Source organism: Vulpes vulpes, chromosome 6 (genome assembly GCF_048418805.1).
Source record: "Vulpes vulpes isolate BD-2025 chromosome 6, VulVul3, whole genome shotgun sequence".
Lineage (NCBI taxonomy): Eukaryota > Metazoa > Chordata > Mammalia > Carnivora > Canidae > Vulpes > Vulpes vulpes.
In genome coordinates, this window is record NC_132785.1 from 12,484,524 (window position 1) to 12,628,702 (window position 144,179).

The 144,179-nt window shown below is 33.3% G+C and overlaps 1 protein-coding gene and 1 pseudogene across 1 annotated transcript; both read right to left on the minus strand.

Moving 5' to 3' along the window:
* Positions 1–15,663: 15,663 nt before the first annotated feature.
* Positions 15,664–38,660, minus strand: LOC112928089 (ATP-dependent RNA helicase DDX3X-like; annotated as a pseudogene).
* A 5,952-nt stretch (positions 38,661–44,612) lies between these two features.
* On the minus strand, positions 44,613–105,396 carry LOC112928090 (calcitonin receptor-stimulating peptide 2-like). The gene is made up of 2 exons (XM_072760461.1): positions 105,354–105,396; positions 44,613–44,914 (listed from the first exon to the last, which is right to left on the minus strand). The coding sequence occupies exons 1-2, from the start codon at positions 105,394–105,396 to the stop codon at positions 44,613–44,615; spliced, it is 345 nt and encodes a 114-aa protein (XP_072616562.1).
* Between the last annotated feature and the right edge of the window lie 38,783 nt (positions 105,397–144,179).

Below are 144,179 nucleotides of genomic sequence, written 5' to 3' on the forward strand. Positions count from 1 at the left end.
TCAAGATCAATGCAGATTCTTATATTTCATAATTGGATATTTTAACAATGGATTGGGGTGTTTGGCTTGGCCTTAATAGGATGCTATGACTCTGACAAAATTATAGGTATTTAATTACTTATTAATATACAGGAATGGAATTCACTTTGCACTTCTTAAACACCTTTCTTTTTTAAAAAAAATGTTTCAAGTTTTTATTTAAATTCTAGTTTAAATGCCACTTTTAGACCAACGTATGACAAACATGTATTTCTCTCTAAAGATTTTTCTAAGCTTTAAATGCTCATATACTCATCACCTATTTTTCCCATGTACTTTGAGTATCTAACTCAATCTTAGCACTTGCCAACTGATTTCTCCACCTTGTCCATCAAGTTTCTTAAACCAGAACTAACATTCATTTTTGTTTATAGCCTATTCTTAATCTCTAAGTAAATAATATTCATTCTACTAATAATATGAAATCTTTTCTTTCTTCAAACTATATTGCCATTACCTTAAACCAAGACACCATCATAATCTTTTCAAGCCTATCATTTCATAATTATACCCTAATATCAATACATAATAATGTTAAACATCACATTTTAAAGTATTTTGCCTATAATAGAATGTGCTTTTGGTAGTACCTTATTTATTTACAGCAACAATAGATATTACTAAAAGATAAAAATTAGCATGGAAATGAGATCATGAGAGAAGGCAAAATACAAATGGGCCCCCAATTCACCTAAAGCATCCCTATCTCTTTAAGGAAGTAAAGGGGACCAATTAGTATGATGGACATACAAAAAAGAGTACTGAGAAAAGACTATAGCATAATAAAAACACGACAAAAATGTATTTATGAAATAGACCAGCAGTCACTGGAAGGATGTTGAATAATACCTTACTTACAATGAAAAGGAGATTATATTGATTTTTCTTCTTCCCATCATGATTCTCTGACTTTAAAAAACTGAGTATGTGGCCTTTAGTGAATGAAGTTAAAGGAATCACATGAGAGAAAGCTGTGCCAGTTCTTTGTTATTTTTTTTCTTTGCTCTTTCTATCTTGTTTTGGCCTGGAGCTTTATTTTCTCTGCTTAAGAAGAACTATTGATTCAAGAAGACTAAAGGGGTAGCCATGGGACCCAGGGAGAATCAGCAAGGACCAAACTGCTTAGAGCTGTAGGCTAGAATTTCAAGTGAAAAGAGGTCTAGCTGGGATCACCAAGTAGGAGTAGAGTTAGGATTCCAGAAGATAATTTCTATTAAAATATAAGATGTGGCCCTTTGCCTAAAAATTTCTGGTTGAAATTTGCAAAATTTTGGGTATAGTAATCATAATGCAGGACAGCAAGGTACCACCAACTTTACCAGGGCATGAATAGTTGCTCAGGTATGAATCTTCTGAACTTATTTTGTCGTCAGGAACCAAAATAAATAACATGTGCAGCAGTGATAATTGTTCATTCAGTTAAAACAGGACCTCAGCTCTTCTCAAAGTGGTTGCTAGTTATTTCTGAGAATCCTACACATAGTATGTTTGTTTACAAATAAGTTTGCAGTCATCTTTTGGTATTTCCATCCTTTTCTCTCTCTTACTTTGGCAATATACTTCAAGAAAAATCAGTGTTTCCAATCTTACACATAAGTTTGCCAGTGTCCATGATTATAGTCACCATACTTGATATTCCCATACAAACTTGACTTCCTAAAGTGTGCAAAATGGTCTCCTCCCTTGGGATCTGAAGCATTTTTGCCTCTATGCAGACTCTCAGGATATCTCCTCAACATTTACCTTTATCATAATAACTGGAGTGATTTTCACTATGAGATATTTTCACAATTAGATACCTCCTCTCTTTTGATAGGATTTCTTTGATAGAAGTTTTTCTTTATTCAACATGCAGAAGAGGAGTTTTGATTGTATGCATGTGATAACAATCAGATCATTTTAGGGTGTGCTCTAGGGGTGTGTGTATGTGTGTGCACATGCACATGCTTGTAAGGTAATGGAAACGTGGAAATTGGATTTATTACGCCAAGAAGAACAGCATAAAGACAACTAAAATAAATTTTCCATTAGTATTTGATTTATTTTGTTTCCTTTATGTTCCTTGTTAAACTCTTATGTATTCTTATCAAATTATATATCTTAGTGTCATCTGTATTTGCACTTTCAGGTGTCTTACACTGTCACTGTCATTCTTTCATATTTAAAAAGGGTTCTCATTCGCCTGTGGCTGTCAGCCGGCCCACGTGTGAATTATAGCCTCTAATTTCTTATAATACTGGAAACCAGCTAACCAAGCAAATTAAATTGTGTGAAAATTATGTATAAGTGAATAGTCTGTAAGAGGCTTTATTTAAGAACTGTTACAATTATTTTATGTTTCTTTCTGGCTACTGGCAATTCTCTTGATAGCTAAAGTTACCAAATATGGTACTGTCTGTGGAGTGAGATAGTGTGACATAGTTAAAGATGCTAGTTAGGTGATATAAATTTTAAATACTGAGATTCAGGTAAGGACTGAAATAACTGAGCACTACTTGTCAAAATAAACTAATAATTGGTGTTGACCTAAGGAGATATTATTCACTATCAGTTAAAATTTATATTTAATATTTACACATTAACGTGCTTAACATTCCACATATGTTTACCTTCCTAGAATTAAATGACTTAGTATTTCCCGCACTGATTTAGGATCAATAAACTTGGGATGCCTCTCTCTTCATATGGAAAGAGCCCAATAAAAATCCTGTCAAAGTACCTGAATAAAACACATATTGAGCTACTACACAGATCCACATTCTACCATCATATCCCACAAAACAGCTGAAGTTTGTCATCACCTTTAGACTCTTGCATGGAAATAGGATTCAAGTATTTTCTCATTATCTCTAGAACTTTTCTTTATCTCCTCTTAACCACATGTCTCTCAGCTCCTCACAATCATCTTTACAACTATTGTAGACTATTGAAGCAGAATAGGCTTTTAGAAACAAAAGCCAGGCTACCACTGGTATACCTCCTATCTACCTTCCCTCAAGGAAGAAGCACTAAGCTAACAAATTGATTGACTTGATGCCATGAAATAAAGGATTAATATTTTTTTAAAAAACTAGGATTTCCAAGTATGATATTGTCCCGTTCAGAACCTGGATGTTTTTATCATCAAAGCTAACTTTCCGTTTTTATCATTTCCTTAACATTATTTCTAACAAATAGTTTTTAAAAATCGCTGCACAACGGAGAGCCCCGGAGTTACTGCTGGAGCTGACTCCAGGTTCCCAGAGCTGCCGCCCCCAACTGTGGCTTCCTCCCGGGGCCTCACGGGGTGAACAACCCCCACTGAGCCCTGCACCAGGCAGGGGCACAGCAGCTCCCCCAAGTGCTAACACCTGAGAATCAGCACAGCAGGCCCCTCCCCCAGAAGACCAGCGACACAGACCAGTTCCAGGGGAAGTCAAGGGACTTAAAGTACACAGAATCGGAAGATACTCCCCCATGTTTTTTTTTTGTTGTTGTTGTTGTTTTTGTTTTGTTTTGTGCTTTTTTTTTCTTTCTTTCTTCTTGATTTCTGATTGTTTCCACCACCCCACCCCCCTTTTTTTCTCCTTTCTTTCTTTTTCTTTCTCTTTTTCTTCTCTTTTTCCCCTTTTTTTCTTCTTTCTCTTTTTTCTTTCTCTCTTTTTTCTCCTTTTCCCAATACAACTTGTTTTTGGCCACTCTGCACTGAGCAAAATGACTAGAAGGAAAACCTCACCTCAAAAAAAAAGAATCAGAAACAGCCCTCTCTCCCACAGAGTTACAAAATCTGGATTACAATTCAATGTCAGAAAGCCAATTCAGAAGCACTATTATACAGCTACTGGTGGCTCTAGAAAAAACCATAAAGGACTCAAGAGACTTCATGACTGCAGAATTTAGATCCAATCAGGCAGAAATTAAAAATCAATTAAATGAGATGCAATCCAAGCTAGAAGTCCTAACGACGAGGCTTAACGAGGTGGAAGAATGAGTGAGTGACATAGAAGACAAGTTGATGGCAAAGAAGGAAACTGAGGAAAAAAGAGACAGGCAATTAAAAGACCATGAGGATAGATTAAGGGAAATAAATGACAGCCTGAGGAAGAAAAACCTACGTTTAATTGGGGTTCCCAAGGGCGCTGAAAGGGCCAGAAGGCCAGAATATGTATTTGAACAAATCCTAGCTGAAAACTTTCCGAATCTGGGAAGGGAAACAGACATTCATATCCAGGAAATAGAGAGATCCCCCCTAAAATCAACAAAAACCGTTCAAAACCTCGACATTTAATAGTGAAGCTTGCAAATTCCAAAGATAAGGAGAAGATCCTTAAAGCAGCAAGAGAAAAAAAGTCCCTGACTTTTATGGGGAGGAATATTAGGGTAACAGCAGACCTCTCCACAGAGACCTGGCAGGCCAGAAAGGGCTGGCAGGATATATTCAGGGTCCTAAATGAGAAGAACATGCAACCAAGAATACTTTATCCAGCAAGGCTCTCATTCAAAATGGAAGGAGAGATAAAGAGCTTCCAAGACAGGCAGGACCTGAAAGAATATGTGACTTCCAAACCAGCTCTGCAAGAAATTTTAAGGGGGACTCTTAAAATTCCCCTTTAAGAAGAAGTTCAAGGGAACAATCCACAAAAACAAGGACTGAATAGATATGATGACACTAAACTCATATCTGTCAATAGTAACTCTGAACGTGAACGGGCTTAATGACCCCATCAAAAGGCGCAGGGTTTCAGATTGGATAAAAAAGCAGGACCCATCTATTTGCTGTCTACAAGAGACTCATTTTAGACAGAAGGACACCTACAGCCTGAAAATAAAAGGTTGGAGAACCATTTACCATTCAAATGGTCCTCAAAAGAAAGCAGGGGTAGCCATACTTATATCAGATAAATTAAAATTTACCCCGAAGACTATAGTGAGAGATGAAGAGGGACACTATCTCATACTCAAAGGATCTATCCAACAAGAGGACTTAACAATCCTCAATATATATGCCCCGAATGTGGGAGCTGCCAAATATTTAAACCAATTAATAACCAAACTGAAGAAATACTTTGATAATAATACACTTATTCTTGGTGACTTCAATCTAGCTCTTTCTATACTAGATAGGTCTTCTAAGCACAACATATCCAAAGAAACGAGAGCTTTAAATGATACACTGGACCAGATGGATTTCACAAATATCTACAGAACTTTACATCCAAACTCAACTGAATACACATTCTTCTCAAGTGCACATGGTACTTTCTCCAGAATAGACCACATACTGGGTCACAAATCGGGTCTGAACCGATACCAAAAGAGCGGGATAGTCCCCTGTATATTCTCAGACCATAATGCCTTGAAATTAGAACTTAATCACAACAAGAAGTTTGGAAGGACCACAAACACGTGGAGGTTAAGGACCATCCTGCTAATAGATGAAAAGGTCAACCAGGAAATTAAGGAAGAATTGAGAAGATTCATGGAAACTAATGAGAATGAAGATACAACTGTTCAAAATCTTTGGGATGCAGCAAAAGCAGTCCTGAGGGGGAAATACTTTGCCATACAAGCATCCATTCAAAAACTGGAAAGAACTCAAATTCAAAAGCTCACCTTACACATAAAGGAACTAGAGAAAAAGCAACAAATGGACCCCACCCCCAGCAGAAGAAGAGAGTTAATTAAAATTCGAGCAGAACTAAATGAAATCGAGACCAAAAGAACTGTAGAACAGATCAACAGAACCAGGAGTTGGTTCTTTGAAAGAATTAATAAGATAGATAAACCATTAGCCAACCTTATTAAAAAGAAGAGAGAGAAGACTCAAATTAATAAAATCATGAATGAGAAAGGAGAGATCACTACCAACACCAAGGAAATACAAACGATTTTAAAAACATATTATGAACAGCTGTACGCCAATAAATTAGGAAATCTAGAAGAAATGGACGCATTCCTGGAAAGCCACAAACTACCAAAACTGGAGCAGGAAGAAATAGAAAACCTGAACAGGCCAATAACCAGGGAGGAAATTGAAGCAGTCATCAAAAACCTCCCGAGACACAAGAGTCCAGGGCCAGATGGCTTCCCAGGGGAATTCTATCAAATGTTTAAAGAAGAAATCATACCTATTCTACTAAAGCTGTTTGGAAAGATAGAGATGGAGTACTTCCAAATTCGTTCTATGAGGCCAGCATCACCTTAATTCCGAAACCAGACAAAGACCCCACCCAAAAGGAGAATTACAGACCAATATCCCTGATGAACATGGATGCAAAAATTCTCAACAACATACTAGCCAATAGGATCCAACAACACATGAAAAAATTATTCACCATGACCAAGCAGGATTTATCCCCGGGACACAGGCTGGTTCAACACTCGTAAAACCATCAATGTGATTCATCATATCAGCAAGAGAAAAACCAAGAACCATATGATACTCTCATTAGATGCAGAAAAAGCATTTGACAAAATACAGCATCCATTCCTGATCAAAACCCTTCAGAGTGTTGGGATAGAGGGAACTTTCCTTGACATCTTAAAAGCCATTTACGAAAAGCCCACAGCAAATATCATTCTCAATGGGGAAGCACTGGGAGCCTTTCCCCTAAGATCAGGAACAAGACAGGGATGTCCACTCTCACCACTGCTGTTCAACATAGTTCTGGAAGTCCTCGCCTCAGCAATCAGACAACAAAAAGACATTAAAGGCATTCAAATTGGCAAAGAAGAAGTCAAACTCTCCCTCTTTGCCGATGACATGATACTCTACATAGAAAACCCAAAAGCCTCCACCCCAAGATTGCTAGAACTCATAAAGCAATTTGGTAGCTTGGCAGGATACAAAATCAATGCCCAGAAATCAATGGCATTTCTATACACTAACAATGAGACTGAAGAAAGAGAAATTAAGGAGTCAATCCCATTTACAATTGCACCCAAAAGCATAAGATACCTAAGAATAAACCTAACCAAAGAGGTAAAAGATCTATACCCTAAAAACTAGAGAACACTTCTGAAAGAAATTGAGGAAGACACAAAGAGATGGAAAAATATTCCATGCTCATGGATTGGCAGAATTAATATTGTAAAAATGTCAATGTTACCCAGGGCAATTTACACGTTTAATGCAATCCCTATCAAAATACCATGGACTTTCTTCAGAGAGTTAGAACAAATTATTTTAAGATTTGTGTGGAATCAGAAAAGACCCCGAATAGCCAGGGGAATTTTAAAAAAGAAAACCATAGCTGGGGGCATCACAATGCCAGATTTCAGGTTGTACTACAAAGCTGTGGTCATCAAGACAGTGGGGTACTGGCACAAAAACAGACACATAGATCAATGGAACAGAATAGAGAACCCAGAAGTGGACCCTGAAATGTATGGTCATCTAATATTCGATAAAGGAGGAAAGACTATCCACTGGAAGAAAGACAGTCTCTTCAATAAATGGTGCTGGGAAAATTGGACATCCACATGCAGAAGAATGAAACTGGACCACTCTCTTGCAACATACACAAAGATAAACTCAAAATGGATGAGAGATCTAAATGTGAGACAAGATTCCATCAAAATCCTAGAGGAGAACACAGGCAACACCCTTTTTGAACTTGGCCACAGTAACTTCTTGCAAGATACATCCACGAAGGCAAAAGAAACAAAAGCAAAAATGATTTGTGGGACTTCGTCAAGATAAAAAGCTTCTGCATAGCAAAAGAAATAGTCAACAAAACTAAAAGACAACCTACAGAATGGGAGAAGATATTTGCAAATGACGTATCAGATAAAGGGCTGGTACCCAAGATCTATAAAGAACTTATTAAACTCAACAGCAAAGGAACCAACAATCCAATCATGAAATGGGCAAAAGACATGAACAGACATTTCTTCAAACAAGACCTACTTATGGCCAACAAGCACATGAGAAAATGCTCTGCATCACTTGCCATCAGGGAAATACAAATCAAAACCACAATGAGATACCACCTCACACCAGTGAGAATGGGGAAAATTAACAAGGCAGGAAACAACAAATGTTGGAGAGCATGTGGAGAAAAGGGAACCCTCTTACACTGTTGGTGGGAATGTGAACTGGTGCAGCCACTCTGGAAAACTGTGTGGAGGTTCCTCAAAGAGTTAAAAATAGACCTGCCCTACGACCCAGCAATTGCACTGTTGGGGATTTACCCCAAAGATTCAGATGCAATGAAACGTCGGGACACCTGCACCCCGATGTTTCTATCAGCAATGGCCACGATAGCCAAACTGTGGAAGGAGCCTCGGTGTCCATCGAAAGATGATGGATAAAGAAGATGTGGTCTATGTATACAATGGAATATTCCTCAGCCATTAGAAACGACAAATACCCACCATTTGCTTCAACGTGGATGGAACTGGAGGGTTTTATGTTGAGTGAAATAAGTCAATCGGAGAAGGACAAGCAGTGTATGTTCTCATTCATTTGGGGAATATAAATAATAGTGAAAGGGAATATAAAGGAAGGGAAAAGAAATGTTGGGAAATATCAGGAAGGGAGACAGAACATAAAGACTCCTAACTCGGGGAAACGAACTAGGGGTGGTGGAAGGGGAGGAGGGCGGGTGTTGGAGGGGAATGGGTGACGGGCACTGAGGGGGACACTTGACGGGATGAGCACTGGGTGTTTTTCTGTATGTTGGTAAATTGAACACCAATAAAAATTAATTAAAAAATAAATAAAAAAAATAAAAATCGCTGCACAAAATTGGACATTATTCATGAAGCATTACATTATAATGAAATTTATTTTGGGACTAGTGTCCAAAAACTCTGATGCTTAATATTTAACTGAGCAAAATATTCCTGATTTCAAATGCAATGCATGTCACTAAACCTATGACCTACCTACCTACTTACGTACCTACCTAACTAAAGTATCAAGTTAACCGTGGCTTTTGCTGAGTACTACACTTTGCATAGAGAATAACATCTTACCCTTGAGTAATTAGCTTTGCATTTGATGAGTTTTCAGAAATAGAATTAACTTCTCAAAGTAAATGATATTTCCTAGTAGCATGCTATTGCTTAGGGTCTAGGGAAGACTCATCTAAAAAAAAAATAAGCTCTATGTGTTTGAGATACGAACTTTTGTATTTGCATTGAGAGTGATTGTTTGAAGAGAAAAATATCATTGATAATATAAATATTATCTTAACTCAGAAGAGTTACTTGTTAAAACTTGTGAAATTTATTTTCCTTTGTCAATAAATATTCTTGATTACATAAGGAGGAAGATATTTTTGGAGACTTTTTTGGTATTTCCCTTCCTGTGTTTTCTATTCAACGTAATGACAGAATTAAATTTCATTTACTGCCTTCTCCTATCCATTTCTAATGCAATGTAGAGAAATGATTTTAGACATGACATTGTTACCTCTGCAATATCTATGGAAGAAGCACAACCATTAACTGAGTCTTATTCTATATGTGCTTCTATTATACTACTTCCTTTAATGAAGAGAGACTTTCTTTTTGTATGTATACATTTTTTTTTAAAGTCCGGTAGATACTTAAAGTCTTTGCAGTACATCAAAAATAACAGAGCTTTATGAGAAGAAACTCAGCTATTTCAGAATGTTATAAAAATGGTACCTAGTATATTGAGAAGTCTCAAATCAGAGGGGTATGAATGAAATATTTTTCCATTCATTAAATTTAATTGGTCAAATCTCCATGTTTATCTCTTAACTCTTAATAGATTCTACAATTCTCTAGTAAATTTGTTTACTTTTTCCCCTTCTTCAAGTCCATATCCCAATTCATGTTTTATCTGTGACTCTAAATGGTACAAATGAAAAAAGGAAGTTTTGGTTAGCTTTGAGTCACTGTTTCTATTTTCTCTCTTCAAGGCTAGGTTCTTCCATATTATTGAGGAGAAGAGAGAAAGTTGGAAAGGAAGTACCTTTTTACCCAACTAACATTTACTTCTTTTTTTTTCAAACACTTAATGTATATTTATTATAATTCATAATATCATGGGTCTTTTGGGAAAAAAAAGACACAGAGCAGAAAAAAATTAAAACAGTTATTTGGAGGGATGCCTGGGTGGCTCAGCGGTTGAGCATCTGCCTTTGGCTCAGGGCATGATCCCAGAATCCCTGGATAGAGTCCCACGTCGGGCTCCCTCCAAGGAGCCTGCTTCTCCCTCTGCTTGTGTCCCTGCCTCTCTCTCTTTCTGTGTCTCTCATGCATAAATAGAATGTTGTGTTGTGTTTTGTTTTTTTTTTAAAGATTATTTGGCTGCAGGCCTTCTCAAATCCTTTAATGCTAAAGTGCTTTATTCTACTTTGCTGTATTTCATTCTATGGCTGACACTGGTCATTATTGTCCTCCATGTGGCACAAATCCAAAGGATTCCTGTCTCAAAAGGTTCATGTGTAAGTGTTTGGGAGGACCCTGGGGTTCTCCACTATGGAGTTCTATTTAGTCCTCCTATATAAATCCCTTTACCTCCTGTACCTCATGCATCCACCAACTCATGCTGTTGGTGTTCACCATCTGGCAAACAATCCTCTTGGGAGAAATAACAGCAACTCAAGCTCTATTAGTTTCTGGGTATCCATTTGCCCCATTAAAAACTCACTCCTTATGTCTCAGAAGCACAGTGCTCTGACTTATGTCTCCATATTGGTGAACCTGATATGCTTATGCTTATGCTTATGCTTAACCCGAAGTCCAGTTGACAAATAAACTTTCTCTTTGTTTTAGAGAACATACAGCATCACACACATACATATGCTTGGCTAGTGGGAGCAAAAAAACAACTCTTCTCCAAGGCTTGGATATCACATGCCCCACAATGTGACTATACTAATGATACATATGTGTCTCCTACTTTTCCACATGGTCCTGTATTCTTTTCTCCTTTCTGATAGGTTTATAGAGCCTGAGAATTGAGGATGTGTATCATGTCACCTCTTAGTCCCAATAAAATCTCCTGATTCTGACTTGCCCTGTCTTTATAAATGTGGGTTACTTTTGGCATTTCTTTGGCCCCAATTCTGTTCCAATGGGAAAAGCACTAGTAAACACCCTATTTTCTCATGGAGATCAATATGTATTCTGGCTTTTACTTTGGACTCTTCGTATTTGAATTTATTTTCAAACTTTCTAAGTTTCTATATCCCAATTAATTACAGTAGGTTGAGTATATATGCTTTTCTTTTGAAGGTTTATATTTCATGTAACTATAAATAAATAATAAATAATCTAGGAATGTATTATTGTCATTATAAATGAATTTTAGATTATCAGAATAAGTTTATAATGCATAATTTAATATGCTGGCACTTTTTCTTCCTTTTTGTTATGACAATTATTATAGTATATAAAAACTTTCTCTGCTTTTAAACTATATTTAAGATCAAATAGTTTCTTTTTTTTTTACAAACTTTGATATATTTCTCAGTATTATGTAAGGAGTTATCTATTATTTTTTAAATTATATGATGTTTAATTTCTAGAAATGTTTTATATATATATATATATATATTTATACATGTACTATATGTACTATTTAAAACTGCTTTCTGAGTAGATATAATTTTCTCTTATTGCAATTAATTTTAACTTTTAGGTTATTTTTCAGTTAACAACATTGAGAATCATATTTTTAGTTTGTTGGTTATCTATCTCTCCTTAGAAGGATTTTGTTTTCATTGAGAGAAAATTAATTGTATTTAATAATGCAGAAGAAAAAACATATATATTAATTTGAATAGGTTGATTTATTTCTGATAAGTAATAATAAAATTTTATGGCCTTAATGCTTATATGAAGATGGCCAATTGATAAATTGTCCAAATACCCTAGTTATGCATATTTCTGTTTAGTTGACATTCTAGAATTATAACTTTACCATCTTATCATTTCAAATTAATAATGCCTAGATTTAATTTCATTTGAAACTTCCTTACCTTGAGATACGAAGTGAAACCATGTCTCATTTTAATTATCATACTGCATTAAAGAATTTTTTAGTAGTCAAAATGCATGTGAGTCTTGTGAATTTAGCAATTTAACTCTATGTTCTGTATTTCTTCATTCTACCAGTATCCTCACTGGAATGAAGCAATGATTCACCTCTATGATTAAAAATGCTAATACTGATAATGTTTAAAAATCTCTTCTGATCGTTGTTTTGCCAAGATTGAAATTTTGCCACAAAATAGAACATTTCAATTGGATTAAATTATTGAATGATTTTGTATTATTTATGACAGGGTGTTACATTTTCCCAGTATAAGGGCCTGATACAGGCTGTCCATGTATTTTAATGAACTATTCCCAATGTAACTGTAGACTCAAATATCTGAGTAGATGATGTACTCCTAGAGTGAGCTCCTAGACACGTTCATATGGTTATGTGTTGTTCTGTTTTTAGGATGTAATTCCTAAATTTTGTTGTTAATTTTTTTGATATCTTAAAAGCCTTCAAAATCAATCATCTATTTATTTACCTATCTACAAGCTAACTTCCTTTGTAATAAAAAGTACTGATTTTATAATGTAGTATAATTCTGAGTAATATTTTTAGTACTGCTACTTCTTAACTTGGTAAATATAGCTTATCAATTTCATCATTGCATTATAAAGTTCATAGAAAAAAAAGAAAAATATAAAGTTCATAGAAGCAAGTTAGATATATAAGACTATATTTTTTCAATTTTTTTTCTTTTGGGCCAATAATTTTCAATTAATTCACTTTATTCAGTTATTTTGCATTGTAAAAGTCACATTTTCTTAGGGAAATTTCTTACTTTCATTTAAGATCTCTTTGAGAAGAATACTGTTATTCATATTGCATTGTAGAATTTTTTTAATATATGATATACTTAAATAATAGTAGGTCTATAATTTTTTTAAAAAATCCTTATGTAAAAAAGGAAACGAACTAAAATTATACATAAATAAGATAGGAACTAAAACCAGTAACTTAGAAACAAAGAATATAATCAGTCAGTTAGTAACTAATACTTAGGGAATATGTCATATCTTCTTACCACACATTTATAATATACCTGGCTCTGTTCTCAGCTCTTCACACATACTAATTTGTTTAATATCCACAATAATCTAGTGAAGTAGATATTATTATCATCCTTTTACGAATGGAAAAACTGAAGCACAGGAATAATATGCAACTTGTCCAAGTTCATACAGGAGAAAGGAGCTAAGTTTCACACCCAAATGGTCTGTATCCTTAACTATACCTTTATACTGTCCCTTCATGAGATACCCAAGTAGTTTTTATTCTTTATATGTTTCTATTAATTTTTAAATTATTTCTTGGTTATTGGAAAATGTATCCTGAAGCTCAAAGTTATATAAGTAGTCCAGCTATGATTCAACAAATAAAGTCTGTTGATCTTTCAAACTAATAGAAAAACTTATGACCTTGACAGAAGGTATCCTAAAGTACAAAGGAACAATTGGGAAGAATTGTTTTTATGTCTATTACTACTTTTTGGGTTTACCTAACATTATACTATAATTATTAAGGAAACTGTTAAGTCCTAACTTAATCTAAAAAAGTTTATCAAATTGATTACCAAAGTGCAGCCTGTAATGAACTTAGTCATTGCAGCTTGAACCTGTGCTGAGTGCCAGTGTTGGCCCGCCCTCCCCTCTTGGCCAGGTTGTGGAATTTTTGTATTGCCTTTCTCCTAAGCCTTTGGCACAAAATCCATTTTTTTTTCTTTTAGTACTCAAATATCTTTAGATACTTTTCCACTCTAACTAAAAAGAAAATAAGTATAAAAAGAGTTTTCAAGTTTAGATTTCCCATTCCCCTGCCTTATATACTGGAAAATTATGTGTTTGTTTTCTAATATGAACCAAAAAAAGGACAAATTTCAGCAGAAGAAGATATACTGTATATCCCAGGCATGTCTGGCAAATAAATAAAAATAAAAGTGAAGTAAAAAATTAAATTTCTAGTCTTATTCATGATCCAGAAGCAAGAAAAGCTAGTAAATCATACTGATCACTGTGCATGAGGCTTTCTTTCTTTCTTTCTTTCTTTCTTTCTTTCTTTCTTTCTTTCTTTCTTTCTTTTTTTCTTTTTCTTTCTTTCTTTCTTTCTTTCTTTCTTTCTTTCTTTCTTTCTTTCTTCTTTCTTTCTTTCTTACTTTCTTTCTTTCTCTTTCTTTCTGCTTTCTTTCTCCTTCCCTTTCTTCTTTCCCCACTTTCTTAATTTCCAGTTTGTGGAGTATTTTGTTAAATATTTAGAGTGCAAAGTAAAGCTAAAATATTTTTGAAGTACCTTCCTTAAGGAAGGATTTTTGAAAATCATTAATGGCTTTCAATGTAGTTAACATGGCATATGTGATCAGAATAAGCAGACATTGGTAAACTTTTAGCTCATGATTAAGAGTTTTAACTTCTGTCCTTGAGTCTCACAATAACATCTCATTTTTTTCATCCTCCTAGATTATGCTCCTTGAGCTCTTTTCTGTAAACACCAATCACTTGAAATTGAATATCCAGAAGATTAGCCATTTCAAGAGTCATACGTCCTACCTTACTAAAATATGCTAATATAGAAAATTCTAAAGGATGCAGTTTTTTTTTAATCTTTTGCTTTTTTCCATTCAATGTAAATGTCACCACTAAATACTGAAGTATTATTGCAGGCATATTTTTTACATATAGCAAACATTAAAATCTGTGATTTAGTTGAATTTTTCTTAGACTCCAAGATTGCTTCTAAAAATTATATAAGACTAACTCATATTCATGACAGATTTATTAAGGACAAGTGATATATTAAAACCTTGGAAGTTATGTTTTACATTAAAGGTAAATTAAAACCATAAATTAAATGTGTGCACAGATGAGCCCAGTCTTAGCAAACAGTAATCAGGTACTGTTTAATTTTCCTGTACTGGGTAGATTCATCAGAATACACTGAGTCTCTCTAGTAATTTTCCACATCCCCCTTATGTCTGACATTTGCTTCGTTAGAATCAGGTCTCTTTACAATCATAAGGCAAAGCACATTCTTATATTAAGGAGAAAGGATGGCATTGCCATCGCAATATTTTAATCCAGAAAACATATATCTGCTGTTCTCTGTAATGACATATTTGGGAAGTCAAGTAACCTTTAGAAAGAAGTTTACTATAATGAAGTCAGTCTACCCCTTAAGTACTTAAATAGGGAATCAAGTTTTGTGTGTAAATGTGTAGTTAAGTTTAAAATGTACAGAATTTTTTAAAAAATAGCCCACATTCATTCAATTTGTTTGTCAAAACAAATAATATCTTGAGCAGTACTGAGCCAATGGGACTTCAAAATTAAAAGTTGTCTCAAGTTAAAGACACATTATATTAACAGATGAGCCTGTTACAAAATTAGAAATGCAGTTCAGGATAGAGGTTGTCAAGAGGGCAGTTAATCTGAACTGTAGCAATGGAAGTCTTCAAACTGTCTATGAAGAGGGCTTCTGATCAATCCTTTCCTTTCTGATCACTATCTCTTTTTGTAAACTTTGGCTTCTTAAGAAAAAAAAAATCAGTGGAATATCACAGTGGGTAATTTATTGTGAGTTTCTAAGGCTATGCAAGATTTTGTCTGGCTAATTTACATGTGGTTTCCATATTAGCTTGTTAGGCAGAGTGATCTTCTGTAAAGCAGGTTCAGTCTCCCTGAAGGTTCACTCAACCCTTGGGAGTTATAATTTCCTTCAAATCCATCACTGTTCTGAAAACTTCCATATCCATCTCCACCAACTTCTCACACACATAGCTGCTACAGAAGGTGGACTTGTTGGCATCACTACTATGTTGATAGTCTCCGGCACCAAATTCTCCACTGAATCTATTACTCCTAGGATGTACACAATTGCTACCCTTGTAGTGGTGCCATTTTTCTTACCAAGATGGCATTACTTAGTCTCCATAAGAAGTCTCTATAGTCTCTATAAGAAGTCTCCAACTCTGTAAGAAGTCTCTATAAGAAGATACAACAAATCCTTGGTAATATTTATGTTCCTCTTGTTAGAGAACAAGTTAGTAGGGACAAGTTTTCCTACACATTCTGTACAGCCAATGTGATGTACAGTCTTCATTATCACTGCAAGTCAAAATCTACAAGTTGTTTTATATTTGAAATGTCCAGTCCTCTAGATGCTATTGCTATAACCACTAGAATAGGGTTTTCCTGAGAGGAACAGATGAAGGCTCTTCTCTGTCTAAGATTGCTTGCCATGGATACTGGTACAAGAATATCTTTCCTGGTATCGTCCAGAGAATCTTCATTCTTTTTGTTCTCTGCATACACTAAGGTCAATGAATCCTTGCCTGTTGAAAGTCATGCAGAAATTATCATTTGTCTGACTTCTGTGTGATATTCTCAGAGGCAGAACCAATCTTCCCACAACCAAGAAGATATATTCATCCAAGAAATTAGGAGCAATCATCTTTATTTCTCTAGGGAAAACAGCACTAAATATCATGGTGTGGTGAACTCCCTTTGGAGACTTGCTCTTTTATTCAAGTATTCTACACATCTGAACTTCAAACTCCATATCCAACATTCTATCAGCTTTATTCAACACCAAGTATTTGCAAAAGTCTAATCCAATATTTCCTCTTTCCATCATATCTACTAGGCCTCAAAAGTGGCTACTAACACGTGGCATCCATGTTTTAAGTCTGCTGACCAATATCAGCACCACCATAAATAATCCAAAGAAAACCCTAGACTGGTATGAAAATTTTCTGGCTTTCTCATAGATCAGCACTGCCAGTTGTCTTGTTGGTGCTAATACCAAGGAAACTGGATATTTGCAGCTTCCAAATATTCCATTTTCTTTTATAGCTCTCCAAGTTTCTCCTCTACCATCAGAATAAATCTGCCTCAAGATGGGCAAGAGAAATGCTTTAGTTTTTACAGACTCTGTTTGGGTACAAGCCACCAAGTGTCTTTTCCTTCTGCATTGGAGTCAGGTGAGTATAACAAATAAGCCCAATGTTTCCCAAGATGATTTCTCCCATCTCATAATAATTGAAACTTTCAATATGTGGGAGAGAGTTGTTGCCAGTTGCCTCAATTGGAATATTTCTAAAAATTAAATCTATTGTTATCTCCAAAAGAGTTTCTGTTCCAAGCACTTACTTGGTGGGAGTGGTTTTGACAAATCATCTTCATCTGATCTGTCACACCAGCAACTGGTTCCACCATGTTCATTTGTCAGAGCCACTTCTGTAATCATGGCTGCCAATACTATCAATCTTTTGTCCATGATCATCAAACCTCCACTTTTATCCACTTCCACCATCAGTGAGAAACTAGACTGTCCTCTTGAGTCGCTATGAACCTCAAAACTGTTGTATGCATCCTTTATTGGAACTCATCATGAACTGTCTTTATCAAAGACTCTTTTAGTAACTTCTCTGTTTCTTAAGGGAGGAGGAATATAGCACCCTTTATAGGCTGTACTTCCTCCATGCTGATTACCAGAAGAATTCAGATGTGCATTACCAAATTGCTGGTTCAGTTTGAGCTCATTTTCCACCACCACAGGATCTGTCTCTGAAGAATACAGAGAACTCAGAATCTTCCTCCACAGCTCTCTAAAATGTGTAGAATGTTTTTCCGACAAATAAGGTCTCCAGATACATAACCATGTTTGAAAGAAGTATCTTTGAACACCTTATGATTCAAAAAAAGTTTTATTACATTATTGTCCAATGATTATAAAACATGGCTGAGTAAATAATTTGAAATAGGTATGTTTTAATGTTTCATAGTTTTTAAATGAATTTTAAACTATTTAATTTAAAAATCATCTCTTCAGATTTGTTTGATAAATCTCTAATTGTGCTATTATTTTAGATTAAACAATATTGCATGTATTTCAGTCAAAAATACTGGGATTTTACAATTTTTTGTTTGTTTATTCTGTACTCAGTTACAGTGTGATTTATTGTCTATACTTTTCTCTGTAATAAGGAATTAACCTAATTAAGTTTGTGGGTACTAAGCAAAAAACTCTGTCACTTAATGACTTGCAAGTAGCACAATGTAATAGTGTAAAAATAAGACTATAATTTTAGAGATTTCTCTGAATTCCAATTTTGATCATAAATGGGTTTCTATCATTTATTATATGCAGTTAGAGCCACTATAACTATATGGATTTGTGAATATATTGTTCAAATATACATAATGGCTCACATTTCTTGACATACTCAAGGTTAAATGTTGACAAGTGCTGTGCAAATTCTTCACCCTCCTCCTTTTAAATATTGCATGTAAAATGCAACATGTGTAAATGCCACAGGTTAATAGGTTTCCATAATCCTGTTCTATATATAGAATTCTTCAGGTCCCAAGATACAATGCAACTAATCCAATGCCCAATATGAAAGAAATTATTTTATTAATGATGTTTCCTGGATTATGTAAAGAAGAATTAAATCAGTTTTTTGCACTTTTTGTTTCTTTAATTGATAAGGGATAATAAAAATCTAAGCCTTCAGAATGATAAGATTTTCAAACTGTAAAAGACCTACAAAAATATACATCTAGTCCATTATTTTACAGATGAGGAAATCAATGCCTATGTTAAGCTCGCTATCTGTGACAGATTTGAGAGAATGTCAAGATACTTGATTCCTAGGTCAATGCATTTTTCTGTACAAGATACAACCTCTCCTTTAAACTAACACAAATGCATCGTAAAGAAATGTTTCACATAGATGCTATTATTCCTTTAATTCAGCCTTCTTTCCTTCACAATTCTAGATTAACTGGGAAAGTAACTATCATATTTCTTTTTGTTCTGAGTATCAGTTGTTCCAAACTCCACTTTATATGAAATTTTCTACTTCTACCAAAACCCACTGAATAACAGAAAATGAGTCTCTTTTCTTTCTCAGATATTCAGAAATTTCCCAGAAATAATCACAAACAAAAGATTTAAGGAGAATACAAGCGATATGCTTAGAAATTTGCATTTGGTGAGTATTTAAGCATTCTTTGTAAAGAATCTTTAAGTATGGAAAGGATGTGTGCTTTTCCAGCATATAGATGTCTTCTGAGGAAGGAGAATGGGGGAAGATCAATCTTTAACTAATGACGTTGCTTTATTCCCTTCCTCCTTGTCTCCTTCTCATCTGCTTTTTTTCTCTTTCTTTTATTTTTTCCTTGCTTCAAAGTAATAAGCCAGAGGCACCTGGGTGGCTCAGTTAGTTAAGTGTCCTCTTAATTTTGGCTCAAGTCATGATATCAGGGTTGTGAGATGGAGCCCCATTTGGGGTTTGCTTGAAATTCTCTCTCTCCCTCTGCCTCTGTCACTCCTCCAATGCTCTCTCTCTCTCACACACACAAAATAAATAAATAAATAAAATCTTAAAAAAAAAAAAAAGAATCCAAAGTGAACATGGTGGTATATACTAGAAGGTCCATTTTTTTCTATTTTTATATATGCTTCAATATAGCATGATTAAAAATAAATAATCAGAATATTTACATTAGAACAATGTTCCCTACATTTCAGAATGGAACTACTGAGATTGACAGATTAACAAACTATATTTATATAACTTTAGAAGTTCAAATGATATAACCTTCAATATACACTTTAGCTTAAGTTTACATTCTGAACCCTCAATTCTCAAGTGAAATATCAAAACATTTTTCCTTAGAGTTATTTAAATGGATAGCAAACATTCCCAAAACTGTGTAGCGTGGGATTTAATTAGAGAGATTAGTGGCCCCTTGGTTCCCTGAACTGAGTAGTTTGTTTCTTGAAACTTAGAAAGATGAAAAACTAGGTCCTCAGGCTCTTATTCCTCAAATTATAAATATTCCCCAAACAAGCACACTAGCTGAAAAAGAAAAAAGAAAAAACATGACAAAAGCCTATATATTCTTCAAATACTTGCATTTCTAATTCAGTGGATAATTAGGCAACCTGTCCCTTATTATCACTGAGTGGGAGGTGGTCAGTGAGGAAGGTTTCTAGGGATATGCATATTGTCAAACTTCTAATACTATTTCCTTCAGTCTCAGAAATGAAACATATATATATAGAGATATATATGTTTCATATATAAATACATACATATATTTATTAATTTACTTCTTAATCCTTTTAATCATTTCCATCCCACTAAAAAAAAAATAAAAGGAAACTATCTGATTTCCTAGATAATGGCTATGCAGTTATTTATATTTTTATTATTAATATACAATAGATTCATCTCTGCTGAAGGAAAACTCCACAACAAAGTAATTCCGAGGAGTTTCATACCGAGTGTTTTATTATTAATACACAATAGTTAATCTCTGCTGAAGAAAAACTCTTATCCATCAATCAGCTCCATTTCTGAGCTATTGTATTCAGTTAGTCTCATTAAATTTGGTTGTGCAAGACAATAAAATAATACAAGGTTTTACCTTTCCTATTCATTTCTATATACTATTAAAGCAATTTACTGAAGTTTCTACAAGTCATCCATTATTTTAGTCCCTTTGGGCTGCAATCCAGAAGTCTGATATTAGAGTGCCAGCATGGTCAAATGAGACTTCTCGCTGTGCCCTCACATGGCAGAAGGGGCAAGGGATCTCTTTGAAACCTCCTTTATCAGGCACTAGTCTCTTTCATCAGGTTCTAGCTCCATAACTTGAACACTTATGAAAGGTCCCACTTACCAATATCATCACCTCTAGGGGTTAGGATTCCAACACATGAATTTTAGGGGGATAAAAACATTCAGATGATAGCATCATCTGCCTCTACCCATTTGCCTCTACCCAAAAGAACTGGAGGCTCTGGGATTTGAAATCTCACTAGCAATTTAAAAAAAAATTAAAAAAAAAAAAAAAAAAAAAAAAAGGGATCCCTGGGTGGCGCAGCGGTTTGGCGCCTGCCTTTGGCCCAGGGCGCGATCCTGGAGACCGGGGATCGAATCCCACGTCGGGCTCCCGGTGCATGGAGCCTGCTTCTCCCTCTGCCTATGTCTCTGCCTCTCTCTCTCTCTGTATGACTATCGTAAATAAATAATAAAAAAAAAAAATTAAAAAAAAAATTAAAAAAAAAATGAAATCTCACTAGCCCTTTAGACTGTTTATAGGAAAGTTACTTCTTTGATTTATTTCTCAACATCTTTTGTATTTCACAATAATTGTTGTTGTTGTTTTCTGGCAAGGTTGTTATGAGATCAATTAGATTATTTAAATGCCAAAATTTCAGCCATATATCAGGTATTCATCAATGACAAAATTAAATTTTGCCTCTTTTCAATGACTTGTGCTTCCCCTTTCAGTGTCGAAATTAAAGCTGTTAATATTAAATGCCTTTTTAAATACCCATTGGTAAATTCTACATTTTAAGACAGACATTTCGTCTGCCTAATTGTGTTGAACACCCTTATAGTAGATTCCTGGCACACAGTAAAATTTCAATAAACATTTATTAAATAAAAAATTCTGGGGTTCCTAGAGTGTCGTGTACGGAGCTTAGAAGCTACCACTCCACCCTAGTAATAAGGAGTGAAAAATGGAACACAGAAAAATCACTCACTTTTCTAGAATCCCTAAGAAAGGTGAAGACACAAGGAAAACCACTGTCCCTAAGAGAACCCAACCAACAGAGAAATAGAGAATAACAACTTAGCAAAGCAGGGACTCATGAGAAACTGCTATAGAAACCAGTGCCAGGGTAGAAACCCTGAGCTGTAATCGCCAAACTGCTGGAGGCTCAGTGTGGAGAACTCTGAGTTGTTGTAGAGGGACTCTCACAATATGAGATTTACTTGCAGGAGCTTAATCAGGTTCCCACAGTAAATATCAGAAGAAAAAAATTCAAAATATGAAAATTAAGCATTTATAATAGTAAATAACCAAAATCCAGAACTCTGACAACACCAAATACTGCCAAGGATGTAGAGCAATAGGAATTCTCATTCATTCATTGCTGGGGAATGCAAAATGATACAGCCATTTTGGAAGATAGTTTAGCAGTTTTTTACAAGTAAATATGTTCTTACCGTATAATTCAGCAATTGTACTCCTTGGTATTTACCCAAAAGTTGTGAGAACTAGTGCCACATAAAATAGGGATGTTTACAGCAGCTTTATTCATAATTGCCAAGACTTAGAAATAGCCAAGATGTCCTTGGGTAGGTGAGTAGATAAATAAATTGTGGTACACAGACAATGGAATATTATTCTATTATTCAGTGCTAAAAAGAAATGAGCTATCAAGCCATGAGAAGTCATGGAGGAAACTTAAATGCATATTACCAAGGGAAAGAAGTTAATCTAAAAGCTTACATATGATATGACATTCTATAAATGCAAAACTATGGAGACAATAAAAAGTCAGTGCTTGTCAGGAACTGGGGTTGAGAGGAAGGAGGGATGAACAGGCCAAGCACAGAGGAATTTTAGAGTACTAAAAATATTCTGCATGATATTTTAATGATGGATACATATTTTTATACATTGATCCAAACCCATCAGATGCACAGCATCAAGAATGACCCCTAATATAAACTATGGACTTTGTGTGATTACAATGTGTTACCATCAGTTTATCCCTTGTAATAAATGTGCCACTCTTGATGAGGGAAGTTGATAATGGAGGGGAAGGCTCTCCATATCTGAGAGAAGGAGATTTATGGGAAACCTCTGCATGTTCCTCTCAATTTTTCTATAAACCTAAAACTGTTTTTAAAAAGTCCTTATCATCATCATCATCATCATCATCATCATCATCATCATCATCATCATGAAGCATATGCATTGGATCCCCAGTAGCTCGCCGTGATCGTATAGTGGTTAGTACTCTGCGTTGTGAGGCATATGCATTTTTTTCTGTATCTTACTACTGATTAATATAGATAATAATATCATGTTAACAAATGTAGGAGTGAATCTAATGCTATAAAAGTTAAAAGACAAAGGTAAATTTATTATGCCATACTAGTGAAGCAATTGAAAATCAGTTGTAAATACATTTACTTTAGTAAAATACCAAGATATGCATTCAAATTTCACTTTTCCAAAATTATAGCTATGTTTATACATTTATAATTCTCTTCACTTAAAAACATCTGTAGAGACTGCCATAAATACTGAAGTGAAAAATATAAATAAAGTGGCAGATCAAGATTTCAGCAGTGGCTATATGTCCAAAATCCTTCTTCCTACTCTCCATACTAAACTCTGTCCCTACCACCATATTGCCCTGAATCCAGTGAAGTTACTTAAATTCATATGTTCACCCCAAAATATAACCAGTTGTCTTAGCTCCCACCTCAAAGATAAACAATGGCATCTCTACTGAAGTAGACTTTTTTATCTCTAAGTTTAGATTTTAACTAGATATGATTTTGAGGATTGAGATATAGGAAAAGCTTTAACTAAGCATTTTATTTTTGAACAGTGTTTTGCCAAAGGTATCATTCATTGTTGTTCCTATATATCTGTAGCGTAGACACTGTGACCGCTAAGTCAATATACCCCGATATTCATAGGACATAATTTAATAAAGAATGAGAGTTTTGTTTTTTTTTTTGCTTCTGATACAAATATCAAAAATAAATTATGATGAGATCTTGCCTACAAGATGACCTTTAGAATGGAGGCTTGGAGAATTCGTTATTGTTTTTTAATAGCGGTACTATTGTAGTAAAAATAATAAAATGTTAAGTAGTAGGAGGAACAGAAATGGCATGATTTAAATTACAATATTTTGTGAGGCTCTAGATTAATATACTCTGATTACATCTGGCATTTAATTAATTTATTTAATTTCTTTCATTTCAATACCTGCATTACAAAAATGTCATTAATACAGTACTTTCATCCAGATCACCAAATATTGAGTGATGTCAAAGAATTGTGATCATGCGCTAGCACTGGAGATTTTAAAATGAATGCTATATTTGCCCTCTCTCTCTTTCTTTCTTTTTTCTCTTAGTAGTAGTACAGTCTACTGGGGAATAAAATTATCATGTATTGCAATATATAAAATAACTGTACTATATAATGCAGATTATCAGTGGCAGATAAATACAAAGTGATCAAAGTAGCAGGTACGAGAATAGAGACACGAACAGTGCATATCAGTAGAACTAGTATCTAGTCCAGGCTTTTCCACTGCTCCGATGTGAAATTTTGAACAAAAAGTTTCACAGTTGATCAAGTTTCTTTAATCATTAAATAACTGACCAAGAATTAAAATAGCTAATATTTCTTGGGAAGTTTCACTTTATATAAAAACCTACTCTGGCTATTCCCATGAATATGATGATCTTATTGAGTGAAAAATGAAGCCTTAGAGGTAGTACATAAAGAGTAAGCACAGCATCAAGGATTCATATCATTGTGTTCTACCTCCTGCTAGTTAATGCATTCAGCACGCAAATCACAATACAATTTTCTAAGGTCCCAGAGGGGGAAAAAGTGTAATTATCTGAAACATGATTAAAAAATGGAAGACAGCACATGAATTCAGCTACCTACATGAAGAAGATAACATTATCCTTTTTTTTTTTTTTTTCATTGCATTTCTACTAGTTTTCTGTTAAGGTAGCAGCTCTCAATAAAAATAAAATATAAAAGACATTTAGAGTTATAAATAAGTCCTAAGGATCTAAAGCACATCACGGGGAATATAGTCAATGATATTGTAATAACTATGTATGGTGGCAAATAGTAACTAGACTTTATCATGGTGAGTGTTTTGTAATGTATATAAATGTCAAATAACTAAGTTGTACACCTGAAACTAAAATAATATCGTGTTTCAACTAGAAATAATAAATGAATACATTTCCAAGTGTGATTTCACAACACCAATCAGATCGTCCTGAAAATGTCAAAACTTCTGTTTCTGCTTTTGATCTAGATGAAGATGTTATAATATGGGGCAAGGGTTGATAGGAATGGAGGTGCTAAAGTACTTCCATCAAAGCAAGTGAAATTGGAGATCAAGACTGTGAAGCTTTCCCCATCATAAAGTATTTCCCTTTCATTCAAAGGGTATAGGCCTGCTTCTACTGGCAGATCTCTTCACTTTCTTAATTGCAAAATTTGCTTCAGATAATATTATCTATATCCCCCTAAAACATCCCTTCCTTCTAAATTAAATTTTAAAAATCACCAGCAAAAGGATTTTCGTCATATATTTATCCTCAAACGTGAAGAAGAGGAAATGGATGGGGTGTCAGATATGCTCATAAAAACATTCAGTTCACGTGAAAGGAAACTTTTATCTCTCCTAAAGGTATTAATCAAAGACTAGTACCCAAAGTAGCTAACCCTGTGGCAAGATAAATGAACTGTGGAGTACACACAGAGCCTAGGATGTACCTAATATATAAATGCCATACATTCTACAAACTTTTGCATAAGTATATTCTCCTCCAAAAAGCGTTTTTTTGTGTGTGTGTGTGTGTGTGTGTGTGTGTGTGTGTGTGAGTTTTTGTTCCCTACTGGTATTATAGAATTAAGACATATAGCTATTAAATAGGAGCCACGTGATGTTAAGACACAGAGTTCATGAAACACTTTTATAACTTAACAATCAGTGAAGATATTTAACTGCCTGCTGCTTAAGAAAGTTGGTCCTGGGGATGTATAAACCATTAGACCTTGAAAAAGTGTCTAAAGAAATGTGCTGTTACCCCCATAGGTGGCTATATGCTCCATCTGGGTGAATTGAGCTGTGCAAATTAGCATGTGATCACAAACCAAGACCAAAATAAATCCAAGTCATGAGGGAAAGATATCAAACAGGGAGGATGAGAGAAAAGTAAAGAAGAACCCCTGTCTCTTTTTCCAATTGCTTTCTTATTAGGTTTTCAAAGGAATTTGTGTTGGATGAGAAAGATTTTTATTTTCAGAACTACAGACAGATTTTCTCATATATATGGGAAACAGTGGGGTGTCAAAAATACATGGACTTAAGATGGGATGAGCAAGTCAATAGTATCTGAAAAGGTTCAATAAATTGGAAAGAATTGTCTATATTCTTAAATTATCTATAAGCTTGGCTAAATTAAATGCATCTGTAGAGAAATCACAATTCTTTCCATTTAGAAAAGGCTTAATAACATCAAAAAATACTCACTTGTATTTTAAGACAAACTAAATGTCAAATTCCTTACGATAACCTTTTTTAGTACCTATAATGAATGGGTCATTACGTTACATTCTACACTTACCCCAAATGTGTGTAAATCACATAAACACATATACCGGTGGTTTGAATGTAGAACCTGATGACGTCACATGTGCCCCAAAGATATGAAACAGGGTTGACTCCCAAGCAGGTGTAAAAATAACTTGAAAAAGTAGGAAAAGGATATTGGCTGGGGTTAAAGTGTGAGATTGTGGTGAAGGTTTCCTACGTGAGGGCTGGGTGCCTGTGCCCTGAACTTCCGAGAGCCAAAGGTGGGAGCACTCAGGCTTTCTTATCATTTTGACCGTTCTGTTTTATGGACCACCTCGGTAACTCATGTGTGGTTGAGAAGAATGTGTTTTCTGTTATGGTTGGATGGACTTTTCTACAAATGTTAAGACAGGCAAGTTAGGTGATAGTCCTGTTCAGGTCAACTGTGCCATGATTTTCTACCTGCTTACTCTATCAATTTACAACAAAGAAATTTCAAATTTTCCAACTTTCATTTGATTGCATTTTGTGTTTTTTCTTAGTGTATTATTGTCTTTTAAAACTATTTTAGTAGCTCTAGAATTTACAACACGTATGCTTAAATAATGTAGGTACACAATGAAGTTTCGCTTGTAACGCTTCATGTGTTGTGCAGTTACTGCCAGGAGCTCAGCTGAGCTGGGAAAGAGAGACTGAGCTGCCAAATGTCAGTTAGCCAAATTAAGGCAACAAGCCAAAAATGGAAGAGTTAAGTCTTTAATCATTTACTGCAATGGGAAATAAGCAAAAGGCTAAAAGCAAGGAGCCCATGCCCCACCCCTGGTTCATTTTCCCCCATGGAACAGCACATCAGTCAAGGGGTGGTGCAGATGTGGGGGTTGGCTCACTGTTGGCTCAAAGTCTCTGGCACTTTCATGGACTCTCAGGGAAAGGATAGAAATGGGAAGGTACCAAGTACTGAGTCAGTTGGGGAAAGGTGTCTTTATGGTTTCCAGTTCCTCCCTCTCCCCCATATGAGACCTCAGCAAAGAAGCCTGAAGAAGACCTCTCTGCCCAAGGCCTCAAATACAGACACCTAGAAAGGAAGGTGATGGTGATGGAAATGCATATGTGTGAAGAGCATGACTGTCCAGAGGGCCTCACACCTTGACTCCTCCCTTCAGAAACTGCAGTGCATGGGCTGCAACACCAAGTCTGTGTGGGGAGGGCATTTTTCCTCTGTAAGATAGGACAAGTAAAGCCTCTGTAATTGCCTATACTCAGGCCCCCCAAAAAATCACACATAGGTTTTTAACTAGGAGCCAAACTCCTCAGTTACCTTTAAGAATTTATCCTGAATTTCTCCTTCACATACTTTACGACATTGCTATCATTTATATCAATTATTCATAGGTTAGACACACCTGATATATTGCTACTCTAGTGCTTTCAACAAGCAGTTGCCTTTTACATCAACAAAGAATATAAAACATAAAATATTTTATTTCGCTTTCATTGGTGCCTTTTTGCAACCCTCTTCTTTATATAGTTCCAAGTTTCTGACCTATATCTTCTTTTTTTTTTCACTGCCTGAAGAATTTCGTTTTTACGTTTCTTTTCAAGCAAATCTGCTAGAAATGATTTCCCTTATTTTTTTTCCCTCAGAATCTTTATTTCTCTTTTATTTTGGAAGGATAATTTCCCAGAACATAGATGGGTACAGATCTCTAGGTGTTTTTCCCTCCTTTTAACAGTTGAAATACTTCAATCCATGCTCTTTTTTTGCATTTTTTAATGAGAAGGCTGTTGAAATTCTTATCTTTCTCCATATATAAGGGTTTCTTTTCTTTTTTTTCTTTATCTTCCTTTAATATTCTATTTTTTTCCTTATGGTTTAAATATGATACTCCTACTCTTATTTTGTTTTGTTTTGTTTTTTTGTTGTTGTTGTTCTGTTTTGTTTTTTAAATCTTGCTTGGGATTCTCTGACATTCTTCAGTTTATTATTTAGTATCCATTATTAATTTAGTAAGGTTCTTGGCAATATTACTCTAAGTATTTCTTCTACTTTTTCTTTCTTATTTCTGTTATTCTAATTATGTATAAGTTACACCTGTTATTATTAGTAGTTGTTCTGAACAGTTCTTTGATGTACTGTACTTTTTAAAAAAATTCATATTTCTATTTGTGTTTTAGTTTGGGATGTTTCTATTGACCTATTTTCAAGTTCATTGATTCTTTCCTCAGTTGTGCAAAATCTACTAAAAATCGTGTTCAAAGCAATTTTCATTTTTGCTACTGTACTTTTAACTTCTACCGTTTCCTTTGAATCTTTCTTAGCATTTTCATCTTTCTGTTACATTGTCTACATAGTTTGGCTCACTGTTTATTTTTTTTCTTTTGGTCTCTTATCATAGTAATTATATCTCCTGTCTGATAATTCATACATGGGTCATATCTGAGTCTGGTTCTGATGATTGCTCTAATTTCTCAGAATTTTTTCTTGCTTTTTAGCATGCCTTTCAATGTTTTTTTTTTCCAATTGATATAAACATGCTATATAGAGTAATAGGAACTGAAATAAATAAGCCTTCAGTCTGAGGATTTATGTTAATCTGGCCAGGAGTTGGGCTATGTTATACATATTTTAGGTATTTTGGTGGCAGGAGATGGAGGAGGGAGGATTCTGTAATTCAATGATTTTGTCTGTCTTTTCATGGACTACTTCTGAGGGGTATAGCTTTCACAAGTGTTCCTGTTCCTCCTCTAAGGAAATAGGCTTTTTCCCCCCAGACATCTGTTTCCTCTCCTAAGAGCAGCATTCATATCTATTTTCTGAGACCATATATTATGTTGATTTTTCCCCTTTGGTAAAATAAGAAAACTATAAATGAGACATAATTCTCTTCTTCCAATTGAAGTAATATTTTAGAATTTCCATCGAGGTAATTTCTTCCCCCTCAAGATTAAAACTTTTAATGGGAGAAGAGTTTCAGTGGTTTTCCAGATCACTACCCTCCCCTCACCCTGAGTGGAGCCAGGAAAGAATCTTTCTCAGATCCTTTCCATGAGGAACTGTGGGGAATCCTTTTATAAAACCCTGCACACTTATGAGGGTCCACTTATGTCAGTGAATCCCAGGAGTTTCTCACTCTCACTATATGCTTCACTCAGCCTACAGCAATCCTATAAAATAGCCATTTCAATGTTCCTACAATCCTGTTATTTCTAGAAGCTTCTGCTGTAGGTAATAAAATCTCAGGATTGATATCTCCCTGGATGCGTTTCAAGATCTCAGTGTAGTGGTTTGTCCAACTATATCAATTATCTGATGGGTCTCAGAAAAGTCACAGAAAAGCTTTTTCCTGTCATGAGGACAATGATGACTTCCAAGCTCTTGACATGTCATATCTGATACTGGCAATCCCAAAGAGCAACATGTGATTCAGATGTTCACGCAGGTCCAACCAATGGTGACCCAGGTAGAATCAAACATCAAATCCACATTACTGCATACATAGAAAGGTGTGCTCCTATAGTCAGTTTGATCCAAACTCTAAAAATGGATGACTTTCAGATCATTTTGCCCAGGAACAATGCTATTTTATTTGTAGGGGGTTTTGGTCCTTTTTAAAATTTAAAATATTTTACCTAATTATGGTAATAGAATGTGGAATGTTGGCTTAGGAAGTTAAACATTTTAAGATACCACTGCCCATGTGGGGAAAATATGTTTCAGGTTTTTCATAAATAATGATAAACAAGTTCTTGAAATACAACCAGGCTGTATATTATAGCTTGCTTTTAGAGATTAGGTATTCTGAAACCTGAAGAAAGTGCTAGAGCTTAATCTTAGCATTAAGATTTCTAAGAAAAAGTTACTTAAAATGTGCATTTATTACTTCAGAACATGGTGATAATTATCTGTATTTTTGTCTCTGAATGTCACATATTCCTTATATAATTTATTCCTTTTCTATACAAATGCAACATGGAGGTACATTGTTTAGGAATAGGTACTGTACTTGTGCAAGGCTTCAATTATTTCAGAGAAATCAATACAATTTATTACAGGAAAGGGGAAAAAGGAGGGAAAGAAAACATGAATCATTTGCACTATATAGATATGAATATCTAAATCTAAGGGGATAAATAAGTACATATTCATATTCAGAAAAATGTAAAATATGTTAGCAAAAGGGACTCCTTTTACTCTTAGGGAAAATCTGATTTCCATCTATATTTCACAGTAGAACAAATAACTTTCCATTCAAAATGAATTTCAGAGTTTTACAATCTGCCTTATGAGGAAGAGTATACAGATGAAAATCCTTAAAGCATAAAGAAAAGCTTTCACCAAAGCAGTTTTGGGGAGTTATATACATAATAGACCAGGTGAATTTACTATTTGATTCACATAATCATCACTGTCAAAGTCCATGGAATAGCATGCATAAAAAATTACAAACATAAACCACCTGATATTTTTTCTTTTTTGTGTTCCGAGATGGAGCTGTTGTGTTTGTAATGTATTCCCTATAAATCCTTCTTAATCTCTCTGTCTTCTCCTTACCTTAAACAGCAATCAAAGGAAGCTAGCTTGCTAAGTTTCAGGAGCCTCTGATTTTGTACGAACTTTAGCTACCTTAAGAAATTATTACAAAATGGGTTTATTTCATTCTCAATGACCAAAATTCCTGAAAGTGTATTCCAGTTATGCCTGTGTTATTGCTCCCATAAAAACAGGGTTCTTGAATGTAGTTTTAGAACAGGCATTAACAGAGCTTCCCCTTGTAAAAGGGAAATTGGGGTATATAAGCTCCAAAACTGTTATTAAGATCTTTATTGCATATAACTTTTAATTTTATTTTTTTAAGTTTATTGATAAATTATTTACATTTTTAAAGGTCACCCTCCATAGGCATATGGTTTGGTGAATTTTGGCAAAAGTATGCAGTACGGTAACCAATACCAATTTCAGGATATAGAATGTTACCCCCCCCACACACACACACACACACACGCACAAAGTTCCCTGGAGTCTTTTGCAGTCAATAGCCTCCTTCTCCCTCCCTCAGATTTTGGCATCTGCTAAACTGGATTTCCATCCTTATCATTTTGCCTTTTCAAGACTTTTATATAAATAGAATCAGATAGTATGCCTTTCTCGTTTCTCTTTCTTTGATCAAACAGAACTTTTGTGATACATCCATTTTGGGGGAGAGGGTTCCATCAGTACCTCATGCTGAATAGTATTTCTTTTTATAGATGTACCACAATATGTTCATCAATATGCCAGTTGATGGCCATTGGTGATGTTTCCAGAACTTGGCAATCATGAGGAAAGTTGCTATACACATTCATGTACAGATGTCTGTGTGGATATTTTCATTTCTGTTGTATAAATATCTATATGTAGGACTACAGGGTCACATTAGAAGCATACACATGATTTCATAAGCAACTGTCAAACCATTTGGTAAAGTAGATGTGCCAACTTGATTCCCATGGGCAATATAAAAGATATACAATTTCTTTGCATCATATCATCCACCTTTATTGTCAGGGTTGTTACTGTTTATCCATCTACTACTATGCCTATCTAACTGTCTATCTTTCATCTACCATCTTCATTTTATTTATATTAAAATGCTTGTAATGATATCTCACATTATTTCAATTTGCCTTTTTCTAAAAACTGAAGACATTAAGCATATTGTCATGTGCTTATTTATAACCTTTATCTTCCTGTTAGTCAAGTCCGCTAAAATATTTTAAGTAGTTTGCTTTTTTAGTTGAGTATTTTGTCTCCTTATTATTCAGTTATAAGAAACCTTTAACAAGTGTATGTTTTGCATACACTTTCTTCCAGTCTATAACATGTCTTTACATTTTTTGGGGCCTTTCAATTAGCAAGAGTTTTTAATAACCATGAAGTCCAATACATCATTTTTACGGATTATGATATTATGCCAAAGAAATCTTTTAACTCAGGATCACAAACATACTCTCCCATGTTTCTTAGAGAAAGTGATGGTTTCACCCTTGATTTTTGAGCCATAATCCACTTCAAGTTATTTTTTTAAGTGGCATGAGGTGAAGTTTAGGGATCACTTAGTTTTATATGGGCATCCTACTTATTCAGCACTATTTTCTGAAAAAACTACCTTTTACCGCATTAGGTTGGCAAATCCATCAAACATAAATTGATCACACGTTTCCCTGTTTCTTTTTCCTTAGGCTCTTTATGCTATTGTATCTATATATTCTATCTATCTATCTATCTATCTACCTATCTATCATCTATCTATCTATCTATCTATCTATCTATCTATCTATCTATCCATAATCCAATTCTGCACTGCTTTATTTATGGTAGCTTTATAGCATATCTCAAATTCAGGTGAGTTCTCTAACTTTCGCTTTTTCTTTTTTAACTATTCTAGATCTTTGTTTTTTTTCATGGATATTTTAGTATCAGTTTGTCATTTCTACCAAAAAAATACTTCAAGGATATTAATGAAGAATACATTAAATCTGTGACTTGATTTGAGAAAAAATGTTATCCATTCATTAATTGATGGACACTTCCATATCTTGGCTATTGTAAAGAATGATGCTACAAACAAAGGGATGTATGTTTTTTGGAATTAGTATTTTTGTATTCTTTGGGTAAATATCTACTAGTGTGATTCCTGGATCATACAGTACTTCTATTTTTATTTATTTATTTATTTATTGGAGGAAACTCCATGCTGTTTTCCACAGTGGTGGTACCAGTTTGCATTCCCACTAACAGTCTGAGAGGGTTCACTTTGCTCCACATCCTCACCAATACCTACTGTTTCTTGTGTGTGTGTTTCTTTTTATTCCTGCCATTCTGACAGGTGTGAAGTGCAAATGCATTTGTGGTTTTGGTTTGTATATCCATAATAATAAATGATGTTGAATATTTTTTCAATTGTCTGTTAGCCATCTGTATGTCTTTTTTGGTGAAATGTCTGTTGATGTCTTCTGCCCATCTTTAATTGGATATCTGGGGTTTTTTGGTATTGAGTTCGATAAGTTCTTTATATATTTTGGATATTAACCCTTTATCAGATATGTCATTTGTAAATATCTTCTCCCATTCTGTACATCACCTTTTAGTTTTCATAAGTCCAATATTAATTATTCTAATCAGTGTACCTATTATAGCTCTTTATTTATTTTGTTTTGGTGTAATTACTCTTACAAAGATTTGGACTTTTTAATCACATAAATCTTGCATCCTTGGGACGCCTGAGTGGCTCAGTGGTTGACCGTCTGCCTTTGGCTCAGGGCATGATCCTAAAGTCCTGGGATCGAGTCCCACATCAGGCTCCCTGCATGGAGCCTGCTTCTTCCTTTGCCTCTTTTTCTCTGTATCTCTAATGAATGAATAAATAAAATCTTTTAAAAAAATCTTGGATCCTTTATATTAAATATATAATTTGCTAAATTAAATTTATCCTAAATATTAAATTTTATTTGATGCTATTATACATTGATTTATAAAAATGTTCAATGTTTGCTGTCATATCCTTATGTAGAAATGCAATTGATTTTTTTGTCCTGTAATCTTAATAAATTCACTTTTAGTTATAGGATATTTTATGTAGAGTGGTGAGTTCTCTCTCCCCTTCTAACATTGGAAGAGATTGTATTGAATAGATTCATTTCTTCTTCTTTTTTTTTAAAGATTTTATTTATTTATTCATCATAAATAAATGAGAGACACACAGAGAGCGGCAGAGACATAAGCAGGATCCATGCAGGGAGCCTGATGTGGGACTCCATCTCAGGACCCTGGGATCACACCCTAAACCAGAGGTAGATGCTCAACTGCTGAGCCACCCAGGCGCCCCCATTTTTTCTCTTAATATTAGGATAATTTAACAGTAATATTATCTGGACCTAGTGTTCTTTGTGGAATTTAATAGTTTAATAGATATATAGCTATGTAAAATATATATTTCTTTTTGAGTGGACATTTTATTAACAGTCTTTCAAGGAATTAATCTATTTCATTTATTTATCAAATTACCTGGCATAATGTTGTCCACAATATTTCCATATTATTCCCTAACATTTCCCCAAATTACCTGAATGTCTTTAATATCTGTATAAATGTCACCTTTTCATCCTTAATGTTAATAATTTATGGTTTCTCTCCTGTTTTATTATCAGTTTGGCTATATGTTATCAATTTTACTTATCTCAAGGAAAATGTTTTTGGTTTCATAGCTCTATCTAACATTTTTATGATTTTAATTTTATTGATTTCTGTATTTAATTTATTATTTCCTTCCACCTGTTTAAATTGTTTTCTTCTTATTTTTCTATTCTCTAAGACGTAAGATTTAAGAGTGTTTTTCTTCTATTGCAATTCTATGAATTTCCACTTACGAATGACTGTAACAGAAACTCACAAATAGTTATATTTTGTTTTCATTTTCTCTCACTTCAAATCTATTTTGCTAATTATTCTTCCTTGATTCATGGGGAATTTAGAAATTTATTGGAGATTTCAAGATATTTTTGATTATTGATTTCTAGTTTAGGTTTTTTTGTTGGGAGTATACTTTTATACGATTACAATTATTTTACATGTTGTGAATTACTTTACATGTAGCCTATGTTAGTAAATGTCACACATTCCCATGAGGAGAATGCATATTCTGCTAATAACACTATTGGATGGAGTATATAGGTCAATTGACAGTGTTATTCGAATCATCTGCATCATGTTTATTTTCTCTAGACTTGTTTTTCTTTTTTAAAGATTTTATTTATTTATTTATGAGAGTGACAGAAAGGGGGAGGCAGAGACACAGGCAGAGGGAGTAGCAGGCTCCATGCAGGGAGTGAACTTGATCCAGGGACTCCAGAATCACGCCCTGGCCCTAAGGCAGGCACTAAACCACTGAGCCACCCAGGGATCCCCTCTCTCCACTTGTTATATCACTTATTAGGACAAAACTTGGAAGTATCCAATTATAGTGTGAATTTGTCCTTTCTAGTCTATCCATTCTACTTGTTCAGGTATCCTAAAGTTCTCTTATTACATACATATACCTTTCAGACATCTCATTGTTTTAGACAGTGACAGAGAAAATGCTTAGATGTTAGCTTCCCTTATACAAGATATAAATACTAGGTGGAAAGATAAGAAGAATTTATATTTGTTTTTGTATTTTATTTCATCACTGTGAGAAACCAGACTCATGGGATATATTTTACTGTGCACTGTCTCATAAAGATCAATTAAATGGTGCATCATTTTAGAAGAAAATTAAATTTAGAAGTCTAATGAATCAATTATTTTAAGGTAACACAAATGAAATAATAAAAAAATTTTCACTTAAACATGATTTATATACAAAATAAGCTATATAGCAGCTAAGACAATTTAAACTTAAAAATCAGATTAACTCTCTATAAAAGTATATTCAAGACCTCTGGCTAGAAGAAACTTTGCATTAACTCATGTTCAGCAGTATTCTGTTCTGCTGAATATATCCATTATTAAAAAGATGACAGCAGTTAAACATAAATAAGATATGCTTAATGCTGAGAAAAATCAGCATCAATAATATATCTATCCTTAGATTTGGGTCTGCATTTCTTAGGAAATCACTTTACTGATAGAATGCATTTAGTGTCTATTTAAGTTAGTAGGATTTTCGTGTCTCAATAGTATAAAGGCAAACCTAAGTACATAATAAGTCAACTAATAGTCACTATCACTATTACTATAATTTTAATCTTCAGGCCAGAAATATTGAGAATTAACTAGATTGGATAGGTAGATTCACAGAAAGATAAAAAAAAAAAAATGTGTCCTTAGTTGATTTTTATGTGTTTTTAATTTTTCTATTTTTTAGAGAAAAAAATCTTTATCAAGGGATCCAGGACCCGAGGATCACACCCTGAGCTGAAGGCGGCACTAAACTGCTGAGCCACCTGGGCTGCCCGATTTTTATGTTTTATTCAATTATTCATAAATAGTAGACCAATTCCAACTAATTTACATTATTTTCACATAACATTAAGATATTGTGCTTGAAATATATTATGTATAATATATTAAGCTGACAAGAAATAATATTGAGATAAGTCTTCATGTCTTATCAAAATTTTAACCACAAGGGATATCTCTTGGATATTTAACAGAATAGGAGCAATTTACTCATAATGTTATAAAATTAAAATAAATAGACTACTAGAAGAAAGGTGTTATCAATGTTCAAGTTGTGGCTTTTTAAAATTAAATAACCCACATTTTAAAATAAGTTTCCTGGGCAGCCCCGGGGCGCAGCGGTTTCGCACCGCCTGCAGCCCGAAGTGTGATCCTGGAGACCCAGGATCGAGTCCCACGTCGGGCTCCCTGCATGGAGCCTGCTTCTCCCTCTGTCTGTGCCTATGCATCTGTCTCTCTCTGTGTCTCTCATGTGTAAAGTATATATATATATATATATATATATATATATATATATATATATATGTAATATGTTTCCTGACTGAAGTCAAATGGTTTTGAAATACCATAAAAAGACTGGATAAAGTGTGTTATCACAGTGGACCCTTTGGATATTAAGAAAAGAAATAAAATAAAATTATCAACTTTCCCCCAAATAGCTTCTCAACCTTCCTGCAATCTTGAAACACCTATGATTACAGCCATTATGTGGGCTGTTTGAATAGCAAAGGAGAAGATACTCATGTTTGTTTTCCTATTTGCTGTAATACCTAATGGGTGAGTTTATTTGGGGCCAGCATTGTGTGATACCAGGATCATTCAGTTTGTGAGTCCACTGTTAACAATGAATTCCTCTCTATTTAATTTTTTTTATTTATTTATTTATGATAGTCACAGAGAGATAGAGATAGAGATAGAGATAGAGAGAGAGAGAGAGAGAGGCAGAGACACAGGCGGAGGGAGAAGCAGGCTCCATGCACCGGGAGCCCGACGTGGGATTCGATCCCGGGTCTCCAGGATCGCACCCTGGGCCAAAGGCAGGCGCCAAACCGCTGCGCCACCCAGGGATCCTGAATTCCTCTCTATTTAAAACAAGTTGATGGATCCTTGGGTGGCTCAGTGGTTTAGCACCTGTCTTTGGCCCGGGGCGTGATCCTGGAGTCCTGGGATCGAGTCCCGCGTCGGGGTCTCGGTATGGAGCCTGCTTCCCCCCCTGCCTGTGTCTCTGCCTCTCTCTCTCTTTCTCTCTCTCTCTCTCTCTCTCTGTCTATCATAAATAAATAAATAAATCTTTTAAAAAATAAATAAAATAAAGCAAGTTGATGTATCTATTAAAATGACCCATAGATGAAATTTTTAGGCCATTAGGCCCCATACATATGAATGATGATCAGCACTGGCACATCAAATTACTGGGATTAAGAAAGGGGATTTTGCAGTGAGGCCAAGGGAAAACTGGCAAAGGCAGAGAACTAAACAGGCAGCAAAGAAAACAGGGCTGCAGAGTGAAAAAGACTTTTTTTTTTTTTCTTTCTTTCTTTCTTTTTTTTTAAGTCATGGCACTATATGATAAGTATGGGGAAAAAAGGCATGTTCTGGGCTACAGTTTATATCGATCTGAACTCAAACTAGAGTGGTACATATAGATTTTAATACTTTATTTATTCAGTTTTGAAAATTAATTGGCTATAAGCTACACATTACTCTTGTTTGGAAAGTTAAAACTCAGTAAGAAGGAGATGGTGAAATTTCCAAGCCAGTTCTTTCAGTGGGTTTAATTTAAACATTTCAAATATATGTTAATGTAATTATGATTTCTACATCATAGTAGTACAGATTTTATGCCCCAGTGACCTTTCATTTCAGAAAGTGTAGAGAAATAAGGGTTTTAAATTGTTGATGATATCAAATGCTACAATTCAGTTTCATCTCATTTGTAAAACTATAAGGTTGGATTACATGCTATTATTATCTCACAATTCATTTCTTTGGCTCCATTAAAGAAATTATATTATGTCTTCTTGGAGAATGGAGAAGTGCCTCTCTCTAAGTGAGCACCAGAGTAAGCCTTTGTCACAGACTGCCATATTCTTAGAGACTACGTAAGATTTAAGAGAATGGAAACCCACAGATAACAAAATAAAAGCTATCCTAAGCTAAACAGTCCCAACTTTGCATGACCATAGAGACAACTGATACCAGTTAACATACAGAAACCTTTTTTTAATTTTTAAACAAACATCCAAACTTTTGATAAGACTAATCTTGATCTCCAGCCCATCTCATAAACATATTGACTTTCTAGGCAGTTAAATTAACCCAATGAAGTTGTTCCTATGTGAGTTTTAACCAAAAGAGAAAAAAAAAAAAAGTGGATAATGATCATTGTAATGGCTAAAAATGTACGGTAAGGTGAGAAATTGAGAAAAATTAGGATAGAAGGTACTAGATAGAATGTCAAGAACACTGACTCTTACCCTTCTTCATGTTATCATCACAACTTAGCTATGTTTTTAAAAGATAATAAGTTAGGGGCACCTGGGTGGGTCAGTGGTTGAGCATCTGCCTTTAGCTCAGGGCATGATCCTGGAGTCCCGGGATGGAGTCCCACACTGCATGGATCCCTGCATGGAGCCTGCTTCTCCCTTTGCCTATGTCTCTGCCTCTCTCTCTCCCTCTCTGTGTTTCTCATGAATAGATCAATAAAATTTTTAGAAAGAAAAAAGATAAGTTAGTGTTACATATATTGAATTAGAGGAAATGAAGTTAATTTTAGTAAGAGCTATCTAAGCAGAAACAAATGTTTGGAAAACACTGGTAGGGAGCTGATGGTTGAAGATATTTAAATAACCACAGTCATTTTACCATCATCATAAAACTAAATATTTATTTATTGGTCACTTCTCTCCATCTACAAAGGAGTCTTTTCTTTTCTGTGAACATGTCATAAATGGTATTAACTTAAGGACTTAATGCTTATTATTTCTTCAACTTGAGAATTTCCCTCAAGATATTTATTGAGCCAGTTTCTTGAAGTTTTCAATTTCTTGCTCATATGTCATCATCAAATGAAACACACAGTCATTGTCTTTATAAAATTTTATATGACACTTCCGGAATAATAGTGTAAGCAGCTCCACAGACCCTCTCTCCAGCAAAACAACCATAATTTATTTAAAAATTTATTTTAAAAGGCAGTATTTAAAGTCTCTGGAAATTGTCCTAAGGGTTAGATGCCTAAATGATTACCATAAGTGTACTAATATTTATTACATAAAATCTACCAAATCTTGGTAAAAGCATTGAAAGCTTATGCCATTTTAGACAAGAGTCACTTCTACATCTGACAAATAACCATGATGTATACGCAAAGAGCACAAGAACACAAGAGCTCTCTGTTCAGCACCTAGCTCTCTTCTGGAAATAAAGATTGAAAGACATAGGAATCCCTTCCTTCAACCAGCAGAGAGCACAAAGCTCTTCCTTAGGAATGACAGACTGAGAATAATGAGCCCCGATCATTTTTGCTACAGCTTGCTGACAAAATGGAGGTTCGATGCTGGATAGAATAAATCAAGAAACTCTGATACTCTCACCTTATAGAGAACCCCAACTGTAAAGGCATCACTCCAAGAAAAGCAGTTGCTGTACCTGACCCTGGTCTGGAGACTAGTTAAGAAATTTTATGGGGCAAGGACAGCAATATGAACTGCGACTTCTACAGCCATCTCCTTGGGAATAAACTTTAGGAACAGAGTTTAGGGAAATTCAAGCCTCAGAGTATTGTTGAAAACAATGGCTATGTTGGTGATAAGCAACTAAGAGGAGGCTGGTAGCTCCATGAGACCAGTAATCCAAACCATAGATGACCTACAAATTTAACAAAAGGAACTAGGAAAAGAAACTATCATGGCTTTCCAAGATTGGAACAAACATCAAACATTGGCCTCAAATACTATCCTTGTAAAGAAGCCTGTATTTAGTTGTATCAATAAATATATAACTATATAACATATGCTATATTCTATATTATGTGTAGTTATGTAAAATATAATACATTGTAAAGCAATGTATTGCCTAAGGCATTGTCAAAAAATAACCAACAACAAAATAGAATAGGCAACCGGCAATTAGTAGAGGCAACAATAGAATCTGATAGCAACAGAAGCAGACAGCTTAAACAAGGAAAGAGACAGTCAAAGGGTACCATGGAAAAACCAGTCATCCTAGGGTAGCTGTGCACATATCAAGGCTGTGCCATTTGAGAAGCAATGTTGGAATCTGCACACTGTGGAGGTAATGCATATCATTAAAACAGTTCAGCCAAATCACTAAACAAATAAGCAAACAAATAATAACAACAAACCCTACAGTTTGTGGGTTAGAATACAGAATTATGCATTATCTAAGATGTCCATTTTCAACAACAACAACAAAGAGAATTCAAAGAAACAGAAGAGTGTAACCCATAAGCAAGGACAAAAGCATGCAACAGGGCCTGCCTTTGAGAAGGCTACTTGTGGGATTCAGCAGATAAGACATTATTTAATATAAATAAATTCAAAGAACTTAAAGAAGCCATACTCACACAAGTATAAGAAGATATGATGACAATACATCATCAGGTAGAGAATATTGATAAAAGAAAATTTTTAAAAATGGAAATTTTGAATTGAAAAGCACTGTAACTAAAATACTAAGTTCATCAGAAGTAATCAAGAGTTGATTAGTGCTAGCAGAAGAAGGAATCTCCAAACTTGAAGATAGATCAATAGAAATTTTGCAATATGTATACAGGGAGTGAAAGAATGAATACAAATGAAGAGTACTTCAGAGAAATATGCAAAACCAACTGGGACATCAATATACCAAAATCAGAGGAACGAGAGAGTGGAGCATAAAAAATATAAGAAAAATTAAAAACAAAAAACTTCCAAAATTATACCTAGACCTAGGAAGCTTCACTCGTGAATATTCTCAAACATTTAACAAGAATTTGAAGAAATTACTTATAATTCTTCACAACCTTTCAAAATGTAGAAGAGAGGGGAAAAAAAAAACACACAACCGTTGTAGGAAATCAGAATTATTCTTATGCCAGAACCAAAGGTATCAAAAGAAAAGACAATCTCTTTTATAGACCAAAAGGTCATCACAAAATATTAGTATACCAAACCAGTAGTGCATAGAAAGGAGTATATATCATGATTAGCTGGGATTTATTCCAGAATTCTATGTTGTTTTAACATCCAAAAATCTATAATGTAATAAATAGAAATACATATTTATATTTAACAAAGACCACAGAATCATCACTGTAGATACAGAAATAGCATTTGAACAAAATACAACAACCTCTCATGATAGAAAACAATCATATGCTTATGGATTAGAATATTTACTACTACTAGGAGACAATAATCTGTAAATTGACCTACAAATTCATAACATCCCAGCTGGCTTTTGAAGCAGTCTTTTTTTGAGTCCAGAAATAAACTTTCATATTTACGGTCAATTGATATTTTTCAAAATCTCAGATTATTCAATCCTTAATGAATAGTCTTTTCAGCAAATAGTTCTGAGGCAACTAATATCTACATGCAAAGAATAATGTTAGATTCCTTCCACACCATGCACGAAAAATAACTTAAAATAAATCATGAATTTAAATACAAGAGCTAAGAATACAAAGCTTTTAGCTTAAATACAGGACTGAATCTTGTGAAGTGTATTTAGGCAAAGAAACTTCTTAGATATGACATAAAAAGCAAAAGCAACACAAGATAAAAGTAGATAAATTGGACTTCATCAAAATTTAACAATGTTTTGTTTTAAAAGACAACATCAAAAAGGTGAAAAGGCAGCCCACGGAAAGGATGAAAATATTTGCAAATCATATTTATATAAGACACTTGTATCTAGAATATAAAAGGATCAATTATAACTCTATGATAAAAGGATTTCTTGCTTTAAAAAATGTGAAAAGTATCTAAATAGGTATTCCCCACAGGAAATATGCAAATTGACAATAAGCACCTAAAATGATGTGTAATATCATTTACCATTAGGAAAATGCAACTCTAAATCACAAAGAGCTACCTCTTCACACACATTGGATGTGTATAATTTAAAGATAGGTGGTAATAAGGATTGGTGAGGATGTGTGATGGGGAAACCATTATAGATGAAATGTGGGAATATAAAATGATATAACCAGTTTGAAAAATACCTGATAGTGCCTCAAAAAATTCAATATAGAGCTTTCCACATGACCTGGAAATTTCACTCCTATGCATATATCCAAGAGAAATAAAAACATTATGTCCACACAAAAACTTGTGCAACAGTGTTAACTTTTTGTGTCTGTAACAATGTTTATAGCATTTTGCATAATAGCCAAAAACTAGTAACAAATGCCCATAATCTAATGAATTAATAAAAAAAGTGTAATGTATTCACTTAATAGGACATTATGTATCAACAAAATAAATGAATTCTTGATATATGCTACAACATAAATAAACCTGAAAACATGATGCTACAGAAAAGAAGCCCTGTCACAAAAGACCACAAATTGTATAATTTATAAGGAATGTTCAAATAGAAAATAAAGACAGAAAATACATTATTGATTGCATAGGGCGAGAGGGTAACTAGAGGAAAATGAGAAGTCGCTGCGAATTCACATGAAGTTTCTTTTGGGGTGATGAAAATGTTCTAAACGGATTTGGGTAATGTTTGCACAACTCTATGAATATACTAAAAAATCACTGAATTTCACACTTTAACGACATTAATTACATGGCATACAAATTAGATTTAAACAAAGCTGCTTTAATAAAAAAACAAAAAACATCAACGCAACCTTGCTTATGTTGGCCTTTTTTTTTTTTTTTAAAGGGAAAAAGAGTGTGCATGAGGGAGTGGGGGAGGGACAGAGACAGAGGGAAAGAATCTTAAGCAGGCTGCACATCCAGCATGGAGCCCAACGTGGGTTTCATGTCATGACTCTGTGATCATGATCTGAGCTGAAATCAAAAGTTGGAAGCTTAACCGACTGAGCCACTGAGGCACCCCATGGCTCATTTGTTCTTTTTCTTTCTTTCTTTCTTTCTTTCTTTCTTTCTTTCTTTCTTTCTTTCTTTCTTTCTTCTTTTTCTTCCTTCCTTCCTTCCTTCCTTCCTTCCTTCCTTCCTTCCTTCCTTCCTTCATTCCTCACTCCCTCCCTCCGTTCCTTCCTTCCTTCCTTCCTTCCTTCCTTCCTTCCTTCCTTCCTTCCCTCCCTTCCTTACAAAGACCTACTATACTTCACAATTTACTTATTTATATTGAAGGCTTTCTTTTCCTTAACTGAGTATAACCTTGATATAGGCAGGGATTTTTTAGCCCTACTAAAACCACTGAAAAGGGTAAAGTTGAACAAAAATCAAAATGGCTGCACTGATGCCTCCACAAAACTGGATTTTAAACTAAGTAACCTTTTTCCTCTCCTCTGCAAACCTCCCCTCCTCCCTTCTTAGGAACCCAGTACCAACCCGAGGACCTGACAAACAAGACTGGGAACATATACAAAATTTCTGTCCAAATCAGCTAGATCTACCTTATATTTCCCTATACAATCCCTCTAGCCCATTTCTCTGGGAGGACTTGCAGTTTTTGAAAGCCATAACCTGCTGCAGCCTCCTTTGCCCAGCAAAGCAATAGTTATGTTCCTCTATATCCTGAACTCTGTTTTGACTCAGAAGCATGGGGGGTTAGTTTTCAACGGCACTGTTCTTTTCCACTATGTATTTCAAGAGCATGGAAAGTAAGGGAGAAATAGTCCGGAAATAAGTAAATTTTTGAGATATGGCAACTAAATATAATGTTCCTTTCGAATACGACCCTTAGCACAGAGGGGGAAAGAGTTTTTGTTGGGACAACTAGTGTAACTTAAATGAGATCTGGGATGTTGGTTTCCTGATGAAGCTGTACACCAGAATAAAATGAGAAAGTTCCTTTGTTTTTAAAGTATGCTCTGCATTCAGTACGTAGGCATAACAAAACATCATACTTAGAATATATATTCTATTTCCACAATTCTTTCTCTGTCTATATGGTGAAAGGAAGAAGGAGAAGGAGAGAAGAGACAGAAGAAAAGAGAGAAAAAAAGAGAGAGGAGTAGGAAGGAGTGAGGGAGGATAAGATGCCAATAGTATCTATACTATTATAGTATAATATATAAGTATATATATATATTTTTCACACTAGGCAATTGCAATGATTTTATTCTCTATTTATTTAGTTTTACTTTATTTCAAACAAGACACAGTGTTTTAATAGTAAGCGTGCATATGCATGTGTCTTCCATGCTCTGCATCCTATAAGTTGCTTTCATTGTAAGTTAAGAGAAGTAGAGTTCGCTTCATGGTGACCTTCTTCCTGGGGTCATGTCACTGCTCAGGCCGCAAGCTCCTTGTGCTGGTGCCCGAAGTCTTCAGGGTCCACATGGGTGGGCATGAAGGTGGTTTTCATCATGCGCTCAGCTCTGGCCAGCCGGCCTTCCAGACAGTTGGTCACACAGGGGTCATCCTTGCAGGAGCTCTTCTGGGCAGTGAGGCTGGAGCCCTCAGTCTCCTGCCCCTGCTGCAGCTCACGAGCCTTCATCTGCACATAGTCTTTCACCACTGCAGTTAGTAGGACGCATATTTCATCCTCAGTGAGCGTAGCAGATTCCAGTATGCTATAGTATGCTACCGAAACTATAAGTATGAGGAAAACAGTAAAAGGCAATAATATAATTGTGTGAATGAATTAATTGTACTACATTATAAAGTACAGATATAGGAGTGCAAATAAACAATTGAATGTATGAAACGTTCGTGTTTATGAGAAAAGTTGGAGAATAGAAGGAAAATATAAATTACGCCAATGAGAATATTAAAAGAGAACACTGTAAGATTTTTTTGGTACACGGGTATAATAAAATTGCTAAATTCCACTGGGATTTCAAGGAAAACATTTGCAGGTGATAACTTGATAATGCTCATCAGTATTTCTATTTTATCAGTTGAGCCTTTAATGTGCTTTATATTCAGGGATCCAGGGAAAGAGAAAAATGAAAGGATATTCTCTAACACTTCATCAGAATAAAGATTTATCTGACAAGGGCTCATAAAACCCAGTATAATCATGTGATAGCTTTTATTCCAAAAAGAATATGACACGGATATTCAGCAAAACTTGGTTAAGAAAGATGATTTATCTTATTTTACCATGTCATTTATTTAATTAAATTAGTTTTCTAAGATAAGGAATATAAAAAATTGGAGTTCTTCACATCTTTAAAAAGCAGAGAAGCAGAGATATTGTCCTTCTTCCTTTTCTTCCTCTGATGAATTCTTGGTCATTCTTTAATAATTAACCAGTATTTCTCTTTCTAAGGATTGCCTGGTACTGCCTGACTGAGTTCTCCACGTGCCGCTCCACTGCACATCTCTGTCTAGATCTGAAATGTAGCCCACGCTGCATTTGCTGACAATATTCTCACACTTCTACATTGCAAGCTTCTCAAAGGTGTATAACAGAGATGAGCTCAGACATTAGAATATGACTGGTGCATAGTAGATAACTGAAAACTTGAGAGATGAAAGAATGAAAGAAAAAATGAATAAATCTAACACAATGCTCCACTCATAGTCTTTAAATCAGTAAAGTATGTTGACTGACACTAAATTGAAATATCAGCAGGTAATGCCCCAAAGGGAGATGAAGGCATTACCAACAACTCTCAACTACTCCCATCAAATAGCTCTTTTATTCCGTGAGAGCATACTTGATACTTTGACCTTCTCAGAAAAACACTGCCCTACTGTAACTTAGTTTGATTTGTGGCTTTGTCTCTTGCTGTCTGTTGCTCCAAGATAGGCATTTAAAGTCTAAGACAGAGTAAGGAAAGTAGGGAGGGAGTCATGAAAATTAGGACTGGGTAACAAGCACTGAGGAGGGCACTTGATGGAATGAGTACTGGGTGTAGTACTATATGTTGGCAAATCAAACTTCAATTAAAAAAAAGAAAGAGAATTAGGACATTTATGTTTTTGCTTGTCAACTAAGGAATGCATCTTTTTAAGAAGAAAGAAAGAAAGAAAGAAAGAAAGAAAGAAAGAAAGAAAGAAAAAGAAAGAAAAGAGAGAAAGAGAGAAAGAGAGAAAGAAATATGTACTGGGAGGAGGGAATGGACAAATGACCAGCCATTGAAGGTAAGGTGGAGGTATCAGGGCATGGAGCGTGTCATCCCCTCAGCCTGCTGGCCTCCTCTGGGTCTTCACCATCAGGAACACTTTAGTACAAGAGCTGGTCAACCTGGCACTGTTTTTGGAGCCGTGACCAGACACTGGTTGTCTGGAGACACATCACAACACAGGATATTTAGAGGCTCCTCTGCCTGAAACAACCTTGGTAGAGAAGGTGCAGCTACGCAGTGGATCAACTTGTCCAGTAAGGTCACAAAATAGCTCCCATAGGAGGCAGACTTGAGGTTGTGATAGTTGACATATTTATGAAGGACTGCCTTAAACTTCTCCACTGAGTGTGAAGCCTGCTTGTCCCTCTCTGCCCCCTCATGCTCTCTCTCAGTCAAATAAATAAATAAATAAATAAATAAATAAATAAATAAATAAATAATAAATAAATAAATAAATAAAATATTTTAAAAAATTGTAGTTGTAGGGCTCTTGGGTGTCTAAGTTGGTTAGATGGCCGACTCTGGATTTTGGTTCAGGTCATGTCATGGTCTTAGGGTCCTCAGTGCAAAGTCGGCTTGTCCCTCTTCCTCTGCTCCTCCCCCCACTCATGCTCTCTCTCCCTCTCTCTCTCTCTCAAATAAGTAAACAAAATTTTTAAAAATTATTTTTAGTTGTAATATTGCTTTAAGTATTATTTGCTTAAAACAGGATCATCAGACACGATAAAAACAAAAAATGTCCGCTATTCAGATCTATTAAGGATGCTTAATAAAATAGTCAATTGTAAGATAAACAAAAATCAATACTATTCTCCAACACTGGTCTGAAAAATAATTCAGGCTATATCACAGAAAATGATTCTGAAATCCGAATGATATAAGTGTACAAACATCCAATCATATATTCAAAAAAGAAAAGAAAGTGTGAGCATCTATCTCTCATTAATCAATTAGGACATATTTAAACTAAAACAAATTTTACAGAATGTTAGTTGCATTTTGAGGTGTTACATCACTTCTTAAGTCAGAGACAATGCATAAGAAAAGAAAGTAATGTTTTACAGAGTTAATATTATACAATTTTGTCAATTACTATCTTCTAACATTGTTCCTAATGGTATTTCCACCAGATGAAGGTCTAATTAAGACTATATTGTAAGAGTGTATCACGATTTGGGAAGAAACTGACTCTCTGATGATTAATATTCTGTATTTTTATAGGGGTGTGAGTTATAAGAGTATACACATTTGTGTACAATACAGTACTTAATATCTGTGCTTTTTGCTATATGCAATTTATGTCTTAATTCTTAACAGTCAAAAAATGATGTGGAGAATATGTTAGAAATTTACTACTTCTTGAACTTCTCAACTCAATAGAGCATGTATCAAATTCAGCAACTAAAAAGTCACAGAAATCTAAATTATGAAGGCAAAGGTGATAGATTTCTTATATAGAGTAAATCCCAGTTCTCCCACTTTGTATTAGATTTCTAAAATTAAGGCTTTATTTAGCAACAACGTACCTGTATTGATCTCTGTAGCTTTCTTTTCATGCATAAATAAATAATTAGGTCCCTGATGATGAAAACACATTTTCTATTAAACTAAATTTCTTTGAATAGTAACAATACAACCTTTTATTTTGTGCCTTAAAATGCATATACACCCTGGGTGCAATGTATTAGAAATACGTTTAATTAGAGTCTGGATGTGTATGATTTCAACACTCAAAAGGATGATATTGGTATAATAATAAAAGATAAACCAATTTTAAAATGTTTTCATTTTCAACTCTGTTATATTTAAAGCCACCAGTGAAAACTCCTCTATGCAAAATGAAATATGACAACATGAGATTAAATTAGAATATGAGACACAGAAAAAATGTTTTCAGTTTTGTAAGATTCTTGCATTAGGTGTCAAAACAATATCAGCAAAAATCTTAAATAATGAACAATGTAGATCAAACATGATAAATTGCCTTCCAAAAGAGAATGCTAAGAGAAATGGAAAATAAATTCCCTATGAAAATAAAATGCTGCACATTTAAAGAGAAAACACTGTCATCATAGTACAACTTTAATGTCATCTCTGTAATTTCACATATCATGCTGATAGATGGCATATGATATTTGACATGGCAAAAATTTCAAAGATTCCTAGAATATAATATTGTAACGAAAACTGAGGTAAGCTGCCTTGCTAAGCCAAAACATTTTAGTTTCAAAGAATTCAAATAAACAAAACTATTCTAGAACATATTATTTTAATTAAACTAATATAAATAAATTAGGATGAACTGAAAATTTGCTAATTTGGTCATATTTGTGGAAAATATGTTTTATATAAACTAAAAGATTTTATTTTCAACTATGTGTCTTTTGATCAATAAATGGCTAATTGCTTAACTTCTCAGAGCACCTAAATAAGTAGATGTTTTAAATGTGCCCAGAGGCTTGTATTTTATTGAGTAATTGGTGAGGAACAACATGAGAAATTAGTCAGATACATGTTTGTATTTTTTCTTCTTTACTTCCTTATACCTTTGGGCACGCCGTTACTTATCTCAAAGACTGTGATTTTGAGTACATAAAGTAGAAATAGCAATTTTTATTTCATAGAGTTGATCAAAATATCAAGTGAGAAATATGTAAAGGTTTAGGCAAGTGCCTGGCTAGTAATAGTAGATCCATAAACGCTTATGTCCTTTACCTTTTTTATTTTTTAAAAATATGTAATCATTGAAAATGCTTGTTGTACATGTTTTTAATATTGTGAATATACTTAAATTTTCCTTCAATACTATAGTTCTAGAGTTTAGTTAAGCTTAAGTTATATCAACAAAAAATATATTATAGATAATAGATATCATAAGGCATGGAAAGCCAGTCAACATAAAAGACATTTATGCAGCATTTGCAATATTGGAATTCTATTCCTTCATTATATTTTTATGACAACTTTTTCATCAAAAATGGGATTAAGGGATGCCTGGGTGGCTCAGCGGTTGAGCTTCTGCCTTCAGCTCAGGGTGTGATCCCAGGATCCAGGATCGAGTCCCACATTATCAGGCTTCCTACAGGGAGCCTGCTTCTCCTTCTGCCTGTGTCCCTGCCTCTCTCTCTCTTTCTCTCTCTGTGTTTCTCAAGAATAAATAAATCTTTTTTTTTTTAAAAGGAGGGGATTAAAATGTCATAAGGTAAAGTCATGCCATTTAATATCAATATTTACACTTGAAAAGTGTCACAGCACAGTAAAGTGCTTTAATTCATGGACAATATCCGCCCCTAGAATATCTAATACTAAACATTACCAAGTTATTTCAGGTTGTTGCGTTATTATAATCCTGAAGACCCCTAGTAATTTATTTCATAAGTTTTTATGTTCCTTTAAGATTCACCTCTGAGTTGTGATTAAACTATGCTTATCATTCTATTTTTGATACTATGATACATAATGATTTAAAACTAATATTTTCCACAGAATCGCTTATATAGAGAACTGGTTCGATAAGGTACATTTATATAAAATGTGCATTTGCTTCAGTTGATTAAAGAACTCAATATAGATTATATCCTTTCATACCTCCTCAATTTTCATTTGTAACTGAGATCTCCTAAACGAGTAAGGAATATAATTTAAGTAGAAGAAAAAATTGTTCAATAGCAATTTCGCAGATATAAAGATGATCATTTATACTTCCACTGATATTTCTTCCATCCAGATAAGTAGGCTCAACTAATCCCTTTGTCTTTTTAAAATATCTTTTAAAAAGCATTTTGAGATACACAGGGAAGTTCTTTCAAATAGAATTATCATCTATAATTTAATTGTAAGTTTACTTTTGAAAATGATAGCAGTTTTATTTTTTTCCCAGATCTTTTTTTTTAATTTTAGAGAAAGAAAGTGCACAAATGGGGGGAGGGGCAGGGAGAGGGACAAGAAGACTCCCTGTTGAACTCCAAGCCCAACCTGAGGCTTGACCCCATGACCTGAGATAGAACCTAAGCTGAAATCATAAGTCCACTGTTCAACCAAATGAGCCACCCAGCCACCCTAAAAGGAGATTTTCTTATCTAATTTGTCATTTTCATTTAACTTTTTGAAATATGCAGATTATGATAGCTTTCTTAAAATACACTGATGTATGAATGATATTAAGAAGTTCTAATTCTTACATTTTTTGAGAAAAATGAGTAAGAATTATTTTTGTTAAAATGTTTTCTTACAAACAGATGAACATAGCAGAAAAAGAGAGGGGGGGGGCAAATCATAAAACAGTCTCTTTATAGAGAACAAACTGAGGGTTGTTGGAGCAGAGGTGGGTGGGAGATGGGCTAGCAGGTAACGGGTACTGAGAAGGGCACTTGTGATGATCACTGGGTATTATATGTAAGTGATGAATCACTAAATTCTACTCCTGAAACTAATATTACACTACCTGTAAACTTACTGGAACTTAAATGAAAACATTGAAGCAAAAAATTAATTAATTAATTAATTAATTAATGTTATTTAAAAATTTTTTTGTTAAAGATTTCTTTATTTATTTATTCATGGGAGAGGGAGAGAGAGGCAGAGACACAGGCAGACGGAGGAGAAACAGGCTCCATGCCAGGAGCCTGATGCAGGACTAGATCCCAGGGCCCTGACACAGGACTCGATCCCAGGACCAGAATCACACCCTGAGCCAAAGGCAGATGCTCAACTGCTGAGCCACCCAGGCATCCCAATTAATTTAAATTAAATACTTTATTTAAAATTATTTTCTGCAGGAAAGAAAAAGCTTCAGAAATATTATAGGAAATGTTCAACTTTTTTAATGCACATACGCAGATAACTAAATGCCATCAGGTAAGAGTGGTTTTTAAAAAGACTGTCAAATATTAAAGGATTTAGCACACTAAAAATAGAATCAATGTGATAAACAATACGATACACTTAACCTGCCGTGTCTCACATTACATAGTGAAAACTCTTGATTACAAGCTTGTTTTAACAGATTGTGACACCTTCCACTGGAATGTGTATGTAGCGTATGTAAAGACAAAAGAAGCAGGAGTTCAAAAAAGAAGTTTCATGCATTTTGAGTGTATTCATACACATTACATTTACTACATCAGAGGATTTTGTTTTCTGCTTCATGAAGAGAGAATTACACAAGCTGTTTCCAGTAGTTCATAGGGATACCAAAAAGATAAAATAATTAATGCATGTCAAGGGGCATTGTAAATTGATAATTGATGGAAATATAAGATGATGCTCTTTCTAATATACCATATTCATCATCATCATCATCATCATCATCATCATCATCATCATCCATAAGTAGATTCCAGTGTAAATCTAAACATAAAATTGATTTCTAATGCTTTCTTAGGGTAGTTTTCAGAATTTATTCCCAGTTGATGTTGGAGTATCTTAGCACCAGGAACCCACTAAGAATGGAAAGGTACAGTGTCCAAACTTGTTGATAATTCTCAGTTTTCTACGACCTACAAAAAGGCAGAATTTTATTCTGTTTTCCATTATGTTTTTAGCCCTTTGGGTTTAAAGTTATCATAAGTCTCTCCTGCTTTTACAAACCAGCTGGACACAATGATTAGAATGACTTTTAAACCAACTCTAGCCTGAGGGAAAATTTTAAACTGCTACTGTAGAACACAATACTTGATACCAAGCAGGAAACAACACTATTCCTATGGTGAAGAACTACAAAGCATGTTAAAATACCATAGAAAAATGCAATTTTAAAATATAAATGTGGAAAATTGGGTCCTTTATTATTGTAAATAGACTACTTTATAGCAATAACCATTTCTGCTAGAAGTAAAATAAATGCTAAGTAATATTTCATTACTTTCATTCATTCATTCACTCATTCTTTCAAAGAAATTTATTGATCACTTATATTAGCTTTATGGACTACTACTCACATACTGTAATAGACCTTTTCCTCTTGTTCAATGAAGAAAACCAAAAATCATACTAACATGAGGCAAGGGATCTGATTGAAATATGTTCAATATATATAGAAACAAAGAGGAGAAACTCCAACATAAAGGCCCAAAAGGCTAATAAACAATGAGGTTATTAAATTCAGTATAAAAGCATTGTGACACATATGAAAAACAAAAACAAAAAGAGAGCCCCAAAATACCTGAAGCACACATTGAAAGAATTGAAAGGATAAATAGTTTCAAGATAACAATTGCAAACTTCAATACATAACTTTGAGTAATGGATACAACATCTATAGATAAAAGACTAATAAGGAAATTAAGGGCTTGGACAATATAAAAGATGAGCTGCGTCTAACAAATATATATATTTCCAGTCAGAAATAGCAGGATACTCATTATTTTTAAATACACATGGAATGTTCTCCAGGAGAGACCATGTTAAGCCACAATACAAATCTCAATAAATTTAAAAATATTTAAATTATACAAAGTGTTTTCCAAGACCACAAGAGAAGAAATCAAGAAATCAATAAACAGATATGTGGAAATTAGACAACAAATTATTAAACAATGAATGAAGCAAAGAAGAAATAAAAAGATCCAGAAAGACAAATGAAAATGAAAACACGGCATACCAAAACTCAAGGGATGCAATGAAGACAATATTTTCTGAGAAATTTAGATCTGTCAATGTCTACATTAAGAAAAGAAAAACATTGGGACACCTGGGTGGCTCAGTGGTTGAGTGTCTATCTTTGGTTCAGGTCTTGATCCTAGAGTCCTGGGATCGAGTCCCACATTGGGCTCCCTGCAAGGAGCCTGCTTTTCCCTCTGCCTATGTCTCTGTCTCTCTGTGTCTCTCATGAATAAATAAATAAAATCTTTACAAAAAAAAAAAGAAAGAAAAACATCAAATCAATAATCTAATGTTATGCCTTGTGGAACTAGAAAAAGAAGAATCAACAAAAGCCAGAAGATAAAAGAATAATAATAAAGATTGTAAAAAAGTGAAATACAAAATAGAAAAAAAAATGAATCAATAAAACCAAAAGCTGGTTCTTCCTAAAGATCAACAGAATTGACAAACCTTCAGCTAATCTGACAGAGGAAAAAAGAAAGAAGATGGAAATGACTAAAACCAGAAATGAAAGTGGGGTTATTACTATTAAACTATTACTATTAACTAACTAAACTATTACTATTATTACTATTAAAAATTATAAAGTGTTTAGAATTAAATAATTCTAAAAACAGTTTTATATTGACAAATAACCTAGATATATTAGATAAATTTCCAGAAAGACAAACTCAACAATAAATAGAAATTCCCAGCATCCTATAACAAATAAGCAGTTGAATAAGTAACCAAATACATCAAATCCAAGTCCAGGAATGGATAGCTTCATTGGCAAATGCTTCCACAAATTTAAAGATGAATTAACAACATCCTCTTCAAACTCTTCAAAAAAAAAAAAAAAAAAAGGCGGGAGCTCTTCCTAACTCATTCTATAAGGTTTGCATTATTCTAATATGAAGCTATAAAGAAACTGCAAGAAAAGAACATTACAGACTAATAACCTTTATGAATAAAAAATGCAAAAATTCTCAACAGAATTTGGCAAAATAAATTCAATAGCATACTAAGAGGATTATAGATCATGACCAGGTGCAATTTATCCCAGGGATGCAAGTAGTTCTACATGAAAATATGACCAATATAATCTCTATTCATAAATGACATAATTCTATTATACAATACCTAAGGAATTCACAAAAAAAGATTCTAGAGCTAATAAAACAAAGTAATCAAAGTTGCCAAGTACTATAGCAACAGAAAAATCAATTGTGTTTGGAATCACAATAAATATATTTGAAAAAGATATTCAGTAAACAATCCCATTTACAATTGCATCCAAAGGGACAAAATAACTAGTGTTAAAAGTAACAAAGGATGGGTAAATCTTGTATAAGGAAAACTGGAAACAAAACAAAACAAAACACTGCTGAAAGAAAATTAAGAGGGAGGTGACATCAGCAAGCTAGTGGAATAGGAGGCTTTAGTTGGTTAAGCCATGCATTTTTGGTACTTTGTTACAAAAACCCTGGAAAACTAATACAACTGTAAACTAATGTAACTGACATATATAGAACATTCCACCCAACTGTAACAGAATACACACTCTTCTCAAGTACCCAAGAAACATTCTCCAGATTAGACTGTTAGGCCACAAACAATCCTCAATAGGTCTTAAAAGCTAGAAGCTAGTGTACCTGGGTGGCTCAGTGGTTGAGCGTCTGCCTTTGGCTCAGGTCCTGATCCTGGGGTCCTGGGATCGAGTCCCGCATCAGGCTCCCCACAGGGAGCCTGCTTCTCCTTCTGCCTATGTCTCTGCCTCTCTCTCTGTGTCTCTCATGAATAAATAAATAAATCTTAAAAAAAAAAAAAAGCTAGAAGCTAGAAATCAGTAAGGTGAGGAAAATCTAAAAATTCACAAATATGTGGAAGTTAAGAAACAGAGTCAACAGTAAAGTGCAAAGGCAAAAAAATCCCCACAATTAGATACTGCAGAAAAAAACATTTGACAAAATCTAACATACTTTCGTTACACAAAAAATTCAGACAACTAGGAAGAGAAGAGAACCCCTCAACATGATTAAATGTATTTATTAAAAATCCACCATAACATTGTGAATTGTGAACTGAACAACATTGAAAATGTGTAAATTATACTGAATGTTCACTTTAAAATGGTTGCCTTTATGTTATGTGCATTTCATCTCAATTCTTAAAAAAGGACAAGATAAAAATTTACATTTTTATCTTTATCCTGAAATTTGTGGAGTTCCTAAGTGTTCTAGAAGTACGGCATTAACCAAAACATTCAAATATAGGAGTCATGGCTTATGATGAAATGCAGGAAACTATGCTCCTCTTCATCCGTATCATTATTGAGAATCTGCATGTTTCCTGACAACTTTTATTTGATATTTTCATTTTCATAAATACAGAATGAGTTCGTAGAGCATTCATTCCCTTATATCATATATATTTTATTGTCTATTCAATTTTTCGTTTATCATGTTTGTCATATATATATTTATATATTTTTATATATAGATATATATTTTTATATATAATATAAATAGAATAAATATATATGAGATATATATATGAGATATATATATCTCATATATATATGAGATATATATAAATATATATATAATTATATATATATATATAAGAGAAAGTCACATTTCTTCTTCTACAGTATATATAGATTGCATAACTTTGTCTTTGATAACCAGATGTTGAACATATTGGGCAAGAAATATTAGGTATTAATATAGCATATTAAATTTACAGATTTAGGGATTTACTAGAGAAAATAATGTTTATAACCAGTGACAAATGATGAGATGCAATAAACTTCTGAGAAAAAAGTCTATGCAAATGGTTATTCTACAAGGACAGTCACCTGTAGGTGGGCATCTTCCTAACTTTCTTGTTTGTTGTTTTTCCCAGTGATTCTGGTTCTGTTATATTATGTAATTATCTTCGAGGATGATAGCAAATTAGGAGGAAAATGGGAAGGCATTTTAACGATACATCTTCAATGATACTAAGATTGTAAAAGCATCCTCCCCATACTCAGATTTTATAGGAGATACAGATTTCTTCCATCATGCCGGTAGATAACGAATTATCAGTAATTATTTTTCTAAAATGCTGTGATCTAAATTGGCCAATGTTTTCTGTATGTTGTCTGAGATGCCACATTGGAAATTAGAATTCCAGGTAATTAACATAGAAATTTACTCTTCACTATATATTAAAATATAAATGATATACATACTACATCTATATCTATAACCATATCTATATCTACATACACACCTATGTATGTATATGCTGTAAACAGCGTATACACATATATATGTATGGTATGTGGTATATATATGGATATGAGATATATATATTATATATACATTTGTAATATATGTGTGTATATATACTAGATACACACTATCTGAGAGATTGATGAGGTAACAAATAATAATGTAGATGTACCAGAGAAAATAATCCAGGGGATTTTTCTTATTTTGTATAAATCTATACATAGTGTACATCTTGAAAAAATGTAGGAAAATATGCTTTGATTTTAAGTAATCTCCACATCCAACATGGGGCTCAAATTCATGACCCTGAGATCAAGAGTCGGATGCTCTACTGGCTGAGTCAGCCGGCATCCAAAGATAGTTTTTTACCCATGAGAAAATTTGGCAAATTTTGTACAAAGTACTCTTTAAATATTTATGAGAACTACTTTAGCAATATATTTGATGAACAAATTACTTGGGAAGGGGTACATGGATGACTCAGTTGCTTAAGCATCTAACTCTTAACTGCAGTTCAGGTCATGAACTCAGGGCCCTGAGATTAAGCCCCACATTGGGCTCTCCCTCACAGTGGGGAGTCCGGTTGAGATCGTCTCTCTCCCTCTGTCTCTTTGCCTCTCCTTCCTCTAAAATAAAGAAAAAAATCTTTAAAAAAATTACCTAGGGAATAATAATAAACATTGAAATGTATATTATAGCTTGTCTAATAAAAGAGGGAAATATAAAATATAAAGCATATCTATACTCCATAAGTTGCATTTTTCTCCTTATTTAAAGTTTCAGCTGATATCTTAGGAATAAATGTATGAAACATTAAACAATTATAAAATTAAAATGTTCATTCTTGCACACTTAATTATTTCAGTAAACAAAAGCAGCATTTCATGAATCACAACTTCTGCAAATATATTACAAATGTCCCAAAGTAATTGATTGGTTTCATATGAGTAGATGTTTCACCCAACTAAGTGAGGAGTTTTTCATGCTATCTGAATTTTGCTTGTGGGGTTTAAAAGAAAATGGCATTGAACAAACTGCATTCTTCCAGTCTCAACACCATTAGAATAATGTATTTAAGAGTAATAAATCACATAATACCTGAACAAACAATAGGGGGAAGCATACATACAGACAACACACACCTATCCATGGCTAGCACCGTCACAATAGTCACACTGGATATGTTTTCCTTCTTGCTATTCAAGATTGACCCATTCACCTTGCTCTTAACTTCTACTCCTAATTTCTACTGTGTCCCAGTACTTTTATTTATCATTTTCTGCTTCCAATATTTAATTTCTCTATCTTCAGTGACTACTCGCAGAAGGCCTGTAACATGTTTCAAACTTTATAAAACTAATGACCCAATGAGCAAATACAAAACAAAACAATAAACAAACAACTTTTTTTTTTTTTAAGAAGACTTCTTTGGGGCACCTGGGTGGCTCAGTCGGTCAAGTGTCTGCCTTCAGCTCAGGTCATAATCCTGGAGTTGAGATAGAGCCTCACATTGGGCTCTGCTCAGTGGGGAGTCTGCTTCTCCCTCTGCCCCTCACCTTGCTTCTGCTCTCACTCTCTCGTGCTTTCTGTCAGATAAATAAAATATTTTTAAAAAATTATTTATTTATTTATTTATTTATTTATTTATTTATTTGGGGGATGTGAATTGGGGGAGGGGCAGAAGGAGAGGGAGAGAAATCTCAGGCAGACTCCCTGCTGAGTGGGGTGCCCCACACAGGGCTTGATCTCAGGACCTTGAGATCATGACCTAAGCCACAAATCAAGAGTCTGAAGCCTAATCAACTGACACCCAGGACCCCCCCCCCCACACGACAAGCAACTTTTGACACTTCATCTCCCTTTAAGGTCCACAGACGTTACCTCTATTTCTTCTCCTGTCATTCAGTTCTCAACCCATCAGAACATAAGGACATATTCTTTTTATATGGAATATAATCTCTTAATGAAGGTTAGAACTGAGATGTGGGACTGAACACACACACCAAATGGAAAGTTTCTGGAGCAAATCTATGTTAGCTATAATCCATCTATTACCCGTGCACATACTTATAGTGACAGAAAGACATGCACTTTTTCCTGGGTTGACAGAGGTGGTAGAAAAAGAATGGTGTCTTTTCTAAAAAGTAAAATAAAAGCCAAAAGGTATATGCTATTGGTAAAAATGCTAATTCTCAATATTTTTCAAATTGTCTAGGTAGAAGAAAATATTTCTTCAATGTACCACAACCATTACTTTTTTAAAAATATAGTAAAAGGCAATATAGAAAAATAAAAGCCATATAGAATAAAAACTCTTAATATAGTCAACAGACACAAAATTATCACATTAAAATGTTAGAAAACATAAATTCTTATGCTCAATTTTGGTACTTACATCAGTGTATGACAGTTCGCATATCAGCTTAGGCCAAAAACCACTGCTCTCTAATGGCGCTGTTCAGACCTTTTTTTTTTTTTTTTTCCTCATATGTGACTACCCATTGTAATGCAAGGGGATTAAAGAAGAAATATGAGGTCTAAGTTCCATGAGTTGGAGACATCAACATCTCACTTTCTTAATGGATATAACAACCAGATAGAATACCAAAAATAAATGGAAGGCTCAAACAAAACTACAAGCCAACTAAACCTAACCGATGTCTATATAATGCTCTACCTCAAAACACAAGGATACACATTCACCTGCACTAAAGTCCACATGAGATAGTCTTCAGAAGAAATCATACCGTATATAACCCATAAAATAAGTCTCAACAAATTTAAAAGAATTGAAAGCATATATATTTATTCATAACTGAATAAAATTTAAAATAATTGAACGACAATCAGGAAATTAATGATATATGATTTTTAAAAAGATTTTATTTATTTATTCATGAGAGACAAAGAGAAAGAGGCAGAGACATAGGCAGAGGGAGAAGCAGGCTCCATGCAGGAAGCCTGATGTGGGACTCGATTCCCGGGCCCTGGGATCCCGCCCTGAGCCAAAGGCAGATGCTCAATCACTGAGCCCCCCAAGCATCCATGATATGTGATTTTTAAACATGTTTCTAAATTATCGATGAATTACAGATGAAATATAAAAGTAAATTAGAACATACTTTGAGATGAATGAAAATGAAGACAACATACCAAAATTTGAGAGTCACTCAAGCATTGTTCAGATACAATAGCTATACAGTATGGAAAAAGAACAAAGTTGTAGGACATCTCAATTTCAAAACTTCCTCACCGATGCTACCTCATCTCTTTTTTTTTTTTATAATAGCAATCCTAATAGGCATGAGGTACTATGTCATTGTGATTCTCAATTGCATTTCACTGATGATTAGTGATGTTATCTTTTTTTTTTTTTTTTTTTTTGAGAGAGAGAAAGGAGACAGAAAGAGAGAGAAGGAGCAGAGGGAAAGGGAGAGAGAGAATCTTAAGTAGGCTCCACACTCAGCAGGAAGCCTTACATGGGTCTTGATCTCACCACCCTGAGATCATGACCTGAGTCGAAATCATGAGTCAGATGCTTAACTGAATGAACCACTCAGGTTCCCCAATATTGAGGATCTTTTTATATACCTATTGGCCCTTTGTATGTTTTCTTTGGAAAATTATTCATTGCTTTGCCCATTTTTGATGGAGTTATTTTGTCATTGGGTTATATGAGCTCCTTATATATTTTCAGTATTAAACCCTGATTTCAGATGAGTTTTACAAATATTTTCTTTCCCATTTCTGTAGGTTGTGTTTTCATTTTGTTGATTGTTGCCTTCATTGTACGGGTTTCTCTTTGAGTGTTGCCCCCCCCCCCGTTTTTTGTTTTTTATCACCTGTGCTTTGGGTTACATGACCTAACAATTTAGGTATGTTCCCAAGAGAACTGAAAATTTATGCCTATGTGAACACTTGAACATGATTATTCATAATAAACAAAAAGTAGAAATAACCCAAAAATCTGTCAATAGAGGGATGTGTAAAAAAGGGGGATTTTTCCATACAATGGAATATTATTCAGCCATAAAAGGGAAGTATTGATACATGATACTCCTTGGATATTTGTAAGTATTTTCCTATGAAATTGAAGCCAGCACAGAAGATCACATATTGAATAATCAAACCAGAGTAATCAAATACATAGAAAAAGTGCATTAGAAGTTACCTCCAGGCATTGGGAGGAGGGAAAAACTGAAAAGTGAGTGATAATGAATATGGGCTTTTTGAGAGGGATAATGAAAATATTTTCCAGTTAGATAATGGTGATAATTGCATACCTTTGTGAATATACTAATAAGCACCGAAATGTACATTTTTAAAGGTTCAGTTTTGTTATCTGACTTATATTACAATTTAATAAAACGAGCAAAGAAAGTGAAAAAGAAAATAAGAATCATATAGATTTACACTAAAACTAGAGCAAAAACAGCAATTTTAACCACAACAATGAAAACAAAGAAAAAATTTGAGACAGAATAACTAGCTGCCATATATAAACCTTGTTTATATCACCATCAAAACAAATGAACACTAAAAGGCATTTTGGGGCAATTACAGAAATTTTAATATTGCTACTAATTAGTTGATGCAGAATAATTTTTGTAAATTTATTTCACTATGATAATGATATTGTAGTTATGTAAGAAAATGTCCTTATTTTCCGAATTTTATATTGAAGTGTTTAGTGATGAAATGTCATGATATCTTGGATTTGCTTTAAAATACTTCAATGAGGGATCCCTGGGTGGCGCAGCGGTTTGGCGCCTGCCTTTGGCCCAGGGCGCGATCCTGGAGACCCGGGATCGAATCCCACGTCGGGCTCCCAGTGCATGGAGCCTGCTTCTCCCTCTGCCTGTGTCTCTGCCTCTCTCTCTCTCTCTGTGACTATCATAAATAAATAAAAAAAAAAATACTTCAATGAAAAGAGAAAAAAAAGGAATAAGCATTCAAAAATATAAGTAATTCTTAAGCGTAGATGATGTACACATGATGGTTCATTTTAGCATTGTCTCTTCTTTTATGTTTGAGGATATTCTTTATAAATTTTTTTTTTCATTTATGAAATTTTAGAAAGTGAAAGAATGCTAAACTCTTGGGGTTTATTATATAGAAATTTCCATAAACGACAGTATGTTTGTTGTTTTAAGATTCTATAGTATCTATCATATATGTAAATAATTATTACAAAAAAATAAAAACAAAGTAGAATAAATAGCCTTGATCTTAACGTTGCTCATTCATAAAGCACAAATAAACACTGTCCCTTGGAAGCGACACAACACTTAAAATAGAGATCCAGTCTTAGTTCACTGATTTTAATAGCTCATTCTTTATATTCAGCATTACCATGCTTTGTTTTATAATGGCTTATATATCAGCCTTAGGATTTTAGTATTATTTGATTAGAACTTCACTTCTAAATGCATGTCATTTTTAGACTTATCACTTCAATTCTGTGCCTCAGTTTTCATTTGTACATTTGTTCCTGACAGAAATATTCTGAAGTTACACACACTCTTTGAGGACAAATGACAGTTATTACTGCCTTATTGATATTATGTCCCACATTTAGTATATCTGAAAAGTGTACCAAATTTCTGAGATTAGGTTGAAAGTAGTTTATAAAGGTAAGTTAAACTTTCCTTTCATGTTGGGAAATGCTTTTTATTAAAACACACTAGTCTTTTCTTTCTTTATTTGTTTTTTAGGTGTCAAAGTTCTGATTGCTTGGAAAATGTCTTTATCATAAAAATAGATGCTCAGATACTAGCATGAAATTGTATGCAAGATATTCTCTTCAGTAATGTCAAGCAATCAAAAGAAATGATTACTTCTCTCAAGGGCTGCAAAAGGCCTTTAACCCCTTTCTTTTTGTAACATTCACTTGAACTACAGTTTATTCTTTTATCTGTTATTAGTTTTTCTTCAAATGACATCAAATAGACCTTTTCCACATCACCATAATACCTCAATTCATTCTTCCAACAGAACTGAGAAAGTCTGTAAACTTTGCCTCTTCCTGTCTCTAGCTTTTCTGTCAAAGTAAAACATTTGCTCCATGGTGTTAGAGATAGTCCCATAAGTCTTAACAGTTTATGTGCATAAAATCTTGTAAGACTCTAATATGACATCAAAAAAGAGAGGTGAATCACTAACCCAAGCATACATGTGTATATTTATATAATATAAATATATAAAATATAAAAACATATATAATATATTATATAGTATATGTAAAATATATAAATATATAAAATCACTGAGAGTTGTTTAAAAAGTATGTTTAAAACTCAGCATGATAAAATATGCTAGGCACTGACACATATATTAAATTTTTTATCGAGTTAGCATTTCATTTCAATATAATATCATCAATAACACTGAGAAAATGACCCAATGGTGAGATTTTTATCATTATTATTATTATGAGAAAATTGGAAGCAATGCAATCAGAAATCCCTGTTATATTCAAATAGAGTAAAATGCCCAACCTATGAAAAGTTATTTTTTTCTTTTTTTAAAATTTAAATTCAATTAATTAACATATAGTATGTTATTGGTTTCAGAGGTAGTGGTCAATGATCTATCAGTCTTATCTAATACCCAGTGCTCATTACACCATGTGCCCTCCTTAATGTCCATTACCCAGTTACCGAATCCCCCAACCCCTTTCTTCCAGCAACCCATAGTTTATTTCCTATAATTAAGTCTCTTATGGTTTGTCTCTCTCTCTAATTTTGCCTTGTTTTATTTTTTCCTCTCTTCCTCACGATCCCCTGGTATGTTTCTTAAATTCCACAAATGAGTTAGATCATATAATTTTCTCTGATTCACTTATTTGCTTAGCATAATATCCTCTAGTTCCATCCATGTCATTGCAAATGACAAGATTTCTTTTTCTCTTTCTTTCTTTCTTTCTTTCTTTTTTTCTTTCTTTCTTTCTTTCTTCTTTTCTTTTCTTTTTTTTTTTTTTTTGGTGGCCAAGTATTATTCTACTGTTTATATGTATATACATATCACATCTTTTTATCCATTCATCTGTTCATGGACATCTGGGTTCTTTCCATAGTTTAGCTATTGTGGACATCGCTGCTGTAAACATCAGGGTGTAGGTGCCCTTTTGGATCACTACATTTGTGTCTTTGGGGCAAATACTCAATAGAGCAATTACTGGGTCATAGGGTAGCTATATTTTCAACCCTTTGAAGACCTCCACACTATTTTCCAGAGTGGCTGCACCAGTGGCAATCCCACAGCAGTGTAGGAGGGTTCCCCTTTCTCCAAATCCTCCCCAACATCTGTCTTTTCCTGAGATGTTAATTTTAGCCATTCTGACTGGTGTGTATTGGTATCTGATAGTGGTTTTGATCTGTATTTCCCTAATGCTGAGTAACGTTGAACATTTTTTCATGTGTCTGTTGGCCATTTGTAGATCTTTGGATAAATGTCTGTTCATGTCTTTTGTCCATTTCTTCATTGGATTATTTGTTCTTTGGGGGTTGAGTTTGCTAAGTTCTTTATAAATTTGGATACTGATCTTTTATTGAATGTCATTTGCAAATGTCTTGTCCCATTCTATCAGTTGTCTTTTGGTTTTGTCAACTGTTCCTTTGCTGTGAAAAAGCTTTTTATCTTAGTGAAGTTCCAATAGTTCATTTTTGCCTTTGTTTCCCTTGCCTTTAGAGATGTGTCTGGTAACAAGTTGCCACAGCCGAGGTCACACCATTTGCTGCTTGTGTTCCCCTCTAGGATTTTGATGGATTCCTGTGTCACATTTTGGTCTTTCATCCATTTTGAGTCCATTTTTGTGTATGGAGGAAATGGCCTAGTTTCATTCTTCTGTATTTGGCTGTCCAATTTTCCCAACACCATTTGTTGTAGAGACTGTCTCTTTTCCATTGGTTATTCTTTCCTGATTAGTCAAAAATTAGTTGACTGTAGAGTTGAGGGTTCATTTCTGGGTTCTGTATTCTGTTCCATTGATCTATGTATCAGCTTTTGTGCCAGTTTCATACTGTCTTGATGATTATAGCTTTGTAATAGAGCTTGAGGTCCAGGATTGTGATGCCACCAGTTTTGGTTTTCTTTTTCAACATTCCTCTGGCTACTTGGGATCTTTTCTGATTCCATACAAATTTTAGGATTATTTGTTCCAACTCTGTGAGGTTGATGGCATTTTGATAGAGACTGCTTAGAATGTATAGATTGCTCTGGGTAGCGTAGACATTTTAACATTATTTGTTCTTTCCATCCATGAGCATGGAACATTTTTCCATTGCTTTGTGTCTTCCTAAATTTCTTTCATGAGTGTTCTATGGTTTTTTGAGTACAGATCCTTTGCCTCACTGGTTAAGTTTATTCCTAGGTACCTAATAGTTTGGGGTACAATTGTAAATGTGATGAACTCCTTAATTTCTCTTTCTTCTGTCTCATTGTTATGCATAGAAATGCAACTGATTTCTGTGCATTGATTTTATATCCTGCCACATTGCTGAATTCCTGTATGAGTTCTAGCAATATTTTTGGTGGAGCCTTTCAGATTTTCGACATAGAGTATTATGTAATCTGTGAAGAGTGAAAGTTTGACCTTTTTTTTTTTTTAGATGCCTTTTATTTCTTCGGTCTGATTGTTGAGGCTAAGACTTCTAGTACTATACTAAACAACAGTGGTGATAAGGGCTATCCCTGCTGTGTTCCTGACCTTAGGGAAAAAGCTCTCAGTTTTTCCTCATTGAGGATGATATTCACTGTGGGCTTTTTGTATATGGCTTTTATGATTTTTTAAAAGATTTTATTTATTTATTCATGAGAGATACACACACACACACACACACAGAGAGAGAGAGAGAGAGAGAGAGAGAGAGGCAGAGACAGAGGCAGAAGGAAAAGCAGGTTCCATGCAGGGAGCCCAATGTGGGACTTGATCCCTGGACCCCGGGATCATGCCCTGAGCTGAAGGAAGATGCTCAACCACGAGCTACCGAGGTGTCCCTGACTTTTATGATATTGAGATATGTTCTCTCTATCTCTACCCTGTGATGAGTATTAATCAAGAAAGAATGCTATACTTTGTCAAATACTTTTTCTGCATCTATGGAAAGGATAATATGGTTCTTGTCTTTTATTAATGTCATGTATCACATGAATTGATATGCAGATGTTGAACCACCCTTGCAGTCCAGAATAAATCCCACTTTGTTGTGACTAATCTTCTTAATGTACTGTTGGGTCCTATTGGCCAGTATTTTGGTAAAAACTTTGGCATCCATGTTCATCAGGTATATTGGTGAATAATTCTCCTTTTAAAGTGGGAACTTTGTCTGGTTTGGGGATCAAGGTAATGCTGGCCTCTTAAGAGTTGGGACGTTTTCCTTCCATTTCTATTTTTTTGAAACAGCTTCAGAAGAATAGGTATTAATTCTTCCTTAAATGTTTGGTAAAATACCTTTGGGAAGTCATCCAACCCTGGACTCTTATTTATTGGGAGATTTTTTATTACTGATCCAATTTCCTTGCTAGTTATGGGTCTGTTCAGGTTTTCTATTCCTGTTTCAGTGGTGGTTTATACCTCTCTAGAAATGCATCCATTTCTTCCAGATATCCTAATTTGTTGGCATAGAGTTGTTCATATTATGTTCTTACAAATTGGTTTCATTTCTTCGACTTGGTGTGATCTCTCATCTTTCATTCATGATTTTATTTATTTGGGTCCTTTCTCTTTTCTTTTTGCTATGTCGGGCCAGGAGTTTAACAATCTTATTAATTCTTTCAAAGACTCAGCTTTTAGTTTTGCTCATCTATTTTAATGTTCTTTTGGCTTCTATTTCACTGATTTCTGCTCTAATCCTTACTAATTCCCTTTTCCTCCTGAGTTTAGACTTTATTTGATGCTCTTTTTCCAGCTCTTTTAGGTTTAAAATTAGGTTGTATTTGAGACCATTCTTGTTTCTTGAGAAAGGCTCATATTGCTATATACTTCCCTCTTAGGTCTGCCTTTGCTGCATCCCAAAGGTTTTGAACAGTTGTGTTTTCACTTTCATTTGTTTCCATGATTTTTAATTTCATGTTTGGTCCATTCATTCTTTAGTAGGATGCTCTTTAGCCTCCATGTATTTGAATTCTTTCCAAATTTCCTCTTTTGATTGAGTTCCACTTTCAAAGCTCTGTGGTCTGAAAATATGCCGGGAATAATCCCAATATTTTACCACTGGTTGAGACCTGTTTTGTGACCTAGGAAGTGATCTATTCTGGAGAATGTTCCATGTGCACTCGAGAAGAATGTGTATTCTGTTGCTCTAGGATGGAATGTTCTGAATTTATCTGTAAAGTTCATCCGGTCCAGTGTGTCATTCAAAGTCCTTGTTTCCTTGTTGATTTTCTGCTTAAGTGATCTGTCCATTGCAGTGAGGGGGGTGCTAGTGTCCCCTACCATTATTGTATTATCATCAATGAGTTTCGTTAATTTTGTTATTAGTTGGTTTATATAATGGGCTGCTCTCATGTTAGGGATTTAAATGTTTACAACTATTAGATCTTTTTGTTGTATAGGTCTTTTAATTATGATACAGTGTCCTTCTCATCTCTTATTACAGCCTTTGGTTTAAAATCTAGTTTGTCTGATATAAAGATCACCTTCCCAGCTTTCTTTTGATGTCCATTAACATAAATGGTTTTCCACCTCCTCACTTTCAACCTGGAGGTATCTTTGGGGCTAAAATGAGTCCCCTGCAGACAGCATATCAATGGGTCTTGCTTTTTTATCCAAACTGATATCCTGTGTCTTGATTTGGGCATTTAGTCCATTTACATTCATAGTAACCTCTGAAAGATATGAATTTACTGTCACTGTATTATCTGTAAAGTCACTGCCTCTGTACATAGTATCTGTTCCTTTCTGGTCTGTTATTTTTGGTATCTCTTTGCTTAAAGGACCCATTTTAATATTTCCTATAGGGCTGGTTTGGTGCTCACAAGTTCTTTTAGTTTCTATTTGTCCTGGAAGCTTTTTATATCTCCTCTACTTTGAATGACATCCTAGCTGGATAAAGTATTCTTGGCTGCATATTTTTCTCATTTAGTACCCTGAATACATCACGTCACTCCCCCTTGGCCTGCCAGGTCTCTGTGGATAGGTCTGCTGCCAGTCTAATGTTTCTACTCTTATAGGTTACGAAAATTATTTTCTAAAATTTATGATTTTTTAATTAAGGGAAATACCATGAGATAATTTTTTGAGAAATAATGATGTACATGATGACTGAGAAAAGCTGCCTGAATTAGAGAAAGAAAAGTAAATATATAACATTGAATCAAGATAATCTAAATCTGAATTTGATATGTAGTTAGGCAATATTAAGAGTAATAACATCAAAAAGATCCTGCATAACAAAAGACCCATTATAAAAAAAGACACTGTAGCTGCTTAAAATGTAAAATATTTCTGACATTAAATCCATATTCATGCAAGTGAGTATGGAGTTTTCTCTATGACAGAGACTGTAGCAGTTTAAAGATGGCAACATTTTGACACTCCTCCCATCAAGTGATGTGTTGCTTTCTCCTCCTCTGTTTCACTCTGAGTAGGCTTGAAAACTGCTTTAACCAATAGAATATGTCTGAATAGACACTGTGCCAGTTTCCTAGCCCAGGCCTTAAGAGTCTAAGAGGTCACGTTTTCTGCATCTTGAAAGATTTGATCCTGGAACTTACAGTTCCTGTGTGAGAGGTTCTGTGACCTGGTAGAAAGAACATATTGACAGATACTGACATTACATGGAAAAAAGAATTGGACCTTAGCCTTCCAGCCTCTCTACTATGATGCCAATCAAGTAAGTAAATGCATTTTGGATTCTCTAATCAAATCAAGCCACCTGCAGAATAGGACACACCCAGTCAAAAGCATGAGGAACAGTGTCACCAGAGCTGTTCATATCACTGAACCACAAAATCATGACATGTAATAAAATAGTTGCTGATTTTGTATGCTAAGTTTTGGCGTAGTTTTATTATGTAGGAAAAAAAAAGATCAGAACAGAGATTTACTTAACTTCAGATGTATTTGTTTATATTTCAAAGGATTTAAAACCAATAATCATGAATACATATCAAGTGTGTAAAACTGAACATATAACCAACCGTATTATCCATTTAAAGGTATTTATTTACATACCAAAATGTTAAAGATTCTTCCCATTAATCACTATTCCAAGGGATGCCTGGGTGGCTCAGTGGTTGAGTGTCTGCGTTTGGCTCAGGATGTGATCCCCTGGTTCTGGGATCAAGTACCAGGACTAACTCCCAGATTGAGCCCCCTACAGGGAGCCTGCTTCTCCCTCTGCCTGTGTCTCTGCCTCTCTCTCTCTCATTTTGTCTCTCATAAATAAATAAATAAATAAATAAATATTTTTTTAAATAAATCACTATTCCAAGGTAATTCTTTCATATGGGGAAGTGTAATAGCTTCCTCTTTCCCCTGTGCAAATACAAATTAATTTCGGTGTGTGTTTTCCTAGTGTATAATACAGACTTCCTACATATACGAATGGCCATTTAGTTCTTGTCAATTCATTTAGGGATAAGAACTCATTATGGGCAACTCCAGGTATATTTTTGCTTATAAGTAAATAATAAAAATATTCTGCTGTATTTCACAAGTTCTGCACATGAATTCAAGACATTAATCAATGTGGATATCAAAATCCTAATATGCTTATTATCCAGAAATTAGCTATATAAGGACATATCTTGCTCCAAACATGAGTGGGACCTTTAGGTTGCCTGCAGCAAAGGCTAAAATATTATTACTATGTAAAAAAGAAAAAATCATATTGAGGGAAAATTCATAATTTTGGCCACAATGTATAATAGATATGTATAATTGTTAGACATATGTTTACACTATGTCAAAAACAATGTCAACTCACTAATATTTATGCTTAAAATTATCATAAATTTGCTATATATCATTTGTTCAAAATATACACTTCTTTATTTTCTATAGTTTTTTTGTGTCACAGTTTCATATTTTTATATTTTTTTGTAACTGATTTCTATTTCCCTCCTTTTTTTTCATGTCTCCACACTGACCCATGTGTAATATTTCATCATTAAATATGATGTTAACTACAGTTTGTACATTGCCTTTTATTGATTAAGGAAATTCTCTTCTACTTCTAATTTGCTAAGCATTATTATCACATGTAATTAATTTTTTTGTCAAATTTTCTCTCTGACCCTTTCAGATGATTTCTAAGGTCAATTAATATGATAAGTTAAAATGATTGATTGATAAATGTAACAGCAACCTTATATTTGTGAAATAAATTCCACTTAGTCAAGATGTCAAGAGCATATTCTCTCTCTCGATAGTGCTAAGTACATCTTGTTAAGGTTTTGTTAAGATTTTTGGCATATATATTTATAAGGGATATGAATTTTAGTTTTATTTTCTTATAATATCTTTATATAGTTTTGATATCAGGATAACACTGACATCACTAGTGAATTAATAAATATCCCTGTGATGATTAATTTTATGTGTCAATTTCATTGGCTTACAGGATGCCCAGGTATCTGGTGATACATTGCTCTATCTATAAAAGTTTTCTGCAAAGAATTAGCAGTTGATGATAGACTAGGTAAAATAATTCACCCTCATCAGTGTGGGGAAGCATGATCCAATCCTTTGAAGGTCCAAATGAAATAAAAAAGCAAAGGAAGGAAGGGCATATTATTTTTTTCTTGTGGATCTAGAACTTTGATCTCCTTGGAGTTGTTCTATCTCATGCTTTTGAATTCCAGGACTTAACCATTGCTCCCCTGGGTCTCACACCTTCCACCTTGGACTGAATTATGTGAAGCTCAGCAGGTTGCCCATTTTTCCCTCTCCCTTTGCAGGTCTCCCTGTTTGTTCTCTCTCTCTCTTTCTCTGTCTGAAATAAATAAATAAATATATTTTTTAAAAAAGAATTGGAAAGTCAATTTAGTATTCCTGAAAATTCCTTCATTCAGCTATGTATCCAAAAACGTATTTTAAAGATATATGCTTTGCCAATTAAATACCTATATTTAATTACTGGTATATATATATATATATATATATATATATATATGCCATATGCCTTTAATTAAGAAAGTTGCTATTTTAAGAAATCAAAAGATACAAAATGTGCTTGATATTGATTGATTAGGGTTTAATTAATAAATGTGAACAATAATCAATTTAGCAGATATAACAGTACCTGAGTAAAATGTTCCAAGTTTTCTTTATATAATTTCTTTGATGTTTACTTATTTTATCTGGAAAGTTAACAGATCATTCGTGTTTTATCATAAGCATAACTTAATTCATGTATCTTTAGTTAAAGAAACATTTAATTCAAGTATCATATGTTGAGACTATGTATTAAATAAATATCAGCTTATTGACAAGAGAATTTTTTCAAAATTCTTAATAAAGAAATGGCCTCAAATGTCTTAGAAATTTAAAAAATAAAATAAAATAATTGCATAACAAAAATGCATGTACAATATGCCATGTTTAAAATTCTCAAGTACTAATATGTGTAGTATTTAAAAAATGCTAGAGTGGTGCCTGGGCGGATCAGTCATTTAAGTATCCAACTCTTGGTTTCAGCTCAGGTCATGATCTCAGAGTCCTGGGATTGAACCCCGAGTCAGGCTCCACGCTCAGTGTGGAGTCTGCCTAAGATGCTCTCTCTCTCTCTCTCTCTCTCTCCCTCTGCTCCTCCCACTAGAGCTCTTTCTCTCTCTCTCTCAAATAAATAAACCTTTTAAAAATGCCAAAGGTACACAGGAAGAAAAAATAACATCAGTTTAAAGATATTAGTAAGTAGCACTATGAATTTTTGCTTCTGAAGACCAGGGAAATGATTTCAGGTAATCTATATTATAATTACAGCCAAAGCTATGTTAACTTTGGTAAACATTGATTACAAATAATAAAAGACTGAATTTCAATGCAAATATTATCAAAAACTACAATAGCAGGACTCATTCATAGGATATGAAGGAAACCTTCTATTAGTTCATCGAACAAGTTCCTTTTAGAATAATTCATTAGAAACAGTCAGTAACTGAACATTTCTAGTTCAAAACTCACATCACCAGTTACCATTTTTGGTATTTGCTCTTAACCTATCAGTTGCCATCATAACTGGGTTGTAATTATTAAAAACTGTTACAGCCATGACACCTTCCCCACTTAGTAATCTTTTAATTTTAAAGTAATATCTTATATTAAAAATATACAGGCATAATTTAGCCTATAATAATATTTAAAAGTAATGAAACATTTAGAATTTATTAATGTGTATTAATAGAGATTATATTATATATATAATATATATAATATATAATATATATATATTAATAGAGATGTTTATTTCTAGTTCATTTGAATAATAATATCCGGGAACTCTGGTGGATTTTCTTTATTACTAATATTCTCTTCAATTTTCATTATCCATCTAAATGGGAAAAAAAGAGATTTTAACATTTTTAAACCCTATTCACTAAAAATTCAAAAAACACTGAAAGCTTTTTGTACTCTAATGTGTATAACATGAAACACCCCAGTTTTCAGGCTCCCTTAAAGTTTTTCACTTGTGTATTTATACATGAGTGAATTAATATCAGAATTAAAATCTGATTATGATGAACTATCACTATTTTCCAACTGTAGAAATATATTTTATAGTCCCTTATTCAGAATAATCTCGTTTAGTTTTCTTCAAGGAAACCTTGAAAATCTATTTCTGATAATATACTTTTTGTTTTGATGTTAATCCCTTCATTTGTGGTCTCAGATGAGATGACTTAAGGGTGGAAGTAGTATTTTCTGGTTTTTAGTTATAAGTGATTTGCCTTGGCATTCTGGACCTTAGATTTTATAGAAAATATTAGCAATTACAAAAAAAGAGAGAGACAATATTGAAATTATTGACAAAAAGCAGGGCACAGTTCTACAGATTTACATGATGTTCTCTTTTATTTCACATAAACTCCAAATTCATTAATATCTTAAACAATATACACATACCTCCAGGGGACATAACAAATACCATGTTCGATTAAATGTTAATTTAGACTGAAAAGATATCAAAAATAAAATTCACAGTTTTCCATGCAGAATATTTATAAGCAGAACAGAATTAGATCTAATTCTTTGTTATCCATTATATGTACTTGTTTGTTTGCTTTTACTAATATTTTTCTTACATTCAACTGATAGTGTGATCATCTTTAGCTTTGTAGTTTTTAACATTAGCATTAGCTTTGTTCATAAAGTGTTTTGTGTCTATGTAAATTATCCAAATACGGAGGAAGTCAGTTTAGAATAAAGCAAAGAAAATCAAAGGAAAACAAATATAAAACACAAAAATCAAAACAAAACAAAAACAACTACATAATATTTTTGATATTTTAAATTATTCTTCAGTACTTAGCCCGTGGATATGCACATAGCAGGTGTTCAATGGATAATTTGTAAGCAAATAGCAAGGGAGAAGCAAATAAAATTATGATTCAGAGTATTTTATTTTATATTGATTAAATTCTGTGTTTTTGTGTGGAATGTGTTTGTATGTTTATCTGCACGTGTGAGGACAGAGATAGAGTAAAATCCAGAATTTAAGATGAACTGTGAGTACCCACAATTTTAATTTGTAGTATGAATTAAGACACTTGAAAAAAATGGAAAAGTTGAAACATCTCCAAATCTCAAAATAATATTTCTAATACCTCTCGTTGTTTGTCAAAAGTGGGGAGGAGTGATAATCCTGTATCAGAGAAGGGACTCAAATATTGAAGAAGATTGAGGAATTTAAGCTTACAAAACCTGTATGGAGGTGAAGTTTAGAGTTGACAGCACCTGACTTCATGTCTCTGAGGAATTCATGTGTAAAGCAAATCTCTCAATTTAGTGGGCTGCTTCCTCACTTATCATTTAGGTTACTCAAAAAAAGGACATGACCAAAGGTGGAGGAAGCCTGGTATTTTATAAGAAGTGTTATAACATTAAATAGACCATGAATAGAGACACGAATGTTTTGAGAATATAATAAAGTGATCATCTTTGTCTAACGAATGTGGTTTGTGCTACAATTTATATAGCCTTTTAAAAATTTAAGATGAAGAGGAATTCCAAAGATACACAGAGACGCATGTTTGAGTCAAGATCATTGTGCCTTCAGCCTGGGATATAATTGATCATAAAAGTTGTGCTAAATTTATTTAGAATCTAACCCTTTAGGCAAAAATAAATACCGAGGAAAAACACTTCTCTGAGAATTTCTAAAATATACATGATCAGATCTATATTTTAAGAAAATATACTCTTTAACATGATTATTAGACTTGTGAGACCTACTTTTCGGGCACCTGGGTGGCTCAGTCGGTTAAGTATCTGCCTTCAATTCAGGTCATGATCCCAGTGTCCTGGGATTGAGCTCCATGTCAGGTTCCCTGCTCAGAGGGGAGTCTGCTTCTCTCTCTGCACCCCCCCCCATTGTTTTCTCTCTCTCTCTTTCTTTCCCTTTTTTTCTCTCTCACTCTCTCTCACAAAAATGGATAAATAAATATTTATTAAAAAAAGGAAATCTACTTTTCATTTCAGCCTATGCTGTGTATGGTTTCAGAGATCATTAGTTGCCTAAAAAACATCCATCATCTTCTCCTATAGAGAGCTCTGATTTGTAGCTATGCCTCCCAGAGTAAAGACTACATTGCCAATCTCCTTTATGTGTGACTGTGTGACAAAATTGCAATTTATTAATTGCAAGCAAGACATTTTTTTAAGATATTGAAAGGCCTTAAAAGGAGTTAATTCAGCCAGAAGGGGTCTCCTCCTTAATACTTCTTCCTTCTTCCCTTCTTCAGGCAAGTAATTCAGATGTGTTAGGATACTTACCTAGGTTTGAACCTTGAAGTAGCTTTGAGGATAGAAGCCATTCATCACATATTTCCATTTATTTTTAATAATTTAATTTAATTTTTTAATAATTTAATTTGGTACTTATTAGACTTAGTGTTTATGGGTAGATGCATGTGGGATGCATGCATATGTATGTGTATGCATGTTTTTGAAACACTCTTTTCTGAATATATGAATATTTTGTTTTACTTTTTCTCACATGTAACCAAAAAATTAAAGTAGCACTTGACTGAAGAAAATACAAGTGTTTCTCTGATCTAAAACTCCCAGTATTGTCTGGGTAGTATGATGGTTCCATGGTGTCTTTTGCCACCATGGCTTCAGTAATTTGCTCCAGCAGTTTGTGATGTAATTACTGAAATCCAAGCTGTCTGGAGGGTTTAGGAAGATGACGGGGTAAATATGGAAATGTTGAATTGTTCTAAATTAGAAAATACTTTTTATTACTGAATATCAATATAATTATTATTTTATTCATATATAAGATATTATAAAACACTTGGAACAGTACTAGAAAAATAGAAAATACTATGTAAGAAGTTATTTAAATAAAGTTAGAAATTTATCCAAAAAACTGTTTTTTTCAGTTGTCTATAATTGCCATGAATGCAGAGATTATCTTTCACTTAAGTTTTCTCAGTGATTTTGCCATGACTAGTTAAATGAAAAATAAAAGTCAGGCAGACATATAGTATAATATTAGGCAACCAAAATGCAATCCAAGATGAAAAAGTAAATATACAAAAATAGCCTCAAGAAAAGAAAATTGATACATTTAAATAACCTCTTCATTCAAAGATGATAACACTTTGACTCACACCAGAAAAGCCTTTTAAGGGAAATGGTGTTTAAACCATAAATACCACAAACCTAAGCCTTACACGGATGCTCACAGCTGCCAGAATTTTCCGGAAAAAAGAAAAAAAAAATAATTGTCTGCAATCTTTCATTAGCTTCTTTTCTATCACAAATTTAAGCATCCAAAAAAGCAATGAACAATAAAAAACGATGTAAAAGCTCTTTGGATTTATTTACCTGCATTTATCATTTCTTTAAAAAAATTTTTATTCACAGTAATAAAGAACACTTACATTTTCATGGAATTTATAAAGATGTTAATTTTTCTAAACTGAAAACACTTCCCACATGCTTTCCCCTCAACTCGTTGCCATCTATCATCAGTTTTTGTCTATGGTCTGTTAGTCAGTTTCACCCATGTGACAGCGCTCCTATCTAAGCCAATTTCAATTAATTTCTTCATAAGGTTTTTGAAACACAGTGTCAACTGATTTATTTAAACCAACTTATATTACAACAAATGAATTAACACTAGTCACTAATTATATCAAAATAAGTAATCTACTTTTTCTGGCATTACTTACTCTCCAAACTTTTTTCTACATGAATTTTACTACCTCGTACGGCATTTCTGTCTTTTTCTTTTCCAAGTCTTTCAGCTCCCTAAGTATGCAGTTGTTGACATAATTTTCACTGATCATCAACAGATTTTTGTTTTTCTTCCTTACTAACAAAATCCAAAGTTTGTTCCCAACTTCATTGGATTCAGGATATGTGTAACCTAGTTCCCAATGGAAGGGTGGAATTACAATTTTGTTTAGATCCGTTATGAAGTCCAATTCCACATGGCAGCAAAAAAAAAAATATGCAAAAGTATATACAACAATTTGGGCAATATAATTTAGGAAAGTATCTTGAGAATAATCTTGGGAGGGTTTTCCTTGTTTATTATGGAATGCATTCCTCTTATGAATAGATATTTTCAGGTTTACATATGATTCCTAGTACTGCAGAAGTTCCTGATGTAGACTATAGGGAAAAAGAGAAAAGTTACCTAGAAAGAATATTCTGAGAAGGGCAATTTGAACAAAGAGAAAGACTCAAAACTTGGAAAATAATGTTGAGCCCTACATTAATCATAATTAATCAGGAATTTTCTGGCTCTAAAATTTTGATATTGCTTCAAGAAATTTCAGTTGGAGTCTGTTATTAAGGTTGAGCACATTTTAAATATATCAAAATGAATGTAATTTTATTGTAATCATCTTTTTTCCATAAGAACATCATTCCCATGAATAAAAATGTCTGTTTCCAGAAAAAAAGACAAAATCCACAAACTAATGTGATCTACAGTTAATATACAGTATCTATTAAGTGTTCATAGAATTCAAAGGTTTATAAATTCAAAAGTGACTGTGTCACCTTTGCAATATTAATAACAAATAGAAAATTATAAACTTTATTTAAAGAAGGATGGAAATAACTATAATAAAGAAAACAATGTGGCCGCTCACTCATGTTGCATAAGCTTGTCTAAATGTGTGCTGTGAATTAAACATCAGCTAGATGTAGTTATTTACATTCATATTTAAAGTAATTGATTTACATAAAATTAAAAATTTAGTTTCTCAGTAACATTACACCCATTTCAAGTGCCCAATAGTCAAATGTGGCAGGTGATTTCTGTATTGCGCAACACACATATAAACATTTCCATCATTGCAGAAAGTTCAACTGGATAGCACTGGTCTAAATCAAGAGTCAGCAAACTATGATTCACAGACCATCACTTATTTTTGTAAATAATATTTTGCTGAACACAACTATGCCCATCCATTTATGTATTGTCTGTGGAAGCTTTTACACTACTTTGGTAGAATCAAGTAGTTGCAACGTAGACCATACAGCCTGCAGAACCCAAATACTGATAATTGAAATCTTTTTTAAAAAATTGCTGAATTGCTGGACCACAGTCTAAATAATAGCCTAACCATAATAAAAAATGGATTGATATAATAACTACATGTGAATATTTTCTTAAGGAGTGAAGTAAAATGCTTTTTAAACATTTTTGTTCATTCTTTAAACAAACTGTTTGAAGGACATAATAATTCCTTGAATCATAATATGTATCTTTGTTCATCAGTCTTCAGAATATTCTTCATAAAAATGACAACTTGGCTCATATTCAGACATGCAAAAAATATTTAAAAAGGATGAACTTTTACTTAATAAATACTACCTTAGGTTTCTGTTTGACTTTTTTTTTTGAGGAAAGAAATTATTTTTATTAATACTTTGAAGAACAAGAAACAAAGTCAAACGTGTTGTTTTCTGGACAATAAGTTAGCCATGGATTTGTGACTAGAACTGAGAGCTCAATTTTTAATGTGCTCAGATCAGCAGACTATTTCTGAGTGTAAAGATTCTAATCATACACAGTAGAATTTTCAGCCGTCAATCATAAAATGGATTTATGGTCTATGGCCACTGTATCTTTGATTACAAATGACAGTTTTTAAGTCTTTTATGGGAACATTCAACAAGGACTAGGAAACAACAAAAACAAAAGATTTTTGAGTGCACATTAACATTAAAATAGCAATTAAAGACAACCTACAGAATATATTTAAAAAGTAATCCAGACCTTCAAAGATAACTGAAAATTATTGCTTCAAAAGACTCCAAAGAAAACACCTTTAATGGTTTCTTGAGTATTTTTTTCTCTTATGTACCTACTTAGTAACATAGTTTTTCTGCAGAATTTTTACCCCTTTGTTTTTCTGCTTTAAGATGGAAAGAACATTTTTGATTTGGGGATTGACTACACTTGACTTATATTTCACAAACTTGTTTGTTATGTATTTGTAGAGTTTTGATTTCTTTCAGTGGGATTGCCTTTATCATATGTTCAAGAAATCATTTTTCATATTGCCAATCTTTACCAATAATGCCAATTTAAAGAGAATCACTTTTTGCACCTGCTAACTCCATATCTGTGGAATGTAAATTGACTTGGATGTATACTTTTATCACTGTAAGAAAATCACAAATCTCTTCTGTATTCTGAATAATCAGAAATGTTGCATAATCAGAAAAGCTGATTACAAGTGAAATTGACTTATACCCACAAATGAAGTATTTTAGGAATTTCTAAAATTATAAGGATTATGTTTTTTCCCCCAATCTCCTATGATTTTGACATCAAATTTTGCTTAGAAGCTAATTTTAAGGTCTGTTTAGAAGCCAGTAGATGCATGCAAAGTGACATTGGAAAGAGCCAGCATGTTGTAGAAATATGGGAAGAATTATCATTTGTTTATCATCACTTTAGAAAATATGGTATATTGATTAAGAACTCCAGTATTTCAGCCAAACTTCCATGTTTTGATTTTTCATTTTCACTTTTCTCACTTTCCTAGCTGGGCAAACTAGAGCAATATATTAGAGTACAAGCTAAGATATGGTAACAAACATATAAAAAAAATTGCAAAGATTTAACTAAGATAGATGATTACTCCTCAGTTACATAAAATTCCAGAAATGAGCAATCCATACGATGGCTTATCTGCTCAGTAATGTTGAGCGGAGTACCACGAATCTTTTTGTTTTTTATTCACTTAGATATTGCCCTATTCTTCATGCTCATAATTAGACCCGATAAAGTCTGCTTTTCAAACTGTAGAGAGAGTTACAAAGAACAACGTAAGGGTGAACAATTTCCTTTTAAGCAACTTTAGGACATTACCAACAGTTATATTCCATTGGTTAAAACATAGTTAATTGGACATAACTATTTTCAAAGAAGAATTGTAGTTTTACCGAGCTAAACAAGTGTCTGGTTTGGGAAAATTGTGTTGGAGAGCCATTGTTCCATGTTTTACAATTTTCTTATCTTTAAACTGCATCTATTCATGGATTTACGGTGACAAGCAACCATACAAGTACATGCAAAACCCTTGAACAAGCACCTAACACAGACTGAGCCCTTGAAAAATTTTATGTCTATTTCTACTTATGTAATTACTTTCTTCTGTGAACTGCTGTAAATTAGAGATTATGAATATGAATAATATGCTTCATTTAATAAAATTGAAAAAATTAATGATCGATGATAAAAAATAACTCAGTGATTTAGACTGTAATCTCTGATTTGAATAATTTGGGAGAACTTTATTTTAATAAATATTTTAATTGGTCTTCCAATATAGCACACCAGTGCCTTTTACTGAATTATTATGTTGTACAGGAATATTTCAAGTAGATTGGGAGAATCATTAAACTATTAAATAAACACAGATAAAGAGCTACAAACATTTTGAAAATCCTGAGTAAGGAGGGTAAAAATCAATGAATTTTCTAATCAAATTTTGAAAATGGGTATAAGTAAGATAGAAACAGGATTTTAATTTATAAGACAAAGGATAAATCACAATAGAGTCTAGCATTCTATTACCTGAAACTTTATTTAATGTATTCATGAAATTTAAACTTAATAGTTAAGTTTCTTGTTTGAGTGACCATGGCTGAGGAGCTAAACTGCCCAGACATTTTCAGGTCCTAATAGGGAGGAACCAAGAAAAACAGATGCTTCTGGCAGAGGGAAGGGGGAAAGTAGCCGTTTTGAAATAGTCCATGAGCACTCCATAACAAAAGTCTAATCAAGTGAAGGCAAACACTTAACTTGAACCTTATGCCATCTGGTTAAAATAAAATTACCTCTTTCCAATACATACTAACCCTCCAGTTTTAACTAAGGCACAAATGATGAGAAACATCTGTGAAATTAAGAGCCCAAGGATACAGAAGACTAAGATTTAATCGTAAGATTATAGGACATTTTATTTGCCCAAACACACTCTTACTACCACATCAACAGGGCTTAGATAATTGGATTATAGCTAAAAGACCTGCAAGACAAAAGACTCTATTTGAAGAGAAAGAAAAGTTATAGAAATTTAAAGACAACAGGGGGGAAAAATCAGAAAACAAGAGGAGTGTAAGCCTCTGGCACCTACAGCTACAAGAAACATTAAACAGCCTAACTTCAAGCCAGATTAAAATAAAAATTTACACTAAGGCAATCTTAGTCAAAATCCCAGCAAGTTCTTCTTTAGATGTAGAAAGTTTATGTGAATAACCAACACAATATTAAGGAAGAAGCTAAATTGGAGGAGTGACATTACCCACTTCAAGACTTACTATAAAACTACCACAGTCAACACAGTTGAGTATTGGCAAAAGAATTGACTAAAAGGTCAATAAAACAGAATAGAGAGCCCAGCAATAGACTCTCACTAACTGATCTTTGAAAAAGGCACAAAGGCAACTCAATAGAAAATGGATATCCTTTGCAGCAAAAGTGCTAAAAATATTTTAGCTTATAGGTTTGCAAGCAAGAAATAGATGAATAGATAGATCTAATCAAAGGCCTTATAGCTTTCACAAAATAAGAACTTAAAATAGATCAATGGATAATAGGACTAATTTTCAAATTCAGTATTATAAAACTTGTAGAAAAAAATAAAACTTGTAGAAAAAATATAGGAGAGTATCTAGTTACCTAGAAATTGGCAACAAGTTTTTAGATATAAAACCAAAGTCATAATTCATGATATAAGACACTGATAAATTGATCTTTATTAAAATTAAAAACTGCTCTTTGAAAGACACTATTAAAAAATGAAAACAAGAGAATGTGAGAAAATATTTGTAAAGTGCTTAGGGATATATTTGTCAAGAGTGCCAAAAGTCTGTACACTGAAGAAATGTAAAACGGTGCAGAGAGAAATTAAAGATTAGATTTTGAGAAAATAGAGATATGCTCTATTCATTGACTCGAAGAGTCAATATTTCTTAAGTGGCAGTTCTCTGAAAACTGGTCTAGAGGTTCAACAAAACTTCCAATTCATATAGAAATGCAAAGGTCTTAGAATAGCCAAGTCAACTTTGAAAATGAAAAAAACGAAATTGAAGGCCTACCACTACCTAATTTCGAAACTTAAAAGCTAAAGCAACCAAAACATTTTGGTAATATTATAGATAAATGGATTTAAAAAGAGTACAGAAGTATATCTACTTGTGTGCAATTTTTTTGACAAGTGTTAAAAGGCAAGTAAATGGAGAAGAAGTTTTTTTTCAACAGTTGTGCTTGTTATATGAATATATGTTATAGAAAAATAGTGAACATCGACAAGTATCTTACAGCATACAAAATACTAAGAATTTGAAATAAATCATAGACTGAAGTGTAAAGCCTCAAACTACAAAATGTCTAGAGGAATACATAAGAAAAAACATTGACTTAGTCAAGAATACCAAATATATTATTCATAAAAAGAGAAATCTGTAAATTGGACTTTATCAAATTAAAAATAGATGCTACTTGAAAGATAATTTCAAGAGAATGAAATGATCAGCCATAAACTGGGAAGAAATACTTGAAAATCATATATTCAGTAAACAACATAAAATCCAATTATACATGCAATCCTCAAATTCAATAATAAACAACTCATTATAAAAGTGGGCAAAAGATGAGAACAGGCCTTGAACAGAGAAGATACTTGGATGGCAACTAAACACTTGTAAAGATGCTTGCCATCATTATTCATCAAGGAAATGCAAATTAAAAATGAAATGAGATGCTACTGCATAACTATTAGGATAGCTATAATTTAAAACAACTGACTATATCAGGAGGGTGACAATATGGAAAAACAAACTCATAAATTGCTTGAAGGAATGTAAAGTGAAAGAATTATATTGGAGTCAGTTGGGCAGTCTTTTTTTTCCCTTAAAGATTTTATTTATTTATTCATGAGAGACACAGAGAGAGAGGCTGAGACATAGGCAGAGGGAGAAGCAGGCTCCTCTCGGGGAGCCTGATGTGAGACTCCATCCTAGGACCCCAAGGATCACGACCTGAGCAGAAGGCAAACACTCACTGAGCCACCCCGTGCCCCTGGGCAGTCTTTTTCAATTAAAAATTTAAACACATATTTACCATATTATCCAATCATTCATTCCCAGGTATTTTCACAAGGGAAATGAAATCATAGATCCTTACGAAGACTTCCTCAAAGATAATGTTTACAGTCATATTAATTTTGATAGTCAAGAACTGGAGACAGTCAAATATCTATTAACAGGTAATGCATAACAAATTGCAGTCTATACACATAACAGAACACTATTTAACCATAAAAGGAGTGAACTAGTAACACACACTACACAGATGAATCACAAAATAATTATGCTGCATAAAAATAAAGAATACATACTGTATGATTCCATTAATGTAAAACACTAGAAAATGTAAATGAGCGTAGAATGAGAGGCAGCATATTAGTACTTGTCTAGGTACAGGATAAGGAAGAAGAAAGTAAAATAGGACATGGGGAAACATTTGAAGGGTCTAGATATGTTCCTTATCTCAAGCATTGATAGTTTCATAGATGTAAACATGACAGTAACAATCCTGGCAAAATTTGTTAAATTGTATACTTTATTCACAAATCATTGTATGTCACTTATGACTCAATAATAAAGTCAACCGAGAAAAAAAAAATGACATGTACATTAAAGAAATCTCCTTAGGAATAGAAAAGTAACCAGGTAAATAAACTCCTATATATTTATCACCAAATTATATCATTATTATTGTATGAAACTAGAAATGATTTTGTCAAAACTATTCTGTTACATATGCTAAAAAATTTAAAACCAATGAATTTCAATAACTTCAAAATAAAAAAATAAAAAAATAATTTTAACTGTATGGAATAAAATTACTCATGATCATTAAAATATGTTCATCAAGAAATAAGCCACCTAATTATGATTTTGTTACAGAAAAAATATAACAGATAAATTATATCTAGTTTGGATCTCACATTATATGTAAATGAACTAGTTAAAAAAAACTTCACTTAGAAAAGTTAACGTGTTAACGAAATTGCAGATAATTTCTTTATTGCTTAATATTCTTGCCATGCATGCCATAATGATACTTTATAAGTAATAAAAGCAAAAAGAGTAAGCTTCATTCATTCACTGAATGAAACAAAATACTTTTTTGTCTTCTCTTTCATACAGATATAAATGATACTGGATACTAGGATACTATGAAGAAAGAAAAATACTGTATAATGTAAATATGTTTAACAAAAATCCAATGCCTCTACCAGACATTTTGCTTATGGCTAGGGTATCAAGGTAAATATATAGACATTCCGACTTTGAGGATCTCATTTTCTAACATTTCTCATTTCTCTGAAAGTTTCATATCATATTCATCTGTACGATAGAGTGTATTACGCTTAGCAAAATAAGTCAGTCAGAAAATGACAAATACCATATGATTTCACTCATTTGTGGAATTTAAGAAACGAAACACATTAGCATAGAAAGGGAGGCAGACCATGAAAAGAGACTCTACTCATCATCCAAATGAATGATGGGTAGTAAGGAGGGCACTTATTGTGATGAGCACTAGGTGTTAAATATAGGTGATGAATCACTAAGTTCTACCCCTGAAGCTAATATTACATTATATCTAAACTAACTAGAACATAAATTAAAATTTGAAACATTCAATAAATACAATAAGTACACACAAAATTTGGAATGTAGGAAAATCGTAAGCAATCTCACAAGAACTTCCAAGTTTGTAAAACTTACTTGTTGTTTAGAGAAACAAAGAAAAGGTATTTCATTCCAACAAATTACTCAATAAAATATCCTGAAACAAATATCCAAGTAAGAGACTTATTTAAGTTCCAAGTTAATCATCTTAACTTTGATACTTTTTTTTCTTTTTAAAAATTTTTGCAGTAACAGAAGTCACTTGATATTAATTCAGAAAATGATGAATTATAGGCACTGTTTTATATTAAAATCAAATAAGTGATTTGGGGGCATGAGAGAGAGCAAAATTAATTAGACCAGGAAATAAATTCTTGATATTAACACTTTGCTCTTTTTCAATACTAATGTGTCGTTATTTGACTTTTTTCTTTGAAGCTGACAAATTTCAAAGGGACTGGTAAGATTGCAACTTCTGCTAACATATGTGTCTTGTGTAAGTCTTCTCGAAGTCTGAACTATATACAATAAGCAATTTGGGTAATGCTGAAGTCATTTCAGATGTGTTACTATTCCTATTTTTAATGTAATTTAATTATACCTGAACTGCAAGTCATTCATACCTTTTAAAATGTAAAATCCACAAAAGCAAATCAATAAAAAGTTGCCTCCCATTAGTGTCCCACAGCTACTCATTACCCAAAGCAACCTGTTATAATTTTCTTCTAAATTATTCCAAGAATATTTTCTTCATTTACATGTAAATTCTGATATTTTAGATATATACTTTTTTGCTATTTTTAATTAATAGGCTTCATTTTTTTAGAAGACTTTTCGATTTAGGGAAAATTAAGCAGAAAGTACAGAGTTTCCACATATCATACTCCCACCCTTCAAGCACAGTTTCCCCTATTATTACCATCTTACAGTAATGTTGTATCTTTGTTACTAAAAATTCTAAGTATTTATACATTACTATTAATTAAATTCCATAACCCACATTAGGGTTCACTCTTGTGTTTTGCTTTCTATGGGTTTTGACTAGTCTATGTCATGGATCTGCCATTATAGTATCATGCAAAATAGTTACACTCTTCTAAAAATCCTGTTTCACATATTGAATTCTCCCCCTTGATGCTCTGGCAACCACAGATATTTTCACTGTCTGCAGTTGTTCCTTTTGCAGAAAGTCATATAGTAGAATCCTACAGTACGTAGCCTTTTCAGACTGGCTTCTTTCACTAGCAATATGTATTTAAAATCGTTTCATGCCTTGTCTTTTCATGCCTTGATAGATACATTTCTTTTTAACATCGAAAAACATTCCATTGAGTGGATTAAACGCAGTTTTTCCATTCACCTATGGAGGACATTTTGGCTGCTCTCAATTATGGGCAATTATGAATAAAGCTGGAATAAACATCAGTGTGCAGGTTTTTGTGTGGACATAAATTTTCAACTCAATTGGATAAGTACCTATGAGTGCTACTGCTGGATCATATGGTAAGACTATGTTTAGCTTTCTAAAAAAATCCTGCCAGCTGTCTTCTAAAATGGATGTACAATTTTGAATTGCAACCAGATATGAATGAGAATTTATTTTGCTCTGCATCCTTACTAGCATTTGGTGTTTTCAGATTTATGGATTTTAGCCATTCTAATAGATGTGAAGTGGTATCTCATTGTTTCAATGCATAATGTCTTGACAACATACGATGTGGATCATCTTCTTATGGGCTGGTCATCTGCATACCTACCTTGGTGAGATGTTTGTTCAGAAGCTTTGCCCATATTCCAACTGGATTATCTTCTTTGTTATTCTTGAGGTTTCAGACTTCTTTATAAATTTTGGATGTAATATCTTTATGAAATATATGTTTTGTAAGTATTTCCTATCAGTTTGGGGGTTATTTTTTTCATTCCCCTTAATAGTACCTTTCACAGAAGAGGTTTTAATCTTAATAAAGACCAACCTCAATTCTTTAATGGATCACGCTTTTGGTGTATTGTATTAAAAATTCATTCTAAAACCCAGGGTCATTTATTTTCCCCTATGTTACTTTCAAGAACTTTCAGAGGTTTATATTCTCATTCAAGTCTGTGATCCATTTTGAATTAATGTTTGTGAGAGGTTTAAGGTCTGTGTCTAGATTAATTTCTCTATATGTGGAGATCCAATTTTTCTAGTATCACTTGTTGAAAGAGCTATTCTTGCTTCATTGAACTGCCTCTGCTCCTTTATTGCTGAGCCTTTTATTCTATTCCATTGATCTATTTATTTGTCTATTGTCTTGCTAATACCAAACTGTCTTGATTATAGTAGCATTATAATCAGGTCATGTCAGCCTCCCAATTTTGTTCTTTATCAGTATTGTTTTGTCTATTCTAGGTCTTTTCCTTTCCAGTAAAAACTCTAGATACAATTTGTCAATACTCACAAAATAATATTTCTGAATGCTGATTTGGAATATGTTAAATCAATAGATCAATTTGGACATAACAGATCAAATCTTCCCATTCATCTATGCAAAAGTCAGCTCCATTTATTTACATCTTATGTCATTTCACCAGTTTCGTAAGTTTTCAAAAATAGTTCATGGTGGTGCCTGATAGGTCAGTCAGTAAAGGATGCAACTTTTGATTTTGGAGTTGTAAATTTGAGTCCAATGCTGGGTGTAAAGATTACTTTAAAAAAATAATTTATATACATATTTTGTCAGATTTACATCTAAGCATTTCCTTTTTCTTGGGGTTTTTTGTTTTTGTTTTGTTTTGTTTTGTTGTTGTTGTTGTTTTCTAATGCTATGGTGATGTGCTTTTAATTTCAAATTCCAGGGGCAGCCCCGGTTTGGCGCCGCCTGCAGCCCAGGGTGTGATCCTGGAGACCCGGGATTGAGTCCCACATTGGGCTCCTTGCATGGAGCCTGCTTCTCCCTCTGCCTGTGTCCCTGCTTCTCTCTCTCTCTCTCTGTGTCTCTCATGAATAAATAAATAAAATCTTAAAAAATTTTTTTTCAAATTCCAACTGTTCATTGCTAGTGTATTGGAAATAAATGACTTTTCTATTTTAATCTTGTATTCTAACCTACTGTAATCACTTATTGATTCCAGGATTTTTTTAATGATTTGGGATTTTCTACATTATCATATTATCTGAAAATAATCACAGTTTATTTTCTCCTTTTCCAAACTATATAACTTTTTGTTCATCTTCTATTAGCTTGCATTAGCTGGGATTTCCAGCACTATGTTGAACAGAAGTAATTAGAGGAAAAATCCTTGCCTTGCTCCTGATCTTAAGGGGGAAACATTTAGTTTTTCACCATTAGGTATATTAGCTGTAGGGCTTTTGAAATATTTTGTAGTAAACTGAAGAAATTTACCTCTCTTCTGAGTTTTCTGAGAACTTTATCCTGAATGGGTATTGTATTTGTTAAATATTTTTTCTCTATCAATTGTGATCATTTGATTTTTTTTTCCTTTAGGTTGTTAATGTACTAGAATACATTAATGATTCTTAAATGTTGACCACCTTTGCATACTTAGAATAAATCTCAAATGGCCATGATATAAAATAATGCTTTTTATGGATTCTATTTGCTAAAATATTCTTGGTAAATTTCAAATCTATATCCATTAGAGTTTCTGGTTCATAGTTTTTCTTTCTATAGTGGCTTTATCTGGCTTTGGTATTGTGGTTATGATACCCTCAGAGAATGTTTTAAGAAAAGTTATCTGAATCAATTTTCTAGAAAAGATTGGAGAGAATTGTTATTTCTTCTTTAAAAGTTTGGTAGAAATCACTAGTGGAAACTTAGTTGCTGGCTCAATTTCTTAATGGATAAAGATACATTCAGAATATTTATTTCTTGTATGAGTCTTGCAGTTTTGGTATTTTAGAATTTGGTTCATTTCATTTACATTATTAGATTTGTAGGCATATTTTTAAAGCATTTTAATTTTTTTTTAAAGCATGAGAGACACAGAGAGAGAGAGAGGCAGAGACACAGGCAGAGGGAGAAGTAGGCTCAACGCAGGGAGCCTGATGTGGGACTCCATCCTGGGACTCCAGGATCACACCCTGGGCTGAAGGCAGGCACTCAACTACTGAGCCACCCAGCCATCCCTTGTCAGCATATTTGTAATTGTAAATATTATCCATTTATTATCCTTTAAATGTCTATGGAGTCAGTGCTAATAAACTGTCATTTTGGGGTTAGTAATTTGCGTCTGTTTTTTCTTGGTTGTCTAGGTGTTTAATCATGTTATTGATCTTTTTAAATAAAGACTTTTGGGGGGTGTCTGAGTGGCTTAGTCCATTAGGCATCTGACTCTTGATTTTGACTCAGATCATGATCTAAGGGTTGTGAGATGGAGCCTGCATCCAGCCCTCCTCCAGCCCTCAGTCAAACCACCTGCCAACCCCCAGTCTCCACACTGGGCATGGAACCTCCTTGAGATTTTCTTACTCCAGAACAAACTGTGGGTTGCTGGAGCGGAGGTGGGTGGGGAGATGAGTAATTGGGTGATGGGCATTAGGAGGGCACTTGATATTATGAGCATTGAGTGTTATATGCAACTGATGAATAACTAAATTCTACCCTAAAATTAACAATATGCTATGTGTTAGCTATCTTGAATTTAAATAACCTCCACCAAAGTATTTTCAGATTTTTCCACCTCTTTTTGTTATTGGTATTTAGTTAAATCCATTGTGGTTTAGGAGCCATGCTATATATGATTTCTATTCTTTCAAGTTGGGTAAGCTTGTTTTTTTTGGCAAGAATGTGGTCTATCTTGGGAAATGTTCCACTGTACTTGAGAAGAATTTGTAATCTGCTATTGACTGGTGAAATATGCTAGAAATGTTAATTAAGTACAGTTCATAGATGGTTCCATTCAGTTCTACTATATCTGCCAGTTATTGACATAGGGCTGTTGAAATATCCAACTATGATAATGGCTTTGTAAATTTCTCCTTGAATTTTTATCAGTTTTATTCTCTCATATTTTGATGTTCTACAGTTAGGTGCATATATGTTGAGGATTGTTATGCCTTCATGCAGAAGAGACTCCTTTATCTTTATGTAAGGTTCTCATTGGTCATGATAATGCTATTGTAGTTCAACATCTGCTTTTTCAATAATAAATATAGCTACTCCAGATTTCTGTGATTTGTGTTAGCATGGTATATATCTTTCGTCATCTCTTTAATTTTAAACTATGTCTTTATAATTAAAGTGGGTTTCTTGGCATGCCTGGATGGCTCAGTAGTTGGGCAATTGCCTTCGGCTCAGGTTGTGATCCCAGGGTCCAGGATTAAGTTCCATATCGGGCTCCCTCTGCCTATGTCTCTGCCTCTCTCTCTGTCTCTCTTTCTCTCTCTCGCTCTCACTCTCTCTCTGTGTCTCTCTAGAATAAATAAATAAATCTTTAAAAAAATAAATAAAGTGAGTTTCTTATGGGCAATATAGTTGTGTCTCTGTTTTGTTTTGTTTTGTTTTAAATCCATGGTAACAAACTCTTTTAATTGGTGTATTTAGACCTTTCAGATTTATAATAACTATTGATACAGTTGGATTATTATCTAGTAAGTTTATTTTTAGTTTGTATTTGAATTCTGGTTAGTTCATATCTAGCACGTTTATAACTGTTTCTCTTCTTTGAATTTGCTCTTAGTTTCATTTTTACCTTTCCACTTTTCTGCCTAATCCAGTTTAAATTAACAAACCACTTAAACCATTATATAAGATTTTCTATACCTTGGTATATCAATTATACTCCTTATTTTAATTTTCAATCTTTTCCCTATAGTTTGCAATATACATTTACAAATAATAGAACTCCACTTTCCAATAATACTATACCTCTTCCTGGTTATAGCAGGTACCTTATCATAGATTATTCCCAATTCCTCTGTGCATCATTTTTAATACTGCTGTCACTTATGTCATTTATCCATGTTATGGTCATTATATATATATATATATATATATATATATTCTATATATGTTCTATATATATTAATTTAAAGTTATCTATTTGAACAAGATTAAGAAAAATAATGATTTTATTTTACCTTCATTTATTCCTTTTCTGATGTTCTTTTCTTTATGTAATCCCAGTTTCTGATCTGTTTTATTTCCCTTCCCTCTGAATAACTTAACATTTCTTGCAAGGCAGAGGTATTTGGAATAGATGCCCTCAGTTTTTGTTTGTCTAAGAAAGCCTTTATTTTCCTTCCTTTGGAAGGTTAACTCTGCTAGATACAGAATTCTATGTGGATTTTTTTTCTTTAATACTTTATGTATTTTATTCCACTCTGTCCTTATTTATATTGTTTCCAATGAAAAGTCCAGTGTAATTCTTATCCTTCCTCAATAGACAAGATAGTTTTCCCTTTCTGGCTATTTTCAAGATTATCCCTTTGTATCTCATTGTCTTTGATTGTCAGTAATTTATCATGATGTACCCAGGTATAGGGTTACAGTGTTTATCCTGCTTTGTTTTCTCTGGGCTTTGAGTTTGTGGTTTGATATGTCATTAATTCTGGAAAATTCCCAACCCTTATTAGTCTAATATTTCTCCTCCTTTCTCATTTATTTCTGATCTTTCTAGTAAAGGATGTTATACCTTTCGTAATTACTCCACAGTTAATCCGTTATTTTTTTTCATTCATTCATTTTTATTTTTTTAAGTTTTGCATTTCAGTTTGATTAATCTTTTTGACATTATCATTAATCTCACTGATTCTTTTCTCAGCCTGATCCTAAATGGCTAATGAGACCTCTAATACATTCTTTATTTCTGTTATAATGTTCTGTTTTTCCTAACATTCCCTTTCACTTCTTTCTAATAATGTGATGGTAAGGGATTGAGTTTAGAAACATTTTTTAATCTTATGATTGAATTTAAGTTATTCATAGGTCTAACGTCCTAAGCTGTGATCTTTGAGTGTCTTTTTTAGTCTTTTTCCCCTCCTTTACTTGGGATAAGTAAGTTAAAGAGGGATGGGTTTAGTTAGTATCCTTACTCTAGAACAGATAAGTATCTCATAAATCTCCTTTCAAGGGGAGGTCTTTGTTATGGAGAACACTCTGGGTATATTTCAAGATGCTTTTTCCCCTTCTTGCCTGAAGCATTAAAGGATATTTTTCAGAACTTCATCATGAAAACCTGGAATGGCTCATAGAGGCAAAACCTTATAAAGTTCAGAAGACTCCCAAAACAGGGATCCAGGGAGATTTTAACTCACAAGAGAGTCTATACTCAGTCTCCAGCATTTGTCAAATTACCAATTAATGTTCTTACTAGTTACTGGCTCTGGTGGCTTATTTCAGGTAAGTTGATCTCAACTTTGATTCTCTGTATTTGCCTGTCTTCCCAAAAATCCATTGGCTATGATTTCAATTCTCTAATGGTTCTGCGAAAAGTTTTTGGTTTTCAATTTTTAAAACTTTTTTTCTTGTTTTTAGGACAAGGAGTGACAATGTCCAAACCATTTATTTATTGTAAACTAAAAAAACAGAAGTTCTTTTTATTTAAACAAAATATCAGCATGCTATATACTCTGTACATTGCTTTTTGTTAATTAGTATATCTAAGGATTGTTTTCTCATTTTGCAGTTGCTCAGTGGTTAATATTCAAATGTTCATCTATTTACTTAAGAAATATTTATTATTTATTAAGTGGATTGATAAAGGATATTTCTCAAAATTCTTAGTAGATATGGCGTATTTAAGACAGTATTACTAAAAACGGTTTAGTGATAAAGCACCTTAAGTAATTCAATCTGTACACAGAGCAGAAGGTAAAGAGATTAAAGTGTGTTGTGTATTCAACATCACACAAAAAATGCAGCACCTATATTATTAATTTTAAGGGAAAACAAAGAGAATAAATAAGAAGTGATACTAAAAGACATAGAAGGAAAGAATCCCAAGGAGTAAATAAGTTAATGCTAAATAGAATATTGAAGAAAATATAGCCAGAGGGATAATTTTAATTATTTTTAAGTTTTAATTTTTGAATTCTCAAATCAGACAAGAAAACAGAGAGAAATGTATTAAAAGACAGAAGTAGTTTTGTCCTTCATATTTATATATATTTTTTAATCTAAAATGTAGCATCATCCAAACTATCAATTTAGAAATGAGTAATATATGTCTATTCTTTTCTTATTATTAAATTAGGTATCATTTTGGTAGTTATTCAATATATTCTATAGGACATAAGTTTCATAGGTATATAATAATTTTAGATTCACAAATGTATCTTCAATATTTTAATTCATTTATGTAACACACTCAGTGATGTAATCACATGTATCTTGGAATATTCAATTTGTTGGTAAATAGGCAAAATATGTTGTATATGTACAGTCATCATTATCAGGAGGAAATGAGATTATGAAAGTTAGTGCATTTACTTTCATTTTAGTGCCGCTTTACACTTTTATCATTGAATTAAAATATGTGAATATTTATTAAATTATATTAAATAAGCAGTGGCAACATTTTATTAATGCAGACATACCTGTGCATTATACTTTGGAATGTGAACCCCAAATAAGCCTTATGGGAAGAAATTTTGCAATGTGCAGAGTATTCTTATAAGTACTCATGTATTGATGACCAACATTTCCACATTTATTAATCTTTAGAGAGAAAAAAGCAGAGATGCAAATAACATTTAAATAGAAGAGCAATTGCCTTTGTGTTGATTTACCAAGAAAACTTAGAAACAATTTATAGGTAACAGAATATTGAACTCGGTTAAATTTTTATTGCTTATTCACAGAATAAAATTATGTTTGAAACATCTTCAGTAGTACATAAAATGATCACTATTTAATATTAAAATTTAAGAATCAGTATAGAAAACAATTAAACATACCTAGCCTATTTTTAAAACCTTAATACAAAAAAAAAAAACCCCAGATATGAGAAAAGATAGAAAATTTGGAAAAATATATCTAACATATATCTCTTAGTACATATGTATGAATTTCTTTTGGGTATAGGTTTTGTAATAGAATACTAATGTCATAGTCATGCTTATGCTCAACTTCAGTAGATACATCCAAATAGTTTTCCAAGCTGGTTCTACCAATTTCAATTCTGGCCAGTAAAGTGTGAAAGTTCTTTTTGCTTTACCAACCTTGCCAATATTTCATATTGTCGCAATATTAATCTCAGAGTTGTAAATTTGCTTACTGGTATGTTTTTTCCCTTTCTATTCATCTTTATGTTCTTACATTTTAAAAATAAATAAAAATAAACATCATAAAAATAAGAATTATATGCTAAATGTTATATTTCTATACACCTTCTACTGAACTTTTATTTTTCCTAGGTTACATATTTAGAATTCATCACATAAACCAGTTAAGTAAAAGGATTAAGATTAATGTAATATATATGGTGAAGATAAATTGTTCTATAGATTTTAAATGACGTGGGATAAACTGCACCATTTTGTAAAAGGGACATCCAGATGTGGCAGAGGGATAGATTAGGAGGCCTTTTGTATCTCTAATGTGCCTGCATCTGTGATGATAACAGTCCTTTATTAATAAGAGGGTTCTTTGCCTTAATTGGAAATTTCTTGGCCTGCTGTTCAGCATTTGTTTAGGAGAATTGGCAAAAGAAAACATAGTATTACTTCTGTTTACTTCATAAGTACTCTTGTAAATAATTGTATAAAATCCTGTTATTCACATTTCTTAAATAACGAATAGAGATTATCTGCCCTTGTGAACAAAGCTCATTATCTTTAATCTCTACTAGAAAATATCATAGAGGATTTTGTTTTATTTGTTGTTCTCAAAAAGAAATGTATCTCTGTATGTGTATACATACTCATAATCTCCTGTCTTTTGGTTTCCCCCCAGAAGAATTGTCTGCACTATTAATATGTATAAACATACTATATATGGGATATGTCTGTCAGCTTTTCAGTTTGTTCTCTGGGATTTGCATGTCCTTACTTAACATGTTCCTTGTTTCTGTTATTATGCAAGAAATCATGCCTGATTAAGTTCAGACAGTTTGCAAGGCAGGGGGTTTATGTAATTGCGATCATGCTCTGCAGGTTTTTACTTAATTGTCATCTCTTCTGAAACTAGATTAAAGGATTTTTTTAGAGTGTGCTGCTCACCTGTTTGTTCATTACATTAATTTAAGTTGTCTTCCCTGCTATTTGTTAAAAACCCACCACCAGGAGAATTTGGTGAGGTCATTTTTTTTCCCTCTCCTATCTGCCTAAAGGCATTATATCACTTTGTCATACAGTATCAGGTATCCAGTAAACTCCCCGACTTTCCTCAGATATCTGGGATGATGAAAGTACCAGAATAAGTTCACCTGTCCCTTGGGAGAGCTGTGCATACCATTCTAATCCATGAGGATAAACTTTAAAGCATTTAAAGCTTAAATATCTATGTAAGATATTCTCAATATAAAATGGTATATTCCTTTGACTCATGGTGCTACAAATCCAAGGGATATCAATTGTATTACCTTTTCCTCTCTAAAATAGGCAATCATAGGGAATTCATTTTCTGACTTAGAATCTAATTCTCCACTTTCTGTAGACATGGCAATAAACACCACATGTGTTTATTCATATTATCAATTAAACTTTATACCTCTAATTTCTGCAATTGGAAGTTTGAGATTATACATGTGACACAGTAACTGAGCATAAAATATTATTTAATATAATTTATTACAGTATTTGTTGTATAATAAATTTTTTACCAATTCCTCAAAAAGAACCAAAGGAAAAAGTAGTTAACTTGCATGCTAACAATCAAATTACTAGTAAATGTACAGCTTATTTTTTTAAAGATTTTCATTTATTTATTTATTGATGAGAGACACAAGCAGAGGAAGATGCAGGCTCCTCCCAGTGAGCCTGATGCAGGACTTAATCCCAGGACTCCGGGATCATGCCCTGACTCGGAGGCAGACGCTCAACTGCTAAGCCACCAACACATTCCAAATGTACAGTTTATATTGAAGATTGATTCTATCTAAAATATATGATTTTTAATTTTTGGCACATTCTTTCTGTGATAACTTGGTACTTTAGCTGCTTTTTGAGCTATTCCTTGAACTGTGATTGTGGATTAAAGCCCTATTGTAAAAACATACTGTGTAGCAGACCATGAAAACAGTTTGGGTTATCAGAAATATGTCGGCATAACACGAACAAAACAGCACAAAGAGAAATCTAAATCAAGCATCCACAAATATAAAATTATTTAATAAGAATTTCTACATTTTCATAGTGAACAGCACTTAGAAATTAAAAGAATACACTGACCTGTCATTTATTAGTTGTTACATATCATTAAGATGAAGCCTTCTGTGTTAAACCACATGTAATCATTTAAATCCAGTATATTTGCAATTATTCATTCTTTTTAATATCCTCTTAGAGTCTGGAACACCTGGGTGGCTCAGTCGGTTGAGTGCCTGACTCTTGATTTCTGCTCAGATCATGATCTCAGAATCCTGAGGTCAAGCCAGGGTCAAGCTCCATGCTCAGCACAGAGATTCTCTCTCTCTCCTTTTTCCCCTCCCCTTGCTTGCACACGATAAATAAATTAAATACATAAATATTTAAAAATAAAAAAATACAATCTTTTTTAAAAATCCTGTTAGAGTTTGTCCTAATGAAGCCCTTTTATCACTGCATACCAAGACAATTTCATGTTGCAAACCTTATCTTCACAACACATCTAAAAATCATTCCAAAATAATTTAAGTGGGTATTTTATAGTTAGAAGAATGTTTATTTATTTATAGTCAGATAAATTATTCCAAAATAATTTAAGTAACAATATTAGAGTCAGGAGGATGTTTATTTGTGGTCTATATAAATGATTGAAAAAAAATGGTGGCCCCAAACAAGAGATTGATTATAACCTATTTTTATAAGTGATTATTATAATGATAATAAAATGCATCATATAGTTTTAATATGGCTGAAAATGTTCAGGTATTGTGTTTGCTAAAATGCAAGAGGCATGCCATTTCCATTAGATTATGATCCCTTTAAACCTATGAATGTTTATATATTTACAGCGATTATTTCATTCGAGATGGACTTGTTCTAAAATACGTATTGAGAGTAGACAATTCTATTCTAAACATGAGAGAAACTTCGTATCTCCCCTAAAGTGGAAAACTATAAATGCTGTATACTCAAAATCCTCATAAGAGTTTTAAATGTGCAAAACTGATGGGAGACCAATCCAGGTAGTATACTAAAACTTTATTTCAGAAAATCAGCTTTAAAGATATATTAAGTACCAAGTCAAATATGGAAATTTTGAAGAACCCCAGAGCTAGTAAGAGCTGGGAGACACAACACACCCTTAAAGCTGAAGTAACCAAGGGAGGGGACTTTGTACCAGAGCCCAGTACTGGGAGAGGTTAGTGGGAGTGGACTCAGTGAAGAGGCAGGCATCCTTGACAGAAGCTGCCAGAAACAGGGAAAGAAAGGTTTCTCCTTTCTCATATTCTCCAATCTTCTGGCAATACTTTTTACCATCCAAAATCATAGGAAACCAGTTGGCAAGGGAACCCACAAAATGTGGTTGGCAAATGTGGAGTATAGGGAGGCTATATAAGAACAGAAAGGCAAATGTCTTGACTGCCAGGCTCTACCCATTTTGTTAATCAGCAAGTATTTTAAACCTTTCTACCAGTGCTTCACAAACCAAAAGTTTGCACTTTCACCTAACATGATGTAATTATCTTTTGCACAAAAAAGATCATTTCACCTTATCTCCTATTGTTAAAATATAATTAAAAACAAAATCTTCTCCAAACCAAGAAACCCTCCTGACAAAGGGAGATGAGAAAGAAAATTTGCTATTGAATATATATACATTGAGCTAGAACGTGATACATGTCACAGCCAATCCTAAGAGACTGCAAAGATAGGAAGAAATCTGATCCTTTTATAGAGCCAAGCATTTACAATGTGTTACTTGCCTTGTTTTCAAGATAAACAAATAACTAATCTTCAAGTAAGAGGACTCAACAGCATCATGAGTCACATAGCTAATCCTAAAATCACTTGAAAATTGGGGTGAACATTTGGGTTAGCTGGTTGATTTTATCCAAAGGAAAGTAAACTTTTCAGGTCGTTATGACAGGAGGTAGTTATGCAATCTGGAGATTTGCAATTTGCGATACAGCACACCTAAGTCGGTCTCCTACTGTACCACAAAAACTGGAGATAGGGACATTATCTTCCTTGATGTTTATACTTCCAGGAGATGGTTCTCGGTTCCTGGAGAAAGACACGCCTCGGTCTGAAAGCTGGCAAGAGGCTTACTACAATTTTAACAAGACTTATATTCATTTCAAAGCAAGAAGACGATGAACTTAAAATTATAAGTTTTCCAAGGTGAATGTTCCCAAAAACATTATTTCCCTTATTTCCAACAATGAGAATTCGGCCCTTTACTTGTAGTTTGTATATGTATTTATGCCCTACAATAAGGGGAGACACACTGTCCTATCAGTTACCTATAGCTTAGTCCAAGCTCAACATCTCCATCCCTCTTCCCAGGTCCAAATGCAGCCACTTGAGGTCTGATTATTGGTCATGAACTAAAAATCATAAAGATAAGCTCCAACACTCTTTACCAAAACTACTAGAGAGAAAAAAGATAACAAAATAAAACAAAAGAGTTTCATCGTCTGCATACACAGATGCATAATACAACGTTCACTGCTGTCACTGTTCTCACTTAGGCAGTTGCTCAAGAACCTATGGCTTTATTTACCAATATCACTATTCAGTTTGTGGGATATAGCCCTAGTGCTGTTAGAATCTCATTTACAATTTAGTTTCTTCTTGGAAAATTGTGCTCTCAAGAAATTTCATTCTGAATTCATAATCTTCACTCAACAAAACAGGCAGAGCCATTCAAGCCTCATTCAAAATAACCAAATTGTTCACATGCACTTGATTTGCATGGTACAATAAACTGTTTTCTCATAATATGTACTACTTTAACAGTGATAATAAGGGTGATAATAATATATTTGTTTGATGTTTGTAAAACAAAGCATTTGAGAATGACAATACCACATGAAGGGTCTCTGATGATTCCACTAGCCTAAGCTTTCAAAGGAATAGAGAGTTTGATTAAGCATAACATATGAGTAGGAAAGTATTTATTTCTACTAGGCTTATAATTTTTGAAAAACTATTTAAGATCTATAAACACCATGCAGTATCCTTACTTCATTCTGAGATCATCAAGTTATCTGATGCTTCATTATGAAACTCTTCCTGTGTCCTTTTTCAAACTTAAAAAGCCAGCCTAAGATCTCATTGCCATGACTCATGTTCTGCTCCAGCTGCTATTCATACTGTCCCCATTTTCATCCAAATCTCCCTAAATAGTCTGAATTCCATATTTTCTCCTTCTCACTATCTCATTTACCCATCGCTGACAGAGGTCTGATTTCTGCCCCTTCTGCTAAGAACCTGACTTTTTGCTAAATCCCTCTGCCATTGTCTGGGTGTAGCAGCTATACTGGTCACTCTCCTCCTCTGGCATTTTCACCTTTGGTTTCCACAAGTTACATATCCACCAATGAGGAATGCACAAGAGCACCAACATGTTCTGTACTTGGGGAGGAAGCAAAGAGCTTTACCTCTGCTCCCCACCCACCCTGCCCTGCTCCAGATTGTTAGCTTTATGAATGAATGCCTGCATGATGCTGCATAGTGACTGACATATACATTTTAAAGTCAGGCAGCCTGTGCTTTAATTCTGACTCTACCACTTACTAGTGTGTTTTTAAGAAAATATCCGTGTTTCCACTTTTTTTTCCATGTGTAATATGGGTAGATATGGGGACAAAATAAAGATAATTTACCTAATTTTAGCACATTTCCTAGCACCAAATTGCTTCTGATTCATCAGGTTATTGGGGAATTCAGATATCATAAGTCAAAGAAACCAAAACCGTGCTCTGCATGCAGGAAGGAGAGTTGCTAAATGTCATGCTGACATGGCTTTAAAGAATAAAAACTTTTGGAAAGGATACATGTTGTATCCTGTTGTAAATGGCTGTAGTGAATGAGTATTTTGCTTGCAGTCCCAGAAGTCTACAGTGTAAATTACAACTGTGACACTCACAGTGCTCATAAAAAAAAAAAAAAAAAGCAAAAACAGTCTGATATTTGAAAACCAAGTAGCAAGACAAAAGCAAACAAAGCTAGTTCCTGAATAAACTGCTTACCAAAGAGGTTAATCTAAAATTAAGTAACATATATGCTATTTTGCAGGGGGGGGGGGTTCCCCTTAAGAAATTAATCCTCAGCTCAGACCTTTGTTCTAAATCAGGAGTGCTCATGACCCCATGATTCTCACCTACACTACTACTGCATTTTCACAGTTGGTTTATTTATTTGAGAGAGAGCGAGAGCACAAGCAGCGTAGAGGGAGACTGTGCTGAGCCACCCAGCTTGCTCCATCTCAGGACCCTGAGATCATGGCCCAAACTCAATGAAATCAAGAGTCTCTCTGTGCCACCCAGGGGCCCCTGCATTTTCACAGTTTAGTTTGCATCAGGCACCACTAGCCTCCCCAACTCCAAGTGCAATGAAGATGTGAAAATAATAATGATATAACACCACGCAATTAAAACACAACAAAAGATGACATAATAAGACTATAGTAATCTGGGAAATTCCAAGAGATGGAGGAGACCAAGATCCCTTTATGAAAAATCACAAACACACACCTGCAACACGTGGAGTGACTGTAATTATGTGGGCTTGATTCTGTCTCGCTGAAAGACAGGATAAAGCTCACCTGTGTCTACCTCTACAACCTCTTTTTACAAACCTTGATAAACCACCAGGCCATCATTTTGAGAAATACTGCTCTCGGGTACATTGACTACAGTGTAGCTATTAGCACTTGATTATAGGTTTTAGGATTGTATTTAGAGGCTTCAATATAAAATTGATCACACTGTTTTATTTGTGCATGTTTTGAAATATGAATTTGCCTGGCATTCTAGACAGGGGCATTTTAAAAGCTCTCATCTTTGGCACTCCATTGCCGTTTTCATATAGATTTTCTGTTTGGCAATTTTATGAGAGTTGACTTACTACACAATTAGTGTAGCCAGTCCCTTTGCTCAAAGGGAATATGGGTTTATAGGAATCTTTTATTGTGTAATTCAAATACTCAACATTTTATATACTTACTGTTCACTTTATTTCAGCTCTATGAATGATGTTCTCCATATAAATAAATTCTTGGTTTCTATCAACCGATATAAAAAGTGGGGAAAAATCTAGTTTATTGGTAATAAAAATTAATGCCTTTACAACATCCATAATACTAAATCCAACATCTCTTATTTTTAGCATTTCTTAATTATACTAATAATGGTATGAATATAGAGGATTAGAGGTCCATGCTCTCTGACAGCTTGGATATAATTGGGAAGAGATTAACTTTATAAACTAGTGAATAGGTTTATAAACCTTGGTTTTTTTAATAGGACATTTTGGTAGTGTAGTGTTTTTTAAACATCCAATTTTCCATATGTTGGTTTGTTTTAATATTAATATTGTTTGCACATGTCTTTTCACAGATATCTTCTTCTTACATTTAATTGTATTCTTCCTTCTGATTGCTGAGAGTATATCTGAGAGTATATATTTCACTGAACATGAAATTCACCTGAGTGATTTTTTTTTTTTTGACATTGCTTTAGAGATGCAATTCTTCTATCAATTTTTACAGGAATACCAGGACAGTGTACTAGATAATACCTTTCTTTATTCTAGGGTTGAATATTCTTTTTTTGCTATAATCCGGCCCAGTGACTGGAATAGAATATCCTTTGCAGAATTTTCACTGTCATCCCACAAATCTTATTTGCAAAATAATTCTAGCGATTTAATGTGCATTAATCTGTGCAGAGATGACCTGTAAATATGGCTCTGTGCAAAGTCACTAAATAGAATATTGCAGTTTTCTTTATTTTGCCTTATGCTCAGTTTTGGGGGAAAAGTTTTATAATTAAATAACTAAAAAATCGGGATCCCTGGGTGGCGCAGTGGTTCGGCGCTTGCCTTTGGCCCAGGGCGCGATCCTGGAGACCCGGGATCGAATCCCACATCGGGCTCCCGGTGCATGGAGCCTGCTTCTCCCTCTGCCTGTGTCTCTGCCTCTCTCTCTCTCTGTGTGTGACTATCATAAATAAATAAAAATTCTTTAAAAATAAATAAATAAATAAATAAATAACTAAAAAATCTATTTGTTATCATTTGCCACATATTTCCCTTTCTGTATTGTTTGGGCTTTGTTTTTTTAACCTAGGACAAAAATATTTCATGATGTACTCTTCGTAGAAGGAATACGTTTTACCATAGATAAAGACTGAAATGTAGTTTCCACAATCCAAAGTAATTGAGAAATGATGCTTAGTCATATACCTACTTCCCTACTTACTTCATGTTCTATTTAGTTTCCTTGTATATTTTCCCATTTCTTCAAAAACATGAAAACTGAAAGTGGGGGGGAGCTTATTTTCAAAGTACATTAATTTACATAAACTATGGAGAAAATATCAGATCATTTCATCCTTTCATCATTCACTGCACTATTCATTTTTAAAGTGGCTATTAAGAGCCTCCTGTGTCTAGGGAACTGGTTTAATACGTATGAAAACGCAAAATCAAGTATGACAGTACCTTTGTTTCTAAGGAGGTGCAAGTTTTGAAAAATCTAAAAATACAACATTTATTACAGTTGTTTATAGGGAACATTGAAGTGGGAAGGAGAAAGAAAATGAATTTGACCTTCTTTCTACATAATAAAATTCAAGATTGCTCTTGCTATCCATTGGTGTCCTTATACCAACCACCCTACTCCAAGATCACCAGCCACCACTGAGCCCTTACCATAGTCTAAATTAAGTGCTGTTATTTGACACCCAGTTTTCTAACATCAAAATTATTTTGGGGCTATTTTAACTGATTTCCTATTTCTTCTCTTTGTGTAAAAAGGATGTTTTGTAAACATGTCTCGCTTGTGAATGATGTCTGGTAAAATCAAATTTAAGGGTAAACTTAATTAGATCCACAGATGGTGAAACATAATTGATGATAATATGTCAATATAAACTTGAAGTAACTGTTTCTAAAATTGTGTCAACACTAGGAATAAAATAACAGCATTATCAAGCACTGTACTTAAGTGCTTTGAAGAGTGTGAGGCAGTTAATTTCTAATTTCAGTTCGGATGTCCTAGACACAAGAAACTCCTTGGCTTATATGAGCAGCTTTTCCTCCATAGAGTAGGTATTCTGTTTCCCATCTGCTACAAGAATGAAAAAAAAAAGATAATTTTTCATGTTGATAACATATAAGCTATTCTTCTTATGAAAACTATATGGGGGATACCACCTGAGCAAGGGAGAAGAAAGAGTACATAACCTTTCCTTTGGATGATTTAGTGTCTGCTGTAATGAAATAACTTTGATTTTGTGAGTCCGTGTGCCAGCGGTCACCCCTCATTTGTATATGACAAGATGTGTATAAGTATGGGAAAAGTACTATTGGATGAAAAATGACCGGGCAAAATCTTTAAGGAAAGAAATATCAAGACTATTTTTAAAGTTTTAGGTGCAGTGGACTCGGACAACTACTATGAATGAAAACATGGAACTTTAAAATGCAATTAATCAGATTAGAAAAAACACAGCAAGCCACCAATTACAAAGTAACTACAACAACAACAATAGGTTCCAAGAAAAATAGATAATACTTTGCAATAGAATAAATTCCTCATTTATTGTCACATTTAATTTTAAGCATTTAAACATATTAAAGTCTCTCTTGATTACTAAGAGAAATCCTAAATAATCCTTTGAATATAAAGTAATTTACAATTTACTTCTCAAGATTTGTTTTCTAGGGTCAAATTCAATTAACCATAATGATAACAATAAAAGGAATAAAAATAATGGCTATCATTTGTGGCTGTCTACTGTAAACACATGCTGTAACTATATATATTCTGTACCATTTAAGGATACAAACATAGGAAAGCTAGTTTATTAATTCCTGTACAAGTAAGAAAACTGAAAATCTGGGCTAAATAAGTGACTTTTTTTTCAAGGAAACACACAGAAAAAGGAACTATGATTCAAATTCAAATCTATCTGATTAGGGATGCCTGGGTGGCTCATTGGTTCAATGTCTGCCTTCGGCCCAGGGCATGATCCTAGAGTTCTGGGATCAAGTCTCATATCAAGTCCCATATCCAGCTCCCTGTATGGAGCCTGCTTCTCCCTCTGACCTTGTCTCTGCTTCTCTCTCTGTGTCTCTCACAAATAATAAATAAAATCTTAAAAAAATATCTATTTTATGAAAGCTAATGTTTTTTAAAGCATCAGAATTCTAGTAACTTAGTAGAAAATTCATGTGTTGCCTGGATTTGGCTACTAAATATAATTGTCTAAAGACTGTGGCTATACTTTAACTTTGTGTGTGTGTGTGTGTGTGTGTGTGTTTAGTGCCCTCTTTCCTTGCTATTTAGCATCAAGTATACAATGCATAACTGTATCCCTTCATGTAAATGGGACAGAAACAAAAATTTCATCTATATATAGTTTGTATACCAACACACACACATCCCAATATAGACATAGTAATAAACAAATATTCAAATACAACAACTTTCTCATATATTCTTTCAATCACCATGGAAGACTGAAATTAGGTTGGATATCATACTGTTGGGAAGGTAAAATTTGGTTTGGCATACAATTATATCCTTGTTTTCCTAAAAATTATGTTGCATAAGGTTACTAATGCTCTAAGAATTTTTTTAATAAAGTGTCATTTGTGTTCCTTTCCATGTATAATGCATCAAAAGGTAAGGAAAAAAGATATTGAAGATTTGTGCCTAATTGTCATTTCAAAAAGTAGCTAATAATCCATATGAATAGCAGAAAACCAGTGGCTAACCCTCAGTTACTTGAAGTTTTGATCCTTCTTCTGTGTTCCCTTTTTCCAAACTTCTAGCACTGTTATTTTTCTTCTACTCATGTTAGTCTTCCTCCTTCTTCCTCTCTATTTTCTCCTTATGAAATTTCAAAATGTGTAGATATTTTATTCATCCACTTTTATCCATTACCAAGGCCTAGCATTAGTCTGCTAGAAAACTACAATGTTGATGACAAATATTGATGTATCTATTATCCCACATCAATCCAACTATATAAGCCCATAAAGGATAAAACAGGGGCACTTGGATGGCTTAGTCGGTTAAGCATCTACCTTCAGCACAGGTCATGATCCCGGGATCCTGGGCTCCAGCCCTGCATTGGGCTTCCTGTTCAGCAGGGAGTCAGCTTCTTTCTTTCTTCCTCTATCCTTCCCCACTGCCCTGCCTGTGCACACTCACTCTCTCTCAAATAAATAATACATTTTTTTAAAGAATAAAACAAAATAAACTATATAAATTTTACAGTGTGTTGCTGAAATTATTTCATTCTATATTATCTTTTCTGTTACTGGGTTCATATGTACATGTATATGCATGTTTGTGTATATATATCACTGTATTTTATATCTCTATTATATTGTACCAATCTCTATAAACTGACTCCATAGTTTGTCAAATCAAATTAATTTTTTTTCAAAAAACAAATTAGTTGGTATATCTATACTGGCATCAGCTTTTTATTAATAGGTTTCACAAAGTGGCTCACAATAACCTAATGTATTTGAGTACTAGAATTAAGTGTTTCTGAATATATAAAAAATCTGAATTATTGGAACTGAGAATGTTTGGAAGGTTCTGTAGACAAATGTGTTAGGATCGTGTAGAGCAATGGTATGTAGGAGTAGAAACTGTCAATGAATGACATCTGCAGCTTGTTCCAAATTAATAGACATTATGAGATTTAAAATCATTGAATAAACCATAGCACACCGAAGGCTGAGGGAAAATGTAAGTTAAAGTAAAATACTGAGACATTTTAAAAACTAAAATAGAGGAATGACATCAGCAAGATGGCCAAATAAGATTTCCCTTCCACATATCCCTTCTTCAACAATAATATGCCACCCGTCTATGCACAGAAGTGTCTTTGTGATCAAGAGAAAAGATTATGAAAGCCCCATATTCTCTAAAATCATAGAAAGCCATTTTGAGAAAACAGGTTCTTACCCAGAGGGCTGACTCACTGACCATGATCCTGGCTACAAATCCAGACACAGCTCTGCACTCTGGAGAACAGTTATACCTGTTTGGCTTTGTGTCTGTCACCAGCACCAGATGTCACGAGACCTGGGAGTCGTCATGACCACCTGTGCATCAGGTAATAGACATCCAGACATTGGTCCTGGCTTTGGCCCCTAACTTGGCCCATGAACTTGGCCCTCTAGTCCCTCTTAGCCATGATGCAGAAGCCTCTGGAGGTGAGCCCACCAAACTTTGCCAGATGGCAGATTATGGAAGGGTCCTGCCCATCTCACCTACAGTCCATGAGTCCCGGTGGTATAGGAACCATGCAACACACACTACTCCATTTATGTTGCTGAAGATCCTGAAGGGGCCCTATACTTTGTGTCAGCTTCCTCCCAGCTCCAGTCTTCAAGGGGGCCTGCTGGCATAGGGACCAAGACGGAGAAACCTCTGTCTATACCCTTGGAGATTCTGAAACAGCCTTATACATACCTTCAGCTTCCTGAAAGCCAGAGTTGGCCGTGGTGCCAGCCATTCTGAGGTCCAGATTCCCAGTAGGAGAAATTCATCTCCATCCCTAGAGATCCTGAAAGAGACTTACACTCAGCACCAGCCCCCTCTCAATCACACTTCATAATTAGGCCTGGTGGATCTGTGCCTCAATGACAGCTACGTAACTGGCTCCCATGCTGCATGACTGTTTCTGGAAGTCATCCCATCAGTGCAAGGAAAGGACAGGCAAAGAAGACTCAATTTGCAGAAACCAGTCTTTAAAAACTGGAAGACACATTTTCTCCTTTAAAGGCACTGGCCCTTGGGACACCTGAGTGGCTCAGTGGTTAAGCATCTGCCTGCGGCTCAGGGGATGATCCTGGGGTCCCGGGATCGAGTCCCACATCAGGATCCCTGTATGGAGCCTGCTTCTCCCTCTGCCTATGTCTCTGCCTCTCTCTGGGTCTCTCATGAGTAAATAAATAAAATCTTTATTAGAAAAAAGAAAGTTTTAAAAAATAAATAAAATAAATTTTTAAAAAGGCACTGGCACCAAGGCAAGTCTACCCACATCACAAAGAATCAGTCAAATAAGACAACACCAAAAGGAACTAATACGAGTGTAACTGATCTCAAAGAAGTCAAGATCTACAATTTGACTGACAAAGACTTTAATGTATTCATTCAACTAATATTTTTGTAGAACCTACTATGTACAGGCAATGTTTACAGGCTTATGTTCAAAGAATAACAATGCCTGGTTTTCCCTGCTATAAGGCTAGTGAGACACAGAAGACAATAAAACATAGTGTGAGGAGTGATATATGATCACATACGAAATCACCTAGCCCAGTGTGGATGGTCAGTGGTAAAATGATGTAAAGAACATGATTTCTAAGCTGACAGCTGAAGGATAAGTTGGCAAAGCCTAAATAAGAAAATACAAAAGAAAAAAAAAGAAAGAAGAAAGAAAGAAAGAAAGAAGAAGAAGAAAGAAAGAAAGAAAGAAAGAAAGAAAGAAAGAGAAAGAAAGAAAGAAAGAAAGAAAAGAAAGAAAGAAAGAAAGAAGAAAGAAGAAAGAAAGAAAGAAAATACAGGCATCATTTGTATAATAAGGAAGAGAGAAAGAAGAATATTAGAAGTATAGATGCCTATCTGTGCAAATGTAAATTATTATTCATTAATTCATTTATTCATTCACTCATTAGAATATTATTGGAAACTGATTACTTACTATATTGTTAGGGGTGGGCACTTGACAATTAAATATTCTCTCTGGGAGCAGGTAAATGAATTAAATTTTTTTTAAGACCAATTTATTTGAGAGAGAGAGAGAGAGAGAGAGAGAGCACACTGGGAGAGGGATAGAGGGAGGGGGAAAGAGTCTTTTAAGCAGACCCCACACTAAGCTCAGAACCCAATGAGAGGTGTGATGTCATGAATGTGAGATGATGTCATGAATGTGAGATCCCAACCTGAACCGAAACCAAGAGTTGGGTGCTTAACTGACTGTGCCACCCAGGGTCCCAGTGGATTAGAGATTTGGATATAAAACACTCTAAGAAGTACCTCACAGTTCAGATTTGTCCAATTCTAAGCTATTTCTGATTTTTACCTTATACTTCAGCTTGACATTTTAGAGATATTTTATTATGTGTTCCTTTCCTTTAGGTCTCATAACTGCGTCTTCAACATTGACATACTGGAAACTATTGTACTTGTTTCTTATAACCAAAGCTTGTTTGATATGCTTCTTTCTCTTGGACTTTTTTGCATTCTTTCTTAGCCATCATTTGCCTCTGCCCCATAGTACCACACACCCTCAGTGCTGTTTACAATGAGCTTCATCCTTCTCACTGTACAAAAAAAAAAAAACTTACAGAGACTAAGCAAACCTATTGGAGAAGGGTATGAACATAGCGTATGCTCACAAATTCCTTATAAGTTTCTTATTTATCCTTTTGTTCCCCAGAAGACTACTTGCACCTCCATGCCCTTTCCCCTGTATTTCTGGAGAGAATATATGATATTTGGAGGCTTATCACACTCTTTTGGCTTTAAATTTTTCCTTTTCTCCAAGTATTCAATAAATTTTTCTACTGCATTTCACATTTTAGCAGAACCTAATAGTTTCATCATAAATCCATCATTAAAAAAATAAATCCATCATTTTAGGAAAAAAAAATATCTCCACTTAGTTTTTAATGTTAACTCTGAAAATAAATAAGTCAATTAAATTAATTTATTTGAAAATAAATTGAAAACATAAACAAATCTGTAATTACTACTCTTTCATAAAAATGGAAATTGCGTCCTGAGAGTATCAGCACACAGTTGTTGGCTCAAATTGACAAAACACTTTCTATTATTGTTGCTGCTATTATTGTTGTTAATGTTCACTTCTTCACACTTTCTCATATGGAATATGACATATTGGATACTGAGAGTTTCTGCATAAGTGATTCCTTGAAAAATCTCATGTATTTCTATAGGACTTCCTAACATTTTAATAGCATTCTATTATTCCTCAAATAAAAAAGTTTCATGTGTATGTAAAACATTTTTCTTGACACTTTAAAGTGAAATGATTTTCTTTATAATTTGAGAACAAAATGCATATTTAAACAAACACAAATACTGACAGTGAAGGAGAGGAGTTTCTGAAGTTCAGATCACATTCTTTAAAAGAATATAGCACTCTATCTCAAAAAAGATACTTTAAAGTTTAAAAAACAACATGATTATTTATGAGGCTTTTAAACTAAATGTTATGACTAACTCTTACTATATATTTGTTCAAACTACTTATAAAAATCAGAGGGCTATTCAACCTACTTTTAAAGATCAGAGGACTGCCTCAATTGTTAAAAAATAAATATCAAGTATTCTTCATTTATATCTAAAAAGAAATAATATATTAAGAAGCCTGCATATTCTTTAAGAATTACTACTTAAGAAAAAAAATGCAATAGAAGAGTTTGCTATACAAATACAAAATACCTACATAAGTAGGAAAATAATTTATTATAAATAGAATCTAATGTAACTACTAGAATATGAATTAGACATTATCTATAATGTGAGTATTAATTAGACATTATCTATAATGTGACAATAACTTTGCAATTTCAAAAATAACACAAATTTTCAAAATAATGTCAACTTTCAAATTTGTTTAAATTTGGGCATTTTTTTGTTGTGTATTTTGTAATTTATTTTATATATTTTTGCTTAACTAAAGAGATCATGTCTCACTCTCATATATAACAAGCCATACTCAATGCTTTCACACTCATAGCCTATATTATTATATTCAATCACATATATATGTTGTTTATTTCTAATTTATCATGTGGAGACAATTATCCTAGAAATCTCTAGCTCTTATTTCTAGGATGAACCAATTAATTTCTAAGTTTACTGAAAGACCATCATATTGGGATTTTATTCTATCTTAGTCCTGGTTTATTTTTTAAATTTGAAAAGAACAGCTCATTGAAATAAAAATTACCTACAATAAAATGCACATATTATAAATGTACAGATTGATGGGTTTTGACAAAGCTGTGTAACATCTACCATAATTAATATATTGAACACTCCATCAGCCCTAGAATCTACCCAGAGCCAATTCCCCATTCTTTATTCCAGAAAATCACTTATTCGACTATCACAATAGACTAGTGTTGCTTATCTTAAAAGTGATATGAATATAATCATATAGCTATATAATTGTATAGTATTTTACAGATTAAATTATATCGATATGATATCTGTAGTTGTTTCAAAATTTAATTCTTGTATAGTATTACACTTAATGTGTATATCTACATGTGTTTATTTATTCACTTGTTTATGAACATTTGAATTTCATTTAATTTAGGGGTGTTAAAACTAAAGCTACAATGAACAATCATATATATTTTGTTGATATATTATCATTTATTAAGTAAATATCTAGGATTGGAGTTACTCTGGTATATGGTAAGTGCATATTTACATTTATAAGAAGTTGTAGAATTGCTTTCCAAATTGGTTGCACAATTTTAAATTTCTACCAATATATTAGCACTCTGGTTTCTGCACATCCTCATATCCTCTACAAAACTTGGTATTGTCCATCTTATTAAATTTTTGGCCATTCTAGTGAGTATGTAGTGGTATCTTACTGTGCTTTTAAAATGCATTTGCATTATTCCAATAAGTAAAATACTGAACAGTTTTCCTGGGTATATTAGTGATATGGACATTTATATGTGTCCATTTGTATGTATGGTCAGTTTACCTCTCTAAATACTTTCATTGTGTTTTTCTTCTTATCATTGACTTAAACATTTTCTTTAGATATTCAAGATAAAAGTTCTTGGCCATATATAATTATGTCAACAATTTATTCCAGTGTGGCTTTCCTTTTCTTTTTTTTTAATTTTAATTTAATTTTATTAATTGTATTTATTTTTAAAGATCTTATTTATTTATTCATGAGAGACACACACACAGAGAGCAGCAGAGAGATAGGCAGAGGGAGAATCAGGCTCCTCGCAGGAAGCACAATGTGGGACTTGATCCCCCCGAGCCGAAGCTAGATGCTCAACTGCTGAGCCACTCAGGCATCTCTCCTTTTCTTTTCTTTAATGGAAAATTTTTAAAAGTAACACTGCTGTTAAATTTAATGAAGTCCAATTTATCAATTTTGTCCTGCTTTACTGAGTGAATTGTATTGTGTGTATACATATATATGCATATGTATATGTATTTATGTACATGTGAGCCTATACATTTTTTTAAGATTTTATTTATTTATTCATGAGAGACAGAGAAGGGGAGAAGCAGGCTCCGTGCAGGGAGCCCAACGTGGGACTCCATCCGGGTCTCCAGGATCAGGCCCTGGACTGAAGGTGGTGCTAAACCGCTGAGCCACCGGGGCTGCCCAGGCCTACACATTTTAATACAGTATATAAGAATCCGCCTCAATTTACTAACCTGTAAAATGAAGATAATGATAGCATTCATTTTTTAGGATTTTTGGCATTAATGAGAAAAATGTATGTAAAATACTTTGAAAATAACCCAGTATATAATAAGCACTAAATAAATGTTAGTTATTATTATTGCTAAAAAAGTAAAAAATTCTAAGATTAATGCAATAAGACTTATGTGCATAAGAGTTTATAATAGATTATATACTTTTGACAATAACCATTGAAAGAGCGAACCAACAAATTAATTTGACAACACAGTTCTGAATCAGTTCTTATAATAAATCTAACAAAGCATGTCTAATGTATATATATATATATATTCTGAAAGCTACAGAAAATTAAGAAATGAAAGAATCTGTAAATAAACCAATAGATAAATTATCCTCATAAACAGAAGACTCAGTATTTTTAAGACTCAGTATTTTCAAGTTGTTAATTTTTTCAAAATGATTTATAGCTTAAATGCCATCCTATTCAAAATTATTTTCTGTTAAAAGAAGAATAAAGTTAGAAAACTTACAAACTTAACAGTATGATTTAATATATATAAAGTAAGACTGTGATCAAGGAAGTTTATCTTTAGCATAAAGACAGACTTATGGAAAATAGAACATAATAAATAGTTTAGAAATTTTTCCATGCATGATTTTTTTGAACAAAGTATTAAAGGAAAGCAATTGGGAAAATAGTCTTTTTAACAGATGTTACAATAACAATTAAACATCTCATGAGAAAAATAATTAAAATATATCTCAGCTTTTACCCTACATCATAAAAAGATAACATGAAATGAATTATGTACTTAATTATTATTATTATTTTTAATTCTAAAGAAAAATCTTTGTGATGCTGGGAAAAAAATCTTTCTGATACAAGGTAATCTAGAGACTTTTTTAGGACAAAATATAGTGCAATAAGTACAAGAAAGAAAAAAAAACAATATGCTGGATCCCACAAAATTTAAAACTTCTACTTTTTAAAACCACTGTTAAGAAAATAAAAAGATAAATCACTGAGAAGATGAACATTTTTCCAAAACATGCACCTGATAAAGGATCAATAAGCAGAATTCGGAAAGCTCTTACAATTAAATTAGAAGACTAAAAGCCAATTTATTAAAACTGAGCAAAAGGTTTAAATAAACAATTTACCAAAGAACAAAAATAGATGTCAAATAAACACACAAAAAGCCAAAATATCCAGCTATTAGTAAATAAAACTTATTGAGATACAATTTCATATTTACTAGAATGGCTAAAATTTACAAAACCAAGGACAAAAGCAACAAACAATATCTGACAATGATAGTATTCATGTAAAAGCAGAATCAGTAAAAATTTCATATATTGCTGGTAGAAATGCAAATGTCACATTGTGATAAAGGAAAATACATTGAGACAAAATCATATCCAGGGTTTTATGGGTTGGGAGTGGGAGGAGATTCACGACAAAAGCACATGAGGGAGGGAACTTCATGGAGTGATAAAAAGATCCTGAATCCCAATTGTGGTAGTGGTTACATAACTGTAACTATTTGCCAAAATTCATTGCATTGAATACCAATTAAAGAGTAAAGTTTACAGCATGTTAGTTATACCCTAGTAAACCTGACTTAAAAAAATTAAAGTAATAATATAATTTTTTCTTTCTTTTTACATACAAAAGGTTGTTTTTTTTTTTTTTGTCACCAGCAGAGTTGATTCAGCAGAACTGATTGCATGTGTATTTCTAATAGAAAAAGAATTAAAGAACAATATTGGCTAGAAGCAGTACTTTCATGCAAGAAGAAATGAAGACCATGATAAAGGTAAATACATAAGTACATATAAATAAACACTGACTATTTAAAACAAAAGCTAACTAGAATTCTTAAGACAATCTTTTAAGGAACTTCTTTAAAATTTATATGCATAAATACAATTTATAAAAATGGTAACAAAAAATTTAAAGATCTTAATTTTTAGAATTTTTAAAAAAGAAGTATTAAGCATAATTATATCAAAAAAGTAGCATCATTTTACATTGATAGCAGAATAATGAAATGAATTAACCAAACATTTCATAAGGGCAATCATATTCTGCTCCAAAACCTTTAAAATGTTGGCATATATTTTGAATTAGCATGAGCATATTTTCACATGGTATATTTAAAATATATATACAAAAATATCTAACAGCTGTAAGTATTTAATTAAATATTTAACATCTGTAGGTTAAAAATGTATCACTTTCTTGGTAACAGAAAAGGATGCTTGAAATTTATTAATTAGGGTATATTCATGTAATATATTTGCATAGCCTTTAGAAAACATTTGTCTACTTAGAATTTACCTTTTTTTGTGAAATTGCCTTAATATATTATAGGACAAAAAAATGCCTGAAATGTGAAGGAAGACATGAGTAATAAGGTACTAATGATGATGATACTATTAGAATATATAAGCTAGAATCACTAAAATTTTCCATTGGTAGGTGAATTTTCTAATTAAACTTAATGCAATATTTTCTTGTTTGCTTCAGATAAAGTGACTTAGGCTTAATAGAGATTAGGGATATGTGTCTTTCACAACATATGCTTTTGCCACAAAACAGAATTTGTACTTTCTTTTTTTGAAGATTTTATTTATTTATTCATGAGAGAGAGAGAGAGAGAGACAGGCAGAGGGAGAAGTAGGCTCCCTGCAAGGAGCCCCATGCAGGACTCAATCCCCGATCCCAGGATCATGACCTGAGCCGAAGGCAGAAGCTCAACCACTGAGCCACCCAGGGCATCCCTGCACAAAATTTTTACTTTCTAAAATGCAAGGTTCTCTATTATCTAGAATAATCAAGACCATGAAAAACACGTATTCTGACATAAAACTAGTTAAAGCCAATATATTCCAGATAAAGATCTAGAAAAACAAACCTCAGAGTAATAAGAGTTCAAGGGTGCTTTAGGATGCATGCAAAATGCATGCATATCACTTTCTTGGTAACAGAAAAGGATATTTGAAATATGGGACCAGACTCACACTGATTTTTTCATTGCTTCTGGTCCTATTCCAGTAACACAATAATGTACACATTGATATCCTTGCTGGGAAGCAGCATCATTTACTTTCTATTTTCTCATATCCTAGCTTTGCCTATTCCCTATTATTTTAAGAAACATTATTTTTTATCATCTTCTACAATTTCTAAATATTCTTAGGGAAATATTTTTAAAATTTAAAATGATCCATAGGTTTTAGTACTGTTGAAATAAAAGTGCTGTTTTAAATTTTTAATTAATAGTTATTATTTTGGGTTACATATGTTACCATCTCTGAAACTTCAAAGTAGCCTTAAGTGATACTTAATTGCCTATAAAAAATATTAGTCTTTTCTGTTTTAGCAGTCCAAGACATAGCCTTTGAATTGGGACATTAATAAAGAAATGAATTGATACTGGATGAAGTCAGCTTTACTCCCTACCCACTCTCTTCCCTCTCATTATGGAACCAAATAAAGAATTATGTGGCATTGAGCTCGGTTCGACTGAACTGAATTTCTTGATTAACTAGTATGGTCTTAGGTATCAATTTTAGAGGAATAATTCAAATTGTTAATAATAAGAATAATTAAAACCCTAAAAAAGAGACTAACATCAGAAATGACCCAAGGCATGAGAATCATTTGGCCATCTAAGACCTTGACTATAATGTTAGGTAGCAAGATCACAAGCTAGGTTCATGGAGTCAGGTAAAGTTGTTATATAGTAGTCAGTTCTTATGAGCACTTCCGTTTTAAGTTAATACAAGTTCAGTAATAATTGAAGAAGGCCGAATTTTACAAGGATTAAAGATGTGGTTCGTTTTAGCCTTCATGACTTAAATAACAGGTTCCTGTACCTGGACAAAATGTTCAAATAATTTCCAGTGATTGGTGCTGCAGCGTGCAATTTTAAGTTATTATCATGAACAAATAGTATGCTTCATGGTCTTCCTCTCATTCATCTGAACCTCATGCAGTAAACAAACACAATCTCTGATTAAGAGCCTCATGTTATACAAAAATATGAAGTAGGTCCCATGTTCATCCAAATTATACTCGTATCTGTTACAGCATATATCTAGTAAGCACGCATTACATCTTCTGCTCCTATAGAACACATCACTTATTTTTTAAGCTTATTAGTCAATCTCCTTACAAAACACTTGAAGTAGTGGATTATTATTTGTTGTTTTGCTTAACAGAACAAATAGTGTTTATAGCAGCAATTGATGAACAGATGTATTTCCTCAAGGAAATCTCAGTAAGGGCAAGAAACCAACAAGTATGGAGAGAGGGAATCTAGCTAGTTGCTAACAGAGAGGTTTGCAAAAGGTTTATGGGCACTATAGAGTAAGATCCTCTAAATGTTTCTGAGATGGGTGATCAGTTAGAGTGAAAAATTTACAGAGGGAGAAAGATCAATTCATGCTAAAACTTCATTGTAAAAAGTGATTTCTTAGACACAAAACATCAAAAAGCATATTCAGATAAATGAGCTATCTGCATGCCAATAAATACTGATAATATATTATAATATTTGTTTTAGAAATCATAGGAATGAAACTGAGATGTTAAGCAAGAGACAACAAAGACAATTCATTCACAGTTCACATGTCTGTGTTGTGCACTGAACCTGGTATTAGAGATCTGTGAACAAATAAGATAGACGTGTCCCTGTCTTCACAGAGCTTACAAAGTGGGAAGGACTGGGAATGTAGATACAGGAAAGGTTTTAAACAAATAATCATAAAAAACATGGTGTAAGGACATAAAGCTCTGATAAATGTAAGGTAGTTTTTGCAGCAACTAAAGGACCAGAAACGTTTTTCTATTGAAACAAGATCTCTTCTGAATTCTGTATCATTGTGTATTTATTGTGCATGCACAATTAATTAGAGATTATGTTATGCACATGAGAGATACAGAACTAAATTAGAATTTTAGAAAATTATTTTTTACAATGTTGACAAGAGAATGAAGGAAGATTTGAACCAAAGCTGAAATGCCATTTAGGAGGCAAATGCTACACAGCAGAAAAATTATAAGAGCCAAATCCAAGCCAGTTGCAGTAGCAACAAAGAGGAGTGTATTATTGATTTGAGAAACTGTTAAGAAGTAGAATTAATGTAACATATATATCAAGGTAGCATAAATTTTATTTTTGATATGTTTTACTCTCTTTAAAATGAAAATAGTCAATACTATCCAGGATAGAGAGAAATGGACACTCCTTTAGGTTGTATAAATTGTTGTATCTCTTTTGGGAAATATGTTGATAATATGTATGAAGAGTCTTCAAATTATTCATGCTCATTGACAGTCATTCTACTTTTAGGGATCAATCATATGGAAATAGATATAAATAAAACTGTCTTGCACAAAGAAGTTCAATAAAACATTATTTATAAGAGTAAAATAAATGGTAATTGCCTAAATGTTCAATTCAGTAAAAGTATTTCTTTAGTGTACAATTTTTAAAAAGTATATGTTTAGTAACATAAAGCAAAAACAAGATTACATGGCCTATAAAGTAAAGCTATTGAAAAATATGCCTAAAAAAAGAGACTGATGAAAGTTTTAAGTTTTAACTCTAGGTCATAAGATCATTTTATATTTTTTTCTTTTAAATTTATTGTCAATATAGTTGCACAGGAACATTTATTATGTTTGTAGTCAAAGAAAAGCTAAATTTACTTCATCCTTCTTAGGATGTGGTAACCCATTGCATGTAGTAGTAAGAAAGGATATTAATAATTAAACACACTTAGAAGATTTCTAGCTTTCTGGCTTGACAGAGATACTGTATGTTAAGGGGAAGGATGTATATAAATTTGAACTTGTTGAATCAAGCAGATTCAGAAAATTTCAAGAGAAACCAGTAAACATTAAAATGTGTCTAGGTAAGTACATATTTGAGAAACATGGACTCATGTATACATATTAGTCAAGGCCATGCCCTGAGATAATAAGCCATGCCCCAAGCTAATGCAGCTAAAGCAGTATGTATGAAATGAGAAAAAAAATGCCAAAGATGGACTTCTGGATGGTATAAACATTAACATGCAAGTAAAAAAAAAAAAAGAAAAGAAAAGAAAAGAAAAGAAAAGAAAAGAAAAGAAAAAAATTGAATCAGAGCAGATAATTTACTTATTTATTCAGATACCAATCAACTCATCAGTTTGCCATTTAACATATATTTTTAATTAACTATATGTCAAGGACTAGTCTAGACTCAGTAATATAAGAATTCAGCTTTAAGGAGTCAACTGTGGAGTTGGAGAGAAGAAATATAAACAGATTTTGCTAACTAGGTAATAGGTGAAGACTGCTCAAAATCACCAGAGAAGAATGAAGGAAGTCAAGAGAGAAAAGGCCTTCAAAGTATAAAGAGATCACTAGAAGTTCAACACTTAGAGAGAAATTCATTATTTTAAATACCAGAATATGCCTAATGGCTCGCTGCAACATAAAGTCACTGAGATACATATTATCTTTCAACTGTAATAATAGAAAAGTGTGGCAGAGTATAAAAGTTAAACAAGAGACAAAATAAGAATGGAAAGTAAGAAAGACATGCTTAAGTAGAGCAGTAGAGAAAGATCAAAGATAAAAGAGAGGTGACAATGTCCAGGAAGAGAGAATATGAAATGTTGAGAGGAAACTAAAAACCTTAACCTAAAAGACATACCAGTAGACTCAGTAGCCTAAAGACAATGAAAACATTAAAAAGTTAAGTTTCTATGAGGGCATGAGGGAGTTCATGACTTTATTTCTTTGAGACAAGTTAGGTGAATGAGAGGGATACTGAAAACAAGGATGGCTGTAGAAACAGAGTTGGAGAGTTAAAACATTTGAAGTAGCCACTTATAAGAAGGAAGAAGTGATGAAATATAGCTAGAAATGTTGAATGACTGAACTCTTTATATGTGAAAAGATACAAATTCACTCAAATATGATTTTTTAAATTATTCTCAGCAATTCATTTCTTAGAGTGTAGTAAACACAATAAGGGATTAGTTTGGTGGAAGGATTTACTGATATGGAAGACAAACTGACATCTAAGATTTCTGTTGAAGTAAATGATATATTTTAATTTAGTTTTTTAAAGTAGTCTGTACAAAAATTAATATCTTACTGGGAGTATTAAGGCATATTCACACAATTTTCCACTTCCACCTATGATGGAGTAATTAAAAAAAAATGTTCTCACCAAAAAACACTAGGGAAGCCAATTGATATACAAATCAAAACCAAAAAATAAGTAATTATTCTGATTGATAGTTTTGGAAGAATGCTATTACTAATAGAACACCAGAGAGAAGGGATGAGCAGAGGAAAGTCGATAGTCTGTAGCTAATCTTTCAAGTATTTACCAATACTGGTTTCATGGTGAAAGCAAGTAACTTTAGTAGTGGTATGACACCAAGAGTCAGAGAAGTCAACAGATTTGGTAATCAGTGATGCTAGAATGACCAAAAGAGATATTCAAGACAGGGCTATCAAGAAAGCCAGCGCATGCATGCACCAAGCTTCTGGTAAGAAATGAGGAATAAGGACAAAATTCTGATAAGTTTGAGGTTTTCTCCCTGAGAATGTGAATTATGAACTGCATAAATAAATAAATAAATAGATGTTGAAGATTAGTGTCGATATATTTCTCAGTCTTATTGTGTTAAAAGGACAAAAACTGGAGTTTATGAGCCTCTGAGGAAGTCTTAATAAATACATTAGTATTTTATTTAAAACAACTAAGTGGCTTCTTAATGGAAACCAGGATAAATGAAAGGTAAACTAATAATTAAAAAAAAACTAATAAATAGGACACAACATATACAATATCTGACATTTAATAACAAAGGCAGATTTTGATTAATTGAAAATATGTACTATAATGTTAAAGAAGCCACTAAATATACACACATACACACACACACACACATAGAGTTATATCTAACTGGTCATAAAAAATGAAATAATAAAAAATAGTTGTTTCCCCAAAAAAGGAAAACATGAGGAAAAAGGGAATGGAGAACACATAGAAAAAGTAGAAGGATGGTAGACTTAACCTAAAAGATATCATAATGGCTTTAGATGCAAATGATCTAAGGCAGAGATTGTCAAATTAGATAAAAAAGAAAGACTCAAATGTTCTGCTGATACAAATTTAAACGTAAATGAGATAAAAGAAAAGGATGGAAATGAATATATCATCCCAGCACTAATCAAAAGCTATTTTAATAACAAAGTAAAGTTCAGAACAACAAGATAGGGAAAGGAGGGTCAATTCATAATGAATAGAAGATCCATTCATCAAGATGATGTAACATTCTTAAATGTGTATGAACATAATAACAAAATCAGAAACACACGAAGCAAGAACTAATGATTTGGAAGGAGAAATTTAAAAATCCAGTATAACCTACTCCTATGTGATCCATGTGCCAAGGTATAAATCAAAGGAAAATTAGCATTTGAAATTAAATGAAAATAAAATACAACATATCAAAATGTGTAGGCTACCAATGAAGTTGAACTTAGAGGGACATTTATAGCAACACTTTTTTTAGAATAGAAGAAAGGTTTTAAATCAGTGACTTCTGCCTAATCATAATAAGACTACAAAGAAAATATAAATTCATTCAAGAAGCAGAACAAAACATAAATCCGAGAAAAAAGAAAGTAAATCTATGAAACTAAAAACTGGTTCTTAAAGAATATTAATAAAATTGACATGCATCTAGCCCCAGATTGATAAAAATAAAAAGAGACAAAAGAAATAACCAATACCCAGCCTCAGAAATAGCATCCTTATAGATTCAAATTTGTAGTTAACTTTCTCAGTATTACATTCCAACCCCAAATGGCTTCACTGGCCAATTCTATCAACATTTATGGGAGGACTGATACCAATACTACCATAATTATTTCAAGAAACTCTTCCTAGCTCATTTTATAGGCTAGCATTATACTCATATCAAAACCAGAAAAATACATTGGAAGTGAAAAAAATACACACCAATATGCATCATGAACATGGATAAAAATTTTTTTCAATAAATAAACCCAACAATAATTCTGAAATAAAAAGAGCACCATGACCAAGTCGAGTTTATCCTAGAAGTGAAGGTTGCTGTCACCTGCAATATTCAGTCATTGTAATTTACCATCGGTAGGCTAAAAAGAAATGATCATATGCTTAGCACAAAAAGAAACCGCTTTGTTCATATTGATCTCATTATCGATCTTATTGTTCATATTCCATAGGAAAAAAAGCATAAGTTTACACAAAGACCTGAATACAAATGACTAGAGCAGATTTAATTGTGTTGGCTAACCACATCTCACATGACCCATATGTCCATCAAGAGGTGAATGGATGAAAAATTTATGATAAATACACATAATAATATTAAATGCCATACTGCTGAATGATATTCAGCAATTAAGAGTAATGATTTACTAATACATGCAACAAAAATGGATGAATTCCCAAATAAGTAAGCTGAGTGAAAGAAGTCAGATAATAAAAAGCATTTATTTGATTTCATTTACATAAAAATCTAGAAGATGCAAACTAATCTACAGTGACACAATTAATTTCAGTGTTTGGGTTCATGGTGAGGGAATGGGAGAAATGATTTATAAAAGAATATAAGGGAAGTTTTGTGGGTGATAAAAAACGTTGATTCTGAGATTCTGGTGACTTTTTATGGATATTTGTAAGAGTTAAAACTCATAAGATTTTACATCTTAAATATGTGCAGTTTATTGTATGTAAATTATACTACAATAAAATGTTAAAAGTTGAGAAAACATCTAATGCATTTGTATACAACAGCAATGAGAAAATGTAAACTGACACCAGTTGCAATATCGTCAAAAACATCACATTCTAGGAATAAAACTATAATTCACAAGTCATTAACAAGGAAATCAAATATCTAAAGAAACAGAGAGATATATCCTCTCTGTGTGTATGTGTAAGTTTCCATTTTAAAGCAGATTTTTTTAAGGCAGATTTTTATGTAATCTGACAATTCAAATAGAAAAAGTGTAGCCAATGCAACCTTTATAAATTAAAAAAAATCTAGAGGATGGATAAAGGTATAAAGAATTGTATATTCAGCAAGCCTGTATGAAGGTCACACAAATAAATAATCATTGGCTAATGGAATACAGAGTTTATAAACAAATACTCATAATGCGGTGGGTAAAAGAATAATCTTTTAAGTAAATGGTTCTTGGTCAATTGAATATCCATTTGGAAAATAAGTGAAATTTACCTCACATCACATGAAAAAATTAATCCCAAAAGGATTTTAGATTTAACGTGAAAAAAAAAAAAAACATTTCAATTTCCAGAACATAACAAAAGAAAATAACTTTATAATTGCAAATAGGACACCAGAAAACATTAACTAAAAGATTGAAAATTTGAGTCACATTACAATGAACAGTGTTTGCTTGTTAAAAGACACCATTAGAGAATGAAAGTTAAGCCTCAGAGTTAGAGATGATACTGAATGTGTGTATCTTTCATTAAGGAGGATTTATGTCCTGAATATTTTTAAAATATAGCTTTTACAAATCAATGACAAGAGGATGGATGATTCCAACAAACATGGGCAAAACGTGAGTCAACACTTTAGTGTAAAAATATTGAAATCATTAAAAAAATAGAAAAGATTCTAGTCCATCAACCACTAATCATCAACCAAATTCATTCATCATGGGAATGTAAATTGATATAACCAATTTGTGTGGAGGTATGCTTTCATTTCTTTTTTTTTTTTTTTTCTAAGTAAGCTCTGTGTGCAATTTAGGGCTTAAGCTCACAACCCTGAGATCAAGAATTGTGTGTTCTACTGACTGAGCCAGCCAGGCACCTCTAGTATATATAACCGATTTGGAAAGCTTTTTGGCAATACTTACTAAGACATAAAATATTTATATTCTATGATACAGAATTTTCATTCTTCCAAAAACATCAAGTAGAAATTCATATATGTATTCACCAAAAGATGTACACCAAAATGATTACTATAGCACTATTTATGGCAGCCTCATCCTAGAAATAACCTAAGTCTATTAGTGGAAAAATAAGTTGCCATATAGTCTATTCATTCTATAGAATGTTATGTAAGTGATGGAAAAATAATCTGTCACTACACATTATAATATAACTTCACAAAAAGAAAACTGAGCTAAAGAAGACAGATACTAAGAACAACATGCTACGTAATTTGGTTTTAATGAAATCTAAAACGGTTAATAGTAATGTACAATTTTAAAAGTCACTATACCACAAAAACAGACAATGGAACAGAATAGAAAATCCAGAAATGGACCCACAACTCTATGGTCAACTAATCTTCAACAAAGCAGGAAAGAAATATCCAATGGAAAAAAGACAGTCTCTTCAACAAATGGTGTTGGGAGAACTGGATGGCAACACATAGACGAATGAAACTGGACCACTTCTTACACCATACACAAAAATAAATTCAAAATGTGAGACAGGAAACTATCAGAATCCTAGAGGAAAACACAGGCAGCAACCTCTTTGACATCAACCATGGCAACTTCTTACCAGATGCATCTCCAGAGGCAAGGGAAACAAAAGAAAAAAAATGAATTATTGGGACTTCATCAAGATAAAAAGCTTCTGCACAGCAAAGCAAATAATAAACTAAATTACACGACAACCTACCAAACAGGAGAAGATATTTGCAAATAACATTTCAGATAAAAGGTCAGTATCCAAAATCTATAAAGAACTTAATCGAACTCTATATCGTAAAAACAATCTAGTTATAAATGGGCAGAAGACATAAATAGATATTTCTCCAAAGAAGACATACAGATGGCTAGCAGACACATGAAAAGATGCTCAACACTCACCATCAGGGAAATACAAATCAAAACCACAATGAGATGTCACCTCACACCAGTCCGAATAGCTAAAATTAACAACACAGGAAATAACAGATCTTGGTGAGGATGTGGAGAAAGGGGCAACCCTCTGATATTTCTGGTGGGAATGCAAACTGTGCAGCCACTCTGGGAAACAGTAGGGAGGTTCCTCAAAAAGATAAAGAACTATCTTACCACCCAGCAATTGCACTACTAGGTATTTACCCAAAAGATACAAAAAAAAAAAAAAAAAAACCTTGAAGGGACACATGCACCCTGATGTTTATAGCAGCATTATCGACAATAGCCAAATTATGAAGAGCCCAAATGTCCACTGACTAACGAATGCCTAATGAAGATGTGGCACACACACACACACACACACACACACACACACTGGAATATTACTCAGCCATATTAATGCAATCTTGCCACTTGCCAAAACATGAATGGAGCTAGAGTGTATTATGCTAAGCAAAATAAGTCAGAGAAAGATAAACACCATAAGCAGGGGCTCCTGGCTGGCTCAGTTGTTTAGGCATCTGACTCTTGATTTCTACTCAGGTCATGATCTCAGGGTCATGGAATCCAGCCATGAGTCAAGCTCTGCACTCAGTGTGGCATCTGCTTGAGATTCTCTCTCTCCTTCTCCCTCTGCCCCCTCCCTGCTCAAGCTTGCTCTCTGTGTATTGGAAAATACAATTCTCTCTCTCTCTCTCTCTCTCTCTCTCTCTCTCTTTCTCTCTCTCTCTCTCAAATAAATAAAAACTTTAAAAGAAAAGGAAAAAAAAAAAAACCAAGGCAGATGAACATGGGAGAATAAAAAAAAAAAAAGAGGGAGGCAAACCATAAGAGATTCTTAACTATAGAGAACAAACTGAGGGTTGATTGGAGGGGAGGTAGGCAGAGGGATGGGCTAAATGGGTGATGGGTACTGAGAAGGGCACTTGTGGTGATGAGCACTGGGTATTATATGTAAGTGATGAATCACTAAGTTCTACTCCTGAAATTAGTATTACAGTATATGTTAACTAGCTAGAATTCAAATAAAAACTTGAAACACACATAAATAAATAAATAAATAAATACATAAATAACTTAATTAATAAATAAATAAAATATCACTATGTTGTTTACCTTTGGAGAAGGGGTAGCGACTGGAAAACTACTCCTGCGGTACTCTCAGTATTCTATTTCTTGATCTCAGCATGAGTCACAGTGATTCCATCACTTTGGGAAAATCTACCTATGATTTATGTGCTTTTTTGTATGTTTTAGTATAGCGTCACGTTCTTCAGTAAAACGCTTACCTAAAATAATTTTCAAACACATAGGTTAGTCTTCTCAGCAATTTTGAGTTGTAATACCTTTTCAAGCTCTAGAATTTTTTTCACAGAAAACTTGAAAGAAAAACTATGCAATTTAAACAATGCTAAAACATTCAGCAACAAATGCCAACAATTTTTTATGAAACATGTATATAAAAGCTTCCATAGTTATCATGTTACCGTGTATCCTTCAAAACATTGTTGCTTTTGAAAAAGTTTTACTTTGAAATATACTCTGGAAAAAAAATAGAAATATACCCTGATTTCTCTTAATCATAAAATTCTTATCCATTTCAGCAATTCATAATCTTTGGTCCAAGCTGATGAAACTTATTAACTGTTATAGCTTAATCACAAATGCAATTCCATCCCACCCTGGGTTATATTCAAAGTCTGTCAACTCAAAGTTCAAAGGGAAATTACGTTCACTATATGCAAACAATACATGGTTTTTAATAAAAAAACAAATTATGTCCTTAAAACAAGACTGTGACATACTGTTATGAAATATATGTAGATTAACCTAACTCCACAAAACAGAAGATATCCATTGACACATATACCTGTCATGTAGTATGAACATTAGTCTAGTAATTTTATTCTATTTTCTACACAAATGTTTTGGTGTCATATAAACAGGCTACATAATCATTTTAGCATTTTAACCTAAGTTTCTCCTTCATTACTAGGTACTAACAAAAGTAAATTAGAGAAACAAGTTTAACATTTTTCATATATTCTGGAGTATAAAAGCAGCCTTGGAAAATACAAAGCTTGCAGTTGACTCAAGGAAAGAATAAAATGTATTTTGATACTGTTCTAACTTTTTATAAGATTTCTTTAAAATCTCAAGGGTGAAGAGACTAAATTTCTTTTTCATTTTGAGATAATTTTATATCTGAACCAAATTCTAATATGTCCAAGATGCCTACAAAACACTTTTAAATCAACACAAACAACTATGCTAAGATCATAGCTGTCTTTCTTTTTTTGCGTGTTTGTTACAAAGTGTTTTTGTCACAGGAAATTTCCCTGTTTTCAGTTAAGGATTGTTTTCAAGGAGGATGAATTTTACTCAGTTTATTTCTACCCTAGAGAAGTTTCTTATGCAGATGTTTAGAAAATAATCGTGAAGTCTTGCTGTTTGTTCCCAGGGACTCTTTTAAGTAAACTTCTAATATCCTATAAAAGCAATAAGTAGAAAAGGTACAATTTATCTTTTGTATTGCCTAGGGATCAGATTGGTTTCTATATAACAGGGAGAAATGAAGGCAACATTTTAACCAGTTGAATGATTTAAGTTTTTTTCTGGCAGATATGACCTTGTTGATATCATTTTCATCTTTGGATCATCTGTGTAGTTGTCATTTCATTCCATGCCCCCTTTTAAAGTTTAATAGCGAAGCTATGTGGTCTATAGTTATTATATTTTTAAAAAATATATTTCTAGAAAACATATTGCTGCTTTACGAATTAGATAGCAACAAAAAGGACACAAATGAAATATATAAAACTTTACCTTTATTCTTTTACTATGGTGCAATAAAAAACCATAAGCATGCAAGATGCATTAATTGAGCTAAGCATACAGGTCTTTAATTCTATTGCTTACACTACAAATACTATCATGAACTTGTGTTGAGTGAATTTAGGCATATTTCATGATATCAATCTCCCGCACAAACTATATCTGTCATATAAAATCTCTGTGCTAAAGATTACATTCTTTTATATCTGTCCAGAAATTCAAAATCTACTAGTCTTTCAAGGTTGGTATCCACAAACATTCTTTCATAACCGTAACTGAAAGAAATATCTCCCTCCCCTAAGATGCCATAATATTTTATCAGTGTTTCCACCAGATTATCTAATATATAATCACTTACTGAAATAACATTTTAAAGCATCTTTACTGTTTTTATAGGCTAAGTATCCAAAGACTAGAAATCTGAGTCTGCAACTAAGTATATGATTCCTAAAATATTTTCACGTTTGTATTAGGTATTTATTGTTGCTATTGATTCATTGAATTAAACTTTTTTTTTTCCTTCAGTAGCTCATATATACACACTATACTATATGGAGAAATCACCTACTTGCTTCTAAAAAATAATGAGATTAAAAATGATAACTCAGGGTAATTTTATATATTTTCTATTATTAAAATGATGTGTTTTAGAAAAATAAAAATAAATAACATAAAATAAGATGTGTTTTGCATTCCAAAGATTAGATTTCTTATTTGATTTTAGGCTCACCCCTTCATCTAACATAGATGAAGTTAAGACTTCAATGATTTGGAATTCAAGAGAGACATAACCCTTTATCCCTCCCCATGTTTTTTCTCTTAAACCTTCCTCCTCTTACCTCTAATTTGACTCCAATAATGAAGACACAATACCCCTGGCCAGCAGAAAGGGCAGCTCTATCTGATCTACAATGTGTTTTGGTGATGCTGTGAAGACATAGTCAGGTGCCTTCAGTGAGGAAAGGAGGAGCTTGAAGTCCCCCTTGGTTAGAGTGGTATTAATATCCTTCGCTATTTTGGAAATGTTGTCCTCAGTGGTCTTTCCTTTGTCCCAAATTTCCTTTGTCAGATTTGTCCCAAATCTGACAAAGTGGTCAGATTTGTCAAAACAAACCCAATTCTTTCTTGAGAGGCAATCATGTGGCTTTTTGTCTCTACTAGCAGTTTCAAATCCCTAAAGCTTCTTAGCTTTCAAGATCTCATAAGTGTGGGATCCCTGGGTGGCGCAGCGGTTTGGCGCCTGCCTTTGGCCCAGGGCGCGATCCTGGAGACCCGGGATCGAGTCCCACGTCGGGCTCCCAGTGCATGGAGCCTGCTTCTCCCTCTGCTTGTGTCTCTGCGCCTCTCTCTCTCTCTTTCTCTCTGTGACTATCATAAATAAATAAAAATTAAAAAAAAAAAAAAAAAGATCTCATAAGTGTGCTAAACACTATCCAGAGTGCTTTTGGTTTTTGTTTGTTGTTGTTGTTGCTTTTGTTGTTGTTGTTGTTGTTGTTGTTCAATTACAGCAGTAGCAGACTGATGGGAATTTTATAACAAGAGTCAGGTATGAATCTCTTTGATGTGGGCTTTTGAGAATTGAGTCACTTTGAAGTCATCTGTGGGCTCTGTAATATCCTACTGCTTACAGATAAAGGGAAAGTGCATTAGCATTACTTTATAAATACATGTTACATGCTTATGTCACACATTTTGATACACATTATATGTTTATGTCACATGTTTTGTACGTGTTATACGAATGAGTGAAAGATGATAATCTATTAAATATTTATCACCACTCTGGGCCATATCCCAATTTTGCGGACTAAAAAACTATATATAATAGTTTAAGGGGCACCTGAGGGCTCAGTGGTTGAGTGTCTGCCTTTGGTTCAAGTCGTGATCCCGGGGTCCTGGGATCCAGTCCTGCATTGGGCTCTCTGCAGGGAGTCTGCTTCTCCCTCTGCCTGTGTCTCTGCCTCTCTCTCTCTGTCTCTCATGAATAAATAAATAAAACCATTTAAAAATTAGTTTGCAAAATTATGAATGTTACTTATGAAAGTAAATATTTAAAAGGATAAAATAAATTACAACAAAATATAAAAGTATTATGTATACCACAAGCATGCAATCTAGAAGAAAAAAGATACTGATTAACTTTCCAAAATAAGTGTATTTGTCATATTTTAATTATCCATTTTTTAAATTTTGTCTTCAGGTGAAAATACACTTTTAAAATAATATTCTAAAGAGAGAACAAAAGGAAAGTCGACCTTTTCCTTAGCAGAGTTGACTAATATTGCTTATTAGTATTGACGGCTTGAAGAAATTTATCTCAACTTTGCAGTTTTTTATTAGTAATGTGGTGTACTTTTTTCAGACCTTTCAAACATAAGGAAGCTACTTCAAGTGTTTTTATTATATACACTGCATATATATATTTTAAGGTATTTTAAATCTTTGTGTAGTGACAATTCTGAAATAATTTCTAATTACTGACGCCATTCTGCGGTATCTTCTTCAAATTGGATTATGAATTTTACATTATGACAACATAAGCTGCATTTCAATAAAAACTATGAAAGTTCATTTCACCTACCAAAGTTAAATAATTCCTCAAAATGAAGCTAGTATTGGTATTTTCATACGTGTTGTTTAGAGCCTATAAACTGTTTATTGCTTTACATATTACTTGCATATTCCTTCTGCATTTGCATCTTTAGTTTGGAGATATTCTAATTCTCATAATGTTCTTTACCTTTTGCTATGATTTTCATTATATCTAGTCTAGTGGCTATCATGATTCCATTCCATGTCTTTATAAATTGAACAGAAATATTTTTAGTTTCTATTTCATATTTAAGAGTTTTGACATTTCAAAGTTTATGAAATCTTCTTTCATCATTTAATGCTTTGAGTCTCAACTAGAACAGTTTTATCAATTACATTTTAATCTTGTACGGTCAGTATTCAAATACATATACATATATATTTACTCAAATACTATATACTGTATAGTTTATATATACACATGCCATATACACTCACATGGTATATATATGTATATATACTTGTATATAGACTATATCCGGGATCCCTGGGTGGCGCAGCGGTTTGGCGCCTGTCTTTGGCCCAGGGCGTGATCCTGGAGACCCGGGATCGAATCCCACGTCAGGTTCCCGGTGCATGGAGCCTGCTTCTCCCTCTGCCTGTATCTCTGCCTCTCTCTCTCTCTCTGTGTGACTATCATAAATAAATAAAAATTAAAAAAAAATTTTAGACTATATCCATATGCTCTATATTTATATTTCTATAAAATATACATAAGTTTATAAAAACACCAATTTATCAAAATATATAAATGACATATATATGTCTCTATCTCTCCCTCTCTCTCTCTCTCTATATATATATATATATACTCATGAAAGTAAATATCTACTTTCTTATATATATTTACTATATATATATATACATATATATATATATAGAGAGAGAGAGATCAAGTGAGTATATAAATTATATGCTATAAATATTGGAGGGATCCTTACAAATAAGAGACCCTGAAGATTGAGATTCATTACCATCAAGGTCGATCTGTCCAAAATAATGTGTTTTTCTTTCACAAATGATGACACCACATTTATATTACATTAGTGAAAATGATGTGAAAGTATATTTTTAAAATTCTGTCATATATATATACCATACATTTTGATAACTCAGATAGGTTGTAAAATTACTTATTCACTATTCATTTACTTAAAAAATATAAATTCACACACATGTGTGCTCTAATTAAGTGTTAAATAAATGAACATGGTCCTGGTGGGAGACAGAAAGTACACAATACGATGGTTTATGTTAAAATAATTTATAATAAGTTATAATTGCTATGAAAGTAAAAGCAGGTGATATGAAAGAAAATTGATAAATAATGAAAGAGAATTAGGCAGATTTAGACTGCATGTGTGGTGATAGCTCCTGGGGTAAAATGATATTTAAGCTCATAAAATAAATAGTAGGAACTAATAAGCATGTATTATATGATACTTATTTCTGTATATTATGACGAATAAAATAATATATTTTGGTGCAGCACCTCCATAATGGCAGAAAAAACATCAACAGAACATCTCCTCATCAAAACAACAATTTCACTACTGAAAATTATAAAATAAAATCATTTAAGGCCTGTGGGAAATGTCCTAAAAGAATACAGTCAATGGAGAATCATTCATTTAATCTACAAAATTTCAGTGACAGCAGCAAGAGCATCTGTGGCATGTGAAGCATACACAAGGTGCTCTATTGGGGTTAGGTATGGCCAAGAAGATGGAGTCTCTTTCACTTCTCACCTTCTAGTCTGGTACTGCCATTTCAACCTGAGAAGGACAGGTTTCCAACATTCTCAACATCATGTAGTAGAAACTTTACTTCGAGCAGTTGCAGCTATGAAGGTGAAGTCTCTGATACCCTATCCTGCCTTTTACCTGTAAGGGCAGGAGCTCTACTCTAGCCATAGCAGATTGAGCTTTAGGATACATATTTCAAACCAGCTATTTTTTTTTAAAAATTCATTTTATTTAAATACATTTAATTGACATATAGTGCATTATTAGTTTCAGGAGTAGAATTTAGTGATTCATCAGTTGCCTATAACAACCAGTGCCCATTATATTGCATGCCCTTCTTAATCCCCATCATCCAGTTACCCCATCCTCCACCCACTTCCCCTTCAGCAACCCTGTTTGTTTCCTAGAGTTGAGTCTCATGGTTTATTTCCCTCTTTGATTTTCCTTATCTTATTTTCCTCTATCTTCCCCTATGTTCATCTGTTTTGTTTCTTGAATTCCATATAGGAGCGAAATCATATGATAATTGTCTTTATCTGACTGACTTATTTTACTTAGCATAATACTCTCTGGTTATATCCATGTCATTGCAAGTATAAAAAGTTCACTCTTAATTATGATTGAGTAATATTTCATTGTAAATATATACCACATCGTCTTTAGCCATCCATCTGTCAGTGGACATCTAGGCTCTCTCCATAGTTTGGCTATTGTGGATGTTGCTGCTACAAACATCGGAGTGCATGTGCCCCTTCAAATCACTATGCTTATATCCTTTGGATAAATACCTAGTAGTGCAATTTCTCGGTCATAGTGTAATTCTATTTTTAATTTTTTGAAGAACCTCCATAATGTTTCCCAGAGTGGCTGTACCAGTTTTCATTTCATTCCCATCAACAGTGTAAGAGAGTTCCCCTTTCTCCATATCCTCACTAATATGTCATTTCCTACCTTGTCCATTTTAGCCATTCTGACACGTGTGAGGTGGTATCTCGTTGTGGTTTTGATTTGTATTTCCCTGATGCCAGGTGATGCTGAGCATTTTTTCATGTGTCTATTAGCCAGACATATGTCTTCTTCAGAGTAATGTCTGTTTGTGGCTTCTGTCCACTTCTTGCCTGGAGTTTTCATTTTTTTTTTTTTTTTGAGGTGTTGAGTTTGATAACTTCTTTTTAGATTTTGGATACTAACCTTCTATTGAATACGTCATTTGCAAATATCTTCTTCCATTCTCTTGGTTGTCTTTTAGTTTTGTTGTTTCCTTTTCCAGGCAAAAGCTTTTTATCTTGACAAAGTCCCAAGAGTTCATTTGCTTTTCTTTCCTTTGCCTCTGGAGACATGTCTAGCAAGAAACTGATGCAGTTGAGATCAAAGAGGTTGCTGCCTATGATCCCTCTCCTAGTAAGCTCATTTGTGAGTATTAGTATGTTCTCAACTAGTGTTCAAATGATTCTCTCCAGAGGAACATCATTGGGTGATATCATATCTGTGCTCCTAGAGGAAATAGGGTGGGGTTGAGTTCCACCTTGTGTAAGGCCACTGAGATACCCCACAAGTAACTGGGCAGATATACTGTGTCATGTGAGGGTAAAGGCAAATTGCAACTCTGCTACTACTTATTTCTGATGTTATAACAAATTAATTCTTAATTCCATCTGTAATTTTAATTTACCCTGGCCAGGCAATCTAACAACATATTGACAGATTTTGCAGATTAGTGGGTATATTCTCCAGTATTTAATAAGCCTATGTTCGAAAATTATAAACATGCACTTTATTTCTTTCATTTGTTTATGAGCATCCTGCTTCTGTTCCATTTATAAACTTGTCAAAGTTGGTCTATTTTGTTAATGTTAAAAAACTGTTTTTATATCCTATACATTGATTTATTTGATATGTAGGCTAACTCTAACTCAGAGTATATTGTTCTTTACCTCTGTTTTATAATTTTGGATAGTGAACTCATTATTTTGGACCACACTCTGAGGAAAAAAAAAAAAACTTCTCATCCCTCTGAGATAATAGTTCTTGCTCCCCCCCCCCCCCCCCCGCCAACTCCTTGCTAGCAAATTCTTTCCATTTTCCTTATTGCCTCTCTGTGTTAATTATTTTATTTTCTTAGCTTCTTACTGAGCATAAAGCCTTTCATGGATGCTAAATATAGATATTTATCTCAATTCAACCTCCTACTTATGTTCAAAGTCTCAATTCCTGTCCCAAATGAGACATCAAAACTTAAGCTTCTTCATTCCTACAATTATCTGCTAGCATTATGAAATATGCAGGGTATTTAGTGTTCTTCTTTTTTAATCTTGATTTTAATCCATGGAAATTTCCCTTAGTTTCTCTGAAAATTTTCTACTCATTTAGTAGGATTTTCTGAAGTATTCCTAAATGTTTGTAGTAAGAGAGTTTTCAAGTTGTAATATCTCATATGGCCTCTTCTTATAAATTTATGAATTTTTGGTATTTAAAGAGTCTTCTAAATAGAGAAAAGAGAATTATTACTAATAGTTGACAGTGAAACCCCTATTTATCAATTTGCTATGTATACGTTACATACTTTAGATACTTTAATCCTCACCTCCTGTAAAATATGTATATTACTCCAGTTTTTTCAGATAAGAAACCTGTGGCTTATTGACATTAATTGGAAATTCTAATTTAGGTTGGCTTGATTCCATCCATTCAATCATTCATGCATGCATTCAACCATTTATTTAACAATATGTGCAGAGTCTAGAGGGAGAGATGGATATAAAACAAAAGTAATTGAAACATAATTATCTAATTGTAGTTGTAATGATAACTATGAAAACAGATTGTAGTTTGCAATGAGAGCTTATGGCCACGTGTGTCATCAAGGGAGACTTTCCCTAAGGAAGTAATGTTAAACACTGACATAAAATTTGTATCAGTACAGACTATATTAAGGTTGTATGTATGTACATGGTGTGTGTGTGTGTGTGTGTGTGTGTGTGTGTGTGTGTGTGTTTGAGAAAGGATGTGTGGGGGAATGAGAAAGAAAGAGAGATGCGTGAGGAAAAATATGAGGGTGCTAACTTTGGTATGTAAAGGCATTTTTAGACTATGACATGAAAATCTCAAAAGCCCACTCAGAAAGCCATAGAAGGAGGATTGTATATAAAAATGAAGAATCCAGGCTGAAGCCAAAACACGTTGGACCTCGCAAGTCATGTTAAAAGCATTAAGAAGATACTGAGTGTTTTGGGGACGACTTGGAGGCACAGTCAGTGAAGTGTCTGACTCTTGGTTTTGGTGAGGTCATGATCTCATGGTCATGGGAACCAACCCTGAGTCAGGCTCCATGATCAGTGTGAAGTCTGCTTGATTTTCCCTTCCTCTTGCTCTGCTCCTCCCACTTGTGCTCTCTCTGTCAGAGAAATAAATCTTTCTTTTTAAGAAGATATTGAAAGTTTTTATTGGAGCAAATGTACAGGGAAGGGTAATATGCTTTAATTTTTTATTGTCCAAGCTAAACCTAGAACTTTCTCTTTTAATAGTCAGTTGAGATAAGCATTATTAAGTATTATGGCCTTCAAAACTGGGGGTTTGGAATTCCAGTCATCCTTAAAATTACAGCCATATACTGGGTAAGCCATACACTGGGCAAATATGAGAAAGACATTACAACTTAAATAAATTAAAGCTTTCAAATAGGAAGAAAGGATATGAAAATTAATGGAGAAATTTTGACTAGCTATATTAGAGTTTAGGTACATGTGAGAATAAACTAGTTTAAATATCAATTGAGAGCTAGTTAGGATGTTTCTTCTTTTTCATTATGACAAGGAGTGCTTCAATAAACATTCTCATATCACTCTTCTTATACACGTGTGAGAATTTTTCAAGAGTAGTCACTTAGAAATGAAATTTAAAGGTCATAGAATACATGCATTTTGACTTTCTGTTATAATTAAATTCTATCCAAAATAATTTAACAAATATACACTCCTATCATCAATGAGATCTCATTTTCACAATTTTAAGAACATTGTCTTTATCATTCAATAAAGATATCAAAGGGGTTACAATTATGTAGTCACATTAAGGGCAAAATAGACACATATCAACTCCAGAAATTGCTAATCCAAAATCAAGACAGGTATGATATCTCTACTCTCTTATTTTTCTTTTACCATGATCTAAGAATTTGGCAAAAAATAGTGGCTATCTACTGGAAGTGGAGGGAGAAATGGAATTTGGGGAAATGGAAATAAAGCTCCTGAGGTACCCCTACATCTTCTCAATTCAATCTTTAGACTTGGATTCACCCAAGATGAAAGTGATGTTTTAGGTATTCTAAGTGTACGAACAGTTCCTTTATTTGATAGTGCAGGCACAAAACCTTATGACGTGGGTGCTATTATTCTTCTAATTTTATGATGAGAAAAGAGGCATATATATGTTACAAATTTTCTGAAAGTCACAGAATTTATTAATCCTTGACACCGGAACATGCAAACTGTCTGGAGAACCCAGGTATAAAATAGCTATGTGTTGATATCTTCCAGGATGAAAGACTTATTAATTACCAAAGTGAAACTATTTTTGTAGCTGGGTATGACCAGATAATGTAATATTTTCTAAGAGCTCTAAAAATAGCACAGGTTTCATCTGGGGACCAAAGAAGAATAAGTATGAAGATTTATAGGTATTAAAAACGGGTGGAGGGTATTTGTTTTATGATAACATATTTAGTTTCTGTACTTTCAATGTAATAGTTAAATATTTCCTTCAATTCAGTTTTGGGCTACTCAGGCTGCCCCTGGCTTGAGAATTATCTTAAAGCACCATGAACTGAAATGTTTCCTGTGAGAAGTGATGCTGGTCTGTAAAGACTGTAGACATGTTGGTAGGTACTATAGCTGAGATGGCAGCTATGTGATTAGAAAAAGAACCGCTTTAGTTTTATCAAAGAAGCTGTTTCAATTAGATGTCTGCAGGAAGAAATCTCTGAGGAAATTATGCAGTAGCATCTTGGGAAAATCAATTAGAGCATCCCTTAACCTTAACTACCAATGACAGATAAAGACAATATTAGTCAAGCAGGTATTTCTTGACCTGTATCATTGTTCTCTCTTAGAGCTGGATCCCTACAGAAACTAGAGGTAGTCCAATTGGGGATGGGTGGAGGAAAAACACAAAGAGGAAATAAAGCAAGCCTGCCCTATACCTTTACTGAAAGTTTTGTAACTTGAAGCATTGCCAAGCTAGGAGAGAATAAACTATTTTTTTTACATGAAATATGAGTTCTTCAGCATTAGAATGAAGTAGAAATTTTATTTAAACTTTAGGGACTATTATGTTATCGGAGGGTGACTAAAAAGTTATGGGAACTATCTAAATGTTCATTTAAGGAATTATGGAACACTAGACTTATAAAATAGTTTTGAACGGATATTGGGGAAAAATAGTAACATTTTCTATTTGCATCCCATAGAGCTGCATTCTTTGAATAGTTATATGTAGATAAATATATAAAGAGAGAGACAGATAAAAGATAAGTAAAGAGAAAAATATATTTTTTTTTGGACACAAAATACGAAGTTATTTTAACTGCATTAACTTAATTGAAAAAGTATTAACTAAAAATGGTTATGAACTATACCATAAAGTAAAACAGGCAATTTCCACAGAAAGTAGAGAGAGTTAAAACCAGTCTCTATTCTCAATGTAGTAAAAAGAATACAAATTGTAAAATAGGGGAAAAAAAACTAATTCTGGAAATTTTAATAAAAAATAAATTTTAACATTAAAAACAAGTATGTCAGAAAATAATCCAAGCCAAAATTACAAAATTACAAAATGTCAATGAAACAAATACAATGAAAAAATTCATGGGTCACAATATAAAATAAAACCATGCTTTGATGAATTACTTTTCAAAGTAATGCTATATAAAATAAGTAAATAAGTAAATAAATACCAATTTAGTAGATGGTAACAAAATGAAGGCTATACAAAAATAATAAAAATAATAAATAAAGATGAAGTTAGAAATTAATAAAATATAAAATATAAGATTAGATACTTTTTAACATTCCACAAGAAGTATAAATGAAATGAAACGGATCTAATAAATAATGAAACTAGATCTACTTGTGGCAATACGTATGATAAATAAATTATGTAATTCTGAAAATGTGTCAGTATAATTTATAAAAACACAGACTTCAGGATTTTGTTTCTTTCTGGGAAAAGGAGTAAGGGTATCCGATACATTTATAATATTTTGGGTTTTTTTAATTAAGAAGGCAAAATTCAGTATCTGTTTCACTTGAGTAGTGGCATGGGATATGTTGATTATATTATGTTATGTGATTTATATATTACTTAATTAAAATATATGTTTCCTCATTAAAATATAAAACAATGAAATCAAAGGAAACTGAATAAATTAAATTATTTACTATCTGCCATTGAAAAGAAAGTTGGTATGGTACAGTCACTGCATGAATAAACACTGCACTCATACGAACACATGTCTGCTAAAATTGCTAAAGCCAGGGAAAAAAACATAGGTACTTACATAAGTAAAGTCTACCAAATTTCAAGAAGATTACCAGTTGATACTGTTTAACTTTGTTTTACAGGAGGGCATTAAGAGGTTAGCAAACTTCCAATACTAGAATATTCTCCATTATAACATCTCTATAGAGTAGAACACAGAAAATAACTACACAATTCTCATGTATGAATGCTAAGTTTTAGAAAAATAGTGAATATTAAAATTATCTGGACAATGAAATAAAGCAATGAGGCAAATGTTTTGCCATGCATGTGAAAAAATATTCAGGTTCCTTAAGATATACACATATAAGTATATATCCATATATATACATACTTATGAATGTGTATATATGCATATTAGCACACAATAATGTTTCCTGATACATGCAGGAAAGACTAGGAAGAAAATAGACGTTTCATTGTAAACTCCAGTATACCATTTTTGTTCTGTTCATGTGTTTCTTTTTCTATTAATGCATTATTAGCCAACTTTTAAAAGCTAAAATATTTCAAATTACAAAAAAAAAAAAATAAGAAAACAACAACAAGCCATCATTTACTAAGAATGAAAGGAACAAGGAAAGAGGCTGATTCAATCAAGACAGGACTATAAGTAAATATCTTTCTTAGGGTAATATAAGCGAGGTTAAATTCAAAAAGACTCTTTTGAGCATATTTAATTACTTAAATTTGGAAGTAGTATCAACAAATGAACACACCTGGACCATTTTTTTCTTGATTCTGTTCTAAGAAAATATATGAACAATCATCTGTACCATCTGCTGCGGACCATCTGTTGAGGGAAGGGAGTGGACACACTGGTGTTATATTTGTTTAACAAAACACTATTTTAAAAATACTACTGAGCTGGCAAACACACGGAGGAAAAAAAGAGTTTGGAGAATTGCTACCTAGCACAAAGAAAAGGTTATAATTTCCATCAGAATAATCTACAAAGCTATCACCTAACTTTTCAAATAATAAGTGACAGGTAAAGGTGATATTGGTAGAAAATTGAGTCAATTTATCAAGGGCAGATTTTCAGAGAGTTTTATTTTTCAAATAACTGGCACATTTAAAAGATAGCTATAGTGAAATTGTACTTATCTAAAAAATACTACTAAAAATAGCACTTTAGGAAATTAATTTTTATCAGTGAATCCATGGAAGTTTCATTTTTATCAATTCATTTTCCTTTTTTCTTTTCAAAATAGATTCATATTCTCCACTTTAATTAAGAGAAAAAATATGAAAGAGTGGATAATAATGGAGAATTTTACCTGCTGTTTCCACTGACTGAAAAACAAGTAAATCTAGCAAATAACCTTCTACAAATGAGAACATTCCAACAATATATCAGTTTAGTACCTAGGAACCGGTAGAAAAATTATCTTCTAATAAGTGAGAAAGTTAAAAGGGCTTTAAATTGAAAATCACCTTAAAGTCATATTTATAATTTGATTATCGAAAATATGTAATGATTTTCTACATTGTTTATTTTCTATATTTTAGACCATTTCAGGTGGTTTACATTACATCATAGAATTTAATAATATGCAAGGGACCATGAGAAGAAAGTGAAATTTTTCTTTGAAAAGGATAAAAAATGAAAATATGTTATTTGTTAAAACATTTACACATATTTCTTTAAGTCATAGACTTTCAAAGAAGTTAAAAAAAGAATCTTTTAATAAGATGATTTGAGAGCAACAGCATTTATATTTTTGCTTTTAAAAACAGAGAACAACTTATCAAATAGTATCTTCACTGGAACTCTAGTATATCAAATTTTTTTAAAATTGAGTCAGCCTGGCCTCATATGTGACTAGCAAGGTCTCTAAAAACATCACTTCAAAACTAGTATAATTGATAAATCAGGCAAATTTCAGGTGGCTGAAATTTTCTTCTTAATTTTAAAGTCTACTTATTATTTTTACAATTTATTTTTTCTTAGCCTCATTCACTTTCCCAGCTACAAAAATGTGATTTTTTATTTAAACACTTCAATACAGCTCTTCTGGGTAGTGTAATGGTTGACCATCTAGTGGCCACTTCCTGGGAAATTTTCACTTTTTTTTTTTATTTGTCATGTTTATGATATCTGAAACTTTTTTATGCAAGAATTTAAATTTTTTTCTTCCTGTTCCTATTCACTACAAGCTTTTTATTTATACTTCCCCTTTTGTTACCTTTAAACTTTACAGTTGGCTCTACTTCCTTTTTTCAAACCTTTCCTTAAACCTTTTCCTTCTTACTTTACAAATTCAGGATATATTTTCAACAGTATTTATGTCTATTTATAACCATCTGTATTCTGATGACTTTATAATTTTGCAGTCTATGAAAGGTTACAACATAAATATATCATGGCAACTCCAATTCAAGTGAATGTATTATCTACTCCTGAAAATTTATTAGCCCACGTATTTTGTTTGACTTCAATAAAAAGCTACTTCTACCATTTGCATAAAAGTGTTTTCCCAATAACCTATGCATTTGTTTTAACCTATGCATGTGCTTTTCTTTATCAGTATTTTTTAAATAAAATATCAACTTAAAATATGGTAAATAACCCCCCACAGATCCTAAATTTGACTAAAAAATATCAGAATGAACTCATAATGTATTTTAATAAGAATAGTTACTCTAGTTGCTCTATACTGAGAAGACCCAGTAACCTAGTAGCCATGATAACGTCCAGTGTCTTAATTATGGTGTCTAAATACCACTTTCTATTTAAAAAAGTTAGGAACCCTAATAGAAATGGCTGATAAATACACTGAGACAGAATATTTAGAAGGTGTATCTGGAGTATAATCATACAATAAGAAAAAAAAAGCCATAAAAACTACTATCATATGTAAAGGAATTAAGAAATATGAAGAAACTGACACAGGCTAAAAAGCAGGATGAGATTTTTTTCAATAACAATAGTGAATGTAATATATTTAACCATAACACATTAATTAAGTCTGTGTTTGCAATAATTAAAAAAAACAAATAAAATAAAGCCTGTTTGGTCACTTTCAGGTCATGCTAGTGATGTTACTAGATATTTTAAAAACAGATAAATAAAGGTGGTGGTGGTGGTAAAGATTCAGACATTTATCTTCCTTCATTGTTAGAAACTTCAAGGTCAAACAAGAACTAATGAGAATTTTCTCCCTATAGAAATACTCTTGGGGCGCCCACATCACTCAGTTGGTTAAGCTACCAACTCTTAATTTCTGCTCAGGTCATGACTTCAGGGTCGTGAAATCGAGTCCTGCATTGGCTTCTCAGCAAAGTCTGCTTAAAATACTCTCTCCTTCTCCCTGTGCCCTGCCCCATGCTTCTCTCTCTCTCTCTCTCTCTCTCTCAAATTAATTAATTAATTAATTAATTAAAGCTTAAAAGAATAGTCTAGCTAGAAAGTGCAAAGGGAATGATACTAGAATATTTTCACTTCACAATCCCGAATGAAATCATTGTTCTATGCAACAATAAATAATGACTACTTAATGAGGAAAGGGAGGCTCAGGATATATTTTAAGCAAAGTAAAGCCATTTTGGTTTTAGGCTGACCCTTAACCTGAAAGTTAGCGGGTCATAAAAAGAGTAACAACATCTGACTCAGGGAAAATCATAAGACCCTCACCCCCCATGGCAGTAAAAGCCACATAGGCTGGACATTCTTAAAATTGCTGTTTGTAGGTACGTTCACAACCCTAAGATAGTGTGAACCCCTCCCTATAAGCTTAGATAAGTTTTTAAAAACTTATGAAACACTTTGTTAGAGGCGAAATAGGATCCTCTTCATCTGGGAAGGAGAGATGACTACTTTGTGAAGTAGCCACTTTCTTACTTATATACTTATAAATCTTTGTCCCTTCCTTTACATGGCTTGCTCTTGAATTATTTCTCATGCAAAGCCAAGAACTCTGTTGGAGGCTAAGGGCCCGAGGCGCTCTTAGGGGTCTCACCCTGTCCAGCATTATGTATATCATATAAACAGAGAAAATGAGATATTGCATACCTTCTCTTTATTTTTTTAAATTTTTATTTATTTATTCATGAGACACACACACAGAGAGAGAGAGAGAGAGAGAGAGAGAGAGGCAGAGACATAGGCAGAGGGAGAAGTGGGTTCCCTGTGAGCAGCCTGATGCAGGACTCCATCCCAGACCCCAGGATCATGCTCAACTGCTGAGCCACCCAGGCACCCTGCGTACCTTCTCTTTAAACTGCATAAATAAATCTCACCTGAATCTGACCAAGCCTCAAGAACTAATTGCCAGGAAACAGAAAGTAAAAGGCCAGAGGAATGTTTTAAATAAAACCAGGCACATGCAAAATCCAGAAAGTGGGAATGTCATTACAACATTATTTAACAGATAAATTACAAAGAAAAAAAAGGGGAGAGAGGGAGAGGAAATAGCTATTAATAAGAGACTTCAGATATGAAACACTGAAAATATACATACTTTGTTACTTGCTTGAATCCAATAAATAAACTGTAAAATAAAGAGACAATGACAGAGATTTGAACACTTACTAAATATTTCATGACATTAAAGAACTATTTCTTTACGTACGATAATGTTGTTTTGAGACTTTAAGATTATACATAAATTTTAAACATAAATAATGAAATACTTCTATTGATTACATAATATTATGTCTGGGATTTGTTTAAAATAATTTAGGAGGAGGGTACCTGGGGGGCTCAGTGGTTGAGCATCTATCTGTCTTTAGCTCAGGTCGTGATCCCCGGGTCCTAGAATCGAGTCCTGCATTGGGCTCCTCATAGGGAGCTGACTTCTCCCTCTGCCTGTGTCTCTGCTTCACTCTCTGTGTCTCTCATGAATAAATAAATAAAATCTTTAAAAAATAATAATATGTCACTATTCATGGAGTTTTCTTGAAACTTTTCATAAAATTTAAAATAGTACCATTCTATATAGAGAGAATAGAAACATTTAGAGGAATAGGAAAAATGTTTTAAACATTTTATATATATTCAAAGAAGTTTGAGAGGATATTATGCCCCCCAAAAAAACAGTAACAGTTTATTAAGAAAGAAAAATTAGAAAATGAAGCAGTTTCCGGAAACTTAAAAAAACAAATTAACATGATTCTGAAATTAAAAATAAATGGAAGAAAACATCTTGTTTTGACTGGATAATTTAAATTATAGCCCCCCAAAAATAAAACCTGTTATTTATAAAGCCAACTGAAGAAATTATACAAATATAGAAAAAGTTTCAAAAAAAAAAAAGAAAAAAAGAAAAAAAGAAAAAGTTTCAAACACAATAAATATATGATTAAAAAAAAAACAGTAAAAAACAGGTCCAAGAGATTCATCATCCATATTACCAGAATTCCAAAACAAGAACTAAAATAATGGATTATTAAGGGGATGGTGCATTATTAATGAAAAGAAGAACTCTTCCGGAGTTGATGCCTCTCCATTTTTTATCTCAGACATATCCATCTCTGTGGCTCTAGCTCTAAATGAAAAATGTATATCTGCACATGGGTAAACCATAATCATCTGAACCTTAGTATAACCTAGAATGGAGTTGACTCTGTTTAGGCAAAAACATATTAACAAATTTTACAGAGTCCACTATTCATGAGTATGAGTTTCAGTCATTTAAAGGTATGATTCTAAATTTTCTAAACTGTGCGACCTTGGAAAAATAATTTAATATCTCTGAGCCTCAGATGTAAATAAAAAAAACATTTATGGAAACTTTCTCATAGAGTTCTTATAAACTTTAAATGAAAGAATGAAAGCAAAATCTATAGCACTGATTTTAAAACATATGAAGAGGATAATATAATCATAGCTGTGTTGCAGTATTTTCTATTTTTCTCCTCCTTCTTCTCCTTCTCCTTCTTTTTTTAAGTAGTGGAGGCCAATGCAGGGTTCAAACTCACAACCCTGAGATCAAGACTTAAGGTGAGGAATGCCTAAGTGACTCAGTGGTTGAGCATCTGCTTTGGGCTCAGGGCACGATCTGGGGGCCCTGGGATGGCGTCCCCACATTGAGCTCCCCACAGAGAGCCTGCTTCTCCTTTTGCTTGTGTCTTTGCCTCCCTTTCTTTGTCTCTCATGAATAGATAAATAAAATCTTAAAAAAAAAAAAAATACCTGAGTTGAGATCAAGTCAGATGCTCAACCGACTGAGCAACCCAGGCACCCCTCATTCTTAACACCAACATCATCATTTTTACAGTTGATTGTACATTACAGTTCCATTTATGGGTTTCTCACTGATTTCTCCCTCAACATTTTTTTTTTACTATATCCTTCTACATGATAAAATCTAACCAATATGAAAATAATTGCAGTTAGTAAAATTGGTCTGAACACTTATGCCATTTGTATTTGTTCTTTCTCCTTAGAGCACTAGCTTTGCTTTTTCTTTTTGTCATTCCTCTTTTACTTCTTTTCATCTTGTTAAGCATACCCCATGGTATGGTTCAGTTATCTTCTCTGCCAGCCTTTCAAAAGACATCCACCCAACTTTCTTAAACTACATTAGTGCTTCCCTTCTTTACTCCATTAGCATCCACAATTCTATCTTCTTTTAATTACTACAATAGCATGACAACCTGTGTACTTATCTGACTCTTCCAAAGGCAGTTTTATATATCTTTATAAACACATTAGCTCATATAAAATGTTGCATGATGTAGAAACATGGTAAATATTTGTTAAATTGAATTTATTAAAATTACCAAGAATTATTACAGTAAAGATTAAATGTACAGTAAAGATTAAATGAAGAGTACTTTTCAAAAGGCAAAATAGGGTTAAAAGATAAAACTTTAGGCAGAAGAGAACATTGAAAAGTTGGAACCCAAGGAGATGAAGCAGGAAGTGATAAATCCAGAGTGGCAAGAAGGGAAGAAATAAACAGAAAGAAAATACCAAAGAAAGAAAATACTAAATAAAACATGTAATGAAAAAAAAATGGAAATTACACTCATGTTCTTCCTCCACTTGACAAGTGTAATAGATTTTTATTTCTACTCATTTCCACTGTTGATACTACAAGGATGGTCCTGTTTTTGGTTATTATAAATTCTGGAAATAGGAATTCCTACCATGTCACGTATTATAGTGATGCAAAACCACAGAACGTTTCTCTTCTTGCTTTCCCATAGTTATATAAGACTCAGATTGTGAATTTTATTCAAATTTATAAAATGTCAGTGAGTTATTTTAATGAATTATGAAAAAGGTTTCATTGTATATGCAAACTATTACAGTCTATTAAATCTCATTAAATATAAAATAAGTCCCTACAAATTCACTTAAATGTGTACCAAAAAATAAGTCAAAAAGTTCTGAAAAAAAAAACAGTTTAAATTTTTTAAACAGAAAATGTATTTAGTTGAGAAGCATTTTTATAAAACTAATTTCAACAGACAATTTTATTCCTAAAAGATTTATGAACAGTAATTTAATTAAATTTGGAGGTAATACTATTTTGGAACCTGGTATAAATATTACTGATAGAAAAATACTATAAAAACAATCAATTACATAGATATCTACAGCTTCCAGGACCACAGTTCTTATTTTTTTTTTTTTTTTTTTTTTTTTACAGTTCTTAGATATAAAATGAGCAGATATGCTGGAAGGTGGCATGCTCAATTCTTTGCAACTTGAGCAACCCATTTCTTTAGCTAACCTTTGGGTCTTTTAGACTCAAATTAATACCTAAGAGGGATGTGGCACTATATTGGGAATTTTGTGGTATTTTATAGTGTACCTGTTGCACAGAAATTTTCTTGAGTTTGACAGGTAAATTAGTGTCAGTATGGCCAGTCCCATGAGCAATTTATCCTAGCATGGGAGTTTTAGAAGTAAGTAGAATGTGCTCTAATAGTTGTTTTATTTTGTTTAAGATTTTATTGATTTATTTGAGAGAGAAAGAGACAGTGTAAGAGACAGAATGAGCATGAGCAGGGGGGCGGGGCACAGAAAGCGGGAGAAGCAGACTCTCCACTGAGCAGGGAGCCTGATTCAGAGCTTGTCCCAGGACTCTGAGATCATGACCTGAGCTGAAGACAGATACTTAACTGACTGAGCCACCCAGGAACCCGCTTTTAAGTACTCGACCCAGGTGCACCAATTTTGTGGCTTTGGTTTTGGAGATTCCCATTAATTCCCACTAATAATGGATCTATTATTC

Coding starts and splice junctions, on each gene's coding strand:
- LOC112928090 (XM_072760461.1), bottom strand. CDS start 105,396: ATGGCTGGCACCACGGCCAACTCTGGCTTTCAGGAAGCTGAAG. Junction 44,915..105,353: donor TGGCTTTCAGGAAGCTGAAG/GTATGTATAAGG, acceptor TCATACTTATAG/TTTCGGTAGCATACTATAGC.